Source organism: Boleophthalmus pectinirostris, unplaced genomic scaffold (assembly GCF_026225935.1).
Source record: "Boleophthalmus pectinirostris isolate CB_2022bp ecotype Guang Dong unplaced genomic scaffold, ASM2622593v1 HiC_scaffold_16, whole genome shotgun sequence".
NCBI lineage: Eukaryota > Metazoa > Chordata > Actinopteri > Gobiiformes > Gobiidae > Boleophthalmus > Boleophthalmus pectinirostris.
This window is the reverse complement of record NW_026571095.1, coordinates 21,877,181-21,982,008: the sequence shown is the minus strand read 5'-3', so window position 1 is coordinate 21,982,008 and position 104,828 is coordinate 21,877,181. Positions and strand designations below refer to the sequence as shown.

The window sequence follows — 104,828 nt, the reverse complement described above, 5'->3', positions numbered from 1 at the left end:
AAAAAATAAACTATGGAAAAAACGCACTGACTTGAGTTTCATTTTGTTGGACTATTATCTACTAGTGCGCATCTTTTTACACTTTGTGCTTTGCTTGAGTTGTAAATACAGTTTCGCCGCCCATTTAAGTCAAGCTTTAAACCAGCACTGCAGACAAACTAAAAGATAAAGAGGCACTTTACTCATTTTCTTCAGTAGGTTTTCCTCCACACTTACAAGATCCTGGCATTTACAAAAACATCTAGTCCAACTTTTGAATTAAAGGTATATCACGCATAAGTGACTCTTGTGAACTTTAGGCCATTTTATAATGTTTTTACCTCATCAAAAACATACCTGGAGTTCTGTTTTGTTAAGTTTGCACATATTTGAGTAAACCTTTATTAGTCTGTTGATCTCCAAAGCTCAAAATGCTCTGTACCACCTTATGATGTCATGTAGTGATAGGTTTTAAGTGAACGGCTCCTTTTAGAGAAGAGATTGCTAATTTTAGGTTGAAACTGTCCAAATGATTCTAGTGAAAGTGTATGGAGTTCAAAAACACAGTGGAGCACTTCCTGTATTAACACATGACATCACAAGGTGGACCAGAGTTTTCAGTTTGAGAGAAGAACTCAGCCTAAATATGGAGGGTTTGTGTGTTAAACGTGTGAATAAAACAAAACAGGAGACTCCAGGTATGTTTGTGAGGATGATGAGGAGGAAACAACATTGTATAACATGGATCAGAAATAGTGTAAAAGGCTTTTTAATGACTTCTTCCTGTAAGACTAATTAAATAGGCCCATCGTAAGTGTGGAAAAAATAAGATAATGCTCAAAATATATTCACATAAAATAATTAACTATTACACTAATTAAAAGCTGGTTTTATTTCATTATGTGCAGCTCTTTGGAAACCGCCTTTGTAAAATGTGCTATAAAAATAAAGTGGATCTGATTCTTATTTTTAGCTTAGTTAGAGCAAAATATAGCCTGATTAGAGGTAATGATAAGAACGGCTTACTTTCCATGCACTCAGAGTTGCTTTACAATCTCATACATTATTCATTCACTCTCCTTATGGTGGTGGCAAGATACTTCTGTAGCAGCTGGGATAAGATGAAATGATAACACAAGGTGAGCGTTTTGCCTAAGGACACAACAACAGCTCCTCTAAATTAACTCTTGGGAGCATTTAGACATGTTAGAACCAAAAATATACCTGGAGTTGTGTTTTCTTTCAATCAAACATGTAAGAGTAATTCTTTATTATTAGTCTGTCTACATCTCCAAAGCTCAAAATGTGCTGTTTCACCTTGTGATGTCATGAAGAGGTTAACAGCTTCCTTTTAACTTTAATTTAGAGCAGGAGTCTCCAACCTGTATCTATCCACCCCCTTACAAGTATCTTGCCAAGGGATTTCTGAAATATATATACTGTACTCCATAACTCAAATGTGATTAATTACCACTGTAAATGTGTTATTTTGAACTTTGTGCACTAATAAATGGATAATGGTTTATGTTTTATACGTATCCAACTGTAAAATATCTAAAGCTTGCCCTCTTATATCAACTCAATGTCTTGTGATCGCTAAAATGAGTAGCTCTCTGACATTTTCATTTGTAAAGGTAGATCACTGGATGCAAAAGGTTGGAGATCCCTGGTTTAGAGAGTGGAAATTCCAGAGCTAAAATCATTCAAATGAAGGTGTATAGAGTTTAAAAACACAGTGGAGCACTTCCTTTATTACCATATGACATCACAAGGTGGAACAGCATGTTTTCCGTTTGAGAGAAAAACCTAAATATGCAGGGTTTGTGTGTTAAACATGTATGAATGAAACAATTCCTGGTATGTTTTTTGACGAGGAAACATAATATGGATAAAGCTGAACACTGGCGCTTTAAAATGCCTGTACAGTATTTGTTTAGTCACTAAATATATATATATATATTTTTTTTTATGGTTTATTGGTTTTCCTCCGTCTCAAACCTATAGTAATATCATTAGAAAAGTGCTAGAATCTGAAGAAATGAATGAGCTCCTTCATTTAGAAAGTTTATTTAATACAAATATGACCAGATTGTTAGCTTTAGGTCATTGGTCTCTTCTTACAACAACATTTTTATCTTTTTTACATACTTCAAACCACATAACAAATCAACACAGCATACAATTAAGGAATTCAGACACAATCAAACAGAGCAAGCATCACCTTCTAACAAAATAAAATAGAAGTCCCACAAAATAAAATACAATAAGAAACAAAAGGCAAAGGTGAAATCAGCATATACAGTAGACTGCTAACATACAGCAGTGAAAACAAAATGATTATTATTGAGTATAGATTATAATATATACCGTGTTCCCAGGATTATAGAAGATGAGTGTGATGTGTCCACACAAGATGCTTCACTTTCATAGAAAGAATGGAAATCCTTTTGTTAATTTGAAGATAAAACTACTTCACTAAACTTCATAGATATTTAGACTTCATATGTAACAAGCAAGCAAACAAAATGAAGTATAGTATTAGATCAAGTGATGAAACTAAAAAATCAGCCCTGGAAAACAACATCAGAGACCACTGCAAGTTAACAGATAAGACATTTTTAGACCTGGTTTGTGTCTGGTTTTGATCCTGATTTCTCCTGGTATAGACTTGTGGTACTTTGTTGACCTGACTGAATACAAAATCAGCCCGATCAGTCCATGTATAAGTTTTCCGGTGGAGGGACTGCTACAAGCTTTTCCGTCTCCATGCAAAGTTACAGGTCAGATCTATGGAGAGGCAACGTCACGCACAGTATGAATGTGTGTATTTCAGGTATTTTGGGATAAATAAAAAGCTGGGGTAAATAAAATGTACATTACAGGTCAAAAGATTTAGAACACCCTAATTTTTCCAGTTATTTATTGCAATTCAAGTTGAGCAAGTCCAATGAAGAGCTTGAAATGGCACAAAGGTAAATACTGAACAGCCAGAGGTTAAAAAAAGATAAAAGATACAAAACACAAGTTCAAGGTCTGCCAAAACAACCTCAGGAAAAAAGAACAAGATGATAAGCTTGAAAACATGGAGTGTCCAGCACAGCCTCCAGACTTAAACCCCATCGAGTTGGTTTGGGATGAACTGGACAGAATAGTGAAAGCCGAGCAACCTACAAGTGCCACACATTTATGGGAACTTCTGCTACAAACTTGGGAAGAATTTTCTGAAGAATATTTTATTTCTATTGTAAAAAAGAATGAGCCACGAGTGTGTTCAGCTGTTTTATCTGCCAAAGGTGGACACTTTCATCAGTTCAGTCAAAGTTTAGAATACGTTTTGGTCAACAGTAAATAGTAAACAGTAAAAAAAACGGAAAAAGTGTGGTGCTCTAAACCTTCTGACCAGTAGAGTATTCAGGAAATACAAGTTTAACATTACACACAAAGTAACAAAAAATCTCGTGGAGACAGCAAGTTGTGTCGCCAATCACCAGAAAAATTACATAGTAGAACTTTAAAGACCCTGGTTTAATTTCAGGTTAGTCTTCACTGTTAAGACATGTTTTAGAATTGCTTAGTTTAAAGTTGATTCAGTTGTAGTTTAGTCCAAGAATTGTTTCGTAATAGTACTTTTAATTAAAGATACATTGCAGTGGTTTCTTGTCATTTTCCTCGAGCTGTACATTGGAGCTAATTGAAAACAAAAAAGCGAAATAATAAATGAAATAATGTCGACCTATAGTGGCGATTAAAACAAAGCTATAGCTGTCATCATTACAAATTGTGCTTCCTGAATTTCGTCTCGCATTTCTCTCAAATATCATCCTCATTTTTTACCATGTGCCCATTGTCGCATACACATATATTCAATAAAGCACTTTGAACAGCTTCCTGTACTCAGTCAAGTATTTCCTGTTTGTTTCTACACAAAAAACAGTGGCTCTTCCCCTTCTCACGAAAGGATAAGGATCATGCACACAATTACCTCAAAACACTAGATTTCAAAACACCCACATTAGTACCAACAAATAATTAACATATTTAAATAGTCGCTTCATCGCTTGGATTCTCAAATGGTGCAAAACAGAAATGAGAAAATGAGAACTAAACCTGAAACTGAACCTAGACTGGACCACTTTGAGATATCTAAGAGGTATAAAGTAATTTTGATTGTGTAATAGTATATTTTTTAAGATAATATTTAGATTTTTCGTGACCAAAATGAACCAAAATAGCAGTATATTTGCTAAATACGTTTCATTATCTGACTATGTAATCTAGTTATCTAGGAAATGCGTCTGGTGAGGGTCCAAACTGGCTTTAAAATTAAAATTAAATTAGTTTTTTTCTTAATAAAACTTAATCTTAATCAAAATACCAGATGAGAATCCAAGCAAAGTAAAAAAATACATGTGATATCTTATTAAGCCCAAAAAATAGAGGTACATGTTCAACTCTCGCATACTCTTCTTGCCTATAGCACAAACAGGACATGTGCCAACTATAGCAAACCTACATCTCTGCTGCAGCTTAGTCAAAGTGCGTTGAATTTTGATACTTGGTTGGTTGCCGTGATCCACCACACAACCAAATACATACACACGCACTTGAGCTAGCCAGCGCCCTGTGGTCTTAACAAGTGACATTTCCCGAACAGAAATCTCTCAACTTAAGCTCTTGGTTCCATCTCAAGTGTTTTCCCCTCACATCGAGATACACATTTGAATACAAAGCTGCAGAAAAATGGTGCTAGTGGATCATGTGTGTTATTCCACGTATCACTCTAAAACAAGGAATAGTTGGTACAAAGATTGTGTCCAGACGAAACACTACATCAGTGAATTAAAATGTGATAGGAGATATTTATTTCACTTTGGTAAATGTGTAAATGTAGTAAAATTTAAATCTATGTGTGTTTTTCCAGCTCAAATAAGCAGTTTTGTGAGAGATTTACTATGGAACTTTTCGGATGGAGATGCCATTGCTTTGCCTAGAATGTTCCACAGTATGGCATTTATCTTATCTACCACAATGGAGACAAACAGCAAAGAGACAAACCTGTGTTTTTTGTTTGTATTTAAGCAGAAAATGTAAAAAATGAACCAATAATGCAATATTGTGGAAGATAACTATCCAGGTTGGCGCCACCTAGTGCCTCCGCTCTATCGCATTTCTCTCCAGCGACTAGGTCAGGAATCAGAATACACTAGACGGTTCGCAAAAACCCCTGAAGTGCGAGTTTGGGGTCCAGACAATCAGCGAAAAGCCATACATTCTGTGTTGGCAACGATTCCCAAGATCGAGGATTTAAAGCCGGAACAAAGAGAATGTTTGTTGAATTTTATCAAGGGAAAAAACGTTATTGCCCTTCTTCCTACTGGATTTGGGAAAAAAACTTAATATACCAGTTATCCCCGTTAGCGGCGCATTACAGACATCACGACCAAATAGCAGTGATTGGTTAAATGATAAAAAGTACACACCTACTGGCAAGCGAACAAATTCTAACGCTGTGAGGTCAAATGGCTTCTACGAAGTGAAACCGTCTGATGAATCAGGCTAGAAGACACCAGGCAAAGCATTGACATCTCCATGGAGACAAGCTGGTTGTGAATCCCAAACAGAAAAGTTACATAGTGCACTTTTATTTTGAATAGAATAACAGAAATAACAATTTCTAATTCACTGATGTAGCCCTCTATATTATTATCATTGTTATTATTATTAGTGCATCTCAATATCTCCACATTGCATTGCTGCCAGTCAAATTTCAGACAACCAAAGGCAATGCAGTTTAATAATTTAAACATACTAATCAACATAAATAAAGTTAAACACACACGATCGAGCCAAGTGTGTACAAAACATAATATTAAAACAACAGCAATAGACAATAGCTGCATTTTGTATATTTAACTTTTCACATTCTTGTTGGTTATAGAATATCTAACTGTGTCTCTGCATTTTACTTATTTAGTACAAACTTCTAAGAAAAGAAAAATCAAAATCTGCAAGTGAAATCATGACCTTTCCGTGAGTATTAGTGAAGGTTAGAAACAAAAATCATGTTCTTAATAAATGCAGATAGACTTACTACTATAGTAATATGTTGTTATTCACTGATCATAGCATACACTATAATTATATATTTTTCTTAAATTGTTTATTAAATTAGAACTGTCTTCACTATTTTGACCAACTAGACAGACAACCAAAAAAATAGCAACTTATTTTTTCATTTTTTGTAATAATAGAAATTTATATATTTTTTCATATGGTGTAGAAATAATTATTTTCAAGTTAAGTCATCATTCTCAATTCAAAAAGTTAGTCTTTTTTTTAATATGAAAAGCAGATATTTTTATTATTATTATCTGGAGTTTGTGTCCTTCCTGTGTAACTGAGTTCAGCCGGGCTTCCTCCTGCTGTCCAAAGACAAGCATAGGAAAGTTTAAATAGGAACTGAACTGAATCAATGTGTGTAATCCGTGTGTCATGCGTTCATTCATTTTTCAGTATAAAACCAAAAATAAGAAAACTAAAAAACAACAGTTTTCTTCATTACTTGTCTCCAAAACCAAAATGAAAAAACAGATAACGATTTGTTTTTTCAGTTTTCGATTTTGTGTTCAAATGAATAATGGAAAAAATGGATAACGGCCGTTTCCTTAGACTTAGATCAGGACTGAGTCTGGGACCGGAACAGAGACCAGGACTGAGACCGGGACTGGGACCAAGACCAGGACAGGACCGGACCAGGACTGAGACCAGGACTGAGGCCGGGACCAGACAGTGATTGAGACCGGGACTGAGAATGGGACTGAAACCGGGACCAGACCAGGACCAGACCAGGACTGAAAATGGTTTAGTACTGGTTCATTCCTGGTTCAGATCGTATGCAGTTCAGAAGTCCGGCATTGCAGTTTAAGTCAGATAAACGGGAAATGGCTGTGTTTTTCATTATTCATTTAAAATTTTAAAATTTAATTAAAAAAAAAAAAACTAAATCGAAAACTGAAAAAACTAATCGTTATCTGTTTTTTCATTTTGATTTTGGAGACAAATAATGAAGAAAACAGTTGTTCTTTTCATTTTTTGATTTTTGATTTTATATTGAAAAACAAATGAATGAATGATAAACGAATCGTGTGTACTTGCCATGTTGGTGACTGGTACTTTGCTAACCAACAAAGCACTGGTGAGGGCATACTCTGCGTACAGCTTGTAGTAGCAGAGATACCCGTGATTTTGTACAAATACTAAAATACAATTGGCCGCTTTGACATGAAAACCATTTGAATACTTGATCACACTTTTTATATAAGCCTTGATGTATTCTATGTACCTCATTAAGTTCAAAGTAACAACCTATAATACTATGTAACTAGTACTTAGGGTGTAATTACAGGTTGATGGTGCGTTATATTGGCATTGCTTCTGGTTCATAAAAACACCCTTTACTTTATGCAATGTTGTAAAAGCAGCTATTTGTGAGGGGAAATTAAATAAATTTTCCAGTGAAGCAATAAAAGTATTTTGTATTGGATAAGAACCATATGGACACAACTGCGAGTGACAATCCCGGAGTTTTGTTGCTTTACTATGGTTCCCAGGTACAGGACTTTTAATGTAGTAGCAAGTAAGTGTGACCAGTTATTTTAAAAGATGTATTATGTAACTTTCCTGGAAGGTCTGTCACGCCTATGAAGATGTTTTTTACTTTGCTTTGAATGTTCCATAGAAATGCATGTTTTCCAACCGATAAAAAGTAAACTATAATGCCATACTCTGAATCATTCCAAACAAAGCAATACATCTCCATAGAGTCAAGACAAACTGGTAGTGGAACCCCCTCTCTGAAAAGTTACATAGTGCACCTTTAAATTAGTTTAACCATTATTTCTACTCTCAGATGAATGCTTTTGGTCAGTAGGAGGAAGAGGTGTTTTCTTGTGGTGTGGTCTTGTTGTTCGGTTGCTTGGTTACCTAAAGCTGCATTGAAGTGCACAGATTCGCGTCCTGTTTGCGGTCATTACTGCGGGGTCTGGTACAGTCGGGATCAGAGCAGCTCGTCCGGGTTGATGTCCGGCAGAGGCTGTCTCCAGTAACAAAAGGAGCTGAACTCTGGCAACACGAAGGCCTCAGTCTGCTCTTTACTCAACAGAGGAAAGACGTGCTCCACCAACTCGCTAAGCCTGCAATACCTGGAGAGAGCGACAGCGAGAGACAGAGTGGAGAGAGATGGGAGAGGGGGGGAGAGGAAGAGAAAGCAGAAGAGAGAGAGGAGGGAGAGAGGTAGAGAAGCAGGTTGAGAGAGAGCAGAAGGGAGAAGAGAGAGAAGAGAGTAGAGGGGAAAGAGGAGAGAAGAGAAAAGGGAGAAGAGAGGGAGAGCGAGAGAGGGAAAGAGAGGTTGAGGGTATGGGCGAGGCGGAGGGGGGTTGACGGACAGAGAGAGGGGGATGTGGAGAGAAGAGAGAGGAGTGGAGAAAGGCGGAGAGAAAGAACCCATGGTCATTCAAAGACAGGCAAGGACGATGATACAAAATGTGAAAAATGAAGTGAGCCGAGCAAAACAGAACAAGACGACGCTGGTGAGATTAAAATTGTGAGTCAGATTCACCACAAGAAATACAAAATATTGAAACCACCGGGGTTAAAGAAAGACTGAGCCAAAATAACAAGGACTATGCCAGGCAAAAAAGGATTTATCTACTCGCAGCAGTGAGTTATACAGTTTTAAGCACTGCTCCAAGTGGTTTGATCTGCGAAGTCATGATCCCACAAATTGAAAATAGTTCACTTTTGAATCTGACCTTTATGCTTTTCACTGAAGCATTTGTCTTTTTGTTTGGATACGAGTCGAGACTATTGAAAAACTATTCAGGAAAAGTTACATGTGATTTTTATGTCTACAATAACAAAATAAGAAAGTAATATATTTATCACAAGTGTCATACCTTGCTTCTTTAACTTCTAAGAAGATTAATTATCAATAGTCTATGCTTTTATTAGCACTTACTGAATCACAGGCTTTTGTTGACTGACAAATCCAGAAGGATATGTCTGTATTTTTTTTATACAGATGGATCAGTCTAGTCCCCACACCCTCTTCTGCGTCTCAAGCAAACACGATGTTGCAATCACTTTTTTTTTTTTCCAATGACGCATGTTAAATGAGGTAGCTCATTGATCACCTATGATTTACAAACAAAATCACATTTCTTCACTTCAGATTAACAGAGTTTAATGCTTTGCTCATTGATTTAGCAGAAATTTGTGGTGTTTTTCAGTCCCTTCTGATATTGTTTCCTATCTTTTTTCCCCATAAGCAACTATATTTGTTTTGATACGAGCGGACCATATATGTCCCTGATTGAAAAAGAGGAAACCAGACGGGTGTGACTGGCAGGTGGATTAACCAAACGATGACCAGGCTCACATCTTCGTAAAGTAAAGTGTGTGTACTCTGGGTCCCAGGCAACAGGCCTTGAAGAGTTCATTCATTTGAGAACTCATGACTACAAGGCATAAACATGACCAAGGCCAAAAAAGATCAAAGCTGTAGCAGGAATCCTGGGAGATAACCAGATAATGCACATCCAGTGGGACCAGGCACATACTGTAATATGAGAAGCTGAATGATTGATAGATGAGCGGACTTACGAGGATTTGTTGCCTTTGGTCTGCTCCTGGATCAGCTCTCCTTTGGGGTTCACGGTGAAGATTCTGCACTCGGGGACCCCCACCTCCTTATAGGCAAACACATCCTGAAGAGAACAGGAAGAGATTAGTTTAGGTTTGGCTGAAAGTGTTTTGACAGTATCCATAAACAATTGTGCAACCTTGTGAGAAAAAGGTTGCATGGTGTGGCTTGTGAATTACTTCTGTTGTATTCAGGGGTGGAAAGTGACTCATTTCAAATAGCGTTGTCATGATACAAAAATATCAAACTCAATTTTGATACTAAGCCATAGATTTGATACTCAATACACAGTCTGATACACCGTGATAATAAAAAACACCATAATACTTTCTTTTATATTCTCATGTGGTCTTAAATCTGTGTAATCACTCAGTTGTCCAGGTAGGTTTCATAGTGGTCCATGGGTGTATACTAGTCTGTGTGTGTGCTCTGATACTGATAAAAAAAACAAAAAACTATTTAACAAAGATTAATACCTGTGAATGTGATTTTGTTAGGGCTTGCTCAAATGAGTATCTAGTTTCAATAACAGTATTAATATCGATTAGTATCTAATTTTCGATATTTTTGACAACTTTCATTTCATCTTACTTAGGGGTGTAACAATATCCAAGTCTTACGATACGATATTGTCATGGTATGAATCTCACGGTTCGGTATTTACTGCGATATCATAGGAAAGCTCACAATATAGTGGGGAGGCTCACGATTAGCGATGTAACAATATCCAAATCTCTCAGTACGATATTTTCATGATATACATCTCACGGTACAATATATAATGTGATATTTTGTGGAGCTAACAAAACTATGAATATGCGACTGTTTCCTCTTAAAATGCCTTGACAAGACAATCCAAAGAACTAAGACTTTAAAGTGCTTAGAACTGTTATTTCTTCATGTAGTCTGCACTGAAACGGAGCAAAGGATCACGGTCTGCGGTCTTTTCTTCGCTATTGCTGTACCATAACTCGTAATTAAAGCAAAGAGACTTGTAATTCGATATATTGTGATGGTCTATGATATTATTGTGAGAACTTTGACGATACAATATCACAATATTTCGGATACTGTTACATCCCTAATGTTACTATAATGGAGTACATTTTTGGGTAATTGGGCTTTTTAAGTAGATTTGAAATTGACAAAAATTCTAGCCATGCAATTGTACTTAAATTTAGGAATTACTGAGCAGCAAGTGCCCAATAACTTTTGGGAGCAGGACTGAATACACGTTTAACAAAGTAAAACAAAACAAAACAAACAAACAAAAATATTTCTTATTCAGAAGAATAATTTTAACCACTCTCAATGTCTGAATCTCATTATATAGAAAAATCTACTTTCTGTTCCCACACAAATTGAACATAACACTATCTATTGTACCGTCCTGCTTGACAGTTTTATACAAGCGTCCAATGATGTAACTCGTCGAAAGTGGAAAATAATCACATTATTGACATCAACTGCTAATTTCCTGTTTGTGCCATTCACTAATGCATGAAATGAGAGGACTTCTGGGCTAAACATTGGACAGTGAATGCTCATATTGTTTTAAAGAGACAGAGAGGAAGATTATGTAGCGGGGTGGTTCTTGTTTGTTCAGCTGAAGACGTGATGCTGTGCCCGGTTAGTCTGACCTCAGCCATGGGTCATCACAACATTGATATCATTTGTTTGTTTAGGGGCATGGTAAAATCACAGCATATGGAGTTACTGTAGAAAGCACTGGTTATAGGAAACATGAGGGATGGAGTTTTATTGGAATAGTGTGTCATAAAAAGGCTATTGTGTTTTATGGGCAGAGATAATGAATGATTGGAAAACACTGTAATCTTGTGATAGAGCATATGACTATCACGTTTAATTATGTGCTGCATACTAAGCAAAACATTATGTGCTTTTGTCTGATGTATAGTTATAATCTATGACACCGGTCGATCATTATGTTATATTTTGAACATTTTAGATTGCAGTATTGATGCAGAATCCTACCCGTATCACTCTAAACAACTTCCAGTGAGTAAGCAAGGGGGAAATCATTATAACTTGTATAGTCTTACATAATAGGTCTCCTCCTAAAATAAAGCTACTACAGGGATGTCAAGATTATTTGGTTAATCAATAATTACTATTATTGTACGGTATGAGTAGTTTTTAACTGTAATAATATAACCTAATAATTACTAATCATTAAAAGCATTAAAAACATTTATGTGACTGTTTATGTCACTTTAACTTTACTATATATTTTAAAATTTCATTGGGGAAATGGTAATTTCAGAGGTGGGACCAAGTCGTTGTTTTGCAAGTCTCAAGTAAGTCTTAAGTCTTTGACCTCAAGTCTGAGTCAAGTCCCAAATCAAAGACAGGCAAGTCCAAGTCGAATCTCGAGTCACAGGCCCAATAAGTTCCAAGTCAATTCGTCTGCTTTGAGCTTCAAGTCATTTCAAGTCTTTAAACCAAAGCACCAAATGTGGCTGAGATTTTTGCAGTTTATGTAATTTTTAAACTAAATTGTACTTAAAAAGTCACGGTACATGAGTATTTATTTAAGAGTTGTAGAAATGCACATTTTTTTCAAGAGTGCGAATTATTATTGTCAAAACGGAAAGAATGAAGATTTAAGAGTGATTAATAACAGTTATTTTGTCAACTAGTCTAAGCATCAAATCTTCTCAAGTCACAGGGCTCAAGTCTGATTCAAGTCCCAAGTCACTGACCTTTAAGTCCAAGTTGAATCCCAAGTCTTTGTCTATTTTATCAAGTCAAGTCCTAAAAGTCCTAAAAACTCAAGTCTGACTCGACTACAAGTCACGATTTGCAAGTGCCCAGCTCTGGTAATTATTAGTACAAAGTAAATTAAATCACATACAAAATGCTTACAATTATAACGAAAAGTATTACAATTATACTTTAAAAATTGTAAGATCATATTTAAGACTTCTATTATAATCACAATAAATAGATGATTCTTGACATTCCTAACTGAACAAAAGTTTTGAAGCGCATGCAGAGGAGGCCTTTCTACTTGATACAGCAAACAGAAAACAAGAGCCAAGTGTGCGTCATAAAGCGATCAAGTAGACTCCTAAACAGTATTTTACTCCAAAATATCTCTGACAGAGCTCAGCAGATAAAGATTAGAAGCTAGTGCAGGTTTTCGGTTTCTGAAAATACTGAAGCTACAGTCACTCAGGAGTATCCTCTGTCTCTGACCTCAGCCATGGCTCACACAGCGGTCATATCATGTTTTACTTTAGTGTGGTCCTGATATTCCTGTATGGAGTTACTGTATCTTGCTGGAAACTTCGTGATTCACAGCAGATCTATGGGTGTGTTTGTTGTGTCTGGCTCTATCTGTCAAACGTCCATTAACTCACATTAGTCCTATTCCCAAAAGCGGCGTAGAATGGCTGTTTATTGTGCTGGAACAGGTTCCTGATGTCCGTAAGGCATTCGATCTTAAAGATTTCAGGTTTCTTCTCGATAACTTCCCTGAAAGACAAAAAAGGACTTTGATTAAACACGGCATGGGCAGTATTTTATTCATAATGTTTTGCATAGCATGTAAATTAGGTGGGTGTTGTTGATAAAATAAACCTTTATTAGTCCCACAATAAGGAAATTTCAGTGTTGCAACGGTCCTCATCCAACAAAATGCATTTAAAAACGTATAGCAAATATCATTGTGTTTAATTGTATTTCACACAATTATACTTTTCAAGACACAGTATGGAGTAAATGGCTTTTTTTTAAGCAGAAAGAATAAATCCAGCACTAAACCTGGACTAGACCTGGACTACAACAGACCAAATCAAGTCTATATCAAGACCAAAATCAGACCATGCATATACATCGCATCAGAGTGTGAACTAAAGTAGGATAAAACCTGGAACCAAGAAAGCCAAAGCCTAACCTGCCCAGTGCCTTAGACATGCATTACCTGTGAAAGGCAGAGAACAGGCTGCTGGGAGAGAGCATGAGGGGTCCACGAGGCAGAATGATCCCTCCATCATTGACCCACTGCAGGTAGCCGCGTGTCATGTCCGCCATCCCGATTGCCCGCGCAGAGCAGTACAGGAACTTGTACCCGTTTCTGAACACAGACAGGGAGCTCATTAGGGACCGAGCCACTGGACTCAACCATCAGGACCAATGTCATTAGAGATACTAAGAATAGCAACTAAACTGACTGCTTTGTGAAACACTACGGAATTTTGTGCAGTCATAAAAAATTTTATATTTGATTTTGTTACTAAGAAAATGGTATAATACTCAATATATTTTGATTCCATAATGGCATAAAAACAGTATTGATACTTACTTTGAAATCCGTATATGATATTTATACTGTTACAGTACTGAGTATCTGTTACTATCTGTCTATTATATTGTATTAGCACCCTAATATAATGCTACAAAATACAACTTCTCTATTCTCAAGAGCAGATGCAACTAAGAAAGAAAATTTAAATCATAAACAAGATGTCTATAAAGCTCAAATATAGTTACTAAAATAGCTTGAGAGATGTTTTGCACTTAGATTAAAACAACTGGTCATTATTGGTCATTAGTACATGCATTCAATATGTTGCTCTGAATAAATGCAATGCTAGTTTTACTCAGTCATGCATCGGTCAAACTATGAACAGACAACTGTGGACGTGTACCCAGACCCTGTCCAGACCCTTGATTTCAAACATAATGAGAGCTCAAATCTGTGTGGCACTTACTCAGCGACAGAGTGGTAGAGTTTAGCGATGCCTTGATGCGTCCAGTCCTTCCCCAGCTGAGGCAGAATCTGTCCAAATACATCAGACCTAAACCAGAGAAAAGGTCAAATTATTAGAACAAGGAGCGGGTGATGAAACAAAAAAAATGTATCACAACTCTCACATCACTGGTTAAAGGTGAAGATAGAAAGTTACAAAAATTTGCCTTGTTTTCCACATTTCGAATTAGGTAATTTGAAAGGTGCACAAACTTTTCTGCATGTTCTTTCTCTTTCTCCATGGAAAGAATGCTAGAGTATTCCACAGTATGGCATTAAATCTATCTATATCTGTGGAATGTGTGTGGAATAATGTGGATACAGTATACTATAACTTCTAAATGGAGACAAGCAAGCATCAGACCACCTACCAGGAAAGGTACATAATGAACCTTTAAAGGGCCCATATTACGCCATTTTCTGATCTATGTTATAATAATAATAAATCAAAACATACCCATAGTTGTGTTTTGTTTCATTCACACATGTTTAACACACAAGCCCTGCATATATAGGCAGTTCTCTCAAACTAAAAACACTCTGGAGTAATCCTGCATTATTAGTCTAACATGTGTGAATGAAACAAAACACAACTCCAAGTATCATTTTGATTTGATTTGGCTTGTGTAATATAGCACTTTAAAATCCAAATTCACTTAAGGGTATAATACTTTTACCAACAGGAGTGTGTGAGAGGGAAAAAGTAGTTTGCATCATAGAATTTGATTTTGTACCTTCCATGCAAAGGTCAAACTCAACAAACACAAGACATCAGGACTTGAGGAGTAAAGATTCTTGGATATCACCAAAAGTTCACATAAAACCACTTGGGAATGACAACCTAATCTTCACAGCCCTGTAAATCCTATAATGTATGTGTTTTAGGGGTTTAAAGAAGGTCACTCTCCCCTCATCGATACTTTTCATTATAAATAACAAACAGAGCTCCGGTTAATGAGGATACAATAGCCATAAGGGAGGAGCTGTCTGCACTGGAGCTTATGGCAAGTATAGCCTCTCGCTGAAATGCAAATAGGCTCATTATAGTGACGGTGCTCTCCCCTATTACTCAAAGAAAGCCACAAATGTCACAGGTTGGCCTATGGGGTCAGGCTGATAACAAGGTCTAGTCAGTGCGGGCAGCTGTGATTTTGACCACCTCCTGGCCCCGACACAGCTCGCAACGTCAATTTAGCTCCAAATGAGAACCAGCTCATTTTGGGAATAATTAAAAGCCCAAAGTAAACAGAACAAGGGTTATAGACTTAATTAAGACAGGCTATTTAAACAACTGGTAATGAAGAGATTCTCAAAGACATGGGGGGTGTTACAAAAAAGTAATTAAGCGATCGTTAAATCTATAATCTACGCTAATGTATATTTCTTAAATACTTACAATTCATAGCTTCATACACTGACTTTGATGCTAAAGTTACTCAAATTTGCTTTTATTTTCTAAACATATTATGTAAATCACCAAATGCTTGTTTCCATGGAGATTGCTTAGTATTGCTTTGCTCTAAGTGGTCCATATAATCGCATTAAACACTTCTATCACAATGGACAAGCATGTAAGTTACTGGTTAGATCTATGGAGAAGTGAGCCCACTCATAGTAAGAATACATGTGTAGTAAAGTACAATGAATCACTATATTTGCATAACTTTACAATTATTTTTGTATAGTTATCTGGAACACTTAAAATATTCTGCAGTGAGAATAGCTGAGTTAAAATAGAAATGATAAAATGTGTGGTAGCAGTAAAAGTAGTGCAGCCCCGTGCTTCAGCTGCGACCTATGAGGCGAAGAGAGAGAGAGAGAGAGAGAGAGAGAGAGAGAGAGAGAGAGTGAGAGAAAGAGAGAAAGGGAGAGTGAGACAGAAACAGAGAGAGAGAGAGAGAGAGAGAGAGACGTGTAAAAATATTCCCTTCACCTGCAGTCTGAGTCACCAGCGGCCCAAGCGCTGGCACACTTTCTTTTTCTGAATGGACCCAGAAGCAGCCCAGAGCAGAGCACAGTTTAAAACAAAACTGGCAAACTATAAATGAAACATTTGTTATTTTGAGTAAATTTTCAGTCACTGGAGAATTTTCAAATACAGTTATGCCCAGTAGCTGCCAATATAAACTGACAATGTTCTGCTTCATGATTAAATGCCTCACTCTTGTCATATGCAGTTTCTGTTTTTTACACCCCTCATCCACTTTTAGTTGTTGTTGGCATGAAACTCCAAGTGTATGTTCTAAATAGACAATATAACAGTTTTAAAAAATAAAATATTTAGCTTATTTTCCACTTGTTATTCAAATACAGTTATTCTTCTGGAATGGCATTGCATGTAAAAGGTGATAGTTGCAAAGGTTAATGATGTGAAAGTATTTTGTTTTGTAAGAGTTTATATATTTTTAGTTTTTTACAGTTTTACGCAATCAATTAGGATTACAGAAATAATTCACAGTGCAATTATTAGCTATGATTCATGTTGAAATGAGAACATCTTGTTCTACAATAATGAAATTACCATGAGTAAGACTTTAAAATCATGTTTATTATGTTGTGAGTCCATACTTGGTAATGGTGCCGTCGATGTCGGAGATGATGACTTTGTCGTCCCAGTTCCACAGGTAGATGGTGCCCTCACAGCGACATGTGCCCTGGTACTGAGTCGTGATGCTGAACGTCACCTCATTGGGACCCTCTTTTAGCTTCAGACTGGCCTAAAACACACAATACTTCACATCACACCTGTGCAGCACTAAATACAATTTGTGTATATTGTGTATATTTAATATGTAAAGTTTTCCTCTGTTTTTCAATGGGTGTTAAAAGTAATGGCTTCAACATGTGCTTTTGCTCTTGGAAAAACTGCAAAAACAATTACAGCTGAACCTGGGATCCCATTAGAAGTCATTATTTTCTACTGAGAATACATCATATATAAAGCCTGTGTGGGTTGACTGCAAACTGTTTATTAGATACTGAATCTGGCAACCCAGTAAGGAGCTCCATTTGAGCTCTGAATATATTAAAACAACAGCTTGATAACCAAAATGTGTTTTTGTAAATGTGGATACATCAACAACATTATCAAAATAATCAATATCTGATTTTTTTCTAATCTAAATACACATCTAATATACTTTCATTATAGACCCAGTGGTGGGCGTTAAATTGTTGATGTCTTTTTTCAACGTACCTTTCATTCATCATTCTGGGACTTTCTCGAGTCAAAAGAATACATTGGTATAGGTCTTTGGAGCCATCTGCAGGACGATTCGTGTAAGTGCATTAAATATAACAATTGACTGGCAGATGGCGCTCCAACACACTACAGGAATTTCTAATCTGGATATGTTTGGTTTAGAGGTAAATTATTGAAAGAATGCTAATATGTAGATAGAACTACATTTGATGCTAAAATTGTGAATGTATAAATAAATATAATACTGTAAATAAATAATTAATTTACTAGGTGCTTCATAGCACTTCTGGTTAGATGTTACTCTGATATGACCAATAAACATTGTATGTAACATGAACATTATATTGTGATATATGTAATGCAGTACTTACGATCTGGTCAGAGGAGAGACGTAGGGACTTCCTGTAGGTGTGCATGGTCGTGTGGTGCTGAGATTCTCCACTCTGAAGTCTGTCCTGACACGAGGCGGCGCTCACCTCCTTCGCCTCCTCATCACTGGACGAGTCTCCTACTTTAGCTCTAGACCACAAAAATGTGCCATGTTTTTTATGGTGTGTATTTTTCAGTTGCATGTTACTTGACATTTATAGAATGGCAATCAATGGGTTTCAGCTTCCTGTTATATGAAACCATTTCAAAGGACTTTTTCCACATATAAAAGATAATGTTATGACAACAATCGTAATTTTTCGTACGTCTGAAACCCAAGAAGAGAAACTGCATATTTACAGCAATGAGGAACAAATGCCATTTGCAGCCTTGTTATTACGACCAAGCAAATACTAACTAATTTAGTCTTTATACTGGGTTATGGGCAAAATTATAACATTATTTCCATAAATGGGTTAAATAAAGACAGATGAGTTCTTTTTAAATGAAAAACAAAAAAATATATAACTACCGTACACTTTTAGTTACCATGACATCTTCATCCTGTTACCATGTTATTACTATGCAGTGATGTGCACTGTTTTGTCATGCAAAAGTGCACAGTTTTAGTTTCAAACTTACATTAAGGGCATTTTGTCCTGAGGCAGCAAGGGTCCTTCTTCTAACTGGGACTCCTCCTTGGCTTCAAGCTTTGTCTCAGACTGTATGACAAAAACAATTTAAATGTGTCCATAAAAATTTGTTATTGTGAGAAAATCAATTGGATATTGCTACTTGTACAGTGATATCCTACCAAGCTACTTTCTAAAATGGTCCATTTATACTTGTCATTTAATTAGATAGAAGTTATCATTATATAGACCTGTTTGATTGTACTATCCGCCCGTTTTCGCCAGAACCACCAGCGCCCTGACTTCTTTGGCATTTTCTCCTTCATCCAGGCCTCTTCTGTAGCCTGTCATTCACAAAATACACCCATTAAGTAAAAATTCAACTATAACATTTGTATCTTCAAAAACTTATCTTGCCCTGTACCTTTGGTAAGTTTTTCTGAAACGCTTGAAGACTTAAAATTAAGGGAGCAGCAAGGGTCCAGTTGTAATATCTGAAAAGAAAGATACTAATTAAACACTTCCCTTCTACAAATACATGATTCTTGTCTTAAATGACTCACCGATTTCCTATCTTGACCACCAGATTGGGGTTATCTATAATTGCCGGGTTTTCAGCAAACTCATGATAGGTAATGATATGCTCCATGAACCTTTCTGCAATCATAAAGAGAAAGAAAAATGTTGAGATAAAAAGGTCTGGTAGAGTTAGCTAAAACATGTCTCTAGCATAAATGTTCTATAATCTACACTGATGGTCAAGAAAGAGTTTATTTTGAATTCAGAAAAAAATGCTAATACTATATTACAATTCTACAAAATCATTTCGATTTCATTTCAGTAATTGGTTTGTGTCAACTGTGCAGATTCAGTAATTAATAGCACTTATATTTAATGAAAACTTAAAATTTTGTTAAAGATAAGAGAGTATATGATTAGGGGAAGGCAATACTGACAAATAATTTCATTTCATTTAATCTGTACTAAAACATGTCTTTAAATGTATTAAATGTATTAAACATCCAGTTCAAAAATATCACTTTATAGCCTTATTTGGAAGTTAACGCCATAAATAATGTTTTTCTCCATCAGCTCTATTTGCCACATAAAAAAAAAAAAATCTAAACACGCATATTAAGTATTAAAAATATTGATATTTGGAGAATCTGTGGGCCCAACATACAATAAAATTCACATACACATACAAGTCATTCTAGGTGTACATCAATATAGTAGCAAATTGTTCTCATTTTACTGAAGTAGGATCTTAAGGTAGCTTTCTAATAAGGTATGGGAGAGTAGTGAGGTATAAAAATAGTTGAAGCACTGTATTGCTAATGTTGTAACTTGCAGATAAATACCTTTGGATATCTCTGCGTTCTCGGTGAGGCCTCCGCACAGTGACAGAGTGACGTCGGGCAGGTCTGAGGCCGAGTCTGACAGACACTCTGTCCCACTGTCAGCCGCTGCGCTGCCCACAGACTGAGGGGACTGAGAGCCAGAGCGCATCTCCGATTCCATCCAGTGTTTAGTGGCAGCTTCAGACTCACTGCAACAGAAAGAAATAAACAGTGATAAGTGAGATCATATTGACAGAACCCTTCCCTCAGAAAAATTACACATTGCAGCTTTAAGAGGTGGGACAGTTTTACAAAAAGTGTCTTGCAATTTGCCACATTCTTTATTTTGAATTTATTACTATCCGTATACTTTTATTCCCTGTTATTATATTTATTGTGATGTGTGAGTTACTGTGTCCAGATAATTTCCTTTGTGGATCAATACATTTGTCTAAGTCTAATTCAAAGATATTTTTCCAGAATTGTATAATTTTTTGTTGTTGTTTTTCACAGTTTAGGCAGTTCTTGTTAAGCCACAAGACAGAAGAATTGCCAACCAAAATTAAATTCACCAAATATCAACATAATCTTGCATAAACAAAAATTAGGCTTACTCCAATTCTACAGAATAGAACTCCAGGGACAAAAAAAAATGAATTCAAATTCATTACATAACTGTGCAACTAAATGCCAACGTGAAATTACCTCTTGGGAAAATATCTTGCAGCAACATCAGGCTCGAGTACATTCAAGTCATCCAGGTAAATATCCTCAGGGCCCTGGTGTTGGCTCCTCTTTGGGACACCTGCATGTATGTTTAAGACATGTCAGCTTTACTCATGTATGAAGACAGGAGTGACAAGAACAGGGCATGTAGTACAGCGTTATTAATTTCTATCAAGATACTAATCTGTACCGAACCTAGCATCGAAAATAGATACTTACTTTAAGTATTGATACAGAATAAAAGCTTTCCCGAATAGTTTCAGAAAGATCTTGAACTATATCAAAACTAGTATCATAGGTTAATATCAAAGAAAGTACTTTTAAGGGATGCACAATATATTGCAATCAAATCAGAATGTGAATTAAATTGTAAATGCTGCACTGCAATACAAAGTCCTCTGCAAGGTACAAAATATAACATGTGTTTACAGAACAAGCTTGTTATACCTGAAATTTCGAACTCTACAAACATGTTCTGAGAAGGAAGGGATTCTTGGATTAGTTTATCCGTTTATTTTTAAGCCTACTCTCAAATGTTAATACCCTGGAGTTGTTTACAGTGTGCACTCTGAACAGAATCCTACTTTTTATACATACATTACAAATATAATCAGAATGGAAATTGGGCTCCATTAGACTAACATTTGTTATTGTCCATATAAAAAAAAAAAATTCCTTAGTATCAAAATTTTGTTCTAAAATGTTAGAATGTGACAACTCTAATACATAGATAAGAATGAGATAAACACCTTTTTTCTTGGAGGGTGAATCTGTCAGTGGGTTGTGTGAAGGCGTGGAGGTGGGGACACTAGAGGGCAGCACATCCAGAGGCTCAGTGGGACTCAATAAAGCCAAGGCAGGATCTGGACCAGAACTAGGATCTGAAGGGCCTAAAGGTGCAATAGGTGCGACAGGTGCGACAGTGGGGACAGGAGCGACTGGTGTGCGTGGTTCTGGTTTAACTATAGTGCACTGTGAAGTAGCAGCAGCATTATTCCTCTCGAGATCAGTGTCATCCTCCATGGCTTCTGAACTCAGGATCACCCGAAAGTGCGTGCTCTCTGATGGAGTGATGGTGACCGTTTTGACTTCTGGCTTCTCCTTTTTGGTCACCTGCATAGAATAAGTATCAAAATAGATTTAGCTCACTATAATGTTAAGAGAAAGTATGTATTTGGCAAAAACCTGCCCTTATAAGTATGGCATATTTTAATCATTTGAAGTTCATAATAAATTGTCCAGACTTTTTATTAACAGTCAATAATTATTAAAAGTGTCTCTTTCACACAAAGTATTACCTAAGTAAAGTTTGGCTTTTCGAGCACTACCAAATGTAAAAAGTGTCTATAAAGAGAATGCACCATAGCTATAGTAGTTAAATTTTTTTAAATCTACGGAAACAGGCTGATAAAATAGATTCTAAAAAGGGCTAACATTGCATCCACAAACTACCTTACATAGTGCTGGAATGAATATTACAGTTTGAGAACAACTGATTTCTAATAAACGATTGCAGTCAAATTTACTGTTACATTGCTAACAGAAAAATACAATTTAAATGTGCTTCTTTGAGTCACAACTTTGAGAAATACTACTTATTTTCACAGTACAGTTTTTTTTTGAGAGCCCAGGTGTTTTGCTCTAACGTTAAAATATGTAAACATACCCTAGTCGTTTCAGGAAACTCTCCCCAGGTCCACTGGATGTGAGACTCCGCCCTCAGGAAGCTCTCTGAGGGTCGAACCATCAGCTCAGAGTCACTTTTGGGAGAAAAGGCTTCGGACAGATCATGACTGCAAAAGGTAACAGAGTAAAGACAGAAACTAAGTAAAAATCAGATAACTAGAATAAGGTGGAGTGTGTTTACTTGAACAAACTAAATCTGATCATCATTAACATTTTCTATCATTTTTGTCTGTGCCATATTTGTTTTCCTTTTTTGCATAAGTTTCAAAACATGCACAGATGTGAATAATCAGAAACAAGTCAGAATCGTCACAACAGATGTATCAATTTAGATAAAATTTCAATTAAAAATTGTGTGGTGTGCATGTAAGCATAGCCAGTGAAAGCAATAGTGGTCATACAGTATGTAGTAGAGTGGCTGTGTACCTGTCGTCTAGGGGCCAGTCTCCGTCTGAAACTGGATAGTCCAGGCTGTGTCTTGGGGCAGGCTGTTTGGACTCAGTGTCTTTCATTGTGGTGACAGAAGGTGACCTACAAGGGGAAAATACACAATTAATGACTGTAATATCACAATATCTCATCTATTTTTATGGTGAAGTTACATTAATACTTAATAAAACTATAAAACAAGAGTTGTTTGTTACACAATGGTGTGTATACATTAGACTTTATGACACCTTACTATTACTATATTGCATATATAGAGATGGTTCTTCATTACAGGTCAAATGATGCAATAGCTTGCATTGCAATAATAATATTTTGGAATACAGTGTGCAACCCTGCATTACCAAATTTTTATTAGTTTTGAAACCATGTGTTGTATACGTCCATTACTGAAAGTTGATGTGCTGTTTTCTCCTCTCACTCTGTCTGTCATCACATTAGCACTAAAATTGCCATTAGCTGTACCATTAGAGGAACATTGTACTGTCAAGGTCGGATTGATGAAGTAATTAGGCTGCATCGATTATGTGCCATGTAGATACAGCACATGCAAACCACATCAATGTACCTAAATCTTTTACTTCAACAGTTCTGTCCACAAATTACATACATTTTAATCTAATTAATTGCTCAAAGAGAATTATAACAAGCATTGTCTTTGTTAATTATTATTATACAGGTTTTTAGCCACTTTGGCATAAACATCTTTACACAAACAAAATGCTTTGATTCATTATGGTTAGTTTAATAATTCAGCAGCTGTGTCGTGTGTTTTAACAATATAAATAAGGATAATTCGAACAGAGATTAAAGGTGCACTATAGCTTTTTCTGTAGAGGATTGCCACAAGATTGTCTCCATGGAGAGGTTATTTTGCTTGGAAAACAACACAGTGGGGCATTCAACTTAAAAAAAATATATATATATGCATGTTTCAGGTCATTTTTAACAATCAAACACCTTTTCAGATCAACATCTCTTTAATATCATAATATGGGGCATTAGGCAAAACTTTTGAATTGGAGAAGCACAGATGGCCGACACCCCACCAGAAAAGTTTAATGGAGCACTTTTAAGAAAGATTTATTACTTTTTTTTTTTTTTTTTTTAAATGGGCAATTCTTATTCATAAATAAATTACAAACTATATCCCTCACCTCGAGACATGGTTGGCAGTATCCTCATCAGAGCTCAGGTCCATCTCAAAGATCTCCTCATTTTGCCCGTTGCCGGACGTAGCAGCAGGTGTGTTGTTAGCAGCGTTAGCATTAGCAGCAGACATGGGTGGAGTCAGCTCCTCTCTGCGTGGGTCTCCCTTGTGCTTCTTCCTCCTCCGTCGCTTCTTCTTGGTGCTCACAGTGCTGGACGTGGGGGGGTCAGGGGGGTCATCTGCATCGCCCTGCTCGTCCTCCAGGTCTTTAGGGGCCCTGTGTTCCACCTCAGAGATCCAGAAGAGGTGACTCTCGGTAGGGATCGGGGAGGTGGCCAGGTGAGCCGGGATAGCCTGCTGGAGATACAGGAGACAGGATGTTAGACAGTAAATCATAGTAGCTATATCGAGCAAATGTAGTTTTAGATTCAACCTCAACCACAAATATTCAGCATCATTTCTATAATCTGATGATCACTTCATTTTGTTTTGTAGGTTTAGAGATTTTATGACCACAAGACCCAAACCTCTATATATAATAGATAAAGTAACACAATCAGTAAATAGTAGTGATGTAACTATATCCAAATCTGTCGGTACGATATTATCACAATATGCATCTCATGATATTTATTGCGATATTTTGGAGAGGCTAATATAATTGTAGATGGGACACTTTTTTGCGTTTAAAATACCCTGACAAGATTTTTGTGTGAATTATTACTGTCATAAACGCAAGAATTCAAATAAAAAAAAAACAAACAAAAAAAACATATTTCTTCATGTTGTCTGCGCTGACATGAATCATGGGATATGTAGTTCCAGATGTTTATTAACTATTGCTACTATAAAACAATGTATTTAAGCAAAGGATTTTGTAATTCCATATATTGTGACAGCCCACGATATTACTGTGACTTTTGACAATATGATATCACGATATTTCGGTTTCGATTTTTATATTGTACAACTGTAGAATAGACCCACAACCAACACATCTAAAATCCATTTCTTTCTTCATAGTCATAAAAATGTTATAAGGAAAACGCCTCTTCAAAAAATCGCGTGCGGTCGGGGACAAAAAACCGGGGTGGTGGTCCCTCTGTAAAAACCGGAGGGTGTGTTCCAATATAGGGGATCACACTCCTCAGCCTTCCGGTAAGGTCTTGCAGGGTACTGGAGAGGAGAATCCGGCGATAGTCGAACCTCGGATCAGGAGGAGCAGTGTGGTTTTCGTCCTGGCCGTGGAACACTGGACCAGCTCTACACTCTCCATAGGGTGCTCGAGGGTTCATGGGAGTTGCCCAACCAGTCCACATGTGTTTTGTGGATCTGGAGAAGGCATTCGACCGTGTCCCTCGTGGCGTCCTGTGGGGGGTGCTCTGGGAGTATGGGGTCCGGGGCCCTTTGCTAAGGGCTGTCCGGTCCCTGTATGACCGGAGCAGGAGCTGTGTTCGCATTGCCGGCAGTAAGTCAGACCTGTTCCCGGTGCATGTTGGACTCCGCCAGGGCTGCCCTTTGTCACCGGTTCTGTTCATTGTATTTATGGACAGAATTTCTAGGCGCAGTCAGGGGCCGGAGGGGGTCCGGTTTGGGGACCACAGGATTTCATCTCTGCTGTTTTGCGGACGATGTTGTCCTGTTGGCTCATCATCGAACCAGGACCTGCAATGTGCACTGGGGCGGTTTGCAGCCGAGTGTGAAGCGGCTGGGATGAAGATCAGCTCTTCCAAGTCCGAGGCCATGGTTCTCGACCGGAAAAAGGTGGCTTGCCCTCTCCGGGTGGGTGGGGAGTCTTTGCCTCAAGTGGAGGAGTTCAAGTATCTCGGGGTCTTGTTCACGAGTGAGGGAAGGACGGAACGTGAGATTGACAGGCGGATCGGTGCAGCTTCGGCAGTGATGCGGTCGCTGTATCGGACCGTTGTGGTGAAGAGGGAGCTGAGTCGAAAGGCGAAGCTCTCGATTTACCGGTCAGTCTTCGTTCCTACTCTCACCTATGGTCATGAGCTCTGGGTAGTGACCGAAAGGACGAGATCGCGGATACAAGCGCTCGAAATGAGTTTCCTCCGCAGGGTGGCTGGGCGCTCCCTTAGAGATAGGGTGAGGAGCTCAGTCACACGGGAGGAGCTCGGAGTAGAGCCGCTGCTCCTCCACGTCGAGAGGAGCCAGTTGAGGTGGCTCGGGCATCTGTTCCGGATGCCTCCTGGGCGCCTCCCTCGGGAGGTGTTCCGGGCATGTCCCGCCGGGAGGAGGCCCCGGGGAAGACCCAGGACACGCTGGAGGGACTATGTCTCTCGGCTGGCCTGGGAACGCCTCGGGGTCCCCCCGGAGGAGCTGGAGGACGTGTCTGGGGTGAAGGAAGTCTGGGAGTCCCTGCTTAGGCTGCTCCCCCCGCGACCCGGCCCCGGATAAGCGGACGAAAATGGATGGATGGATGGATGGATGTTATAAGGAACTTGCCCACGTTTGTTATTGTTTATAACATTAATGGTTTTATTATGGGTGTGACTATAAAAAACAGATATGGAAAGATCAGTTTTGCATGCAACATATTGGCACTGGTTTGTTTTGAAACGCAAAATGCAAAAATTGTAATCGCTGATGAACTATATTGGCCCCAATTTGAGCATGACTGTTCTTGTACAGATCTATCAGGGAAGGTAAACACTACAAGGAAACAACACTACAATTGTTGTCGCAGTTGTTGTTGTGAATGAGGTCATGTGACACAAACACATGACTCATACATCAGCTGTCAGATTGAGTAACAGCACAGTAAAATCATTACTGAGTGCTCCATCAGACAAATACATTTGAAACCATTAGGGAATACTTAATGCATGTGTCAGTCAATAACGTTACTTTACCATGTTACATAGTAGAAAAAAGTTCTACATTCTTCCTCTCCCTGAGCTGCATGTTCTGGCACATATGCAGGATAAAACATTTTGAGCCTAGCCCCAAGCCTTTTCATTTCTAGTATTAGTTGTTGGCAGTAATTCAAATCAAACGTAAGTATTTTAGAGCTTGTTAACGTAGGGTGTGTTCAGATTTCTTAGGTTTGGTCATGGTTTGAACTCATGTCTAGACCTGATCTAGCCTTGGGTTTGATCCTTTTGTAGTTCTGATTTAGTCCTGGTCTATTCCCTAGTCTGCCCATCTAATTCAAATATGCCTATGTTTCGATGCTTACATTTTGCTGTTCGGTCTCTTGTACAAAAAAGGCCTCTCCATTGTCACCCAGTTTCATGTGCAGGTCTACAGGCTCACCGTTGATTTCAATGTCAATCTGAAACAGATAATAGTGAAAAACATTAGACGATTAATATTAGTGCAAGTGTACAATCAAACATTTGTCAACCGTAATTGCCTATTTGATATCTACAAAGCATGATAATGATTGCTACATTCTTGGATTTGATTTGGTTTTGTATTCCTGGAGGGAAGTGAGACCCCTGTGGGTAGTTGAAGCCCTTTTATCCCAGGCTCTGCCCCAAACATGTTAATTGTAAGGGCTGTGTCGGATTACACTGGTGCTGCCAAACACACAGATGTTCCATTCATGTTTCCCAGACAAATAAAACGTGACACCACAAAGGAAACCAGGACAGGCCCGGAAACAACTATGGTTAATGAATAATGCAGTTTTACTAAGCACTGAACATCTGAATTCAATAAGAACTTTTTATGTAGGGTTAAAAAAGTCACGTAGCCATTTTTCAACAGAAAAAACATGTAAAAAACATGTAAATGAAAATCAGTAAGTCAGTGGACCAGCTTCTATTAAGCAGTTTTAAATCTATAAAATGAACAAATTGTTAAATAATGATCTACATGTAATGTTTTATACTAAATATAAAGAATATATTATTTCTTCTTTATTTTTTTCTTCTTTACTTTAAAATGCTCTGATAAGCCGAAATGGAATAATTTTTGTCAGAATTTGAAAGAACAGATAGACAGATAGACAGATAATGAGATGGAGTAGTGATAGAGAGATGGATAGAAAAAAAGAAGGAACCACAGTTGTTGTCAATGTAGTTCTATCTGTGTTTTTTTAATGCAGGAAAACATTGTATTTTGGGTATTAAAGCTTATATTTTAAATGTTAAGTTAACAAAATGGACTTTAATGCATCACAGTATTACCACTTAGTTACCTGCCTAGTGCCTATTATAAATAAACTGAACAATACACAACAACCAACTGAGGATATCTATTTTCTACTCTTCCTCCTCCTCCTCCTCCCACGCACACAAGGATACAGAGGTTGTGGAACGGTTACCATGGAAACCACTCATTCATGCCTTCGTTCGACCACATTGACATTCAGAGGGTGTAGTGAGAAAGTGCTACAGCCTCTGACAAATCATCCGCCATTCACTCCCAGAAAACTTGTTACAACAAGCAAAATTATAGTTTTCCGTATGGAAGATAAAGTATTTCATCAGATTTTGAATTTGCTTTGGCATCTTGGTTCTTTGCTTCACTGTCAATTTTACAATCGGAATTTTCACTGTTGAATTTGACGACTTGAAAATATATGTGCTGACTATTTAAAAAGGTGAATTTTTATTTATTTTTTTTTCATTTTGAATTTTAAACACTTTGAAAATGTACACTTAAAATTTCAGCCACTAAAATTCTGAATAAAAATAATCCAAACATGCTTTTTCAGAGTTAAAACAATTCAACGCAAGCAATTCAGCAATATTTGAAATTCAAAATTTAATGGAACAAATTATCCTCCATATTTTTGTGTACTACTACACTGTGCCAGAATCTAAATGGGGGCCATGAAGGATAAAGTGAACAAATAATCAAATGTATTTTACGTTCTTTGTTTATTTTTATTGTTTGTGTGTTAGCGGACTGGGATATTTTGGATATCTCAGCCCTCTTACTATTTATTAACGCTGTAGTCGACTAAAAAGGGCCGTGGGAACAGCTCTCAAAACTATTACGTACCTCTGTATCTGACCCAAAATGCACTCACAAGACTACATCCGTTCATGCAAAAACAACTTTATTTATTTAGGCAGAACGAAGCACAAAAGCAAGCAATGTGTTTCTATAAAGACAGAATAAATTTGTCAATCATGAGTTTAATCTGCCTATTTACATATAAATACCAAAAAATACCAAATCTTCAACTTACTCACTCAGTAAATTCTCCTTTTTGCTGTTGTCACATATAAATCCTTAAAATCTACACATTTTGGTCACCTGCTAAGACAACATTGACCGATTAATGGATTAAATGACCTACTATTTATGTAAATTTTATGAGGAATTGTTAGCTACAGTTGTTTTAGAATATGTTCTTCACGATTTCATATCTAAGCATTAAAACACTCTTTGGTGTAGCATACTGGATTCACTGCAGTGTTGACATTTAAACATGAAGCAGATAATACAAGCTAATATTAGTCTGTCATAAACAATGTCGTAACAATTTAGCTTGTATTTGTTATGTTAAAAATGCAGTTACTGACAATGTATTTCCTGAGCATTGAGAGCAGGCTGGTTGAGATTTTCTACTTCAAAAAGCAGGCAGCCTCTTCCTCCATATCGCCTAAAAATAGCTCTGTGTTTCTCCCGTGTGATTAATGGGACTTATCTGTGGGCAAGAATGTACAGTAACTACTACAGGGAGGAGAAAATGGCACCTGCCATCTGCGTGACAACCAGAACTGTGGGACTGAGCCTGAATCACATTAATTAAAACTTGTGTCTTGTGATTTGGTTTCATTTTTAGTTAAGAAGAGACAGACACACAACAGTTCCGCTAATTATGAAAAAAGGAAGACAATACAATATCCATGCTGTTCTCTGATTGATGGTTTCACTTTAGCAATGTACAATTTTACAACAGTTGTTTAGACACAGAACTTATGAAAGCTCAGAATGCTGCACTAGCACTGATTAACAACTGGCTGGAGGCGCTGGGGTTTAAGAGTCAGATCAAAGAGAGGCATTTTAAGTCTAAACCAATTGGATTTCAGCACTGAAACCAGTAACCTAAAAGAGAGGCTTGTTCTTTTTTTAGACTGGATAATCGTCTTGAGAACCAAAACAGTTTGGCCATCATATCCAATGTTTTTGTTTTTAAGAATAAATCCACATTTAAATTTTTGGCAGTAATAGCTATATTTGATTTGCACATGTCTACCTTGTAACTGGGGACATACTTAAAGTATATGGAATTTAAAATCATAATCTTACATACAGTTGCTTTAACTTAAGTAGATGAGTAAACACACTGGAGTTCATTTCCATTTTGAAGCCCTCAGCAATTTTATAGGGATATTATAGTTAACTGCAATTGTTTTAGCCATGATAATCATGACAGAAAGTTTCAGTATCATCTCATTCCTAATTGGCTGATGACATTTTAAGAATGAATGTTGTGCACAGGAGCCTTCTTGTGAAATGGTTCAGCTGACAAAATGCCACAACATACTGTATGATAAGTCAGTATAGTCAAACCAGGTTATGTACATATACATGTATATTCTAGGAATGTTCTGCATAGGAATGTTATCAATGTGGGTCAAATTGTGCAAAGTTTAAGAAACATGTTTTCCACAGTGTTTACGCTGCATTCGTATAAAGATTTCTTTCTACCGGAGTTATTCATTTGTTCAGGTTGAGGGGTTGCTCCTGGTCAAGCGAAAGAAGTATAACATGACATTTGAGTTGGACAAATATTAAATCGGTTTGAATGCCTGAAGAGGAACTATATTAAAAAGTGTTTTATAACCAATCATTCACACACACATTCAAACACCAATGTTCACAGATACTAGGGGGAAAGTGATTTAGTGTCTTGCCCAAGGACACAATGTCAATATTCATCTGTGGAAGCTAGAGAGAAATAACCATTATACCAACAATGTTTTTATGGCTCACAAATGCCTTGAAAAACATGTATCCTTTCTGTGAGCAGGGTTGCCTCTCCACAGATATGACCTGGTGTTGTCTCTTGTTTATTCCCAGGGAGATAAATAAATTAAATGCAACAGTGTTCACCAGAAAAGATCCATATGCACAATAAAGTAGGCAGCCAAGTAACCCCACTAAACATGTGTCCATTACTCACCACTTTCTCTTTGGAGCGCAGCACGCCCAGTTTGCCAAAGCGCACGTGGAAGGGGGAACACTGGTAGGTGCCATCCCTCTGGCGGACCACCACAACGTCGATGCAGCCCGACAGAGTGGCCTGGTTTATGTCCTTGTACAACTGCTTCACCGTGACCAGCACGTGCCCAGCCAGCTGCCCCACGTAGTTCATGGTGTCCGACTGAAAGACAGTTAATTAAAATAGATGACATTTAGCTCAATGTAATGTGAAGTAATTCTACATTTGTCCAGTTAGCTCAATGCAAAACAGACAGTGGTGAAGAACAGCGGTGACGTTAATAGATTTCGCTTTCACAAGCAGTTCCCCAAGCACAAGCCTACTTCTGTTACCAATCGGCTAGATCTCTGCATGTGGTTTTCAGACAGTAATTCATGCTTTTCTTTTCACCAATGCCAAGCCCTAGGTACAACAGATTGTGGTGCTTTCCAAGCAACTGGTAACTGGGATATTTCGCACCAATGACTTGAAAAAATTCCCTGGAACGCAAAATAATAATTCCTACAGGCAAACTGGGAGATGATCAGGGAACTCCCACTTCACATTACAACAACTCTAATCACCACAAAAAGAGGATCTGAGTGGTTAATCGCCGCATAAACAATGTAAACAGTTGCTATAAAATACAGTAATATTAATTTATTTAACATTTAACATTTACATTTGTTTAACCTACTGTTTAGCATTAGCCATGTTGTTTATAAGAGTTAATTCAGCTGTCTGGAACAGTCTGTGGTCAGAACTTGTAATGTAACAAATGGGAAATAACCAAGACACACAGCATTACCAGTAGTCCTGATAGGTCAATATATAATGGGTTAGGTTGGGTTCTAGTCTGTGTTCTAGTTCGCCGGATTGCAGTGCGGGTGCAGGTTCTGGTTCCGCTTTAGTCCAGCTATAGTCCTGGATTAGCTGACATTTTGTCTTAAACCCTCCTCTGCAGTTAATATAGATCTGTATTTGTCCTGGAGCCTCGTTTAATAAGTTCCAGACCTTTCTTAGAAAACCCCATATTTTTAAAAATAGCCCTAGTATACTTGTGCCATGTGCTGGACCTTAAATTACCTCTATCCCCTATAGCCTCTGGTCCAGTCTACCCAAGTCTGTCCCTCTGGAGCCCCTTTAAAGAAAACATGCAGCTAAAGACTTTGGCTCAAACTATTAAGAAAAGAGTTCCCATAACCTCCCACCCAGAACCCAGCTGACCACCTCCTGTTTACATTTATTCGATTATTGATGACTGCTTGTCCACATTTTTACCCTTCACCGAATGCAAAGTCCCTCTGTATCTCTTTATGTGTATTTAATTTGTGTAACTTGATTATTGATGCAAGATAAATTAGCAAACAAGTTCAGTTAGGTCAGCACTGGGTTTATGAGAGCCTGTAAACAACTTCAGCTGTTTCGAACGCAGCCTTATGTAACCTGCCGATATCACACTGACCTTTTGTTCACACCGCCATGCTAGGCCACAACACACAATCACAATATAATGGGTAGGTTTGGAGAGTGTAAAATGTAGATTCAAAATCACAAGGATTATAAACAGTTTTCAAATTTCATTAAACTAAAGGATCTTATGTGATTAGATAGTTAGTCTGTGGTAAAAAAAAAGAAAGTGAATTTTAATGTTTTGACTGAAATGACCTGGTTTAGAAGTGTCTCAGTCATTCTATAGTGGAGGGGGTATTATGCAACATTAATGTTTGTTGCTTTTTACCATGTTGTAGCATTGTTCTCTCATAAAAACTGCCTTAAGTGGTTTTATATGTCTTCTATGCATGTCTGAGTAATTTTGCAATCTCTCCTGGGAAGGTAGAAACTGTTCTAACCCTTACAATAAGCAGTGTGAGTGTACAAGGCTCAGCCCAAAAGCCTACGTCAATGCACTACAAGTTCACAAACCTGATGCAATGTGCAGTCGTTTCATTAGGTAGATGTACGCCGATATGCTGTGATAGCACTCTGAAGGGGGAGTGACTTCCGGAGAACAATGGGAGGGGAGACAACTTACTAACCATGATAACACATTTCCACAATATAGCACTTTTCAATACAATAAAAAGGCAACATGGTGATCTTGTAATACCATCTCTGTAAATTATGCATTTTTTAGTTGATCCTCCTTTTATCCTAATGGCTTACGATGTAAAGAAGAAATTCTATATTTTTACCATCCAAATGAATTAATATCATTGCAAGTAGACCAAATCCAAGTAATCCGAACAGTTAAACTAAGGCATTTCCATAATTTAAAAAATGCATGCAGTTTAGTTCCCTTTTAATAAAGTAAAAGTGGAAACTGTAACTAAGCAAATCAACTTTTACCAATGTGAGCCCAGAAAGAATTAGAATATGAGTCAACAAATTGAAACTGAAAATACAAGCTTGAAGAGAAGTTGAAAAAGTATACTGAGTTAAAATGTACTGAAATAGAAATAGGCCTTGACCTGACGTGATCATTTGGTTCAAAGTTCTGGTTCATGAGGGGCGGGTGTTGATTGATAGAAAATTATGAAAATTATGAAATCTTCCACTTTTAAAACCATAGCAAATTTAACAGGGTCTATGGAAACTCTTATTTTAGAGAGCTATCACCACCCAGCATGTTTTGTATTGTCTTAAGGGCAGTGGAAAACATGAGCAGTAAAGATTGCGGAAAAGTGATGTTGATCCCTCCTTTATGAAAATTAAAGTACTTTAAAACGCTGAAACTTAAAAATATATTGCGAGTTTATGTGACTTTGTCCATTCTGCTAAACCTGGAGAGTACTGATAATTTCCTGTGGCAAATAGGTCTCTCAAATTAACTTAAAATCTAACTTCCAGTGTTTTCCATTATTAGAAGAGAATTGTAACCGAATGGCCCTTTCCAAATAATGAATAATAAGCTTGACTGTGCCAGTGTAGTCTTAAAAGAAATGTGTTAAACTGGCTGAACCACTCAGCAATTTTTGATGTTATTACATGACAGACCTTTGCACTAACTGACATTGAACAGATGGCTCGGAGTGAGTCCAAAGTCTAACGGCTAAGAAAGCTGTGTACAAAAGTATACTAATGCTATTAAATACATGCACAAACCACACACACTTAACTAAACAATAAAAATAATGGGTGTGGAAAATACTTTTGTTATTGTTAGGAATAATAAACAGATTAATAATTATGTAAGAGCAGCTACTAAGGAAGGTATTAAAACTGTAAACTTTTATGATAAGACTGGTTCATGATATATTTATATAGTAATATTTTTATGACATCTCTGTAACAACTAAATACACAAATAAATTAAATTAATTTGCATTACTCTGTGGATAAACTACATTTACATAAAATTTTTCTATCATATGGAATTCTTTTCAGGCTAACATCAAAAGTGTTAAACACATTGTTACTGAAGCATAAGTTATATCTGATTTGTTCCAACACATCTCACCAGGGACCAGGATGCCCTCCGCAGTGACCGTACATCCTCGCCTTCCTCTGGCTGGTATCTCCTCAGGCCTATATCCCCTGCTGACCTCTGTCTCTTCATTATAAAGACTTAAATAATATTATTATTTAACATTTACATGCAACATACTCCAGTGACGCTCCTACTCTGTTGGGCATGTGCCAACACTGACTCCATACCATACTAATTCTCAGATAGTACCCTCGTTATCTACGGTAATAATGGCCGCTTTCGATTGTGCAAGATGTCCATAAACTTCTCATTTACAAACATAATGCACCTCTGTGTTCTTCCACACTTTAAGAGGCTCGACCAATGGGAACGCCCCTTTTAGTAGCAGTGTATTACTGATAAGGGGGAGGAACTCATTTGGCTGAAGCTCTTAGAGTTGATAAGCGCTTATGGTGAAAAAAGCACTAGCAGTGACGTCGGGTATAGTCACATGGGCATTATTCATTTTTGTTTGACTAAGAGAGAAAGGCTACTGCCACTGGTTGCTACAATAACAATGGCAAACTACTGGGCACTTCAGCTGATAGGGAAGTTTTATTTAATTACACATCCTGTTCATTTTTACTAGAGATGTCGTAATACCATATTTGTGTGTTACAGTTATAGTGAGAGGAAACATCACATTTTAAAGAGCCCATATCACATTATTTTCTAATCTACATTACAATGTTGTTTCCTCATCATCACAAACATAACCTGGAGTTGTATTTTGTTTCATTCACACATGTTAAACACATAAACCCTGCATATTTAGGGTGAGTTCTTCTCTCAAATGGAAAACACGCTTCTTGTGATGTCATGTGGTAACACAGAAAGTGCTCCACTGTGTTTTTAAACTCCATACACCTTCATGATTTCAGCCCTAGAATTGCTAATCTCTATTGAACTAAAGGTAAAAAGTAGCTCTCAACTTGAAAACTACAGCTTTATGATATCACAAAGTGGAACAGGGATTTGATTATTCAAATATGTGTGAATGAAATAAAAACACAACTCCAGGTATATTTATGAGGAGTTAACAGCATTATAACATCACAAGAATAAACTGAACTGCAATATAGGATTTTAAAGGATTACTCACAATTATTGACACCAAAGAATCAATCAAATCAAACGCTCTAATTAATGTGATATAGATAGCTTGATAAAAAAATATAATCTTAATATCTTTGTTTACTTTTTTAGGAGTATACACTGTCACTTCATTGTACTTGCAAATAGTCCACCACTGACTTTGCATAGTAACAGAGACTGGAAAAGTAATGTTCAAATCGGTCATATTTGAGTCACTATTCTAAGGTTCACAGGTGATCTGATTCTGGTGAAAATGGCAAATATGTCACATATTTGCTGAAGTCAGAACAAACACTGAACTGGGTTAAGGCTATTGACCCAAAATAGTGTGTTGTAACAATTCTCTCAGGCATGTCTGTCCTAAGAAGAGGCCTACTGTGAAAGAGGTTATAGTGCAAGGTCAAAGATGAATTTTGGCCAATAAACAGTAATTAATAATACCATGCCTTCTGACTTTTTTATGTACAGAATATGTAAACATAGGTGAGCAAGGATTAATGAAATTTCAAGATAAAGATTTAATCATTTCTAATAGTCAATGATCAACTTTTTTAATGGAGAAGTCTACAGCTAATCCTATGTCAATAAAAGCCTGCGGTTTGGAGCAGAGTTCAGACTTTCAGACGGAAGATAATTTGACAGTGTATTTGTTTTAAATTATTAAAAGTCTGTCTTGTCAATATTCAGAAAAAAAAACATTGAAGATGATTTTATTTGCTTTTGATAATACAAAATCAAACTGAATAGTAATTAATAGTTCTGTCTCTATGTAAACATTTAGACAATGACATATAATAGTGTAAATATACTGCAAAATGATATTATCAAGCTCAGTAGTAATCCATACAAGCATTCTGACTAATACACTGAAGTGATTCACTTTGGTGGGGCAGAATTTCATAGGCTTTCAAACCTTTTTTTTTCTTTTACTTTCAAATTGTGTCACCCCATACTTATTCAATACACTGTAAGCCCTAGGCCAGAATACTCATGTCACTGCTTTGAAAAATGATTTAAACTTTCTGTAACCTCCTTTCTTGGTGATATTCTGAGAACTATTGACTTTGCACTCCAAGATTCCTCACAGACAGACAACTATTTCAATCTGTTGCTTGATTTTAGCCTACACGCTAACAGCCACACACTCCAGTCTGTGCCCCTATGGAGAAAATACCACTATAATGGTCCTTTCAAAACACATTCATGTAATAACAAAGTACATCAGAGGCCATTTCTCCCCCTTTAAGTCTGTGAACTTAAACCAGGAGGATTTTCCATTGATCCAAGACAGACCAGCTTTGACAACGCCACAATCTCTGAGCTGGTTGACCAAGCGCAGACCAAACAAGGGTCACATTCCACTCTTGTCAACTCTCACGTTACAAGAAACAACAGAAGCATCAAGAATCTGTGTAAAATAAACCTCTACTACCATACTTGAACCAACTTTCAATTTTCATTCATGTTTTCACTCAATTTTTGCCACCCCATGTGCCTTGTTTTAACAGCAACATGACAAAAAAATACCAGCATGCTTCTCTATGTTGACATTGTATATTGTAAAAGGATCCTTGTACTAACCTGTAAGTCAGAGCTGTCAACAATATAGGGCAGGCCATTGCTCCTGTCTTACACAACATGCTGATAAAAGGCTATCATTGTTTTGAGATGAAGGTGAATTTAAATATATTGACTTCATCTTATCATTCTAACATTTATATATTTAAGAGATACTACTACTTTGTATCACTATATAATATGGTGTAATGTAATAATCGTATTTTTGTAAAGAGCTTTTTTTTTTTTTTTGTAATATTTGACCATTTCTAAAATACTAACATTGACTTAGACTGACAATCAGAAGAAGCTGATAAAGACTGGGTTTACTTATATTTCAATGCCAAGTGTGTAAGAAACTAAAGGGACGTAGTTTCTGTTTTGAGAGGGGAAAAAAAGCATGAAATTTGACACCTTACCCACACAATAACATTAACAGCTACTAAACTAAAGTAAACGTAACCAATATACACGTCTAGATTGCCATAAATAAATGCCAGTTTAAAGAAAAAAAGAACAAAAATAATGAAATAATTTAGTTTTAGAGATAATAAAATACGTGAGCCCTGTTTACGACGTGGTAAGCTGATCCAGAGGAGCTTATGATAAAAATGAATGGTTGTCAAGAAGAGCTAGCTGGTTGTATCTAGTTACTGAACAAACACAAACAAAATCATATGATCTGTGTTGCGTAAGATGTGTTTTTCTATCCAAAATGTCGTACAATTCAAGGATAGATTCATGCCTTTACTCATCCAGTCGTTAATACATCATTGCTAACGAGAACTAGCCACCTTACATGCTAGCTAACATTAGCCGGGGGAATACACAGAAACAAGCCGAGTTACAACGTCAGATCACCGGCTTTTACCTTTATCCTTCTCCCGCTGGTTTCTGTCAATGGAGGATGATGTTATTATCAGTCTTCAGGGGGTCCCCATCGCTGTGTCTGTGAAACTCCTCAAAACCTCTTGACGTGTCGGCGACAGGACCACCGAGGCTGCTCAGGATGGGTGCTGGGTGCTCGGGTGGACTGGGCTGGCTGACTGCTGGAGGCGGCGGTGGTGGCGGTGTGGGAAGGCTGAGATGGCTGAGCTGGAGATGGTCCGTGGCGGGATACAGAGCCCCACAGTGGCCGAGGAGGAGGGTGGACGGACATGAACCGGAATAACCCTCCACACAAACAGTCCAGCCTATGTTCCTGGGTTGGCGTGTTTATGTTCAATCATTAATTAAGAAAGGAATGATGCAGCCAAGATGAGTGGGTGTACTGCTGTGTCATCATGAGACTTATGATTGGTGGAACAGTTCGAGCTATTTTAATAAGACTACACAAGTTTGGAGGGTAATTTATTACAAAAAAGGTTAACACTGTAGGTTATTTCTGCAAATCAAACTATTGAATTTATTAGTGATTTTCTCCATAAAGGGGTGAAAATTAAAACAGAAAGTTCTTGAACATTATTCCCATAGACAAAAGCTCTAGGCCTAAGGGATGCAGTGGTTGTAATGCCTGATTGGACTTGCAAGACCACATACTTTTAACCTCATCACATCTTCTTTTATGACTTAAACAACTTTAACAACAGTTACTATCAGCCTCTGAGTGACAGCAGAAATGAACACGTTTCAGCTCTGGTGTAGTCACACAACTTTACATGCAGTCATGCATTTCCTGCCCCACCTTTTCTGTCAACTCTTAACAACTTGCAGACAAGACAAAATGACAAATGAAAAACATGTTTCTCACTTACACTACTCCACAGAACCTGTGAATGGCAGTTTGACATCACTATTTCAGACAAAGCAACCCGATGAGCCCAATGTTCCTTTATTTTAGACAACATAAACAAGAAATGTATCTATGCAACGTGCTGTTTTGGTATAAGGAAAGTAGTTTGCACAGTATTGCATGGGGTTTATTGGCCTTTGGTTAGAAACAAAAATTTATCACAGAAAAAACATTTCCTTTAACTTACATTACATAGTTACTGTGAGTACTACAGACCACAGAGCACTTTATCACATGAGTTTAATCTTGACAAGCTCTGCCCAAAGCCCTTTAGCCCAGCACATGAAAGAATGAGGAAAGCAGTGCGTACTGTGTTTGTTTGTTTATTCAGACTGGTCTGAGCACTGGCGTGTGCCAGGTAAATGCTTTAGAGAAAGCTCAGTCTCTCATTCTCTGGTTACCATAGATACATGACACTATGATCTTTAGTCTTTCTTGCTCTCCTCTTCTTCCGGGTTGTACACACTGACCGTGAACTCGCCCGCCTCTGTGCCGTACTTGTTCTTAACCACAAGGGCGTATTTGCCGGAGTCAGTCGTCGTCACAGCAGCGATGGTGATGGAGGCGAACTTTCCATGCTCAAACTTGAGTTTGTAGCGATCATCAGACACCAGCTCTTTGTCGTTCTTTGTCCAGCTCACCTCCGGTGCCGGCTCGCCCCACACATTGCCAGTCAGATTCAGGGACTGTGAGAATAAAAGGTGTTATTAACTGTATTTACTACACACAACTTTGCTTAGTAAATGTGTAATAACTATAATCAGTTACCTTGCCCTCCTGAATAGCAACAACATCTGGCAACCCTCCAACAACACGAGCACGATCTAAACAGAGAGGACAAAGGCAGGCAAAGTCAGTGTTTGTTTTATGGTCACAAAAGCAATATGTCATTTCCAATGAGACCATCTCTAGACACACTATAATGAACTCTCACTTACTTCTCTCTGCAATCGCTGCAGCCCTGTGGAAGGAAACAGACACATTGTGTAAGAATCACCAGAAAATCTGATCTCAGTTAACAACGACAATATCAGGAAATGAATTGGGGTGGGCAGAAGTTCCACAGTTCTCAGCATTGGACTATTTTAAAACTATGATGAATATTACTTTCTTGTGCAAACATCCTCTTTGTGCAAAAACCAATTCTATGTACAATAAATAAATCTATACTTACTTCAGCCTCTGGAACTCCTCAAACGCCTCTTCCCAGGCTGAAATAATTGAAAAGAAGTTCTAATAAGTACAAAATAAAAGTACATTTGTAAACAAAAATGTAAACTTTAAATATAGGTTTTTGTCTGTTGAGCAAGAGGCATTGGATAACACAAATAAACACATTCATGGTTCAAGTTTAGGTCAGGTTTGCTCATCACAACTTGGTTGCAATAACCAAACTGCTGTTACAGCTATTTAAGTAATACCATGTCCTTTGCAACCAACAAAATTGCTTCCCAATTACGAACAACTAACTCTGTAGCTTATCTTACATGTTAATGCTCCTGGACATGTTTAAAGGTGCACAATGTAATTTTTCTTGTGGCCTCCATCTGCTTGTCTTTATTGGTTTACCTGAAAATATCCCACAGTTTTTATTGTCAGTAATATTTGGTTTGGTGGCGTCACCTCTTTTTTTTTTTTCCACATAGTGCCTCTTTGAAACATGCACTATGAATGGATTTTGATTTTAAACAACTATCACAAATATCATCACAACTGCATTACTTATCAGAAAAAATATTATATTATATATATTTTTGCTTTTCAAAATTCTTGCAGCCTTTGTTCTGCTTGAATTTCATGACCACCAGTGATTGAACCGACCTTTGCCGCTCAGATCGAATACTCTCTTGACTCCGTCTTTGCCGTCGAAGATGTCCATGGTGTATTTGCCCTTGTCTTTCTCTGTGGGCTCATTGATCTGGAGCCAGAGCTGCTCTCCAGTCACTCCGGACTTCACTCTCTCTGAAGCCGCAATCTTAGCATCTCTACAGGGACAAACAGGGTCAGAAAAAGTGCGCCACAAAGTAATTATGTCAAAGAGAACAAGTTAGCTCTGTTCAAAACTGCATATGCAATAATATAAGGTAAAGCAAAGTTTCTTTCCTTCAGATTGATCACAAAAAAACAAATAAAAATGTATTTTAACATTAATTTGATGAATGAGTCAGTTTAGTTTTGCCAAAAATCCAATTTAATCTTTTTCTGTCTGAAAACAAAAAACTTTTTTTTTTCTGACTAACTGTAGAGTTCTTGATTAATAAGACCCAAGCTGATCATTGACAATTTGAAACAACTCAAACTCGATTTGATTAAAACGTTATTACAGTGCATTAACAGCAGATTCTTATATATTAGTGAGATAAAGTTACCACGGTCTAAGTTAACAGGTTAGTCATAATATTGTAACCATGGTTCCAAACGTTAAGATTAATTGGTGGGATATAACTGCAAAATAACAGTTTATCCTCAAAGTCATCATACCTGAGCCTATATGTGAAAATACGTACTTGTGCAGCCATCCGACACGCAGGTCCTCATTATAATATGTGACATTTGAATGAAGGATCAGGCCATGCTCAGTGCTAGTAATTTGGATTTCAGTAGAGGAGTTGGCTGTAAGAAGAAAAACACCATTAGAACTGGGTAGACAAATTTGTTAATTTAAAATGAAAAGAAAGCAATATCTTAGTAACATATATTGTCAACAAAAGATTAAATAAATACATACCAATAACTCTGAACAGCTCATTCATAACTGCTTGGTAACCTACAAAAAGTCATAAAAATAAGTGTAAGTAAGATATAGGTAAGATGAATGCAGGAATGAAATTGTACAAAGGGCAGGAAAGATGTATAGGTAGAGCTTCTAGAAAGGAAAACTAATTTTGTAAGAGATGGCTTTAAATAATGAAGTGTGTGGGAAGAAGATGTAGAAGATACACTGTTGAAGAATAAAAAAAAACTGACATGAGAAAACCAGCTTACCCAAGGCCAGAGTGTTTACCTGCGTCTGTCAGGTTAAAGACGCTCTTGTCTTTGCCTCTTTCATCTCTCAGGAACACATCGTAAATTCCAGCGTCCTTCTTGCTGATCTAAAATTTACCATAACACCAAATTTAGTGTTAAAGGCACATTAGTGGGTCCCCTTTTGCAGCTAGAGGAAAAAATGTAAACTGAAAATTGTATATACAGGAACATATAAACAGACATAATAGGACAGGAGCCATATAGAAACCCGCTATGCAGAAAAGGCAAAGCTTTCCCCTTGCCTGGGATGATGCAGGCGTTTGAATGGACACAGACATGAGAGACAAACAAGAGACAGGGACAAATGATGAACTTATGGAAGCATGTTTGGGTCCAGACTTTGGGTCTTGGTCCATTGGAGACTTCCTCTGCAGCAGGCTTTGGGCGAGGCTTTTCTTTCTCTTTCTCTTTCTCTTTGAGTTTTTCTTGCTTATTAACCCACTGTGAATTAGACAGATAAGCAGTTATTGCGATGAGCGTGCTTTTGTGCCAACACCCCCTGTTTATGTGTACAAGTGGATACATTTGAATATTGTAAGGTTAAATTATTTAATGTATGTTGTTTAGTTTGGATTTCATTTAGTAGACAGTAATACACTATATACATATTTATGATTTATTGTTATGCTGATTTTAATAATTATAGTCCAAAATATTACTGAATGAACTCAAGAAGTGAAAGCTAAAATTTAAATGAAATATTTTGGCACAGAAAATACTTTAATCTTAATTTTTCATTCAATCCTCATTCTAACTGAGAAAAACTCATTAAGATTAAAAATATCTTTCACAAGTGTCCTAGCCAAGTGGCAGAGGCACAATTGAAATAGTGTGCAGTAATTATAAATAACACATGCATTTAACTTTGACATGTACTATTAAAAATATTGTACAATTCATTTTCACAATATACAAATGTATTAACTTACACCTGTACACATGATAGAACTGAATTTAAATTTCAATATGAAACGACACACTTGCCTCTACGTCTTTACGTGTGTCATTATTCATTTATTTACTTATTTATTTATTTCTCTGTATTATTCAGATGTTTTTTCTGCGTCAGAGAGGTGTGGGCAGAGTGACATGGGCAGGTGAGGATGAAGAAAGCACACTGCATGAGAAGCACTGCCTTTAGCCTTTGATCTATGGCTCCTCATAAGAACTGCTCCCACTTAAACAGTCTCAACTGTCTGACCTTTCCGATGTTAAACGACAGATTGCCGTCCTTCATCTCAATCTGCGCAGCCTCCTCATCATCCTCCGCAATCTCAATACTGTCCTTGGACCAAATGATTTCAGTCTCAGGCTTAATGTTTCCAATCTGAGAGAGAAAAAAAAAGTATGAATAGAATTTCTAATACCTGAATTCATTAAAACTCTTTTGAGTTGGTGTTTTTACCTTGCATTTCAACAGCACGTCGCAGGCAGAAGTAACAGCAAAGCCAAGGTACTCCACAAAGTGAGGACCTGTGGGTAACAAAATCAAATTGAAATATTATTTACTTTCAATAAGTGCAACACACAGAGCTTTTAACCCCACTCATACACCAGAAATATGCAGTATAATTCAATATGTATCGAAAATACAGAATGAAATACATAACCATCACATCATATTAGGTTAATTACATAATTTTTTATTAATGTTAAATATATTATTACTTGTAATGATTTATATAAATGCCAATGCTTTGTTTTCAAGCATCAAAGTGCTACACTGGCTTGTGAATAACCATGGCAGAGTCATTAAAATTCTTTTGCTTTCAACTTTTACACAGCCTAAAACATCTGTAAACAATTTTGAGTCTTACCTTGTTTCCTGACCCATTCTGCTCTTTCAAACTCTGATTTCTTCTGCAGCTCCCTGAATTCTGTAAGAAGGAAAATTAAATTAATGTTGTATTCTTTATGATATAAGTGAAAATATTTATCTCAACACAAAAAAGTCCATTCACTGTTTAGGAAAGTTTAGTTCAAGTGAATGGTGAATGATCAGTATCAGTTGTACAGTATGACTCATTGCAGGATAAGCTGAAAAAAGCATGAATGAAATGAAAAAACACATTCAATGGAAAGTAGATCTCTACTGCCATCCAATGGACACAGTAATTAACTGCAACGTAAAGATCCACAAAACTACATTAGAACAGAGATAAAACACTTGTACTGTGAAAATACTGTATTACGCTTAAAGGGTAGGATTACAAATGTCTAGAACAAATATAAAATGCAAATATGTTTTAACACAATAAATACAATGAATACTTCTACTACTACTAGCCACTGCAGACTCATGTTAAGAACCTTGTAGTCTGTGAGTATGTAACCCATGTTGTTTTTAAAGAAGTAGTATACTTTTGAAAATAAAACTTCAAGTAAATTAATAATTTGAAAACATATACTTATATGTACCTTTTAGACTTTCAATTACTGTGTTATTGCAACAAATAGAATGTTATCATTTAGCTCTTACCATCACCAATCAGCACCAGACTGGTTGTGCCTTTAGCTTTGCCATCGACCAGTTTAAAAGTGAAAGTTCCCTCATCAGTCACCTCCAGAGAGTCCATGTACATTTCAATGATGCCAGAAGTCTTGTCGAAATTCATAGTATATTTCTGTAATGATAAAAATACAGATATTTTAGCAAAACATGTGCATGCCAAAGAATAAATGAGTTCTGGTCTGCAGGTGGTTGAGTTGATACCTTTCCCTGAGTGATGATGGCATCGTTGAAAGCATACTCCACATCACAGGCCGAAGTGCACTTCTCCACCTGGCACCAGAAACGCACACGGCCTTTCTCCAGCAGCTCCATCGACATCTCATTTTTGAAGGGAATAACTATGAGAAAATGAGCAAAACTTACTTATTACATTTCTCTACTGGTTCTCATAATAATAATAATATAAATTTGATTATCTACATCATGTACATAGAAAGTTAAATAGAAAAAGTATTTATTTACCGGGGAATTTGTGCTCATGGCTGAGATCTAGGAGACGTTTCAGACCTGTAAAACACAAAACATTTATTTTACTTTGAAGTACTGTGTGAAGATCAGGAAATTATAATAGTGATGACAATGAGGGATGAATTATGTGTGAACTAATATATATTTTATGTATGAATATGTGTGTATGGCTGGAAAAGATAAAATGGAGGCTCATTTTATCTCAGTATACAACAACATAAATCTAATTTGGTAAAATAGAATCAGGAATTACAGTACAGTACAACAAATACTACCAATCAGTTACTTCAGATCTATCACATAAAATATATGTAACAATTATACAGTAATAAATGTGCAGATCAACTACAGACTGTGTGTTTCACAATGTTTACATAATATAAACACAGTGATTGCATTCATTTAAATCCATAAAAAAATCTGATATAGTAGTATTTATTGCTAGTTTGGATAATCAAAACAATTATTTTCACTAAAACATTTGCTCCAATATACAGTATTTGTTAGAATGATGCCCCAAACATAGTCCACCTGTATGTATAAGTCAGTTTGACACTTTATTCCTCTGTGATCTCTGCGCAGACCCTGACAGACTTGAACTGGCCTGACAGGTGTAAACTGGCCTGGCAGGTGTCAGACTCACGCAGCTGTTACATGACAACAACAGACAGGGCCCTCAGGCACCTTTAGCACCTTTAGCACCTTTAGCACCACTGTCATCCAAACCAAATATAAACACACCAAGATCAGGTGTCACTGGCTTTGACCAGAGATGGTTTCATATTGATTTTTTTCTACCAGTATCCTATCTGTCTTGCTTTTGTGGACAATATTTGCAGATATCAATATAAATAAGTATCAGTCAAATCACTCCTGCTTAAATTCAAAAATTCTGTATGGACCTTTCTCCATTCACATGATACAATATTTATTATATAATAATATATAATATTATTGCTATAGTAACAGATCACCATTGCGATTTTGAAACCCATGAATAGTTGCAGTAAATTGACTTTCACTTTTGCAAAATGTTTCTATCTGATATGCTAATGATATAATTTGTTTTATTTGAAAAACACACAGCTATATCTTTATCTTATTTGTTTTTCTAATTTTCATTTTTGACTCACTAGGTTATTTAAAAGGCAAATCTGATGCAAATCTGAGGACAAACTGGGATTGGTTTACTGGCACACAGTTTAGAGCAACTTAGAAAAACATATTGGCTATCAGACCAATGCCAAAAAATGAAAAACCCCAAATATTGACTGAAATCAATATTAGAACCAATACCCATCCCCGGCTTAGACGTCATATAGCAGGCTGACTCACCCTCCTCTGTCAGGGTGTAGCTGGAGGAGATGCCCTCTGTGTTAGTGACCATACAAGAGTAAGTGCCCAGATCATCCAGAGAGGGGGAGTTAAAGATGGCCCTGGTTCTGTAGGAAAGGACAACATACAAATATGAGTCAGAGAGGGAGAACAAGTTTGGAAAAGAAATAAGTTACTTAAACAGTTTGATGTGGGAAGTATTTGGATGGTTCTTCACTTGCAGATTACATGGACATAAGAGACAGCTGATATTGACAAAAATTAACAATAATACATTTTTTTTTTTCATCTATCCAAAATGTTCTAAAATTTCTAATAAATGTTTAAGTTGAGGTTAAGATATCACGAACTAGTCAAGTAAAGGTCCAACATGTAACTTTTCTGGTGCTAGGCCCGCTTCTTATTATCTCATGGAAATTAGTTATTGCTTTGCCTGTAATGTTCCACAGTATGGCAATAAATAATATAAATATATATATATATATATATATATATATATATATATATATATATATATATATATATATATATATATATATATATATATATATATATATATATATATTTATTTTATTTTATTTTATTTTTTTGCTCAGAAATACCGTGAAAAAACAGAATTGTTAGTGAGATCATCAGCTTGTCTCCATGGAGTCTAAGGTCATATTGTGGAATATTCTAGGCAAAGCAATAATGGAGAAGAGTACGTGTCAGACACTCCATAAAAAATTCCATAATACACATTTAAACAAAGAATAGATTAATAAAAAAGCAAAAATATCAAATTACACCCTTGATTGTACCTTAAAATGCTTTCCCAGGGACCCATCTCAAACAAAAATGAATAATTAGACTTAATGTAAGCAAAGTTACGGCCATAGACTTGGATACTTACTTGCCGCCCTCAGTGACAATAGTGAGACGAGAGGTATCTGTGAGGGCTTCATAGTTTTTGGACCAAACAAACTCAGATCCCTCGTTCATTTCAGAGCATTCAAAGATCATAGAGATAATGCCATCATCGTCCACATCCACATAGATCTCCTTAGTGCCTGAAGAAGGGAGAGGAAACAAGAAGCTTAACAAAATCTTTAATATCATTACTATTCTTATTTGAGAAGTAATTTGAACATTTTGCACCCGCAAGTCTAAATTAAGCAAGAATCAAACTTACCAGGACGAGTCTGGGCAAGGATTGGACCCAGGTTTGCAGAAGCCTTTCCAACTCCAGTGAGATTTTGAGCCCGGACACGGAAAACGTAAGAGACACCTGATGACAAACCAGTAACCTAAAAATACAGTAAATGTTAGATAAGTTTACATTTATTTTATTTTTTCAAATTGTCTTAAACTCATCATTGTAAGTAATATTTCCTATCACTCAAGCTTAGTGTACATTACAAAAATAGTTACGAAAATCTTGAATTTGTATGTAATTTACTACTTTGTTCCAAATCACCATAGGAGTGTACTCAGGCAAACTTTATTGAGCCACAGTATTTATTACTTGGACAATACAATAAAACAATCTTGAAAAAAGGTCAAATCAAATAAAAAGCAATAAAGTAAGTAAAATAATTTGGTACCAGGTACATGTAAAAATAAATGTGTAATAGAAGAGCAACATAAACATGTGTTTTATGCTACAGCATTGCTGTTATAAATGTGTTATTTTGGGTTAGTTTTTTGAAAATGTAATCGATATTTGAATTATATAAAAGTCAGTGTGTAGTTCTTGCCTTCATGTACAGCTTCTTGTTGGCCTTTTCGTGAGCAGCCACCCAGCCCTCTTCTCCAGCTGAGACCTCCTTCAGGTCCAGGTAGTATCCATTCACTGGACTGCGACCATCGAACAGAGGAGGCTCCCAAAGCACGACCACAGACGTGTCCCGGACCTCCAGCACGTGAAGGCCAACGGGGACACCTAAAAACATTTTCAAACATAAGATTTAGGGCACAATTTAATACCTTTATAGTATAATAAACTTACCTTTGTTGGTACATTAGATTTACTCCAAGTGGATAACATGTAATAGCTACTACTCAAAACTACTCAATTGATGATTAAAATTCATTTAAACCAATTTAGAATCCCTTTTTGTGTATAAATGATTTTGCAGTGCTTTTATTACCTGGGACAGTAATGGTCCATTCCATGCACTCCCGAGCTGCACTGGGCAGAGATGCCTTGCTCACTCCAGCCATGTTCATCGCACGTACTTGGAACTGGTAGACAATGTTCTCCTTCAGGTTTTCAGCCTAAAACAGAAATAAAAATTTTAATTAAAATCTCAATCTTGGAGCTAGCCACTATTGTTTCTAGCTTTGTTTGAACTGTTACAATCCTTGATTTGAAATTAAAGATAAATTTCTTCTTACTAACTTAGCTTAATTCATTCAACTTTATGCTCTAAATGTAGTTTTATACTGCAATTGGCAAATAAACTGAACTGTATGTCATGATGAGTATGTCTGTATGAGTAAAGCATTTCAGGAGAGGCCCCACATAATTACACTATAGTTTATACGTAAGTGCTATTGGCAATACAAATAGGACCTACTTTAAAGGTGTTAGTGGTCACAGCCTGGTGGTTCATCTCGTGCCACTGTCCGGCTGCACTTCCTTTGACTGTCCTGTAGTCAATGAAATACCCCCTGATGTCGGCTCCTCCGTTGTGAGCTGGGGGGTCCCAGGTCAGAACCATGTAGTCCTTCACCGCCTCCACCACACGCACACCACTCGGCTTTCCAGGAACGGCTGTAATAAATCAAGCCAATTATGTGTTAAAATGAATAAAGAGAAATATGTATTCAATAATTAAATTCACTGACCTTACACCTCTGGTCTAATGATAATAATACATTTAGATTTCTTTGAATGAAAAGTGCTTTATAAAAAAAATCTAGTATTATTAGATATTGATTTTTAACCAAACTTGAAGACACTTAACATTTTTCATTTAAGCCTTTAATCTAGTCACAGCTGCCCTGGAGTGAACTCACGGAGACATGGAAATCAATTTGTCATTCATACACCACATTCCTACTAAATGTGGTAATTGTGACAAGAACAAAATCAGCAATATCCCCTGGCCAAGGCTGGAATCATCAATCACAATACTGTGTTATCATTTCACATATAAAGTAAAATACAGTTTGCTGTCTTTGCCACAACATTACTACACCTTAAAATATGCATGCAATAACAAAATTTAGAGTCAACATTTAAATACTTACTCCATGGTCAAATCCAAAGCCAGATGAATCGCTGGTTAAGTTCATGCTCTTACTATACAATATGCTTAACCTTCAACGTGGCCATGCATCAAGGCGTACCGCTAGAGAATTATCTATTGGCAAAACAAACCCACAACCAAGAAAAAAATATTTATAATATTACAGTTGGAAAACCTTTGTTAAATTGTTACAGTTGGCAAAGTGTGAGTATGAGAAAATGGATGTTGGTACCTACATAATTATGAAAAGCACAACCAGGCAAGTGAAGTGAGTACAACTGTTACGAATGAATGATGTTGGTTAAGAGAGCCAAGTTCATATTAACATGTATGGACATGGACAGATTAAATATATAATTGATATAAAACAAAAATGTGCAATAAAAAAGGAATACAGTTTATGATTACTGTAGTTTTCATGATGAAGAGATTAATTTGAAAATACCTGATAAATGACCTATAATGTGATAGCTGTAGAAAGGATGGCGTATTACATATGTAAATAACATGTGCATTAAATATTCCAATGTTAGAATCCTCATGCATGTTAGGGTGAAACAGAGAAGCACACTGACTTGTAGGCCGATAGATACTTACCCACAGCGTCCAGGACAACTACAGCCTCTGAGTTGGCTGTGACCTGACTGTAACCTGCAGCATTCACCGCCTTCACTCTGAACACGTAGTTAGCACCAGGAATAAGTCCATGGCACACAAACCTGAGAGAGAGAAAAAATATATATATTTATTTAATTTGGGAGGTAGCTGCAACTGATCTTTGAAATATACATTTTCAAAAGTACTTTAGGTATTATAAATAAATTGTATATCTATTTATCTTGAGTGATACCGACTATTCTTCTAGGTTAGGGTGTGCAAAAATCTTAACATATTTTTAGCTTTCACCAACATATATGCTTTTCAGCAAATATTTTATCAATTTTCTTTGCAATTCATTCTTAGATTGTTGTTAAATTATCAACCTTTCATCTTGTGTGAAAATACCTGGTTTGTTTGACAGGTTTGTTGTTACAGGGCAGCCACTCCTCGGTGCCCACCACACTGCACTCGATGTAGTATCCAGCCAGGTGCTTCACATCTTTGGACCCAGACCAGGACAGAACCACAGAGGTACTGGTGTTTCGGATGGCCACTGGGACTCCTGGAGCTGAGGGCAGGTCTGTATACAGAAAAAAAGACAACAAGTACTTTTATATTAGGAAACAGGCAATGAAAAGTTATGAAAATATTATTTCTACATCATGGCAACTGTTGGAAGTGTAGAGACTGAAATCATGTCGAAGAAAAAAGCCTCTGTCATTCTATGGTGAACAAACCACAGTGATATGTGAACTTTCAGATGAAAGTATTACAAAGCTGTTATGCACAAGCATTATTAATTATTTACCTTATTATAATTTTGCAACATATTAGAGTTATCAGAACATTTCAAACTCGAAATTCACTCATTACTTAATACCAATTACGATATCAAAATTAAGATAAAAATTGCTCCATATTCAGTAATAAAATTAAATTTTTATATACAAAATAATTGTCCTTTATCTTACCATGAAGTCTTATATTTCTTCTGTTAAACCTCAAAATCAACTTTTCTGTTCAAATTTGAATATTATTTTTTTGTGTTGAATACTTGCTCAAATGAATACCTAGTTTTGATATTAGCTTTGGCACTGGGGATTGCACACCACACAAATGCCAGGCTCTGTGGCCTCAGTGTGAGACTGATCGCTGTCAACAACAATGCTGAATGCTTCTTCCCACTTTTCACCTCCATTTCATAGTGCTGTCCAATAAGCTAAACAAATAGACAATGCAAACCATACCCATCTTGTCCCCCACAGTGGTCTCTGCAGTGGGCTGGGAGGCCTCGCTGGTGCCTGCAGAGTTACAGCAGCGCACTCTGAAGCTGTAGGAGTTTCCCTCGGCCAGGTCAAACAGAGCGAAGCGTGGAGACTTCACAGGCATCCCAGTGTTCACCCTCTGCCAAGAGTCTGTGCCTGAGATACACTGCAACAAGGGACAAAGAAGAGTGAAGATTTGAGGCTGGACACATACATAGACACAAAGAATGGTAAAAATGTTGTAGATGTGATATTTCAACAATTGCAAAATTGTTGGTCTTGGTTTTTTGAAATGCAAATATAATAAATGCACAAATTAAGTTAATAGGTAGCATTGTAATCATTCCCACAGATTTTAATAGATCCTATGGATAATAAATAAATGCATAAGTCTTTTTTTAGATCATGGGAAATAATGCCGCTGAAAATGTTAACTTTCAACACAGTATTGCAAAATTATCATGCCATATCATTTGATCAATATGATAAAAAAGCATAACACTTTGACAAAATATTGCCATAAATACATTCCAGTTCTTAAATACATCTTCTAGAGATGCACCTGAGCACGTCATCAGTGTAACCTGAGGTCATTGGGTGTTTCGGGTCTTTCAGCATCAGACACCCACACCCCCGACGACCCAGCCACGGTTGATCAGGCCGTGACTTGTGTTCATGTAGCGCTCATCCAAAGAAAACTCTAGGAAGTTGATTCAGTTGAGGAGAGATATATTAATAGTTTCGTACCTTCTCAATGTAGTACACGACCCCTTCGTGACCTCTCTGTGCCGGAGGTTTCCAGGCCAAAACCACATAACTCTTCGTTGCTTCGGTAACAACAACATCAGTGGGTTCACCAGGGACCACACCGGCTAAAGTGTATTCTATGAACAGGAAAGGTCAAGTATAAAATGTCACAAAACTACATGAAAACAGATATTACCAGTGGAATCTTCCTCTGTAAATTTGATCATTCCAGTCCAAGGAGCCAACGGGCCAGCTGTCAAAGAGAGACAAAATCAGAAAGTGCCACTGGGTATTTCATTATGGAATTACTCACTGACATTTAAAAGGTACATCGCCCAAAATTTATTTCCTCATGCTTTCAGTGTACACCCATCTCTACACAATTACTTACAGATTATACAATTTTAGAAACTAAGAATTTTGAAAGATCATTAGTATTAAATTATTAGATTAAATTCACATTCTTCTCAACAAGAAAGAAGCCTAATCAAGAGGCTAGGAGTTAGAGTTAGGGTATTAATTAAGTAGTTACTAAGCCTGAACCATTTTTTAAAAAAACTGCTCATTATTAATTATTAATTTCTTCAAGCTTTAATTAGGCTAATTAAAGTGTAGTTACTATAGTCGTACCAATAATACATATGAAATGAAATCTGCTATGATAAAATTGTGGATGGTGATAGAAAGAAGGGGTAAGTCAAAACATATTACTATTAAACTAATAAAATGTTTCCTTAATAATTTGGAACATGGATATCAATCATATTCATCTTATTTTTTATGATAATCAACATAACACTAAAGAAAGTTTTAAAAACAAACTTTTCAGTACTGTTTAGGGCTTGAAAAGGGAATAGACAGACATCTAACTAGTGATTCCGTTAGAAGTCCTTTCCCTTGAAGTCTGACCTCTGAGGCGTGCCCTGTCGGAGGGGTCCATAGCCACCACAGTTTCAGAGACTCTAGACGGACGACTCACTCCGGCCTTGTTCAGCGCCCGCACCCTGAACTGGTACGAGCGCCCCTCCACCAGCCCGGTCACAGGGTACCGGGCATACTTCACTGGGATGTCATTACACTGTGCCCAATGCAGAGTACCCGCTTCACACCTACACATAGAGAGAAAGCTTGGTAAATACTTAACCATTGTAGGACTGAAAGGAACAATATATTCTGTCTTGATTAGATCTGTTTATCTCCATGAGACCAGTATACTCAAGTAGCATATCTTACCATAGAAATATAAAATTACTTAAAGGTGCACTGTGTAACAGACAAATCTAATTATTATTATTCTAGCGCACAATATTATGCATTCAAACAGAATATGTCTAAAGTAGAGTGTAAAATAAACCTGTCAATGAAGTATCCAAGGATGGCACTGCTGCCCTCCACAGCCGGCTGTTTCCAGGTCACCACCACATAATCCTTGTTCACATCCTGACAGCGGACATCCAGAGGAGCCACGGGGACTCCCTCAACGTCCACCTCCGCATCTGCACACACAGAGCATGCATACAGTGGGGAGAGGGGCAGAAGAGATCAGATACACTTCATTTTAACAATTACATGTAACTGTCAGCTGTCCTCTAGATCACAGTTTCTCAAACTGTGGTACTGGTGCCTTTCAGTTGCACCTCACAAGTTCATACGCAAATGTCTCTGGAGTAAACAAAAAATCTTGGGAATCAATTTAATCCACATTTAAGTCTTATTTTGGGTTAGTTCTTGAAAATACTACCATAGTTGGCACTTGGTGATAAAAGTCTGACAATCACTCCTCTAATATTAACATTAAAATATTAAGAATAACTTTAAAGGTCTAGCATTACAATTTACCAATCCCTCTGTCTGATTTAGATCAGATTTTAATTCAATAGCACTTTCCACTCCAAACACCCAGCCCCCCTCACACACAAAAATATACAAATATCCAACAGGTATTATGGCTAATTTGACTTTTAGAATATAAAACACATCAGTGTTAGTGGAGGTGGATACGAACAGGCAAAGTGAAGAAGTCATGTGTCTAAATATAGGACTTTGCTCACGACATATCTGATTTCATTTTGACCCACTGTCAACTACAGTCTTTGAGAGGGCAGTGTGGCTATTTGCGTCAGATGACTTTGTACCATATTACTAGTATAGAGTGGTAACTTATCTGTAAATGTGATGTTAAAAAAGTGGTGTTGCACTGTATGTGTTATCACAGGCATTGAGACAGATAGTAGTGGCAACCTACCACAAATAAATTATAACACCTTCAGAAGTCTGCTTAAAGGCATATGAAACCAAATATTCTTCGTGCTTTACTTTGCATCAAAAGTCAACTTTACTAAGTACAAATGCTAATTAATACAGGCTTTTCTATACCACTTCAGTTTCCAACAACACCACAAATGCTATTAATTCCTTCAGGCTAATCCTGAGAGTAATACATTTGCAGCATTTCCCCTGATTTTACTACTCTTTATTTATTCAAGCAATTCAGGTCTTCTGTCATGTAAACATGTAAAAACATGTAATTAGTTTCCATGCATTTGAACCATTCAGTGATTTAAATAATTAGAATTTAAAAGAGATAACATAATGTTTGTTAACTAAATTAATTAGAGTATACTTGCCATTTATTTTTCTTTTTGTAGTTTGAATTTATTATTGAACTTTACTGCTCCATTAAAGGTTGTCCTTTTTTTTGACCCATCTTCCAACTAGTGCCACTGTGGAAACCTGTCAGTTGCAGTGGGCTCTAGGGACCCATGCCCAGATCTTGAGCTAGGACCTTGTTCAGCAGTACCTAACAGAAGGATTGGCTTTGTGCATGCTTTTATCAGCACTACATCTATTATAAGAACATGCTGTACCTCTGACAAACACGTAGGCGGAGTAGGAGTCAAATCCAGACTTGGTGTTGACGCGCAGAGTGTACAGGCCCTCATCCTCTTTGTTCAGATGAACCAGAGTCAGAGTGGCTCTCTCTCCAGACCAGTGAGTGTGCACCCACTTAGAGGGTTTCAGGGGCACAGCTGAGGAGGGCAATCACAACAAGGCACAATTAGTCCTAAAAATCTCTGTTATACCTTAATATTTTCAACTGATGGCAAATTCAAATGGCATCACATCTATAGGATCGGGCTGTTTAAATGAAATGAGGATAGTACAATGTTAATATGTAAATGTTTTGGTGTGGCTGAATAAATAGCAGCATAATGAACATTGTCAATAAAATACATCACTGGATTGACACATTTTCTTCTATATATTTCTTGAAACTTAATAAATACTGCCAACTGCCCTTAATCTCATAGACTAAAATCCAAAAATGAGCATAATTTGATGAGTACTTACAGTCTCTGTACCAGATGATTTCAGGCTGGTATTTCTTCACTGTGGGGTAAACAATGACAGTGCAGCCCAGACTCAGGGTCTCGCCCTCACGACCAAAAGCCACTTCAAACTTATCAATAATGGTGGTGTTAAAGGTGACACCGTGTTCAGCGCTGTAACCATCTACAACAGGACACAATAAAAAGAGTTTAGTGTTTGTTAGGTAGCTCAGAGGGTTTTGCTATTGTATACTACTTTGTATTTTGGCAACAAGGTTATACCAAATGACGATTAGCTGTAGGTGTGGTATGAGGCACAGCGTATATGTACATGTAAACTGCATGTATGAATGTTAAGTGTCAGTGAGAAATTTCTGGTGTTTTGGGGAGGCCACTGGCACAGATTGCTTGTTGCCCAAGGACAGCTATGGCTAAAACTATAGCTAGCCTCTACAGGGAGTTTATGAATTACAGCTTATTTTAACTTATTGTTTATGGTACATAGAAAATAGCCAGTGTAGTAAGTCAAGATAATTGCAAGAAATCGCTATTAAGTACAAAATAGGAATCTTACATTTACTATTGTTGGTTTTACAAAACACTTAAAGTTAATTTTGCAGTTGAAATCTGTTCAAACTCAAAATGCTTAGAGCACTTACGTGGTTTGGGATCAAGGGGACCTGCTTCATCACCCTCCTGGAACCCTGTGGCAAAACAGTCATCACTACATCAGCTTCCCAAAGAAATCTTAAGGATCATTTGAATAAAACACCTACGTTTGACAACAATCGTTGCAACAGAAGAAACTTCTCCCTTAATGTTGAGAGCGGAGACGTGATACCGAGCGGTGTCATAGAAGTCACAGCTGAAAATATGCCAAGGAAACACTGAATAAATTACACCTCATTTACATCATCACAAATAATAAGGTATATGACATCTTTATAACAGGTTTGAGTTGTAAGCTCTTAAGTTTAAGATTACCTACTTCTTGATCTCCAAGGAGTGCATGTTGTAGTTGCTCTCAACGGTGTACTTCTCAGGGTGGGCCTTAGCATCAATCAGGACGTTATTTTTATACCTAGAAATCAGTTATATGCGTAAATAAGATGCTGATATGTTTTGTAGTACCATGGAAATTATGTATAATATGTCAGTAGAGCTCAGCAATTAATTGAATTTTTAATTCAGTCATGTCAATGATATGCTTGAGTTGTTTTTTTAATCAAGAGACAATTCTCTGTCAACAAAAGCATGTTGTTGTGGGTTCAGACTTCGCAAGAATAAATTTGGCTACTTTTGTGTTTTTTTGTGTGGACTTATTAAAAGTCTGTGTTGTGTATGTTTAGAAAATCAATCAGTCAAAGTAAGCCCAAATGTGTTGTTCTCACCAAGCGATCCTGGGCTTGGGCCATCCAGCCACAGTGCAGAGCAATTTGACCGAATTGCCCTCCCAAACAGTCTGTCCACGGGGCTTCACTATGAATTCAGGAGAGTGTGTCAGGCTGTCCGGGTTCATCTTCTTTCGAAACTCAGACCACTCTTCCAGCTGAACCAAAAACAAAAGAAGTTAGACACAAGATGAAACCAGCTCTAACATAGGGTTGTCAAAACTGCTGAAAATCAGATATTAATCAATTCTATATTAAGTACAGAAACTAGATACTCATTTAAACAAGTATAAATACTAAAAAAGTCTCACTCAAAGGACAGAAATGAACGTTTCCTGAATAGCTTTAGGATGTGATGTTCTTCAGCTGTATTAGAATAAGTCCACATATACCAGAATATGCCCATAGACCACTATGGAACATAACTGGACAATTGAGGGATTATTATTATTGTGGTATAGGAACTGGTATTCCTAGTTCTATACATGAATTGACCCAAAAATAGACAAAACAGGGATTAAACTGACTCATATTCAGCAAATACAGAAGAATCTGCAGGCCACGTGAAGGAGATTCTGTACTAATGTTTGAGAAACAATTCCAGTCCTGAAGTCAGTGCCATTTTAGTAAAATATAAAAAAATTATAAAGTGTATATTTTACTGAAGTACACTTTTTATGATATGATGTACTTTCACAAGCTTTTACTTTTGAGTTTTTACATAGGTTTTGATTCACAATAAATGTAATAGTGATGACAGGGGTAGAAACATGTAATATTCCAAGTAAAATTATCCCTCTTCCCATACTTTAGAACAATATAAATATTTACCGTCTTTCCAAGCTCAACCCGTTCGGCAGACTCTCTGACGTGTCTGGAGTGGCTCTTCTTCTCCACCTTAATCTCCATGGCCTCCCGAGCCTCCCGCGTGAACAGGTTCCTCATGGCCACGTACTGTATGCCCTCCTCCACCCGCCCTTCCTCGCGGCCCTCTACCAGACCACGGACCACTTCATGACTGGAAAAACAAACTCCTTTTAGTCTGGATCAATGGTAATGATGCGTCATAATCTGAGAAACTCAGTGGTCCTTCATTTATTCTGACTGAAGTCACCCAAAGGCTAATCAACATTTAGCTTCTGTTTAGTTCCCCATTGTCTAATATTGTCAGGTGTATAGTTCTTGTTTAGTCTGGTTTAGACCTGGTTTAGTTCTGGATTTTAGTCTTGGTTTAGGCCTTGTTTGGACCCAGTATAGATCTGACTGCTTGTCCACTCACTTGAAAAGAAGCACTATGGAGACTATGGCCTCCTGGTTTGTCTAGTTGTTCTTGTAGATCAGGTTCAATCTTAGGACAATCTTGGGGTATAGTCCTGGTTTAGTTCTTGTTCAGACCCAGTTTAGATTTATTTGAGACCTGGTTGAGTTTTGGGTTATAGTCCTTGTTTAGACCTTGTTTAGACCTTGTTTCTTTCCCATTTATTTGGCTCTGAACTAGAGCACCACATATTCGGTGACGTTATTGTCTGTGTAGTTTGTTTAAACCAGGTTTAGTCCTTACTTAGTCTTGGTTTAAACCTAGTTTAGACCAGTTTTAAAACTTTCTGAATTTTCTGATTTCTGAATAATGGCACAGACCTCCTTGTCTGTGTAGTTAGTTTAGACTTAGTTTAAACCTGGTATAGTTCTGGGGTAAATCTGTTTATCCATCACTCACTTGGCTCTGACTAGGGTCCCCATGTTGTAGTCACTGTTTATTGTCCTGATTTAGTTGTAGTCCTGGTTTAAACCTGGTTTCTTACCCACTCACTTGACTCTGACCTTGTTTACTCCTGTTTTAGTCTTGATTTTGACATGAGGTATAGTCCTGGATTAGACCTTGTTTAGACCTGGTTTCTTATCCACTCACTTGGCTCTGAATAGGGACACCATGTAGTTTAGTCTTCATTTGAGCCTGGTTTAGACCTGGGGTAGTTCTGAGTTATAATTCTGGTTTAGTCCTTGATTAGACCTTTTTTAGTCCTGGTTTAGTCCGGGTTTAGCCTGGGTTTCTTCTACACTTACTTTAGTTCTGAATAGGGGCACCATAATTTAGTCTTGTTTCAGTCCTTATTTAGATCTTGGGTAGTCCTGGTTTAGACCTGGTCTCCACCACTCACTTGGCTCTGAATAGTGGCACCACGTAGCCGATGATCTCTTTGTCTGTGTCCATTGCCAGATAGGCGCGCTGGGCTCTTTTAGGTAACGGGCTCAGTCTCACCACCTCCTCCCCCTTGGTCTTCAGGAAGCTCTTCAGGCTGGTGCGACAACAGTAGTTAGAACAAGGATAGGGCACAGGGCAGGACAAAACATATTAACAGAGTACCAGTAATCCATATTTGCTGCTCCTGCTGAACTAGGATAGAGGATAGAAGGATAGATATAGGATATGCATAAGATATACATAAGAAGTAATAGCTTGTCTGCCAAATCTTGACTTTCAGACTGGTTCTCAATATTACCAATTTAAGGTCTAAGTAAGTTACATGATTACTTTAATAATTCTATAGAGTACTATGTGTTGAATCTAAACAATTTAATGACATCAAATTTATATTATTGTCTCAGTGTAATTTAATAAATATTTAAAATGACTAAAATTACCACATGCATAGAAAGTAGGAAGGTAGGCATAATATTATTTAAAGCTATGAAGATGCTCTAGTCCAGGTTTAATCCAGTCTGGACCAGGTTTAGTTCAGGATTCAGTCCAAATGTTGATGCAGTTGTGGTAATTTAATGTGTATTACAATATTGTGTGGCGACCTAAAAAATGCTACTTAACTTTCTGGGTTATGGGTTTCAGAATGATGAAAAGTTAGAACTGTTCCGACTGCAATTAACAATTCAAAACTAAATTTTATATCTTTTGAATTGTCAACCATCCTCAAAATTGCACCATATAACAGGAAGCTGAAATCCATGAATAAAACAAATCTGTGCTGTGGAATTTCTAAACGGTCATAAAGATTTCAAACATTAAGTTACTGTGTTTTACTGTGGTAAAAAAAGAAGATCAGGAATAGCAGACGCCAGGACTGTGGTGTCAAAGAGGTACAGCTGAGTCAGGTTCAGCTCATTTTGAAGAAACTTTTAGTTCAGCAAATTTAAAAGTCACAGGTGTAACAAAGTAAAAGAAAGTTATCAAGGCGTAAGTGTCATGACTTACTTTGTGGTGTCAATCACTGTGTAAAAATTAAAGAAAAATGAAGCAAGAAAAACAATATTTTTATGTTGTTTGGTAACACTGTGGACAAGACATATACAACAGCACCGCGGTAGAATGGAGACATATTTCTAAAAAAGTAGAGCTGTATAATATGAGTGAAATGCAGTATTCAATATCTAACGAAAATATAACAAAGACTAATCAAGACAATAACATATCTGCAGATGGATACTGCTTTGTTTATCCAAATCACATCTTGTTTTCCTACAAATAAAGATCCCATTATGACTCCATTAGCCCAATACAGTAGCTTTACACTAGCCTTACACAGATCCTCAGGCCTACTGTGACAGAAATAACCCCGCGGTCCATAAATACCACTGACAGCGTGTCTCACATAACTCTTTCTGCCCCGGTTTAGAAAGCTCTCCCTGTTTCCTACATGGACTAACCCCTGGCACCTGAAGGACAAAGGCCTCATGTTGACATGTGTTACAGAGAAAGATGAACAAAAAACTAGAATATGGAAATGGACACACAAATACATGTAAACAGATGGACAGACAAACAAAACATAACAGTAAGTGAAACAATAACAACATAATGTCTATATAACATAATATAAATACAATACTGTGCAAAAACATTCAACTGTTTTTGATTTGATGCATTTCTGGACAAAATGTAAATATTAGGAGACTCAGGCTGTGCTAACTGGGTCTGTCTCACAAAAGGTAAACATCTAGTACACCTAGCGCTATGCAGTTAGTTTAAGAATCATTACATTAAACATTAAATTAGATTGGAAGAAAATAATTTGTATTGTTTTTTTCATTAACTGATTAAAGTTGCCTCCTTAGAGATGTCTCCATAGAATGTTTTGCCTGGAATGTTCCACAATATAGCATTAAATCTCCATGGAGGCAAGCAGGTGATAGCACAGGGCAAAGTTCCAGATCAGATTAGTGGAGAGGTCACCCTGCTCATAGTAAGAATGTAAATATTGTTGAGAAATAAAAACACCTGTAATTTAATAAATGATATAACATTACAGGCAAACAAAAGCATCTCTGCAGAAACAAGCGGACATGGTGGACCCCTCATCAGAAAAGTACAGTTACATAGTGCACCTATAAAGATATTTGCCCACTTTTAGCTAAAATGCATTTGTCTTTAGTACATCACTGGTCTATTTTTAGATCACCTTTCCCAAATCTTTGAATGTAACACAGTATTGTATGTATATAGATGGCCAACAATGACAGCAAGGACAGAATGAAAACAAATAAAAATAGGTCGGTCCCTTCAACCTTTTGCACACGTCACTCCACTTCAGTACAAAATACATTATACACAACTGAGTATTTGAAAGACTTGATGCTACACAAATCAAGCATAACATGACCATGGTGAGTCAGGTGAAATGTATTTATATACAGTTCTATTCTGGGAGAGATATTTGAGGCAGTGGTTATACTATAAATTATAGAACTGAGCTTGAGGACAGGTTAGAATTCTTTGATGGAAAGTACTGTTTAACTGTCAAATTATAGCTGTTTCTCCTTGTTTGTGGTTAAAATATCTGTAATTACTGCACCTATCCATATGAAATAAAAACTAGCACAAAGAGCAACATCTTCTCTGTCAGTATAAATTAACTAAACTGAATTTCATTTTTCAAAATAGTTGCAGAATGTGGTGTCATTATTCAACCCCCCAAAACTTTAATGACTTAAAGATTAATTTGGCAAGTTTGTGGAGCCAATCCCAAACAATCAATGTAAGGTTCAACATTTGTGGATCATAAGTTGGGATACATTTTTATAGTGTTATATAGAGAGTTATATAGAGAGTATATATAGTCATATAGTTTGAAATCAACACATCATCTAATTCAAAGATGTGAAAAAAAAATACCACTGGTCTTAATGTTATACCAAGTTATGTAGTGGTACATCAAAACATCTTTTCAAACACAGAGCTGTCCCATGATAAGTATTTTGTTTTCTTACCACTCCAGGCTTTCGCTTGTCTGGCTGGCGCTGTAAGACGCGAATGATTGCTTGCTAACAGAGGACTTGGAGCTCCGGTAAAAGCTGCTCTCATAATGCTGCTGCCTCTGCTCCTGATGCTCCTGATGCTGCTGATGCAGCTGGACACGATGCTGCTGTTTTCTCTTTTTCACACGAACCTCTACTGACTTCTCCGCCATCTTTTAAAACTTTACTTTGTCAGCTCTGAAAATCAATCTGATTAAGGTAAAGGGTTGTTTTGGCGTTAAGTTGGTTAGTTTGGTCAGGTGATGGAGGTATTAGCTATTAGAGATGATGTTTAGAGGTTATATTTCAAAGGAGGTGAATCTTGGGAATTAGGTGAAATGGTATTATTTCTACTGTGTTAAATGAAGAAGCAGCATCACTGTAAGAGAACATGGAAGACTTTTATCTGCGCTGGATATAGTCGACTCACATGTTTTTATACCAACAATGAAATGTTGTTCCCATTTGTAAACAACAGGTGTTGTTTAATTGTGACTAAAGACAACTATCAACCTGCTTATGTCCAAGACACAATGACATTGTATTTTTATCCCTTGTACCTCGGAGAACATGTAACACACACTACAGAAGCATAAGCACTATGCAGATGGACTATGAAAGCAATCTGTCCAATAATAAATAGAGACACTTGCTTCCCACAATGAAAAGCATTGGCTGTTCTTCATTTAGTCGGTGACACAGAGACAAGGACACAGTAGACAAAGTAAAGGTTATGTGACGTTAGTGTGAAGGAGTTTCAAACCCCAAAGCCCAGTGAATTATGGATTAAAAGCTCCAGCTTTTAGGATGTTGTTATAAGAAACCAGATCAACTAGGCCTCAAGGCCTTCTGCGTTCAGATGATTATTACACCAAACACAATGACAATTTTAACAGTTCATATAAATTAAACACATTATGAATATTACTTACCACGAATGAAATCCACCTCTAAAGGTCGAAAATGCTAATCCAAAAGTAGCAAAAACAGGTCCAGATAGAGCAAAGCGGCAGGGAGAGGGGCAGTGGACAGGGCGGCAGTCCACAGAACAAAAATAATGCTGCCACTCGGCAGAATGCTCAAGACTCCGTCAGGACCATTTAAGGCTGGGCCCGCTTTAAATTTAGACCTGACTGAGACTGAGAGGGCCAGGCCTGGGCCCTGGGACCTGAGCGATGAGCAGGGATCTCCTGGTGCTTCCTCCAGAACAGGGGGAATGTGAACACAGGCTGGAGGAAAAAGGTATATTAGTCAAAGTGCCACTGAAAGAGTTGATAGTTACCACAATCAGGGACAGAGTCTCCCCTTACATTTTAAAAACCCAACAACTGAATGAAATGAACTAACAAAACTTAACACTCACACTGTGGGGAAAACAACTTTGCATACACCAGCTGTGACATACCCTTATAGTAATCTGTTAGATTCAGGGGTGTCAATAAAAATTGGCTGTAGGAATATACTTGAATAATGCTGCCCTCTTCTGACCAAATGTTGTATGCCATGTAAAATAAAAACACTGAAGACATTTTCGAGGTTTGGTTTTGGTTTGAACTGATAATTTAAAGACTTTCTGTAAGACATTGTTGTTTTGTTGCGGTCACAGTCAGTCAATAAACAGACTGACATGTAATGATGTAAAATATGATGTAAGGATTATTACAGGCTCAACTTTGATTGGTCAGTTCTGACCGGAAGTGTAACATCATAACAGCTTGCGCTTGTGCTCGGTTTTAAGGACAGGTGTGTGAATAATCCTTATTTTCTACGGTGGGTCTCTTTTAATTGAACATTATCAAAGTACGTATTTTGCGTTTTATGATAAGATGTGCGTTTTGGTGCTAATCTTTGCGACAAATCTTGATCCGTGCATAAGACGTAGAAATGTGGGTCAGCTCGAGCTAGCGGGTTAGCTTATTTGAATGGGCCGAGCAGGAAAACAGGGTTAAAGAATGTGCACTGTGGTTTATTGGCTCGTTTAAGTTTCTTTTGCACCATTAACCTCATTATGTTATTAACCATTAAAAGTGCAAGATTTGTTTCTAGTTTGTGGGGTTCTAGTTTTGTTCAACCAAGCACAATTGATTTAATTTTATTTAGGCTATATATTTCATTTAATTAATTAATTTTTTTAACTAACCTCATAACCTCATAGCTCTGTGTTCCTGTCTGCGATAAGGACTTTAATTTACCAATGTCTTCATAAAAGAACCATTTGTAGAAACAGTTTGTGAGGTCATAATTGAGGTTCATTCTAAAAAATGAATATCATTGTGTACTAACCCGGATATTTTAATTAATATTTTAGAAGGAGGTACATATCAAGCTTTCAAAATGTCCAGCAAAAAGGCCAAGGGGAAGAACACTAAGAAGCGTCCTCAGCGCGCAACGTCCAATGTGTTTGCAATGTTTGACCAATCACAAATCCAGGAATTCAAAGAGGCCTTCAACATGATTGACCAAAACAGAGATGGATTTATTGACAAAGAAGATCTCCACGATATGTTGGCCTCGTTAGGTAAGGCACAAAATTATTATACTTTGAGTTGGTGATTGTTAATGTGTAATTCCTGCCTTGTTCCTGTGTCAGGTAAAAACCCAACAGAGGAATACTTGGAGGCAATGATGAACGAAGCGCCTGGACCAATCAACTTCACAATGTTCCTGACCATGTTTGGAGAAAAGCTGAATGGAACAGATCCAGAAGACGTCATTCGAAATGCTTTTGCCTGCTTTGATGAAGAAGGAACTGGTGAGTTTGTAGTAATGTTAACAGTAAAATTATCCAAAAGGGAAGATACAATGTAAGAACAATGTAATACAATGTGATTTTAATTTTCATGATAGACAAATTATAAAATAGATCTACTAGTAGTTTCAAACACAAGACAAACTAAAGAATTTGTTTAGATGAATGAAAGAGCTGGGACATCTATGATATTTGTTGAAGTCTATTCATTGTGTGTTTGGAGCACATTTTAAACCACTAGCATCGTAGGTTAATATGTAAATTAAATTGTTAATTTTGTTCATTAAACAAGACATTTGGCACACATTGATAGCCTCTTTTCCGCCCGTCAACCTAAGGGCAGCTGTGCCTTGAATTGTAGCTTACCATTTGTGAGTTTGGCGTGAATGATTAATGCACCAAATTGTAAAGCGACTGGAAAAACACAATATAAGATAATGCATTATTATTGTCAAAATTATCCAAGATAGTACCATATGATAATGCCAAACCATATTGGTTTACTACTAGACTAATTAATAACCTCAACTTTTTTTTTAACTTGCAAGTGGCATAATGTTTTAAGAAACAGAAGCAAATGTAACAATATTCCCACTGCACAGGTATAATCCAGGAGGACTATCTGCGTGAGCTGCTGACTACAATGGGAGACAGGTTCACAGATGAAGAAGTGGATGAGCTTTTCCGTGAAGCACCAATTGACAAGAAAGGCAACTTCAACTACGTAGCATTCACCCGCATTTTAAAACACGGTGCAAAGGACAAAGATGACTAACAAAATTACATTCACTTAATCACTACTTAATCTTGTAACTCTTCATTTATGTATCATTTATTTATGAAATATTGAATGTGGTATACCTCATTGAGTCATTTGTACACGCTTACTGCTGGATCCCCTCTTTAATCCCTCAGCTTTGAAGCATATTTGCACAATTTTAAGGGTTTCACTAGAAAGTATGTTTAAAAAGACTCACAAATGCTGGATAAAACTGGACTTTATCTGAATAGACTGTTGTGTGATGTTATGACTGTATTTTAATGAATAAACATCCAATATCATTTAAGTGCATGTATTTTAATGGACAATTGCACATACATGTTTTTTACATATTACAGATTAGTTTTTTGGGGGGTTTTTTCCAGAAAGATTCAGATCGGTGCTCTTCACTGAAATGCACTTTGGAGAACACATATAATTCAACACAAACATTAACATTTGGGCTGGATCAATCAGCCAAAGTTTCCTTTTTTTTTTTTTTTAAGGAGACTCAGCACATCATTTTCTGTAAACACAGCAAAATAAATAAGTCAAAAATTGCTCCACACCTGAAGCTTTCTGTACAGTCACTGCTCACAGAACAGTGTAAAACTTAAAATATGATTATTCTGCCAAGGCCAAGTTTTTAGACTGAATCTTTGTTATGTGGTCTGATATGCAAGCTTCAATTCTGTCACACTGAGCCAGGAAATCCTACAGGCAAATGAATACAGTTAATACACATGTGCATTGTTATAACTGGTACATTTTGATGAAAAGGTTTACCTGTACTGTTTTTACAAGCCCTTTCTTCTTCATTCTGCAGTCGTTAAAATTTTCTGGTAAGCTCTGTGGAAAATAAACCCATTTAGAAATAAATTTATATGCAAATATCAGAAAACAATTATAATTTACCATAGCATCTATCTGTTCTAAGATCTTCATAAATTGTTCAGCTGCAGCTTTCACCCTGTGGTCAAGTTTACTCAGTGCTTCTGCTTGAAGGTCTTTGGCCAAAAAGCCCTGTAAAACATTTATTTTAAAAAATTATAAACACAAATGGATTAATATACTTTAATGATATCATGTTTACTTACATTCTTAAGGCCAGTTAGTTCCCCATCCACTTTTTCAAGCTTCTTTGCAGTTTGTTCAACAGATTTTTCAATATCCTTCAGCTTCTTCAGTTCTGCCTCTTCTTCTGGACTGTTCTACTTGAGACCAGGTATGACTTTATTAATGTCTTATAAAAATAAAAAAAAAATCCAAAATAAAAGGACCAACATCAGCATTACTAAAATGCTACAATGGTTTATGAATCATTTTTAAGTGAGTGTACCACCGATTACAATACAGTATTATGGTACTAGTTGAAATAATATTTTCAGATCATAACAAAATTGTTAACAGAATGAATAAATGTGTCAGTAATATAATGGTGATCAAAATAATATAATACGTGTATATGATGAAGCAAACAGTCTCACCCTTTTTCCAATCATCATTAGTTTACAGCCAGTTTTAACACCATAACTAGACAGATTCTCCTCCATTTCTTTTAGTGATTTTCCTTAACAATTCAAACAAATAGCATTGTTAACAAAAGTCTACTTATAAACTTACTAATATCCAATTTCTGATTAAATATGATATTACATACCTTTGAAGATAATTTTCTGGGAGGGTTGTGGAACACCTGTGGCTTGTGTGAGGGCATCAGACAGATCTTTGACAGTGGGAGCGTTGCCATCACTGCCTGATACTGTGATGTTGTGTTTTGCAGAGCCTGAAGTGAAAGCAAAAATCCTTATAGGAGGACTACACACGTGCTTTTCCTCATTCTTACTACTAAGGGTAATCAATGGCTCTTACAATAAAGATAAAGAAGGGTCCTATTATTATTACACCTGTTATCAAGATGATTTCAAATTATAAATTGGTGTAACTCATGTTTCTCTTACTAAACAAATGGATAATTTACCTATTTAAGGTTGCAACACCGTTTTGTTTATAATTTCTAGCATTAGCTTTCGTTAGCAGGAGGCGTGCTAGACATTTCCGCTACATGTTTTACTATCGTTGTCACGTTTACTTCACGTTAAATCAACATTATTCTCTATTAATTTGAGCATGGCATTACCGTAGGCAACGGTCACTGTTAGTGTTTCCTCTGACATGGTAGTTTAATAGTGCGATCAGAATCACAGGTTAAAAGAAGATGCAGAAGGAAATGCAAAGCTAAGCTAACTAAAAGCTACAATGAACAACTTCCGGTGCCGACAGGAAGCGGTGTTATTATTATAAATGTATAATTTGGTATTCAATATTTATTTTATTGGCGGATCTTTGTTGACGTATCGTATCATAAAATTATATTATTATTACTATTATTATATGTTATACATATATTTTATCTTACAATGTTAAGACATATATAAGGCAGAGAATAAGTAAAACATTTATTTCGCATGTTTCAGTGACAACACAATAGTAAGAAAATACACAATAAATCACTAAATAATACTGACAACACAAATAAAATAAAATCTAATTAATTAATTTAATTTAATGTAAAACCAGTGTCAAAAGAAAGCATGTTTTAGTTTGTTACAAGGCCTCATGCTAAAGTGGTAGTAGTAACAAAACACAACCCAGCGTAATGACATCTCCAAATATGTAGTTTTGGGTCAATATGGATTTGAATGTTTTAATGTTACTCTATATGTAAAAGTGATGCTGAAGTGCAGTAGTTATCTCCATCTGTGCTTTACGAGGCTGGGATTTGAGGCAGCCCAAACTCATCCACCAAAACACCATCCTGAAAGAAAACGTAAATAGGAGGAGACTAGAATAATAATGCTTTACATGTTATACAAACAACAGTGGAAGTAGTTGTGCATACATTCAGATTTTTTTTGTAAAATAACAATAAACTTCTTAGGAGGATATAACATATTTATTCTTGAAAATAGTTAAATATTCTAATTCACATGATAATAAAATCCACAAACATCTATATGTAATCTATAAAGTTATACCAGACATAACAAAGTGGTGGTACACAGGATCCAGTTTTAAGTCTTGTTTTCCTTAGAAGACAATTATAACTAGTACTAATGTAATACTAGGCACATTTTAGACCAGATTTAACCCCTAATTGCAGCTAGTAAAGACGTGATCTAGCTCTAGTGGTCCATAAAAATTGAAAAGCCAAATATTTTTTAGAAGGTGCAAGGCATAAATGATTGGAGAATAACCAAACCAGTGAAGATTCTCTGTATTTTTAGATAAAGCCATCCTGTATACTGTGGAAGACGCTAATTAGACATTAGTGAGAATACTAAAACTTTGGTCACCCTTGACTTTCCCATAGATATACTGTTACCTTATTTGTTTTGCTGTCACTGGGAACTCCCTCAGGAATAGATGGGGCAGCTGTGGCTTCGTCCAGGTAAGAACTATCATCATCCAGCAACAATTCATCTCCCAGGGCATCCAGCTCTGTAAAGAAAGATATGTTTATTAATAGCATATATGTTAGGCACTGTCATAGTTTCCAAAGGCCATTTTTCCCACTGAGTAATCATTTTGTTTGTTATGGTAAATTTCTGTGCTATAATCAATTGTAAGAGACTTGCCCTAGTTACGTGAAGTGCTAGTGTCTGATTACAAGCATTATGACCTGATTAGCACAAACACAGACAGAGCAGCACTTAAGTATATTATCTAATTAGAAAATGCATAATGTTTTATTTATGTCTTGTCTCTCAGGATGTTTGCATTTAAAAATAAAGAAACGTACCGGCTTCTAGATCATCCTCGTCAATATCTGGAGTGCCGTAGCTGCGGCTGAGGGCTTCCTGAACTTCATTGGCATCCTCCATCATGTCCTCTAGTTGGTCCTGCAAATCCTGAAATTATACATACTTGTAAGAGGCATGTTAACGGTGGGAATTACTACAAAAGTGAAAAAGTGAATATTTTGATGTTGTCATTATCTTGATAACAGTAATCGGACTTTGTAACAAACGTGTCCATGTAATTTCCCTGTGGCTAAATAAAGTTTTAGTTTATATCGTTATATTGTTACAATATTGATTGATATAATCTTTGAAACAATTATTCTTCACTTCTATATTTAATTTACTGTTAACTAAACTAGAAATATGCTATTCCCTCTCTAATCTGTGTACTAGCTCTAAATCATGCTTGATTTCAATTCTAGGTTTTGTTAACTTAATTAGTTAGTAAAGTAGTTAGTTTCTAAAATTATACTTAATATATACTTATAGCTGCGATAGCTCACAGGTATGAGCAATTCTGATACCTAATAAACTTATCAAAGACATGTACTGTAATATCTGGTAGGTTTAACTTTGCCTTGTCAATAAAATGTGGTACACAATTGTTTTGAGTCTTTTTTAGGCATCTGACAACCACAATAAGACCGAGCTATAGATGGCAGGTTCACTTTATAGATGTAAATTGTATAATTGTACACTAAAAAGAAGCTTACATCAATTTGATCTATTTTCACATCTTTGTAAGCCCTCTTCATTTCCTTGGCTCCAATCTTCATGGCCTCCACCTAGAATAAACATGATAAAAACACAAGATAACAATAAATGTTTACTTCTGATTCTGCTTCTTCATTAATTAATATTCTTACTGTTGTTTTTGTGTCCTTGAGTGTCTGAATTGTGTAGTTTGCTTGCTCCATGTTGAAGGACTGTTGCGCCAGTTGTTCCCTTTGACCTTCATACCTAGTTTTGGACAAACATTTGTTGTATTTGAGTCTAGAATGTAATATTTAATATTTAAAAACATTCAACCAGAACACTTATGTGAGCAAAGGAAATTGAGAAAAAAAATAACCAAAGACGATGTCATGACAAATAGTAAGGGTCACCAAAGAAGAGAAATCTTCATGGGGTCATGTTAGTTGACATTTTAGTCCAATTTAAATATGTGATTAGAATACATATAATTAATTAGACCTAAATGTGCCACTTCAGAAAAATTTTATTACTGGCCCACAGTAATTGGTCCTACTACCAACACAATGATGCAATATAATGCTTTTAATTTACAATAATTTGAGTTTCATGGTAATATCAGGGCATGTGGATATTGTACTGATAACTGATGAGATGAGGTTTGTAGCAAACAATATTGTAGTAACAGCCAATAATGCCAATACCGTAATAATTGTAGGGTAGTTCAAAGGTGATATGCCGATAATGTAATAACAGATCGATAATGTAATAACTATGGTGAGCCAGTAACCTAATGACATCATGCAGGTAACATTATCTACAAGTTAAGTTACACTATTGTCTGGATATTACATCTTTGGTCTGACTAGGAACATTTCCTTTGATAATGTGATAACAGTAGCTAATAATGTAGTAATTAATGGCAATATGTCATTACATTATTGGCTCACCATTACATTATGCTCTAATTACATTATTGGTCTGCTATTACATTATCGACTTATAACATTTAAAATTTGCCAAAAGGATTACTTTATTGGCTCTTGTTACATTACTGGCCACTATTAGGTTGTTATGGTATAAGTATAATGTTCCCAAAAGTATTCAAGTTTATGTCGAAAGTTTAACAACCTGATTATATAAACCACATGTATTACATTAACACTCACATTCTTTTCTGCTTGAGGACACGCATTGCCTTTTGTTTCACTGTATTCTGTAAAAGGAAAACAATTAAAGTGATGATATATTATATATAGAAAGTATACATTTGTAATTGTAATTAAAATGACTAGTTTATGTATGATATTGTGCATAACATATGAAATATAAAGTCTGTCTTCATGTTTACCTTTGCTGGTCCATCCCTCATCTTTTTAAGCTGATCTTTGTATTTGATCAGTTCGTTGTCTAGTCTGCTAATCTTCTTATCAATAGACTCCGCCCTGGCATCCACCTGCAACACACAAATGAACATGTCAGAAAATTTACTTCACAATCACGTTGACATAGTATTTCATTATCTTTGGATATATAGCTGGCCTATATTTTATGTTTTGTCTTGCTGTAGTAAATTACCAAATAATAATTCGCCTATTTATCATGCAAAAAACTAGTACATAATCTTTTCGAGAGGCATAGGGTTTAGGTTATTTTGTCAGTAGCTAGTTAGCCTTAGCAGGGTGTGTTTTTTGCCGTCTTAGATCAATAATAATGCTAGCTTTGTACCGATGGTCCCGTTAGATTACACAATAACAAACACGACATTTGAGCCGACAGTTCTCACATTTCCGATACAATCCGACAGATTTGGGGGTGGTGTTTTCGGCTTCCCTCGTCCGAAAATCCGGTTCATTTTGGAAAAGTGTGAACTCCCTTTAGATCACTGTAGAAAATATAAAAACATTAAAGGCTAATGGATGGATTTCTTCATTGAGGACACCCGGAAGTGACAGGGAGACGCAAAAAACTGTGATTGGCTGAAGGGAACAGCTATGACCAATCAGATGCAAGACACGTGGAGGACATCTTGTGGTCAGAGGAGGTATAGCAGGAGTCTGTGAAAGCCTTTTGTCCTCATTGACTCCCCATTATCAAAAGTCTTTGTTAGGTTCCAGCTGGAATATAATAAATCATCTTTAGTCTTTTTTCTTTCTCCCCCCCCCTTTTCATTTCAGTAAAAACAAAGAAACAAACAAAAAAAAAAAAAAAAAAACATGCAATTTATGGGACAGTACGCAGCATCATCAGTGACCAGTGATGATTCTCCCTAAATATAAATAAATTATTTGCAAGTAATTTGTTTAATATTTTTATGCATGCTGTAATTATGCTGCATATAATTCTAAAGCACATTATACATACATAAAATAAATTGTGTTTCTATTGAATCTTTTAATAACTGGATAATATTTGTCTCCTCTTGTTACTTCATAAAGGATTACATTAGCCTATGTAAAACTTTAAATAGGACCTTAATACTTACCCAACCACCTCTTGTATTTAGCCTATATTTCATATTTACTATTTATTTAATTTTACTTTAGCTATCTGTGCCTTATTTATAATTTGGATTGTGTGGTGATTGCAGTCTAATGGGCATAAATCTCCTTTAATCATAATATTGCCTCCCTTCCCTAATGCTGCAGACTTACTTTTAATACTGTGGCTACTTCCCATTCACACACAAGGCCACAGATTGAAAAGCCTTATACAATCACCTGAGGTCTTGGATCGTCTGCTTCTGTCAAAGCTCTCACCATGGAAACACTGACTAAATGCAGAAACCATATTCGTTATATTAGTGGATCTTACACTGGCACAGATGCACTGTAGATGGTAGGTTTGATCCAAGCGAGTACTGGGAAATAGAACATACTGACAAACGGCGCACTATGTAATTTTTCTGGTAGAGGGTCTGACGTCTGCTTGTCTCCATGCAGATGCCATTGCTTTGAATGTTTCACAGTATGGCATTGACCTAAATCTATTTACAATATGAATATAATGAATGAATACAATGTTCCAGCTGGACTTCAGAAAAGTTAGTGTGCCTTTAATCTTAATACTGCATTAAACCTTTACTAAAAATAAGAATAAATTAACATCTTTTTACACCATTAAGCAATTAAGCATTCTAACATTAGTAAACAAGAGATTAACGTGTTAAAATAAGATTATATTTTATTCAAAAGCATAAGATAATGTAATGTTATCAAGTGTAATTTTCTTTTTTGAACTTACCTGGATCACATACACAGACATTTAAAAACATACCTAGTTTTTTAGTTAATTGCGATGCTTCAGTAAAATACAAGACTAATACATAAAAAAGATATAGATAAATTCTCCCCTCGCCCATTTGAAAGTGAAAGTATTTTTGTTTTTCACAGCCAGTTCATTTGACATTTAGGGCTTCTGACGTGACTAAGGTCAAAATGTTCACGCCGTCAATGGATCGCTTCACCTTTTGGCTCTTTTGGTATTCAGAGGATAGAGAATCTGTTATCGATTAAATGGTCGAATAAGGGGCCTGTCATGAGAAGTTGATGGAAGGGAGGTTATGTGTCGTTATAACTGTCCAATAGGTCTTTGCAACTGGTTTACTTTCACATTCATTACCAGGTTGTGTTTGCATATACACTTCAGTAAACACACTATTTTTTAATCCTCCATTTTTCAAGGTCAGTGGTTGTTTGAATGAGTGAATGCTTACAAATGTTGTTTCTCAATGCAAGTCAATTCAACCACATTGGCCACTCCATTCATAATTCTGAAACTTAAAGTAAGAGGGTTTGACAAAAATGCTAAACTGATCTGAGAAGGATAAAGTTAAAAAAAATAAAGGAAACATACGCAAATTATGTCACTTTTAGTAAATCTATCTCCATGGAGACAAGCAGGTGACAGCACTATGATTTTTTTATTGTGTAAGTTTGAATGACATTAATCAAATATCAGATCTAGTTCTACCTTGTAGGCAATTACTTTTTAATCATGATATGATGACTTAAAAATACAATGGAAACATTAGTATTGGTCTAATAACAAAAATATTAATGGAGGTGGAACATACATTGTGCTGACAATCGATGAGGGCAATACAAAGTGAGTTTAGATGGTAAAGATATAAGGCACACAAACAAGGCACAAAACATAGGCTCAATGCTTAGAACAAAGTAAATGATGCCTAATACATTTAAAGAACTAAGCAAATAACTTGTATTGATCTGAAACTATCAAATTATATTAAATATTCATATTCATATTGAAAAGAAATGTGAGTGATCTGCACATTCAAATGTCACTATTTACATACAAAGTCAAGATGCTCTTTGTCACTTTTCTGGTGGAGGCTGAGTCCCCTGGAGATATTTTGCATTGAGCATTATAACATTAAACTTAGCTTAGCTTCTCCGTGGCAAAAAGCAGGTGGAGGCACCAAGTCTAGATACAGCTCTGATCTGTGGAGAGGCAACCTTGGTAATAATGCCATGTTTGTTTGTTTTTTGCAATAAAATGCCATACTGTGTAACATTCAGAGCAATGCAGCAACATCTCCATGAAGGCATGGATTTATATCAGATTCTCCACCAAAAAAGTTACTCAGCGCACCTTTAACATTAATCTCAATGTTAAAAATACATACAGCTGAAAGCATTACTTTGTTTTACATTGTCATTTGGTTGAAATGCTGCCATTTCAAACCACTGGTATTATTTACATTTCAAGACAAGATATGTACAGACATTTTTAAGCAGTGATCATCAACTAAAGTGCAAATGGGAGTCACATTTGGTTGAGAATTGGAATGAAATAGAACATAGCAATAGTTTTATTATTTCAGTAATTTTGAGACAAATACAAGATCTCAAACAGTTTTCATTTTTTTTAATCTAAGAATTGTGCATTAAACAAACTCAACTCAAATACTGAAGCAAATATAACTCAAAAGAATACTCCTTATATTTCTTTACATTTATTGTAAACCTAATAAACAATAAACATGCTCATATAGTATTAATAATTTGTAAAGACTAGTTGATAATCACTGCTATACAATCATAAAGAAAGCCCTATAATACAGAGATCATAATACTACAGATTTTTATTTATTTTTTTACTGTAAACATGATTGACAACAAAACTGTTGCCAAAGCCCTCTGCCCGTTAGGTTACGTGACATATTGGACGAGTCACCACATGCCACTGGAACAAGTGAAAATCAGTGTGAGATTATATGTGTTTCATTGCGTTATACAGGTTGTTGTATATGCAGCATTTATAGCAAAAACCTGCTGAGATCAATGACACTGGGAGCAAATGTGCGAAAGTGCAGTTCTTTAACAGGAAATGAGCAATAAGACTGCTATCTGGGCTAAGTACAATGAAAGGTTTTATAGGCTACATCTCTTTTGTATTTAAAAAGAAAAAAAAATCCATGTCATGTTTTCTTTTAATTTTTTTTTTACAAATTGAACAGACATTTCTGAGCAGTGCATAGTTCAATTTACAGTAACATTTACAGTTAAAGCATACCCATGGATTTTGGAATGATCACAAATTTGGACCATTGCCATAGCAATTTCAAACAATATATCCTATTCACAATTTTTGAGTCCAGAATCACAAAAGCTAAACAAAATTTCTGTCCTATCTTTTTAATGGTAAAAAGTCCTTAAAATGTCACAGTTACACATGGAACCTATGAACAAGATTAGTAAACAAACATGGATTTAGACTCATTCTCTTTTAAAGTTATATTTTCATCATGATCCTCTGCATGATTTAAGTAAGCATAAGAAATACCAATCATGTACAAAACAAATGTCATCATATTTTTTGTTGTATTTTTATATAGAGGAAAGCATATGTACAGGCCTGAATACATTCGTGTATCAATCAACATTTCATCTTTTTAAATTTTCTTGTATTTTTACTGTAAGCAAATATAAAACAATATTTTTTTTGATGAAGAAGAAGAAGAATCTGCAATCTTCCCTATGTGTGTCATCTATAGATCACTTCGTTTTAATAACTTTGTGGATGAGAGTTCAGTTGTTGTTTAATATTTTAATACAGACTTCTAGCACAAACACTGCAACTTTTAATGTCATTCAACAGCTAACTCACCTTCCTTAATATGTTGCATTGTAAAAATACTGTATTTTGTTGCATTGTGTATTCTGCTTCTGTCAAAACCTGGCTCAAAAACAGCAATGTAAATTACAGTAAATACAACTTTCATACTTGGATCAGAGTACTAACATTATAGTGAGTGCCCTGAGAAAACCTCATGAGATGTCGGAAAAAATAATTAAATCAAACTAAAACTATGGTCCAGAAATGTTGAATTGTCAAACTCACTTCAAAAAATCCCATCATCTTATCCATTTGAACTGTTGAACAAAAAATAATTTAAAAATTATTTACAGTATTTACACATTAGTTTGTGCCTCTTATAGAGTATAAATGTTAAAGGTCCAATATCATGCAAATCTAGTTTTAGTGTTGTATACTGGAGCTGTGTTTTCCACTTTAAAATCCATTATGATTCTCTGTTTTATGAACTCCTGCCTTGTTTTGAGCATGCAAGTACTTACTGTAAAAGCCATAATCTATTTCTGTGTCATATGGTTACTGTTTGCTATGGCAATGTGGCATTTTAACAGGGGGAGGGGGAGAAGCCAGGTAGCAGCGCTTTTATAGGACTACAGTATTCCACACAGTTTGTGTACCTGCATTAAAGCCACTGTTTCTATTAAAGTGGAACTTAGCACCTAAACTCCAACCACAACCACATTTCAAATGCAGTTGAGCTCTACTTGGGCAATAGCCAGGCTGGCGCGACCTAGTGCCCCACTCAATTACATTTCTCTCCAGCGACTAGGTCAGGAATCGAAATACACTAGACGGTTTGCAAGAACCCTGGGAGTGTGAGTTCAGGCAACAGCCAATGAGCAAAGAGCCATATATTCTTGGTTGGCAACGATTTCCGCGTTCGAGGATTTAAAGCCGTAACAAAGAGAATGTTTGGTGAATTTTATTAAGGGGAAAGACATTATTGCCCTTCTTCCTACAAGATTTGGAAAAAGATTAATATACCTCGTTAGGAGCGCATTACATACGTCACAACCAAATAGCCGCGATTGGTTAAATTAAAAAAAGTACCTGCCTACTGTCGAGCAAACGAATTCTAATGCTGCAAGGTCAGACGGATTCCATTAAGTGAAACCGGCTGGTGAATCAGGTTACCTGGGCACTACCTGGTGGACTAAAGGAGGGGCAGGGCCTGGATGTATAAGAAAGTGTGATTGGTCTAACAGGTATCCCCCTGGCTGTAATCAGGGGCAGTAGTTTCTTACCCAGAACTGTTGGATTTTATGAATCTATCAGTCGTCCTGTTAAACTGCACCGAGACCTTTGACTGAGACACAAAGTCGACTCAGACGTGCAGTGTAAATGTTGTAACAATAGTAAAACTCGAATTTGCCTCGACATCAATAAAGTATCTCTTGCTCTCTCTATACATACATTAAAACACCTAGAACAGCTTGTAGTTAGCAGTTAGTAGCAAAGTTGATTTAGAGTTTAGTCCCACTTTAAATAAATAACATTTTGCACAACAACTTGGGGTGGTTGTAGCTCACACTGCCCTCCCCTAGCGCAAATATCTGACAAATATTTCATGATAAGCCAGCAGGTATTTTCTATTTTCTCTGTAAGATAAAGAAATTCCAAGGTTAAAATGTCAAATGTATTTAAAAAGCATCACATATAGAACCTTTAAAACGTATGAAGGAGTGCTAGTTGGATCATAGTCTAGTATTGTGCGTGCTGCTCAACCATCTCTGAATACATGTGCAGTAATCCCTATTCCTATGTGAATACAATCAAATATTTCACTTAAATAGCTGTGACCTGCGTTAAACCCATATCATTGGAGTCCTCCCAGCCCTGATATCTGGAGGAGATCGTATTCATGGCTAGTCATACGGGCCTAGGCTGTCTACCACTACCATCTCTCCTGCTGCCATCTGCTGGACAGGAGTGGTCTCTCAGGGTGCTTCGGACTCTACTCACCCCATGGAGATCCCCCTGTCCTTGAGCACCAGGACAGCAAAAGTCCCTGAAGCATCTCTTAAAATTCTCATCCAAAAAAGCGTACAAAATCGGGTTGAGAGAGCTGTTAGTGTAGCCTAGCGCCACACAAAAGAAATAGGCTGCCGTTACCGCAGTGGTTTCTGGGACATCTGCGTATATCGCTTTGACCAGAATGAAAATATGAATGGGAGTCCAGCATATAACAAAAACCCCTACCACAACCAGAACCAAGCGCGTGATTCGCCGAAGGTTGCGGTCTTTTTCTCGTGATCCAGAAAACAGGCGGACGCTTTTGAGCCGTAACACCATGAGCGTGTAGCAGACAGTGATGATGATGACGGGGGCAACAAAGGCGAAGATGAAGACACAAATCTTCATCATTGTGTCCCAGTACGAGTAAGGTTCTGGGAACTGGAGGGCACACTCGGTAGTACCTGCAAATTGACAAAAGTTTGAAAGTTAATATTGAATTATGAAGTGTTGTATTGAAAAAGGTTTGGGCAATATGTTGATGTTGCTGATGACAGATCTACTGCATTCTCAATTTTGTTATTTTGCATTAATTTAGGCTGTCCTGTCCTTCCTTTATGCGCCCTTATCACTAGATTTAAATGCTTCATCTCTCAGCAAATGTGTCCTTCCCTGTTCATCCAGGCTTGTCATTTCAAAGGCAGCTGACTGTTGCTGATTAGCCCATTGTTTCCGTGATGACAAATCTGCACCGTTGCCGTAGCAAATAACAATTCAATGTCAAAATACAGTTTTGAATAGTAAAAAGTCCTAAAGATGTTGCATATTAGGAAGTTGATGAGCGTAAAATTGGATTAACTGAAATGTGGTAACACATGTGGTCTGAAACCAGCTGGTCTCCATTTATAGTTACTGTAAACAGGGTTGGATCTCCACAGATCTTACCTGTAACTTGGAATGGTGACTTGCTTGTCTCCATGGATAAATGCCATACTGTGGAACATTCTATGCAAAGCAATAACATCTCCATGGAGTCAAGTTGATGGCGGACATTCCAGAAAAGTTTCATAGTATATGTTTAATTATAGAGCGCATTTATGCTTCATTGAAAGTAAATAATTGTAAAATCAGGTGATGGTAATCGGGAAACTTTTACATATTTGTTCAGAGCTCCCCAACAGAGCAGAGAAAAAGTCTGAAATATGAGGTCATTATGAAACTCCATTTGCACCAGGTACAAACTCTTTGGTCTTTAGTCCTACCAATGACATTTAGGGCCACGGGTAGTTGGGAGTCAGATATCCCTCTTATCATGAACACTTAATCTCCAGATTAGCTGTAAGAGGTTGCTTTATTTGTTTTGAACTGCATCTGCACAAAATAGGATATACAATACGTTCCATGATATTTGATATTCTAAAACAGATACTAGAGTCACTTCAGTGCGGTCCTCTAAATCTGGAGGAGCGTAGGCTCTACTCTAAGCTCCTCAAGGCCATCCAAGCACTGTGCACAAGAAAACTAATTTTTGAGAATCTTGTTATCTTGCTAGCATCCAGTAATCCAAAGGACAAGAAAGAAAACTGTTTCTAAATTAAATGTTTGGTCCCTTCTTGAGGTTTATATAACCAAAATTTCATTTTTCATTTTCTTATGTGTGGCCAATTTGGTTGGCAGGTTTAGCAGTAAAATGGAGCCATTGTGCAGTTAAATTGAAAGCTTTGTCTTCCAGTTCAAGTCTTTCTTCAGCCCTTTTCACTCCTTTGAGAGGCGTCGGCCAATGACTCCAGGTGCTGCACTGATTGTCCATTCTTCAGGAGTTAGAACATACAAGAAGCCATCATGGAAGTGTATGCTGCACAAAGAAAGCTGATTTTTTTCATCATACGTTATTATATAGGAGCATAGGCACACTTTTACGATCAATACTGTACTCATGTCTATGGGTCTTATACTGAAGGTAAATAAAAATCCCCTACCTCTCTTTGGAAGTCTCGGGCTACTTCAGGTATTCCCATGACAACATCTTAAATTACATAAACCCAAGTTAGCATATTAAAAGATTTGCTGAGTTCATCTTTAAAGGTGCAACTTTTGTGGTAAAGAGTCAGCCACCTCAGTGCTTTGCCTAGAATGTTACACAGGTTATTAATTTGTTTCTAACCTTAGAGACAAGCAGTTGGCACCACCAAGCTACGTTACAGATCTGATCTGAGGAGAGGAGAGGCTTACAGTAAGAATGATTGTATTATATTATAAATGAAAACTATTTAAATTGAGCAAATCCAAATGGACCCTCTACTCCACCTCCAATTCAAGAAAAGTTGCACATTTAACTCCTCAAAAAAGAGTCAGAGAAATAGAAACCAAATAACTTTTCAGAAATAGCAGAGTTACAGTGAGTATATATATTTTTTTCTATGGAGATGATGTTTCCTTCCCTAGAATGTTTCTCATTATGGCATTTAATTTTATTTATATCCATGGAGACACGCAGAGTTATGTATAAGGTTACCATTATTGGTCTGAGTGCTGCCCAGGATCATGGCAGGGATCCCCGCTCCGGACGACAGAACCCAGATGATGACATTGATGATTTTGGCTTTGAGCGGCGTCCTGAAGTCCAGAGCTTTCACAGGGTGACACACGGCCACGTAGCGGTCCACACTCATCATGGTCAGGGTGAAGATACTGGTGAACATATTATAGTAGTCAATGGAGATGAACACTTTGCATGCCACCTCTCCAAAAGGCCAAGAGTTCAGAAGGAAGTCTGTGCTCTGGAATGGCATCGTGGTCGTCACCAAAGCATCTGCTACAGCCAGGTTAAAGATGTAGATGTTTGTGGCTGTCTTCATTTTGGTGTATCTGTGGAAAAAGGATTTCTGATTATAAAGTATCCACATTTAGCAATTCACTTCATTCTTAGCCTTTTATCTTGATGTAGTAATGATAAAGTTAATTATGGCACAGACATCCTAATAACTTGGATGTAATGTAATGGTGCAGAGTGGGGATATTAAGGTGGAGTCTGATGACCAAAATAATAATGACCCCAATGATGAAAAAATCTTCTTAATACAATTTTTGTACAGGTCAAGGTCACAGAAATATGTAATTCTCTGTCTCACAATTTTGTGGTGTTTTTGCTTGTTTGAGTTTGTAAAGTTTCATTAAGCACATGCACTAACACATAGGGACAGAACAATAAGGTATTAGAAGTCCTGTTAGGACTAGGTGGCTCTAGACCCAGTCAAGACTGTCAATAGACTAGATCTATAGGCAGCCAGGGTTGGACTTAATTTGACTAGTTCTTAATCAAATTATTAGCTAACAAACATAGACATGGGAGTATGGGAGTCTTTAAAACTGAAATCACACTTGTAAAACCCACAGACACTCCTTCATCTCTGTGTAGAAGCTTTGGTGGGCAAGATCAGATCCAATGGAAGATCCAGTTTTAGGGTGACCAAACGTCCGTTTTTCCCCGGACATGTCCGTATTTTGCGTCCTGTCCTGGGCGTCCGGGTTTTTTTTAATAAAGTGATGCAAATGTCCAGGTTTTCAGTACCGTTCATTAAACTGAGCATCTCTCGTAGTTCTCTGTGACTCAGAAGGAGCGAGACACAAACAGTCGGTCAGCCTGCAAGATACCGAAGCGCAAAAGTGCATTTAACAATGATTTGTACAAGAAATTCTCCTGTTTTCCATCCCGGTCGGGACAAGTGGGAGTCCATGTGCACAGGTTGTGAGGTGAGAGTACAGTGTCCCTCGTTTATCGCGGGGTTACGTTCTAAAAATAACCCGCGATAGGTGAAATCCACGAAGTAGTCATCTTTATATTTTACAATTATTATATCTGTTTTAAGGCTTTAAAACCCCTCTCCACACACTTTATACACTTTTTTCAGACAGGGCAGGTGCAACCCTTTTTACTTCCTTCTTAAAACTTATTTCTGCTGTTGTCCTTTTGTTATTTTTCTCCTTCTTTATGTAACGAACTGAAGATTCATTTATTCCGTAATGGAGCCTTACAGCGCAGAGTCCTGCACGGGTCAGTTTTTGGGGACCTGCAGTACAACACCGCACCCGCCAGTACAGGACCGCACCTGCCCGTTAACCTGAGATTATCAAACTTTTGCGCTGCCTACGTCACGGACTAAACCAAGACTAAACCAGGACTAACCCAGGACTGACCCAGGACTGATTCCAGGACTGAAGAGGAGGACTAATCCACGACTGAACTAGGACTAAAACAGGACTAAACCAAGGCTAAACCAGACTCACCGTCAGGACGGGCTTGGAGATGACGACAGGAGAAAGGACCGGCTCAGCTCCGCACCTCACGGAGGTGAACGCGGCAATTGCCCGATTGCGCTTTGCGGACAAACTGCTCGGCGTTTTCTCTCTTAAATCCAAGATTAGTCCTGGTTTAGACCTGGTTTACTCCTGACTCACACGTGTGTAATTACTACCCGTCTGTAATACACAATACGCGTTCATACGCTGTAAAAAAATATATATTTAAAAAAATCTGCGAAACGGTGAGACCGATGAGACAGAGAACATTTTATTTTTGATTTTTTTTTACTGTTACTGAGTAAAAAGTTTGCTATTTTTCCTCAAGTAGATATGTAGTGAATACTGCCATTGTTCCCAGAGCCTTATCACCCCACCTTTTGGACTCTCTTCTCTCCTTTTCACTCCTCCCTATCCACTGTCCACTCTCTCTTCTGTCCACCGCCCCTTTCAACATTCCATGTTATATAAATACTGCAGTAAATGGCCACATTTTTATACAGCGCTTTTCCACCTTCAAGGCACTCAAAGAGCTTTACAATAGGAACCATTCACCCATTCACACACACATTCACACACCAGTGTACGCAGGCACTAACTTTCATTAGATATAAGAACGTGACAGAGGAGTTTTTGAAGTGGATGAAGCTACACGATCAAAAACAGCAAGCCGCTCCATTACATCTCTTACAGTGTAACCTGTTAGCATTTGACAAACTTACTTTCTTTACCAAAATTAAAGCAAAATTATGTACTTCCCTCCCATCACAATGATATAATTAGAGAGAGAGGAGAGAGAGGAGAGAAAGGAGAGAGAGAAGAGAGAGAGACATGCTGTCTGATCCCGAGGAAAATTCAATTTTGGCTGCAGAAACAAACTGCGCTTCTCTGTGTCTCCATAAAAGGTCTCAGCGCAGCATCACAGGAGGTCTGATCAGGAAGGGTCAGCAGATTCTGTGTCTGGGCAGTTTGAAAAGAGATAACCTACACATGAATTTAGGTTTTAGGCCATGGGTTTGTTTTTAATTGGTTTAGGATTGGATTTTGTGTTGTGTTTTTCATGTTTTAATGTGGCACGGTATGAAAAGGCAGCCTGATTCATCAGCTGGTTTCACTTCATGGAAACCGGCTGACCTCACAGCACTAGAATTCGTTTGCTCACTGGTAGGCGGGTACTTTATTTGATTTAACCAGTCACTACTATTTGGTCGTGATGTATGTAATGCACCGCTAATGGGGCTAACTGGTATTAAGCTTTTGCCAAATCCCATAGGAAGAAGGGCAATAACGTCTTTATCTTTGATAAAATTCACCAAACATTCTCTTTGTTCCGGCTTTAAATCCTCAATCTCAGGAACTGTTGCCAACACAGAATGTCTGCCTCTTCGCTGATTGGCTGGTGCCTGGACTCGCACTTCCAGGGTTCTTGCAAACTGTCTAGTGTATTCTGATTCCTGTCCTAGTCGCTGGAGAGAAATTAAATTGAGCGGAGGCACTAGGTGGCACCAGCCTGGCTAATGAAAAGGGGGAATCATAAAGTATGCACATTGCGCTTTACTATTAAATCTTTATCTCATTGTGGTAATGCTCAAGTTAATGACTGTGAATACCAGCTGCACACACATAGAATACAATAGAATACATTACTGCTCAGACTCAAGGACAGGACCGTGAGTTCCGGTAGCATGGGAGCTCGCGAAAATAACGCTCTGCTAACCACAAGATCCTCCTTCACACACACGCGCACTGATACACCCAATAAAATCTGTAAACACACACATCTACCCCTATGCTTTCTGGAGGGCCTGTTGCTACGCTGCTACTTATGTGAGACTCAAAAAACCCTTCTGACTTTACACTTGAGATTCATGGTCCGCTTTGATCCTTACTCCAGAAACTATCATCCTCACGGGAACATATTTTCATGTTTAAAGGTGCATGATGTAACCTTTCTTGCAACCTGCTTATCTTCATAGAGATTTTTTTGCGTTACATACATACATAACAACATATCTAACCACTTTTTTTTTTTTTCTTGCCTCTCCCGCAGATCTGAACAGTAATTTAGCCTGGTGACTAGTTTCTGTAATTAATGTTCTGCCATGCTATAGAACATCCATGACGAGAAAGTTACATAATGCACATTTAGAGCAAGGTCCTTGTTGTTGTTGTAAAAGCCACAGTAGAGAGCTCTTCTGTCACCACTACATGGGCACCCAGAACACATCACCAAGGAACTACCAAATGATTCACACACCTATTCATTTGCAGACACAACCAGATGGGGGGTCTTGCCAAAGGAAACAACAACAGACGGCAATGAGGAGAGCAGGGACTGAAGCGTGGGGTTAGAAAGCAAATGTTCCCCGTAACGAGCTATTGACGCCACAATTTCACGGTGTCAGTGTTTGACTTGTGCAACAGTGACTCAATAGGAAATAGGACTTGGGTTTCATGGGGAGTCAAAGAGGATTAGCAGAATTAAAAAGAGGACTCATGAACAGCTTTTAGCTCAAAGTGAAGTGTACACATGCAAGTTTAAATAATTGGTTCACAAATCCAGGTCACAAGTTCTGTTTGATGATGGATTGTGGCTAACCAGGTTCAGTTCCAGCTTTGGCCTGCCAATAATTTTGTTGTATCTATGGGCAGGACACTTCACCCATCTTGTCTAAGTATGAATGCAATGTTAGTTAATGATTGGTGGTGGCTGAAGCAGTTCCTGTGCAGACTGGGAGCCAATAGTCAACTTTGAATTTTGCGAGTGAATACAAAGTGGCATTAAACTATAAACAGATGCAACTTAATATTTAGAACACAAATATAACTACTAACTAACTATAAAACTACTTTCACAACAGCCAACAATGGTTTAATTAGTATGTGGGTATCCTGTCTGTTATCATTGTCAGAAATTGTACATGAATTCTTTAAAAAATTCATAAATTTTGACATTTTGTGAATACTTTGAGAATGATTTTGATAGAAGTAGTATAAGACTACACTGTAATATTAAAGAACATATTTTTGTAACCTAACCAGTGTGCTATATCTCCTGTTCCAATTAGAAAGACTGCCATACCAAAACTAGCCAGGCTGGTGCCACCTAGTGCCTCCGCTCAATTTCATTTCTCTCCAGCGACTAGGTCAGGAATCGGACTACACTAGATGGTTTGCAAAAACCCCGGAAGGGCGAGTTTGGGCACCAGCCAATCAGCGAAGAGTCATACATTCTGTGTTGGCAACAATTCCCGGGATTGAGGATTTAAAGCCGGAACAAAGAGAATGTTTGGTGAATTTTATCAAGGGGAAAGACGTTATTGCCCTTCTTCTTACGGGATTTGGGAAAAGCTTAATATACCAGTTAGCCCCATAAGTGGTGCATTACATACGTCACGACCAAATAGCAACAATTGGTTAAATTTTAAAAAGTACCTGCCTACCATCGAGCAAACTAATCCTAATGCTGCGAGGTCAGACGGTTTCCACAAAGTGAAACCAACTGATGCATCAAGCTATACCAAAGCCCCTTGGTTGTTTCTATGAAGGTGTTATAAATTTCCCTAAAATGTTTCTTACGGCAGCATTTATACTATCTATCTCCATGGATACAAGCTGGTGGTTCTACCAGTCAAAGTTACAGGTCAGACCTGCGGAGAGGCAGTTAATAATACAAATTTATGGTATTATGGTCAATAAAACAGCCAATCAAATAACTGCATTACACAAAGATGGCTACTGTGAGCTTTTAGCAATGTTATAATCAAAAATATGCCTGGAGTTATGTTTTGTTTCATTTGTACACACATGTTTGAGTATCTCTGCATTATTAGTCTGTCTTCATCTTCAAAGCTCAAAATGCTCTGTTCCACCATGTGATGTCATGAAGCTGTAGTTACCAGCTACCTTTTTGCTTTTGTTCTGTAGAGAGTGGAAATACCAGTGCTGAAATCATCCAAATGATTCTAGTGAAGGTGTATGGAGTTTAAAAACACACTGGAGCACTTCCTGTATACCACATGACAGCATAAAATGGAACAGAGTGATTTCTGCTTGAGAGAAGGACCCAGCCTAAATATGCAGGATTTGTGTGTTAAACATCTTAATGAAACAAAACACAATTCCATGTGTTTGTGATAAGAAAACAACATTATAGGACAGATCAGAAAATAGCATAATATGGGTCCTTACTGTTGAACTGAAAAGACAAGGATGCACCCATCTGTATAAAAAGCTACATTGTGCACTTTTAAGTACAGCTATTACTCTACACTAATGTAATTCTCAAGGGCTTTCATTGCTCTGTACTTACATTTCCTGTCTCAAAATGTGTTCTGAACAAGTGTCATTGTGCAACTAACAGAGGCCACTATCTGTACCTGGAAGGGGGAAAAATACTTGTTTGCGCAGGCTCGAGGACATGGGGATTGGTGAAAACAGCAGTAGCACCTGAGGCTAGCTTTGTGACACTGGCATTAAAGGGAAGGGGCTAATTGACAATGACAGCGTTTATTGGGTTAAGCAAAGGCCCAGTGGCATAATGATGTGTATGATAATGGTTGTCAAGTTATATTAAAGCTACAGTTTGGTTAATATTTAGGATTAAAGGTTCTATATTATGTGAAATTGACTCTTGTGAGCTTAGTCATGTCACAATGCTGTTACGCCATCAAAAACATACATGGAGTTGTGTTTTACTTTATTCGCACATGTAAGTAACTCTGCATTATTATTCTGTTTACTTCTCCAAAGCTCAAAATGCTCTGTTCCACCTTGTGATGTCATGAAGTTTTCATGTTAACAGCTACCTTTTACCTTTAGTTCAGTAGAGATTGGCAATTCCAAGTCTGAAATGATCCAAATGATTCTAATGAAGGTGTATGGAGTTTAAAACACAGTGGAGAACTTCCTGCATTATCACATGACCTCAACAGGGGGGTAGAGTGTTTTCTGTTGCTATGCAGAGTTTGTGTGTTAAATATGTGTGAATGAAACAAAACACAACTCCAGGTATGTTTTAATGAGGAGACAACATTATAACATAGATCTGAAAATTGTTTAATATGTGGGCCCTAAAATAAAACTAAAATAAAATAAAACTCTAAGCTGTGTTATACGATGTTGAAATAATAGTTTCAGATATTATATAGGTGAGATGACAGAGAAAAGTACAATATTTACAAAGATGAGTGTATGCAGCCTATGTTTTATAATGTAAAACATAGGCTACGACTCACATTAGTAGTATTATTATTATTAGTTTTTACGTTTTATTATCATGGTCTAAAAGACAAATTTATCATTCCACATTGCTTAATCAGTTCTCACTACTGTACTATTAAACTGTCAGGTACCAGTCACTCTATGTCTTAGTGTTTACTTTAAAAATTTTACCTTCTTTCTGTTCTGTTGTTGCCTAAAAGGTTACGTTTATTGAAAGAAGCTCCCCCAAGGATTTCACTCTAGTTTCAATGACAATGTACCTTACTTGCAAATATGATTTCTATAGAAAATTGGTTTTATAATGCAACCACTCTACGCATTAGAAAATAAGTGAACATTTGAACAGGTACTGTATATAGTTCACCGTACATTATGTTCTGCCTATTTCTCAGTCACTTTATGTAATGGACATTTTACTGCATGGAGGTCATACAGAGCTTATTTAAAAGGCCTGTACTATGCTATTTTCTGATCTATGTTATAATGTTGTTTCCTACATAAAACATGCCTGGAGTTGTGTTTGTTTCATTCACACATGTTTAATACACAAATTCTGCATATTTAGGTCGAGTTCTTCTTTGTATGATATTTTCAGGATACACATCTCACGGTACAATATTTTATGCGATATTCTGTGGAGGCTGCGAACAAAACTGTGAATATGCTACTTTTTCCTTTTAAAATGCCTTGACAAGATTGAATCCAATGAACTAAGACTTAAAAGTGCTTAGAACTGTTATTTCTTCTTGTAGTCTACACTTAAATGGAGAAAAGGATCATGGTCTATGTAATTCTCGCTGTCTTTATTTAGTTATTGCTGCACCATAACTCATAATTTAAGCAAAAGAGACTTGTAATTCGATATATTGTGATGGCCCACGATATTATTGTGAGAACTTTGATGATAAGATATCACAACATTTCGGTTATTGTTACATCCCTAGTAATACAAGAAGTGCTCCACTGTGTTTTTAGACTCCGTACACCTTCACTAGAATCATTTGGATGATTTCAGCCCTCGAATTGCAAAACTCTACTGTATAAAAGGTAAAAGGTATAGCTAATAACTTGAACTCTACCATCACATGACATCATAAGGTGGAACAGGACATTTTGAGCTTTGGAGATGTAAACAGACTTATAATTTACTCAAACAAACAAACAAACATAGCTTTATAATATTCTAACACAGCAAAAAGTACATTTATTTGTATCAAAATCTGCCAGTTTTTCTAAACCCTTTAATTCTTTAGCATGTGCATTATAAAAGACAGTTTCTGGTGCTTAATCCAGGAGCCTATACATCTAAATCTCCATTTAAAAACAATGCATTTGACTTTTCCCCACTAATTAGTGTTCAAGCGTGGCTCCTAAACTACTAGGCATTAATAAACATTAGCGCCTCTGCAAAACAAGCTGCGTTCTCTGTGAGTGCCATTTTCGTACGCCCTGTAATTACGCACGGGTTAAAACGAATGGCATTATCAAACACAGTCGTTTCTAAAGCACGGACACTTACCTTATAATCACGTACATGACCAGGCAGTTGCCCACTAAGCCCACCACGAAAACCACGGAGTACACAGCCACTATGATGGGGATAATAGGCGACATTGGCTCTGCGTCCGACTCCCAGGTGCCATTGGGTGTGTAGTTGAACATATCCGATAGCGCGGGCTGCCAAGTAAAGTTTGGGAGGCAATCGTCCGGATGACCCGAGGGACACCGGTCTTCTTTGAAAATATGAACCACTCCGTTAGCCATAGCGCCGGGTGTTGAGAGGAGACCAGACCGAGACGCGTGCGCACCGGACTGGGCAGCTGGGCGTAAACTGACCGCTCAACAGGAGTCAAACCAAGACAAACAACACGAATCTAAACAGAGAGAAAGAGAGTCTATATGAGTACACGAGTACCTATATCTCCAGAGCGCATCAACAGCTGCCAGCGAGTGTTCAAGGACAGCGCAGTTTAATGAGCACAATAAGCCTTACCTGGTTGACAAAAAGTTCACACGAGCAGTAATGGGAAAACCAAAGAACTCATTGAAGGTATAAACATGGGTAAAAACGGGAAAGCAGAGCGGTGAGACTGGTCCAAGCGTGTGCCACTGCTGCGTCCCCGAATGCGCGCGTTGGAGGTTTGCAGCACTCAGTGACATCAGAAAAAACTACAGACCGAAGCAGGGTAGCACCTCAATACTGCGATGCAATCATTTTATAGAATCAAAATTCAAAATAAAGACTATAATCAAGCTTAAATGAACTACTCTGGAAATGGATAAAGTAGCTAGATTACAGAAAAGTTAACACTGTAAAGGTCTGTTTGTGAGTGTTATAACATTCCCATCCTTTTCAAGCTTTGAGATGTTCCCTAGCAACTCCTGACAGTCTGAGCTGCTGCAATGCAAAGCAGCACCTGCAGAGAGGCGTTGACGAGGATCCCAGGACTGTATGGATTTTCCCATTTGGTCTCAGTGAGTTAGTTAGATACATGTTAAGAGTATGGGCAGTAAAATCGATCACACATAGTAACCTGAAAGCTGTCACAGAGTAACCTTTACCTGCTAATTAGTGGTGGGCAATATGACAAACATATCAGTCCCAAGTCTGAACAAATAGATATAGTAATTCAAACTAAAAATAAGATGTTTGCTGTGGTGGTGCCAATTTTTTTTTTTTTTTTTGACATTTCTTTCTCACCTCAGCAAATATTTAGCTGGGCTTGTGGGTGGGTGGTTTTGATTGGGAAACATATTTTGTTTTTAAATATGCACTTCATTCATTCACTCCCACACCCACAAACACACACACACACACACACACAGTTAGTTATTATGGGTCAAATATACACTGGGATCCAGAATACACACTACTCCAGTACTTAACAAAGATGTAAGATAAGGTAAGTGTAAGAGAATTTAAGTAATTTAGCTTCCATGTACATCTCAGTTTAACATTGATTCACAAAAGTTATATTTACACCATGATCTTCCCTTGGCATACCATTGGCATACCATTATCTAAAATGTGAATATTGATGTCTAACTGGTGTCTACTGGCCTTCATAGTCTCACCACACTTGCTTTATAAACCTCCTCCTTTGGAAGCATAGTCAAGGGGCTTGAACACTCAAAGACCACTGTGTTCACATTTGAAATCATATTATGTTGACTTTTCAAGTCTCCAGGCCTGTATTATTGATGCTAAATAAACTTCTCCTGCTTAAGACATCCTGTTGGTCTCCAGCCTTTTACTTCCACTCTTTCTTGGACAAGCTGAAAACTTTGACAACAGGAAGGTAAGTTAGTGCACATTATTGTAGAGAAATTTGTTCTCTGCATTTGACCCATCCTTCAATGCCCCTGAAGCTTCTCCTCAGTGAGAACCACAGTGCAGTGCTTTGGGACACATCTACCTGAGTCAGGACTACCTTAACTGGAGGACTTTACCTATGGTGCATGTTTTGGGTTGTGAGTCAGGTCACCAATGCATGTCCCTGAGTTCAGATTATCATGATTGGTTTGATTGAGTTATGTGTTTATTTTGGGCAAGTAAGAAACTTACATTCTTTTACAACAGAACTTATAGCATTAATGAAATCATAGCAGAAATAACAACAACAAATAAGAAAAAAATGGCCCAAAAGGAGTGGGAAGAAGAAAATGTATTAATCTCACCCTCCTCTTCTAATCTAACACAAAGAGCTATATGAACTATTTACAAGTGTGGACAAAGAGTCACTGTTATGGTTTGGTAACTACCTAGTTTGGTAGTTTGGATTGGCAGGTGGATTAGCCAATCAGGGACACGAATGGACTTTTTAAATCCAAAAAAATTATAAACACTTACTAGGAAAAAGAAAAACATGATATCACAGGGGGAATTTAATTTTGTTCAGAATGGAGACCACTGAGCTCCTTCATTTCACATGCATCACTGAAATAAACAAATCTGATCAAACCTTAAAACATGCACCAGGGACTACAGGTGGAAATTAGCTCTATTGCTACAACCTGACACAATACATCTCTCCTGTTAAGGTTAATGTATTTTGTGCACTGTCCCTGTCTCATAAATAAACTAAATAAAATAAAATAATAAATCACATGGCTTTGTTTGGAGCCTGGCTCAAGGTGCAGCCCGCCTGATATGACACCCTCTGCATAAAAAATACTAAGAGATATCGTTCTGGACTTGCCAGGCTATAAACTGTGAATTTCATTTCATTTATCTTTATTTATACAGGAAGAATCCAATGAGAATACAACACTCTCTTTTTCATCAGAGCCCTGTTTAGACAAAACAAACAAAACAAATCACTGCACAGGTCCATTTAAAACATTTAAAATAAGTGCAGGTGTGATTATAGATAAAACTTCCACTTTTCATTCCAAAGTTTTGCCCTTTTCTAAATAAAATACTCTCTCATGATTGATTATTTTATCCAAAGTAATGTTCTACAATCTCAAAACCAAATATGACAGTTGGCTCTAACATAACAGCTATCTGGATTATTTCATGACACTAGATGAAAACATCCATTTATCCATTTATTCATCATTATTCATCAGCATCATTCATCCATTTATTGACATTAGATAAACCCACTGGAGACAGTGGTTATCTTGATTTCAAAGAGAGTTTGGAAGTTTGTTTTATGGTGAAACAAAGTGAGATAAGAAAAATAACCAAGCAATCAAAATGTTCCATGATGCAGCAAGAGGAATGGTTTTGTTTGGTAATCACTGTAAGATAAATTTTACGTTTGAGCTGCAAGACAGAATTGAGTCCAAAGATTACTTGATTTTTGTGGAAGATTTTAGTTGTGTTTGCTGTGAAAGTGTACTGTGTAATTTTTCTTACTTCTTTCCATAAATATATTGTTGTTTGCCGGAATGTTGCAGTGTATGGCATTAAACGAATGCATGTTGCATTTATTCCATCACAGGTTTTTATATTGCTAAAAATAACATTGAACAACATGCATTTCTTTGAGTGGGGCCACCTCTCCACAGATCCAACCTGTAACTTAGCTGTCCTTGTCTCAATCGAGATAGTTAAGTTAAATGTCATACTGTGAAATGTTCAAGGCAAAGCAATAGTATCTCCATGGCGACCACCAAAAAAGTTACATAGTGCACCATTACAGTTTTTTTAATTTATTTTTTTCAATCGCTTTGGCACTTTGGTATTTATCTTTTCAAAACTGGGATTTACAAAACATCTCACGCAATGCAGTTTTTCATTCAAAACTGATCAATCATTCCCCAAAAGCAAGTTTTATCATCAAAATTCTCACTGGGGTTCACACTTTACACAGATGAATTTTGGATTGGAAAATCTTTGCTTTGTCTAAAGCCTGTTTGTATTGTATAATGTAAAATAAAATGTATGTACACATGACCAATTCCAACTTCGATTTTGTAGTATCTGATCAAAAATATTTATTCTTTAGAAAATTTAAAGATGTTGGAATAGCAAATACATCAACACTACTTTTGTAATGTAATATGTGCTCTTGAAAATCAAACAAGACATTTACACATCTCACAGTGTGGCGTGTGTATATACATGTATACACATCACAGTGTGTATATATCTGTGTGTACATGTACACATCACAGTGTGTATATATTTGTGTACATGTACACATCACAGTGTGTATATCTGTGTGTACATGTACACATCAGTGTGTATATCTGTGTGTACATTTACACATCACAGTGTGTATATATTTGTGTACATGTACACATCACAGTGTGTATATATTTATATACATGTACAAATCACAGTGTGCATATATTTGTGTACATGTACACACATCACAGTGTGTATATATTTATATACATTTACAAATCACAGTGTGCATATATTTGTGTACATGTACACACATCACAGTGTGTATATATTTGTATACATGTACACATCACAGTGTGTATATATGTGTGTACATGTACACATCACAGTGTGTATATATTTATATACATGTACAAATCACAGTGTGCATATATTTGTGTACATGTACACACATCACAGTGTGTATATATTTGTGTACATGTACACACATCACAGTGTGTATATCTGTGTGTAGCCTCTAGTCTGTTTGTATTCTAGCTCTCTCTGTCTGATGCTTGTGGGAACTCCTTCGTTGTTAGATTTTAGGTGCTCACAAATAGTACATTTTTGCCATTATGTCTGAATTTCTATTTCAAAAGTGACAGTGTTACGGCCAACATCCTTTACCACATGAGAACAGATGTGTAGTGTTGAAAAAACAAAAGCTGAATTCATTAATCATGTACTTATGTTTATGAATAAAAGCTATGTCAAGTGTTTTGAGAAAGAGCCTGAGAACTGGGTGAACTCATGAGAACTGCTCCAAATGATGTGACCTCCTGATGTTTTTGATGCTCTTTTTATTCTCTTTCATGTGATATCCAAACTCAAATACTGTATGTGGGTAGGTGGACAAAGTGCTGCTTGGTAATAGAGACCAGCAATAAAAGTAATGACAATATACCTGCCACAGTGATATGTTTAAAAATAACACGAGGTAAATCATGAGTCACATTTATCTAACTCAACTATGTTTAAAAATGTCAATGTATTTTATCAGTGAAAAGGTTAGAAAAGAATCTGAAGACAAAGTTACAAAAAAAATGAAGTTTTTTTTTTTTAAAGCAAACAGAAGCAGCATTGACATAGCATTGAATAGCAAGTAATATCAAGAAAAATAGTTCAATGTGCAATTTGATTAAAAAGCCACATTTTCATTAACGATGTTCAGAGATAAATATAGACAAACTGCCAAGCCAATTTGATGTCACAAATTAGCGTAATCATTTGTTAATTGCTGCTTCCCGGTTTTTATAATTAGAAGCCCATATTTTTCCAGATTCTTGTAGCTTTTCTACACAAACACATTGATAGGTTGAAAAGATCAAATTAAAAATGAGGAATCTAATTTTTCATATTCTGTTTACTGTTCAAAATACGACTGAATTCCTGTTACAACCAACTGAACTAAAATGAAAAAACAACTAAATCTTTTATTTATTTCTAAATTCAGATATATTTCCATGATAACTGGATAAAAGAATGAGTTGTTCCATTATGGCTCAGGGCTGAAAATATGCTCTGTAAGTAATAGATATAATCATGTTTATTATGAAGTATTTCACTTTAGAGACAAATTAGCAGAATTACATTTCAAGCGCTTTAAATATTAACACAGCATTATAGTCACATACATCATAACAGCCAGATTTACGAATGTCATTTCTCCATTCATGGGACTGCTACTGTCAAGATTTATCTCTAGATCAGAGGTTCAAACCCCCAACTTACCAGAGGTAAGGCACTCAACATGTTGACTTCTCAGTTGCAGCATATGTGGTGCTAATTGTGTCTATAAATAAGGCTGCAAAACAAAGAAGAGCCACTTACTCTTATTCCTAACATCAGGATAAATCTACTTATATGTACTCCATTCCATTATGCCTTTACTTTACAAAAATACTCGATATATTGATAAAATTGTATGCATTTTACAATAAAATTAAAACAAAATGAACAAATTAAAAGTGATATATTGTGCAAAAATGACTCTTGTGAGCTTAAAGCCATGTTATAATGTTGTTACCTCATCAAAAACATACCTGGAGTTCTGCTTCATTCACACGTATTTGAGTAATCTTTTGTTATTACTCGATCTGCATCTCCAAAGCTCAAAAATCTCAGTTTCACCTTGTGCAACCTTGTTATAGCTACATTTCACCTTTTAGTTCAGTAAAGATTGGCAATTCCAAGGCTGAAATTATCCAAATGATTCTAGTGAAGGTGTGGAGTTTAAAAACATAACATTGTTAAAGCATTGATTTGATTTTCTTTAGTACAATAAGATACTATATAATTTGATTTTATATAAGTCATGTTCAGCTTACATCTCCTCATTTTTTAATTGAATGAAAGCAGGTATGACTCCAGCTGTTTTTTAATTCACAAATATAGTACAAAACTCATAAATTTCACGCTGTTTTTAATCTCACTATATCTCCCCAACTGTTTCAATCAAAACTCATATTTTCTATGTCATCTTCCCGCTCCAGAGCTGCCTCCCCCTCTCCTCTTTAGTACATCATGAGCTGAGCAATTAGGCAGGACTTCCTCCCTGTCAAATTGTACATTAACGCTGGTTGCCTGGAGACCTTTTAAAACCAGGTGCCCAAGCCTTTTTTTTTTTCTAGAACATTGTCAGGGTCATGTGGGGTTGATTTACAGTGGGGTGTTTTTCTGTGCAAATATTTACCAAAAATTCCCATTCAAACTTTGGACAATGGTGAATTAGAAATGCACATGCAACTATTTTTATTGTTAATTTTCCATAATAGCTATAAATGAGTTTCAGAATTTTGAAAAATCAGGCATGTTGTTGTAGCAATCAACATCTAAATATCTGATCTTTTGAATGGAGAGAAAAAAAAAAAGTGCATATAACTGGAAGCTAAAACCTAGCTTCATATGAATCAATACAGTTTTCAATCGAGAGGCTGCCATAGCTCCCTCTGTAAGTGAGACAAATTTCATGCCAATAAAAGCATTGACACACATCCACTTTATCCTGCCTCCGCTCAATTTCATTTCTCTCCAGTGACTAGGTCAGGAATCGGAATACACTAGACGGTTTGCAAGAACCCCAGAAGTGCGAATCCGGGCACCAGCCAATCAGCGAAGAGGCATTTATTCTGTTTTGAGCCATTTATTCCGAGATCGAGGATTTAAAGCCGGAACAAAGAGAATGTTTGGTGAATTTTATCAAGGGGAAAGACGTTATTGCCCTTCTTCATACGGGATTTGGTAAAAGCTTAATATACCAGTTAGTCCCGTTAGCAGCGCATTACATACATCATGACTAAATAGCAGCAATTAGTTAAATAGAAAATGTACTGTCGAGCAAATGAATTCTAATGCTGTGAGGTCAGACGGTTTCCATGAAGTAAAACCAACTGATGAATCAGGCTAGCTAAACTGCACTTCCGTTGTGGTCGGCACTTCTGGTTAAGTGGGACCACTTGGACCAAGTTCTGTCATTGTGTTCTTAGGCAAGACACTTAACCCGCATTGGGGGCCTATGCGTAGATTGGCAGCGTTGCTTCTGTCAGTTTGCCTTAGGGTACCTGTGACTAAAATACTAGATTACCCTCACCAAGTAATGAATGAATAATGACTGGGGAGCACTTTGAGAAACTTTGACAAGCCTGTAAAGCACATTACAAGTGTCAGGCATCATTTAAAAGAAGAAATTGTAAACACTTCATCACACTTAACAACTCTATTGTCTCTGGTGTCCAGGGATGAATAATAATATCAATACAAGAGCAGTATTTCTTGGCTCTGTAAGTTCTTCTTTACAATATTTTAATGAGATTTCACTTTAGGTCCATGAGTTTCCATTGTAATTAACAACTCAAAACTGAATATGTCATTTTTGGAATGCAAGCAAGAAACTGAAACCCATAAGATTATCTTAGATTGCTAATGCTTCTGTTCCCTAACTAGTTACACAGACCATATGTCTTCCAGCACAATTTGATGCCAAGTCATTGCTCCTGTCTGCTGTCCAAACTTTTCATTCTGGTGCTTTGTGGGGGCCTTATGGGGCTGACTGTGAATGACAACCGGATGTTTTTCTCTGCAAATATTTGATGAAACTTCCAGCAAGCACTCTACTTGAACCTTGGACAGTGGTGGTTGTAACTACGGGAACACCATATCCTGAATGCTATGCGTGAATAAATCAGTGGCAATGGACGTGAAAACAAAAGGTCTTGGACATAGGCACTGGACTAGAGGAGGAGCGCTCTAAATAATGTATGATGTTTTGTTTATGTTAGGTGGAACAATACAACAGAACAAATGATCTGATTTGTTTTTTGTTTGACATTTTTAAAAGGTTTTATATTATGCAAAATTAGCTTGAATTTCCGCAAAGGGTAGCAGTGGATGTAAGGGTGTTTTCATGTGAATCTTGGAGATAAATTTGAATTGGTAATGCATTGCCCACAGTAAAGCTTTTTAGTGGACTGCTAGGATGGAGAAGCAGACAGAAGCAATACCCCTGGGACTACACATATCTTGCAGTGTTTATCTTGCTGTATGATAAAAATGGAACCATAGACAAAACATGACTGCACTGCTAAAGTCAGTCCAATTTGTTGCTCGTTCTAAAAGGTCCTATCTTATACAAAATGAATTCTTCAGCTTTAACCTATGTTACAATCCTGTTACTTTATCAAAAACATACCTGGAGTTATGTAATGTTTCGTTCACACGTGTGTATAGACCAGAGTAGTTTCTGTTTGAGAGAAGAACTCAGCCTAAATGTACAGGATTTGTGTGAATGAAATAAAACACAATTTCAGGTATGTTTTAGATAAGGAAACAACATTGTAATATAAATCAGAAAACAGCCTAATATGTGCATCAAATCATTATCACACACAAGATTTTCCAGCCAATAATATGGTAAATTTATAATGGTTAAATCCAAGTTCTGACTATTACATAGACTTACATTAGTTTCCTCGAGACTAACTCTAAAGTTAAGCACAAAACTTTTTTGTCCAGAATTTTGAACATAGGATCTCATTTCCTATCTGTTCAGTCCTTGTATTTGCAGAGGTCGCTGGTGCTAGGCTAGTGCATGTCAATGGCCATAGTTAGCCTGCCTCTAAAAACAGTCTTACCCACTCCACAAAACACCCGAGACAAAACAGTTATGATGCCAGACTGTCGATGTAAATGTCTGTGTCAACAGACATAATAATTTTCTCATATATCAGTCCGCCACTGCCAAGCTTTCTATCAGGAAGTAGAACTCGCTGCTGCAGCTCAGACATAAATCCTTCAAATACAGTGTTGGTTTTACTTCTAAAATTATTCTATCAACACAGACATTCACATCGACACTCTGACATCATAACTGTTTTGCTTTGGGTGCTTTGTGGAGTGGGTATGTCTATTTTTAGTGGTAGGCTAATTATGGCCATAGACATGCACTAGCCTAGCACCAGCGACCTCTGCAAATACAAGGACTGGATGGAATATTTTAAAAAGTGTCTCCACACGTCTCCAACACTCTGGCTCACTTGGAAATGAAGTCCTATGTCCAAAATCCCAATTTGTCCCTTTAATAGTATTGTCTACTGCTTTCTGGTTAAAAACTCAGTGCTGCCTCCAGTGAACAATACAATTTCAAGTCCAGTGTGACATCACTCATGACTGCCATGATTACAACTGGGTGTTTCTGATTACACCTGGCTGCAGGGCAGAGTCTGAAGTGTGGATACATGTTAGACCAATCACATTGTTCCTTATTTCTCCAGACCCTGCCCTTCCTCTCGCTCACTGGTCCCTTTAATCCTACAGGTACTGCTCAGTTTAACAATTCCATGGGCAGAGAGTAAGAGTTTAGTCCCACTTTAACCACAGTTTGTATTTGCCTATCTCTTATCTCTAAAGGTCCACTATGCAACTTTTCTGGTGGTGGGTCTGGTGTGCTGTGTTTGTCTCCATGGAAATATTAATGCTATGCCTGGAATGTTCCACAGCTGGCATTTTTACAGGTCTTTTACCTCCTCAAAATAACCTTGAAAAAGTCCATGAGTGAGCCTTGTTGGGTCAGTTGTTCAGGCAAAGCAATTACATCACCATGGAGATCAGGCCCTCCAGAAAAGTTACATGGTGCACCTTTAACCTAAACCCTAACGTTAACTTATTTTAATCCTTCTCTGAACTTTAAAGCACATTGTTCATCTCATAATATTGGATTTATTCAGTTGCGTTCTGACTTTTGTCCCCATCATGATGGAAAGTCGCCATGATATGAGTGTGTGTACAGATTTTAGTGTGATAAATACCATTTTATTGTTGCTGTGTCCTTGGTCAATACACTTCACCCACTTAGTATGAATGTGATATTTGAGATTTTGAGAGACTCTTGAATGTAGTGCATTATTTCATCATTTTTGTAACCCATTATCCTAGCTACTCGAGTTTAGCCTTTTTAAACTTGTGCTGTTTATTTTGTTCATTGTTCATTGTTCATTCATTCGGTAAAAATCTAGGAAACAATAATCTGAGGTGTTTGTTTTTAATATTTTTGTATATTTCAACTAATCTCTTTTAAAGGGCATATACAAACTGATCTGTGTTATGTTTCCTCATCACAAACATACCTGTTGTGTTTTCATTCACACAAACTCTTCTCTCGAACAGAAAACACTCTGTTCCACTTTGTGATGTCATGTGGTAATACATGGAAGTGTTCCACTGTGTTTTTAAACTCCGTTCACCTTCACTAGAATCATTTGAATAATTCCAGCCTTGGATTTGCTCATCTCTACTGAACTAAAGCAGACTTGAAAAATACCACTTCGTGACATCACAAAGTGGAATTTTGAGCATTTTGAGCTTTAGAAAGGTAGACAGACTTATAGCAATGGCTTACTCAAACATGTGTGAATGAAACAAAACACAAATCCAGATATCGTTAGCCTAATAGCATAGTTGCTTAAATCATAATTGAAAGTTTTCAGAAAACAAGAAAAGACGCATAAGGCAGACAGTGATTTTAGATTCTAACAAGCATTCTGAGGACTGAGGCTGAGGACACAGGCAATAAGGCAGGGTGATGGAGCAGTGGTAGGAGCATAAAGTTAGATATCACAATTTGGCCACAAAATGTTACGGAATCACTGGTCGGACCCAAATATGCAATAACAAAAAGTATTTATTAACTAAAATAGTCGTGGACAGGGGGATAGATTCCAGGGGAGGTAGGACGGGTCCAGGTTGGCTGAAGTGCAATGGTGAAGAGGCTGACCAGAGGCTTGCGGAACAGATGGTAACGGGATGAGGCTGGCTCCAAAACGGTTGAACTGGGGAACAGACAAAAGTAAACAGATTAGAGGCAAAAACCTTCAAAATGCTCAAAAACACAAAAAGCCTGAGTTGTTCACCACTTGGTTGACGGAACGATCAGGCACTGGAGAGCAGGTCAGCAGGTCTTTTATTGCCGCTTTATTGATTACTGACGAGGATCAGGAGTGGAGCTCAGCAGGTGAGATGATTTGGGGGTCCCAAATCATCTCACCAGTAAGCCAGTAAGTCAATACAGAGAGAGAGGGAGCAGGGAAAGGAGGGGTAGGAGGAGTAGGAGGAGCAGGGAGAACCCTCACACAAAAATGACATAGGCAATTACGCTCTTAGGCTAACGATATGTTTTTAGTGAGGTAACAACATTATAATATGGCTTAAAGCTCACAAGAGTCAATTTACAGTAATATAAGATCTTTAACATTCGTATGCACTACTAAATTGCACATTGCGATTTGGCATGTTTTACGTCAGATGCCCTACCACTTAATCTCCTTCACCACTTCGATCTCTTGAGATATTTTCATGTCCAATCTCCTCTTCTCTTCTTATACTAAGCCTAATTTATTGGAACAAGATTTACTTTAAAGCTGCAGACATAATTAACTGTTGTAAGGAGTGAGAGTCCTATCCCAAAGGATCTCAGAGACTTTAGAACAAAACTCAGCCACTTGAAAACAAATTATAGCACATGAAATTCTAGTCTTAATTGCAAACGCTCCGTATGCATGATCTTCTGTTCCAGCTCATTTGAATGTTGTGAACCAAATCATGCAAATACTGAAAGATTAGGCCATTCCTCGGGCTCATGTATAATCTAATTGTGATGGAGCTCATAAAGTCTTCAAATTGCAGCGTCCAAAGACATAATTAATCCAGTTTTTCACTTGGATGAATACTGATTTTAACAATCCACGACCATTTATCAGGAGTGGCAGCCTCTCAGTGTGGCAAGATTCATTACAGGCTTGTGGCTGATATTCTTGAGAAACAAAAGGGATAATTTGCTATAGAGATAGTGCTAAAGTGAGCCTGGGGTACAAGATGTAATTGTTCCAAAGTTAGTTATTATTAGAAAATAATGTAATAATGATGATGATAATTGATACACTGCAGTGACATCACGCTGGGGGTGTTCTACATGTATCTCTATTGGCAGACTGTTCAACAGTTACCATGGTGGCACATTGCACACATTAGCAAGTTTTAGGCATGCATGCCAGGTGGCTAGGTGGTGATGTATGTGACGTAAACGTGTACGCGATGTGAGTAGATCTGAGCAGAGTTTTGCGTCTTGTGCAGTCTAGATGGAAACACTACGGTAGAGCGTATTCATCTTTTCCACTCTGGAGGGTGGTTTCAGATTTTTGCGTTTTTAAGCCCCCAAACCGCCATTACCGTTTAAATGAAAGGCACTTCCGATAAAATATTTTGTTACCCACAAGCATTCTCATGTAAACAGGCCCTTATGCAACAACATGCTCAAGTCACTTTTTTTATTGTTTCATTCCATACTGACAGTGAGGAAGGCTGCCAATCTGCGCTATCAGCCCCTCGAAGCACCACCAATCACTCACATGCACAGCACATTTATACAAGGCAAAATGTCTTGCCCAAGGATACAATGGCACCGCAGTATGCACTAGACTAGAGCCACTGCTGCCTCTTATAGTACCTGCATAATCTCCAAATGCAAATCACACTGATACATCTTATAAAAGTGTATGTGAAAGAGTGTACCCATTAACACCCATTTCCAGTCGTGTTTGTTCAGAAAGCTGAGGGCGAGTGGCACAAATGAGCCTCAGTGCAGAGAGCCATTCTGCAGAGACACCCTGAAGGCAAAGAACTCATCAGACTGATCAAATAGATTTATTCATCCTGTACAAAGCAGCATGCGCTAACCCAAGACTCTACCTTTATGTTTCAAAAGCGACATCGGCCATGACATGGGCTTGTCCACTTAAATGTGTAGCCCCAGGCAACAGTGTGTCGGAGTGGATGATTGGTCAGTAAAAAAAATGTAAAAGAAATTACTATGAATACTGAGCCCTATAGAATGTATAAAGCACATTAGTGTGAAGAAATATAGAGCTCTTTTAAAAATATGACTTTCAAATACTGGAGAAAGCATTGCTCCTACTACCTAACACCAGCTAATGAAACAACAAGTAATACCACGTTGAGATGTCCAAATTAGAAAAATCCAATGTAGGAGTAGTACAAAGTAGTTTGGAAGCTGTATTCTTATTGTATTTGCACAGTGTTGTGTTTCATAATTTCTATGCCTCTTTATTTTTTGTATCTTAACATAACTCCATTCAAAGTATATTCTAATATGGTTACATTAAAGTCAATTTACTTATCATTATAATTGATTGCATATGTTTTATTCTCCTGCTGTTCTTATAAGTTGTGTCACAACATTGGAATCCCCCTTTTTGTGGGACAAATAAGCTTATCTTATTTTAATAACATGTAACTGAACGAATACCAGCTCAAATGTCCCAGCTCATACATCCCATTCTCTCAGCTTAAACGGCCTTTAGTTGGCCATGTCACGCACTGTCGTGTATCTATATCATAATAAAATGAAATCTGAATGTAGTGAGACCAAATGTCGAGCCTTGTTTATGTCATTTCATTTTACCGTGTGTGTGTGTGTGTGTGTGTGTGTGTGTGTGTGTGTGTGTGTATAATATATATATATATATATATATATATAGAGAGAGAGAGAGAGAGAGATAGAGAGAGAGAGAGAGAGAGAGAGAGAGAGAGAGAGAGAGAGAGAGAGTATAGATATATATATATATATATATATATAGAGCAGCTGGTTAGCTCAATTGGGAAGTCACTGGACTTTCACATGGGAGACCCGGGTTCAAATCCCCCCCTCTGACGGGGCTAACCAGTGTGGGTCCTGGGCAAGACCCTTCGTGCTACTGCCCACCTCATACAATGATGAGAGAGAAAGAAACGTATGACATGCCGGCTCAGACGTCGCCCGGCCAAACAAGGTCTGCATCAGGTGCTGGGGAACCAGGGCACCTTGATGAAAAATGGGCTACTGGAACACGGCGGAAATGGGTGAGATGCGAGAACAAGGCTCTGTGCCAGGGATTGTACCAGAGATTGGGTACGAAACCCCAATAAGTATCACGCTGAGCGAGGCAGCGACTGACCTGAAAGATAAGATCATGGCCCGAATGAACACAAGGCAACCCCGATGCCGGTTACAGAGGCTAAGTGAAGTACCATCTGAAAGTCTCCTAGACGATGTGAATGCAGCACTGACAGTGATCCCTACCACAACAATCACTGAAACCAATGAGCTGATATACACTTCAGCAGCAGTGATCCTAGATGTGTTGGGCTATAAGAGCAACCATGGGAGCCATGGCAAAGACGGTTAGAGGCTAAAATCAAGGAGGTGCGGAGAGAAGTGAGCCAACTGTCAGAGGCCCAGAAAGGTGCAATGAAAAAGCAAGTGCCCAAGAGGTACAACCAGTTGCCCATACCTGAAGCACTCGAAACTGCCAAACAAAGGCTCCAAGCCTTGGCCAGCCGCCTAAAGAGGTACACACGAGATAACGAGGCCAGACGAATAAACCGGCTGTTCGCAACACAACTGGCGAAAGTGTACGCTCAGTGGCAGGGTAATAACAGCAGAGCATACCCACCAAGGCTGGAGACTAAGAGGTACTGGAAAGGCATATGGGAAAGGGGAGGCATCACATAACACCGATGCACAGTGGCTGGTGAATCTGAGAGAAGACCACAACATGGAAGCTCATGTCAGGCATCATTGCGGCTAAGATAAGTGGGCACATGAATCAATACATGAGTGCAGCACAGAAGGGTATCGGCAAAAACACCAGGGGAGCCAAACACCAACTCCTGGTTGACCGAACAGTCGCCCGCGACTGCAGAACCCGTAAGACCAACCTGTGCACTGCCTGGATTGATTACAAGAAAGCCTACGACTCAATGCCACACACATGGATCACTGAGTGCTTGAAGCTGTACAATATCAACAGGACTCTAAGGGCGTTCATTGCGAACTCGATGCGGTTGTGGAAAACCACCCTTGAAGCCAAGG

General features: G+C 37.2%; 6 protein-coding genes across 10 annotated transcripts; 1 reads left to right on the top strand and 5 right to left on the bottom strand.

The window, feature by feature from the left end:
• Positions 1 to 2,030: 2,030 nt before the first annotated feature.
• On the bottom strand, positions 2,031 to 38,462 carry lpin2 (lipin 2). Of its 3 annotated transcripts, none has more exons than XM_020929156.2 (20): positions 38,118 to 38,462; positions 31,108 to 31,308; positions 27,199 to 27,294; positions 24,013 to 24,362; positions 22,835 to 22,939; positions 22,389 to 22,515; positions 21,472 to 21,835; positions 20,702 to 20,801; positions 20,018 to 20,205; positions 19,220 to 19,313; positions 19,081 to 19,150; positions 18,908 to 19,000; positions 18,667 to 18,746; positions 18,027 to 18,174; positions 17,022 to 17,170; positions 14,416 to 14,502; positions 13,626 to 13,778; positions 13,063 to 13,177; positions 9,640 to 9,743; positions 2,031 to 8,180 (listed from the first exon to the last, which is right to left on the bottom strand). In XM_020929156.2, the coding sequence occupies exons 2-20, from the start codon at positions 31,297 to 31,299 to the stop codon at positions 8,036 to 8,038; spliced, it is 2,760 nt and encodes a 919-aa protein (XP_020784815.1). In that variant the 5' UTR covers positions 31,300 to 31,308; positions 38,118 to 38,462; the 3' UTR covers positions 2,031 to 8,035. The 3 variants fall into 3 exon arrangements, with proteins under 3 accessions (XP_020784815.1, XP_055008109.1, XP_055008110.1); XM_055152134.1 differs by having other exon boundaries at positions 24,013 to 24,359; XM_055152135.1 differs by lacking the exon at positions 2,031 to 8,180 and having other exon boundaries at positions 9,636 to 9,743.
• An 883-nt stretch (positions 38,463 to 39,345) lies between these two features.
• On the bottom strand, positions 39,346 to 63,148 carry myom1a (myomesin 1a (skelemin)). The gene is made up of 37 exons (XM_055152133.1): positions 63,125 to 63,148; positions 62,166 to 62,390; positions 59,105 to 59,242; positions 57,777 to 57,963; positions 56,946 to 57,103; positions 56,543 to 56,635; positions 56,331 to 56,419; positions 56,214 to 56,258; positions 55,577 to 55,738; positions 55,093 to 55,254; positions 53,580 to 53,721; positions 53,135 to 53,334; positions 52,422 to 52,478; positions 52,226 to 52,350; positions 51,461 to 51,644; positions 50,619 to 50,793; positions 50,211 to 50,332; positions 48,939 to 49,135; positions 48,510 to 48,636; positions 48,117 to 48,301; positions 47,552 to 47,666; positions 47,273 to 47,429; positions 46,381 to 46,487; positions 45,040 to 45,084; positions 44,779 to 44,915; positions 44,545 to 44,689; positions 43,883 to 43,942; positions 43,471 to 43,538; positions 43,267 to 43,392; positions 42,043 to 42,130; positions 41,767 to 41,805; positions 41,546 to 41,651; positions 40,860 to 41,023; positions 40,213 to 40,249; positions 39,977 to 39,999; positions 39,807 to 39,862; positions 39,346 to 39,724 (listed from the first exon to the last, which is right to left on the bottom strand). Exons 2-37 carry the CDS (start codon positions 62,363 to 62,365, stop codon positions 39,464 to 39,466), a joined length of 4,482 nt encoding a protein of 1,493 aa, XP_055008108.1. The 5' UTR covers positions 62,366 to 62,390; positions 63,125 to 63,148; the 3' UTR covers positions 39,346 to 39,463.
• Positions 63,149 to 63,777: 629 nt separating this feature from the next.
• Positions 63,778 to 66,008, top strand: myl12.2 (myosin, light chain 12, genome duplicate 2). 3 transcript variants are annotated; one of them, XM_020929231.2, is made up of 4 exons: positions 63,778 to 63,935; positions 64,501 to 64,710; positions 64,783 to 64,944; positions 65,544 to 66,008. In XM_020929231.2, exons 2-4 carry the CDS (start codon positions 64,527 to 64,529, stop codon positions 65,714 to 65,716), a joined length of 519 nt encoding a protein of 172 aa, XP_020784890.1. In that variant the 5' UTR covers positions 63,778 to 63,935; positions 64,501 to 64,526; the 3' UTR covers positions 65,717 to 66,008. The 3 variants fall into 3 exon arrangements, with proteins under 3 accessions (XP_020784890.1, XP_055008008.1, XP_020784889.1); XM_055152033.1 differs by having other exon boundaries at positions 63,793 to 63,992; XM_020929230.2 differs by having other exon boundaries at positions 63,796 to 63,962.
• bag1 (BCL2 associated athanogene 1) lies at positions 66,004 to 67,974 on the bottom strand. The gene is made up of 7 exons (XM_020929219.2): positions 67,842 to 67,974; positions 67,362 to 67,487; positions 67,189 to 67,271; positions 66,799 to 66,912; positions 66,617 to 66,724; positions 66,488 to 66,550; positions 66,004 to 66,415 (listed from the first exon to the last, which is right to left on the bottom strand). Exons 1-7 carry the CDS (start codon positions 67,876 to 67,878, stop codon positions 66,326 to 66,328), a joined length of 621 nt encoding a protein of 206 aa, XP_020784878.2. The 5' UTR covers positions 67,879 to 67,974; the 3' UTR covers positions 66,004 to 66,325.
• Positions 67,975 to 68,147: 173 nt separating this feature from the next.
• Positions 68,148 to 72,147, bottom strand: chmp5a (charged multivesicular body protein 5a). The gene is made up of 8 exons (XM_020929196.2): positions 71,984 to 72,147; positions 71,549 to 71,653; positions 71,367 to 71,413; positions 70,371 to 70,464; positions 70,218 to 70,289; positions 69,504 to 69,612; positions 69,087 to 69,202; positions 68,148 to 68,519 (listed from the first exon to the last, which is right to left on the bottom strand). The coding sequence occupies exons 1-8, from the start codon at positions 72,050 to 72,052 to the stop codon at positions 68,469 to 68,471; spliced, it is 663 nt and encodes a 220-aa protein (XP_020784855.1). The 5' UTR covers positions 72,053 to 72,147; the 3' UTR covers positions 68,148 to 68,468.
• A 6,039-nt stretch (positions 72,148 to 78,186) lies between these two features.
• Positions 78,187 to 89,556, bottom strand: oprk1 (opioid receptor, kappa 1). Its single transcript, XM_020929184.1, has 3 exons — positions 89,312 to 89,556; positions 80,786 to 81,138; positions 78,187 to 78,734 (listed from the first exon to the last, which is right to left on the bottom strand). Exons 1-3 carry the CDS (start codon positions 89,554 to 89,556, stop codon positions 78,187 to 78,189), a joined length of 1,146 nt encoding a protein of 381 aa, XP_020784843.1.
• Positions 89,557 to 104,828: the final 15,272 nt, after the last annotated feature.

What these genes read in the sequence shown, in the direction of transcription:
- myom1a (XM_055152133.1), bottom strand. Translation starts at nt 62,365, where the DNA reads ATGGCGGAGAAGTCAGTAGAGGTTCGTGTGAAAAAGAGAAAACAGCAG. An exon ending in CGCCTACGTGTTTGTCAGAG is followed by an intron (nt 53,722 to 55,092) that starts GTACAGCATGTT and finishes CTGTGTGTGCAG; the next exon opens with ATGCGGAGGTGGACGTTGAG. An exon ending in CGTGTCGGATGGCTGCACAA is followed by an intron (nt 41,024 to 41,545) that starts GTACGTATTTTC and finishes TTGTCCCTGTAG; the next exon opens with AGATGCTAAGATTGCGGCTT.
- lpin2 (XM_020929156.2), bottom strand. Translation starts at nt 31,299, where the DNA reads ATGAACTACGTGGGGCAGCTGGCTGGGCACGTGCTGGTCACGGTGAAG. An exon ending in CTTTTGGGAATAGGACTAAT is followed by an intron (nt 9,744 to 13,062) that starts GTGAGTTAATGG and finishes TGTTCTCTTCAG; the next exon opens with GATGTGTTTGCCTATAAGGA. An exon ending in ACCAAAGGCAACAAATCCTC is followed by an intron (nt 8,181 to 9,639) that starts GTAAGTCCGCTC and finishes CGCTCTCTCCAG; the next exon opens with GTATTGCAGGCTTAGCGAGT.
- bag1 (XM_020929219.2), bottom strand. Translation starts at nt 67,878, where the DNA reads ATGTCAGAGGAAACACTAACAGTGACCGTTGCCTACG. An exon ending in CCAGAAAATTATCTTCAAAG is followed by an intron (nt 67,272 to 67,361) that starts GTATGTAATATC and finishes TGAATTGTTAAG; the next exon opens with GAAAATCACTAAAAGAAATG. An exon ending in TAATGATGATTGGAAAAAGG is followed by an intron (nt 66,913 to 67,188) that starts GTGAGACTGTTT and finishes GGTCTCAAGTAG; the next exon opens with AACAGTCCAGAAGAAGAGGC.
- oprk1 (XM_020929184.1), bottom strand. Translation starts at nt 89,556, where the DNA reads ATGGCTAACGGAGTGGTTCATATTTTCAAAGAAGACCGGTGTCCCTCG. An exon ending in GTCATGTACGTGATTATAAG is followed by an intron (nt 81,139 to 89,311) that starts GTAAGTGTCCGT and finishes CTTTTTCCACAG; the next exon opens with ATACACCAAAATGAAGACAG. An exon ending in CAGCACTCAGACCAATAATG is followed by an intron (nt 78,735 to 80,785) that starts GTAACCTTATAC and finishes GTCAATTTGCAG; the next exon opens with GTACTACCGAGTGTGCCCTC.
- chmp5a (XM_020929196.2), bottom strand. Translation starts at nt 72,052, where the DNA reads ATGAACCGGATTTTCGGACGAGGGAAGCCGAAAACACCACCCCCAAAT. An exon ending in GTCCTCAAGCAGAAAAGAAT is followed by an intron (nt 70,465 to 71,366) that starts GTGAGTGTTAAT and finishes GTCCAAAACTAG; the next exon opens with GTATGAAGGTCAAAGGGAAC. An exon ending in TGAAAATAGATCAAATTGAT is followed by an intron (nt 69,613 to 70,217) that starts GTAAGCTTCTTT and finishes GTATAATTTCAG; the next exon opens with GATTTGCAGGACCAACTAGA.
- myl12.2 (XM_020929231.2), top strand. Translation starts at nt 64,527, where the DNA reads ATGTCCAGCAAAAAGGCCAAGGGGAAGAACACTAAGAAGCGTCCTCAG. An exon ending in CGATATGTTGGCCTCGTTAG is followed by an intron (nt 64,711 to 64,782) that starts GTAAGGCACAAA and finishes TTCCTGTGTCAG; the next exon opens with GTAAAAACCCAACAGAGGAA. An exon ending in CTTTGATGAAGAAGGAACTG is followed by an intron (nt 64,945 to 65,543) that starts GTGAGTTTGTAG and finishes CCCACTGCACAG; the next exon opens with GTATAATCCAGGAGGACTAT.